This window comes from Clupea harengus, chromosome 3, assembly GCF_900700415.2.
Source record: "Clupea harengus chromosome 3, Ch_v2.0.2, whole genome shotgun sequence".
Classification (NCBI taxonomy): domain Eukaryota; kingdom Metazoa; phylum Chordata; class Actinopteri; order Clupeiformes; family Clupeidae; genus Clupea; species Clupea harengus.
In genome coordinates, this window is record NC_045154.1 from 581,846 (window position 1) to 726,024 (window position 144,179).

The 144,179-nt window shown below is 40.9% G+C and overlaps 4 protein-coding genes across 5 annotated transcripts; 3 read left to right on the forward strand and 1 right to left on the reverse strand.

Annotated features, from left to right (window-relative positions):
- Positions 1-6,862: 6,862 nt before the first annotated feature.
- On the forward strand, positions 6,863-34,207 carry ireb2 (iron-responsive element binding protein 2). The gene is made up of 22 exons (XM_031563898.2): positions 6,863-7,022; positions 12,589-12,681; positions 12,970-13,135; positions 13,443-13,580; positions 15,392-15,688; positions 16,717-16,786; positions 19,336-19,519; positions 21,662-21,801; positions 22,101-22,272; positions 22,402-22,505; positions 22,614-22,730; positions 23,771-23,930; positions 24,955-25,090; positions 25,620-25,704; positions 26,689-26,845; positions 27,664-27,788; positions 28,712-28,816; positions 29,523-29,665; positions 29,905-30,052; positions 31,152-31,274; positions 31,730-31,915; positions 33,215-34,207. The coding sequence occupies exons 1-22, from the start codon at positions 6,998-7,000 to the stop codon at positions 33,335-33,337; spliced, it is 2,997 nt and encodes a 998-aa protein (XP_031419758.1). The 5' UTR covers positions 6,863-6,997; the 3' UTR covers positions 33,338-34,207.
- Positions 34,208-40,604: 6,397 nt separating this feature from the next.
- Positions 40,605-89,756, forward strand: LOC105900912 (adaptor related protein complex 3 subunit beta 2). 2 transcript variants are annotated; one of them, XM_031563940.2, is made up of 28 exons: positions 40,605-41,035; positions 52,403-52,478; positions 59,114-59,188; positions 59,278-59,373; positions 60,142-60,302; positions 60,421-60,487; positions 60,889-61,071; positions 62,278-62,460; positions 62,975-63,072; positions 64,425-64,479; positions 65,910-65,981; positions 66,082-66,144; positions 66,253-66,385; positions 66,662-66,771; positions 66,979-67,155; positions 67,464-67,650; positions 68,039-68,157; positions 68,987-69,046; positions 70,533-70,647; positions 79,940-80,126; positions 80,817-80,976; positions 81,933-82,017; positions 82,118-82,224; positions 84,425-84,653; positions 84,988-85,072; positions 85,495-85,592; positions 87,761-87,899; positions 89,232-89,756. In XM_031563940.2, the coding sequence occupies exons 1-28, from the start codon at positions 40,923-40,925 to the stop codon at positions 89,383-89,385; spliced, it is 3,387 nt and encodes a 1,128-aa protein (XP_031419800.1). In that variant the 5' UTR covers positions 40,605-40,922; the 3' UTR covers positions 89,386-89,756. The 2 variants fall into 2 exon arrangements, with proteins under 2 accessions (XP_031419800.1, XP_031419774.1); XM_031563914.2 differs by lacking the exons at positions 40,605-41,035; positions 52,403-52,478; positions 59,114-59,188 and adding an exon at positions 70,027-70,065 and having other exon boundaries at positions 59,289-59,373.
- A 4,102-nt stretch (positions 89,757-93,858) lies between these two features.
- On the reverse strand, positions 93,859-110,877 carry wdr61 (WD repeat domain 61). Its single transcript, XM_031563951.2, has 11 exons — positions 110,720-110,877; positions 108,861-108,925; positions 108,732-108,759; positions 107,641-107,746; positions 105,919-106,091; positions 104,535-104,683; positions 102,170-102,263; positions 99,923-100,016; positions 96,691-96,783; positions 95,531-95,609; positions 93,859-94,304 (listed from the first exon to the last, which is right to left on the reverse strand). The coding sequence occupies exons 2-11, from the start codon at positions 108,870-108,872 to the stop codon at positions 94,215-94,217; spliced, it is 918 nt and encodes a 305-aa protein (XP_031419811.1). The 5' UTR covers positions 108,873-108,925; positions 110,720-110,877; the 3' UTR covers positions 93,859-94,214.
- A 4,741-nt stretch (positions 110,878-115,618) lies between these two features.
- LOC116219328 (sperm axonemal maintenance protein CFAP97D1-like) lies at positions 115,619-120,372 on the forward strand. The gene is made up of 3 exons (XM_031562559.2): positions 115,619-115,788; positions 117,467-117,585; positions 120,180-120,372. The coding sequence occupies exons 1-3, from the start codon at positions 115,621-115,623 to the stop codon at positions 120,349-120,351; spliced, it is 459 nt and encodes a 152-aa protein (XP_031418419.1). The 5' UTR covers positions 115,619-115,620; the 3' UTR covers positions 120,352-120,372.
- Positions 120,373-144,179: the final 23,807 nt, after the last annotated feature.

Sequence of the window (144,179 nt, forward strand, 5' to 3'; positions counted from 1 at the left end):
ACGAACACAGTCTGCTGTGACACCAGCCTTCTTTTCAACTCCTCTACCCGCTGGAGCTTCTGTTTCAGATGTTTGTACTTGTCTTGGTGTTTCATTTCATAGCCACATCGGCTCTGCACACAAGACAAACAGGTTTGCCCTTTACATCGTTAAACATACAGTAAATTCTGCCTCCCACCTCTCTTGAAAACCCCTGTTTTCAAAGTCCACCTTTGGTTTGGCCATTTTTGGAGGGAGAGCGACAGGCCGGCAAGCTAAACTTCAGGTGATGAGGCTGCAGACAGTGGGGCAAGGGCTCGCGCTTGCGGGCCTAAATTGACATACAAAGCTGGTGAGGAAGGCTGGTTCCGTGGTGGGAGCTGAACTGGAAAATCTTGAGGCGGTTGCGGAGGAGAGGACAAGGAGAAAGATGGACGCTATCCTGGAGAACCCCTCCCATCCTCTCTATGACGAGCTAGGGATGGCAGATGGGGAGCACGTTCAGCCACAGACTGATCCCTCCTCGGCACACCACAAAGCGCCTTGTTCCAGTCCTTTGTGCCAGTAGCCATCAGGCTCCACAATCGAATATAATAACTTTTATCTAATATACGCCAGGTGAGTTGTACCTATTTTATTTTTTTATTTTTTTAATAAAAAATTTGTATGTATATATTTGATTCCTATTACCTTGCTGTTATTACACCTGAATTTCCCTAACAGGATTAATACAAGTTTATCTTATCTTATTTCAAAGCCAAAAGTCTGTTTTTGGCCAAGGGTAGGCCTACACATTTGACAGCAATGTTCCATACTGTTGCACCTCCTTACTAATGAGTACGAGTAGCATTTCCTGTTCACCAGTGGTGTCTGTTGTATGATGAAGTTGATCCAGCCTTGCAAAGTGAAGTGATGTGGTTCTTTGACAAAAAAAAACTATGTTTTCTATTATTATTTTTTGTTGTTTTTTCTAAGAATCCCCCCCAGCCCAACCGCCCTACCTAAAGTTGCCCTAACACACTGTCATGCACTTTTGATGTGGAGCTTTCATTAATGTTTTGAGCTGTATTAGTGGTTGTATGTTCGCTCTACAGCCTCAGCTTGGAATTATTTGTATACATCATCTCATTTTCGAATTTGAGATGGAGAATTTCAGAATTTAACAGATGTTCGTGCAAAAACTTTCCGAAGCTAATTTGTAAAATATTTCTAACCATAACTTTGATAACAAACTGTTATTCAAAGGGTTATTCAACCATACTATATATATATATATATATATATATAACCATTACATTTGCTTGAGAGGAAGCAACGTTATGAGGCGTTATAACATGACGTAGGTTCGCATGCTAGCAACATTTGATCAGTGCTTACCGTAGTAGTTGGTGTAGTTGACGTTAACTCAGTTAGTTAGCTTGTTAGTTATAGACAAACTATGAGAGGTTAATCGGGAATAGAGAAAATGTTTTCTTCATTAAAGAACGTTCCTTGAAGTATCTGAACTCTACCCACTCACTTTGTCCCTTTTTTCCCCTCCTAGTCTGACTATCTTCGCGGTGGGATGCTGCTGTAGTCTCTCCACCTGATCTACTTGTAGAAACCCTCGACCTACACCTACCTGTTAGAATCTGCAGCTGACAATTTTTTGGACAATGGACCAGAGGGTTCTCTGAGGTTTATTCTAGTGTGCTCCTGCAGGGAGTCAATTCCAGCATCCAACATAGAAGCAAGAAAGTGACTAAACATTACAGTGTTCTAGTTAAAATACCAGTCAGCCATGGGAGGATGCAATAGGGTGATGGGGAGCTTTGGGGGTGTGTTGGGGTGTGTTGTAGGTGTGTTCCAGGTACAGGCGGGAAGAGGGGGACAATCGAGGCCCCCCAAGGGGAGAGCAAGATCAGAGGGTTGCCCCAAATATTAGGAATGGTGGTGGATTGTACAAACCCAAATCAGAAAAAGTTGGGACAGTATGGAAAATGCAAATAAAAAAAGAAAGCAGTGATTTATAAATGTACCTTGACTTGTATTTCATTGCAGACACTATGAACACAAGATATTTCATGTTTTGACTGGTCAACTTCATTTGATTTATAAATATACATCCATTCCTGACATTCAGGCCTGCAACACATTCCAAAAAAAGTTTGGACGGGGGCAATTTAGGGGTAGTAATGAGATACAATAATTAAATAATGAAGTGATTTGAAACTAGTGATGTCAACAGGTCATTGTAATCATGATTTGGTACAAAAGCAGCATCCAGGAAAGGCCTAGTCTTTTAGGAGCAAAGATGGGCAGAGGATCGCCAGTTTTCCAACAAATGCGTGAGCAAATAATTGAAATGTTTAAAAACAATGTTTCCACAAGAAAGATGGGAAGGGATTTTGATATTTCACCCTCTACGGTGCATAACATTATTAAAAGATTCAAGGAATCTGGAGGAATTTCAGTGCGTAAAGGTCAAGGGCGCAAGCCTAAGCTGAATAATCGTGATCTCTGGTCCTTCAGAAGACACTGCATCAAGAACCGTCATTCATCTATAATTCAATTCAATTCAATTCAATTTTATTTATATAGCGCCATAACAATACAATTATCTCTAGGCGCTTTACAGAACCCAGAGCCTGAAACCCCCTTAGTGCAAGCACAATGGCAACACGGGCAAGAAAAAACTCCCTGTAAGTCAGGAAGGAACCTTAAGCAGAACCACGGCACATAAGGGGGAACCCATCTGCTTGAGGTCGGCCGGGTGGAGCCAATATAATTATATTATATTATATTATATTAATATATATTATAAGCAATATAACCACATGGGCTCAGGATTACTTTGGCAAACCTTTGTCAAGCACTACAATACGTAGATACATCCACAAATGCCAGTTCAAACTTTACTGTGCCAAAGGGAAGCCTTATGTTTACCGTGTCCAGATACGCCGTCGACTTCTCTGGGCTCGGATGCATCAGGGATGGACCATCACACAGTGGAAACGTATATTGTGGTCAGACGAATCAGTATTTCAGGTCTTTTTTGGAAGAAATGGACGCTGTGTGCTTCGGACCAAGGAAGAAAAGGACCATCCAGACTGTTACCAGCAACAAGTCCAAAAGCCAGGGTCTGTCATGGTATGGGGTTGTGCAATTGGCAAAGGTAACTCACATTTCTGTGATGGCACCATTAATGCCAAAAAGTACATAGAGATTTTGGAGCAACATATGCTGCCTACATGACGACATCCTTTCCAGGGACGCCCATGCATATTTCAACAAGACAATGCAAAAGCACATTCTGCACATGTTTCAAAGGCATGGCTGAGGAAGAAGAGTGTGTGGGTGCTGGACTGGCCTGCCTGCAGTCCTGACTCCCCAATAGAGAATGTGTGGCGCATTTTGAAATGCAAAATGCGACAACGAAGACCCCGTACCGTTGCACACCTTAAGACTTGTTTGCAGGAAGAATGGGACAAAGTTACACCTGAAACGCTCACTGAAATCACTTGGTGTCTTCAGTCCCTTTTTTTAAAAAATATGTTGTAATAATCGAAATTGAATTAAGTGTTTATTTAGAAAAAAAAATTCATGAGGTAAAACATCAAATAATGTTCTGTGGCATTGTTTTCAATGTAATACAGGTTAAAGAGAATTTACAAATCACTGTTTTCAGTTTTAATTTTAATTTAACATACCGTCCCAACTTTTTCTGATTTGGGTTTGTACTAGAGGTGTAACCAGACGGTCAATACACATGGCACACACACATACACACACACACACACACACACACACACACACACACACACACACACACACACACACACACACACACACATATACTCTCTCTCTCTCTCACACACACACACACACTTATACTCTCTCTCTCTCTCTCTCTCTCTCACACACACACACACACACACACACACATATACTCTCTCTCTCTCTCACACACATATACTCTCTCTCTCTCACACACACACACACACACACACACATATACTCTCTCTCTCTCTCTCTCTCTCTCACACACACACACACATATACTCCCTCTCGCTCTCTCTCTCTCTCTCTCTCACACACACACATACTCTCTCTCTCTCTCTCTCTCTCTCTCACACACACACACACACACACATATACTCTCTCTCTCTCTCTCTCGCTCTCTCTCTCTCTCACACACACACACACATATACTCTCTCTCTCGCTCTCTCTCTCTCTCTCACTCTCTCGCTCACACACACACACACACACACACACAGGATCTATTTATTATATGACTCATGCTAAATACAGAAGCATGAGTCATATAATGATACAATAAAACAGTAATGTATTTAGTTTCTATCATACCCTCCCTTATTCTACCCCATATTCTGTGCTAGCATTTACCTGCAATGTAAACAATCTGCCATGTTTCTGATCGTTCCCGCTCCCCTTCTGCCACACCATTAATTGATTATCATGATATTATGAATATTATTATATATTCGTCTGCATTTTTTTTTGTTTTTATTATACATGGTATTGCTATATTAAGAAAGGAAGCATATGATTTCCAGTGTGTGGCCTTAATGAGTTGCCTAAGAGAAGGCCCAGTTTCCCCCGCAGCATCCGTAGGCTAAGGCATGATGTGGGCCGTCTCCTATAGCCTACAGCAGAAGGAACAGATAGTTGGCTAGACGATCGAATGGCGACATTTGTAAGAAGGCTAATGTAAATAAAATAGCCTAACATTATTAAAAGAAGATCGTAAGATTGGCCTACAGAAATCGCTGATGTGTTCCAGGCAAACCAAATCACCCAAGATGTTTGATGCACTCGTAATATAGGCCAACCTTTATGGGCTTTTAAAAAAAAAAAAAGGGTCTCTTTGTGTTTACTTGTTATAAAGTGTTTAAACTAACTGGTTAACAACATACTTCTCGGGTGGATGGCTTCAATGGAGATGGTCAGAGTGGCCTAGGCACTGTAGCGTAACGTACCCTCACTACAAGCCTTAGGAAGGTCGTAAATGCCATCAAAATGGGTAATATCACTTGTGTAGGCTTCCTTATTATTTCTGATGAGTGCCCAACCTCTGAACAAAAAGAGGTCTGTTTAGTGATAATGTGCCCCCTACTGGATATTAAAATGCCAACAAAAATAGTTGTTTTCCAAAGCAAGTCTGCATCCTGCAGCAATAAATGAATGAGTGACCTACCACTGCTGTAGCTTTCCCCCCATAAACAGGTCATTGTTTTTAGTGATAGTGAACACACAACTGCAATCTAAAGATTGTATTTAAATAGGCGCTACACAAAAAGAAAAGAAAAGGACAAAGAAATAAGAGGACGCTTAGCATGTTAAACAATGGTAGGCAACTCCTTAGGCCTACAAGAGGGTAGTGCCCTAGTGCTGAGCACGTTGTGAACGTGTTGCCAACAAGTGAGGGACAAACCTTAGATACAGGGCTTTGTGCACTAAATGAATGCATGAATTAAATATGAATAAGGGATGTGTTACTAATGCTATTTATTGTCTACATTTGCATTCTATACATAGGCCTGTACAAAACTGTTTTACATGGTAATTACCCTGCTGAGTAATCTCTGTATTTAATGTGGTATCGAATGTAAATAAACCTTGTGCTAAAATCTTTAAAAATTATTCAGGTATCATTTTAGTATACTTTTCTTAAAATGCCTTTACAACTACAGCTACTGTATGTTGGGAGGGACATCCACATTGACATTGACGAGGTCATAAACATCTGATGGACAAAAGAATTCTGCTTTAGCTTCTGGCTCACAATATACTGGTATGTTCAATTAGCTTTACGTGCAAACACTGTGAGGCCTACATTTAAAGGTACTGCTGCAGTTCTCATCCAATACACCTTTTGTCAAATTCAGCTAATTGTTTCTCATGGGCCTTTAGCGGTCTCCTGGCTCTGTAAATGGGAATCAAAAGTGGCTTGGTCCGAGAGCCATACACTAGTTGGTTGATTCCAGGCAATCATTACATTGTTTCAGAAGCACGGAAGGGAGGGGTGTCATTTGATTGGTTGTTGAGCTCAAATATCAGCAACCTTTTGCAAGAATCACGGACTGTACTTCTGAACTTATACAGACAACTGGAAACTACAATAAATATTGTCACGCTGCGTTTAGGTTGCAGGTTGGTCAACATCCTGTTCGCCACCTCTGCTGGTGCCTCTTTGGTTAACTGCAGGGTCATTGGCTGGGGACCGCCATTCATAGATGTTTCGCCCCTTTCCCCGAACATCTTCAAGTGACAGGGCAGTGAAGAGGGACGGCTCCCTGCCACCCCCTGCAGCTAACCTGTTTCAGGAGTTTCTTGTTCCCCAGGATTGTTCCTCTGTCCCTGCCATAGCCAGAGGCTTGCTTTCTCTGCCTCCTCTGATAATACCTTGGCAGCCTTGTCAAGAGTCCCCATATCCCAAGCGCTACGTATCTTTAGGCTGCCCACACATCCTCTGGCTGGCTCCCACCTCTACAGGGCAGAACCTCACACTCCATTCAGCCTCCAAGCAGGCTAATGTAAAGGCTAATGACCAGGTCTGGATACTATGCCCTCTTCCTTTCATGGGCTGCCTCCAACCCTTCCTCCCATGGCACCATCAGTTTGAGGAGCATGCATCACAGATCTTTCTGCTATACTGCCCACAGCACTGCCTGGCACAGTGCAGAAGTAACAACACCCAAATATTAACCACAAAATTGTAAACGTGTTTCAATGCGCTCTACAAAAACTAATAATGATATAATTGTTAATAATAAATGTAAATAATTTGAGCAAAAAAAAAAAGACAAAAGAAATAATAATGATAATAAACAATTTCCTGTTTTATTTTTTAATGATACAGAATGATTCTTTCACAAAAACTTAGCCGGGAACCATTACTCTGGACGAGTCAAGGACAGCCTGTGTGAGACGCAGTGTAACGATTGGAGAAGGCTACATACAGGGAGGTGGTTTCATGTACACACGAGTGAAGTCGTGATCTTTTCAGAAGTCATCATGGCGCTCGCTTCACCAGTTAAAGGTAAGAAGCTCATGGTAACCAAAACACATTTCAGACCACAACAAATGATTAAGACTACTTTGCCTCTGTTTTGAGTACAGGGTGACACTAAACTTAACGTTAATCGTACATCGGGTTGTCAGGTAGTGCAGACAAGGACACTAGCACTGCATAGCTAACGTTAATGTTTGTTTTAGTGCATTGATGGATTAACGTTGATTAACGTGAAAAAAACTGGTAGATAGCGAGGTTAACTAGGATAACGACGTTAGGTTAGCTAACGCAAACCCTCTGGGAAACTAACGGGGTGGTTACATTGTTTATCAGCTATCTCGTTGCAGTTTTTTTATTCGTGAAGTATTGTTACTCCCAATGCCACTTGTAAACCTTTAAAAAAATGGGGATATAATTTACAAAGCACGTCATCATGCCATGATGTTAGCAGACTAATGGAACCATGGAATAGCATTAACGTTAGTTAACGTTAGTGTTTGGTATAGTTTTTGAAGGGAACATTAGCGAACGTAGATGGCTAGCTAGCTAGCTAGCTAACGAACTGAGACCTAACTTGTCAGTTAGCAAGCTAGTTGACGACAGCTAGGTTATTGTGTGTGTTGTGCAAGGCTTTTTTTCTTTTCTTAAACGAACACCCAATATGTAAAGACCATAGTCAAAATATCGAGGTCGCCAAGTTAGCGAGATATGCCAGATGTCATATACACTGGTTGTCTAAGATGGATAGCTAGTAAAGATGGATAGCGAATATGGCAATGTCAGCTTTAGCAACGGGTAGCTGTCACAATCAGGGATAAGTTACCTTTACTTAAACAGAATAGCCAACTTTACTTAGCGCCTTACATTGCCAGATTGATCTTTACCCGTGAAACAACCACCTAGTAGATATCTCACGTCATAATATTGCGTGTACAGTTTAGTTAACGTTATAACGCTAGCGATAGCTATCTTGCTAGCTACGTTAAAACTGACGCTAATACAACTAGTGTAGGCTAGGCTAGTTAAGGTTACACTTGGGGATGCACAATAATATCGGCATGACTTCGGTATCAGACGATACAAACTTAACAAGTTCATTTTGTTATGTCTAATTAAAAATTAAAAATGTAAATGGGACATAGGCTTCTGGCTTTAACACACTTTTAAAAATATGTCTAAGTATTAGATCTAATGTTATGTTGTAATACGGTAGGGAGTGGGGTTGCAAGACTAGTAGCTATAACCTCAAAGACTACAGTTTCTGGCTGCACCGAGTCAATAGGAGAAGTCACTTGTGTTATGATGATTTACATGTACATTCTAAGTCTTATGGTTATTCTAAGATTCTGATGCTGCCCCAATGGCCAGTTTTAGTCTCTTGTGATAGTATACAGTGAATTAATGTATTTCACTGTGGCAAACTCTGTATTAATCATAAAACCACTGAACGCAAGAGGTTGATATAATGAGATTTACTTGGATCCTATCCACGCTTTCTGCATTGTGGCTATGAAAAGGCTATGCACTATGTAGTTCTATGGTTTGGGTCAAATGTAAGAAAATACTTGGCCAAAAATATCGCCGAAGCATACCAGTTAGTATGTAAGCAAGTGTTTTTTTTTGTTTTTTTATCTGTGCCAGCTGGGCTGTTGGTGGTGTTGTTTAGATGGGAACTCTGTAATGCTTCTTTAAGGTAGGGTAGGCAATGTTGGAGAAACCAGCAAGAGTAAGCTAGATTTTTAAAAAGTATACGAACAATCCCAGCCCCTTCTTTCAGGCCTCCCCCCAAAACACATGAATGCACACTGCCTGAGTAGTGCTGGGGGAAGACCATGGATTCAGACGGCATGGGTTGCGTTGCGAGCGTGCGCATGGGGTTGAAGTAGATACTGTTCATTGAAGTAGTACTGAAACAGTACTGAAACATTGAAGAAGATACAGTAGTTTTATCTAATATAGTTTCTATTTATATAAAAACACTTTTGTATATTTCATCATCATCTTCATCATTGTTTATTCAGGGAGAATTGACTGGGCACCGGGCTCTTTTGCAGCAATGCCCTGATTGAGGCTACATAATAAAGAAGAACAATAAATAAACAAACCATAACAAAACAAAACAGACAAAATAAATAAACAAAACACATTAAACAACTCTGAAATTAAGTATATCTATATAAAAATATATTTGATTTGATGCGGACACAAACATGGGCACCTCTCGTCTTTGGCCCATATTCAGATCCACGTAACATCTCTGGAGCCTGTCAGAATCAGCGTTCTGTATGCAAATAGGAGCTGGAGTAGAGAGGGGAACTAAAAACAAAAGGATCTCAGTCACTGAACACTTGACACCGAACACTAGCTAGACAGAGAGAAGCACATTTGCATAGGTACTGCTGTCTTTCAAATCCACTGTGTGGGGACATTTTGGATTCAGTGTTCAATGTGATGACTAAGGTAAGAAGTCTAAAACAAAGAAAGTACAGCCTGCAAGCATTTTCTTGCCACTGTTGGCTACTCAAGTGAAACACTTTTAACATGATGTCTCCTTGACGTCGCCATCACACGGGCCCATCCCAGGTGGAGCTAAAGGAGAGTCCACTTGTTAGCCAAAACAACAATCTCTCGCTGTTGCCTTCCAACAACAACTTGTGACAAATAAAAAAAATACAAAGAAACAAAGAAACTAGAAGGGTTCTCGGAGAGCACAGACTAATGCCAAGGCCAAATGCTGTGTCTTGCAATGTCAGCGAAATGGCCCTCAATTGGTGGAGCCGCCCTGTAAGTCAGATCCAAAATGTAATAGCTAATCCCTAGGCCCATCCTACACCTTACCATGAAGTTCCATGGAAATCAAGCCAGTAGTTTTTGCAGTAGTTACATGCCTGCACTTTTTTTTTCTATTTCTTATGTGAATTGTTAGATTGTTATTGTTAGACTAGGTCTCTATTGCTCGCAGCTTGATTGTTCTCTCCCTTGTACTTCGCTTTGGATAAAAGCGTCTGCTAAATGCCTAAATGTAAATGTAAATAATTCTGCTTATAGACAGACAAACTAACTAAAAAAAAAAAACTAAAATCTAACCTCCTTGGTGGAGGTAATAACGAAAGCAGTGTTAGTATGTGTAGCCACAGATTTGCAGCCCTATTCGGTGGTTACTGACTGAGGACTTTGTCACCTGATATGAACCACGTGACAATGTACACATTTCAGTAGCAAAGCTCCATGCAACACCAAAGAGACACCCTATCTAGCTCTCTCCACTGATAGTTGGACCCACAAAGCAAGGGAAAGCCATGCGACCCTCAACTTTGACAAGATTCCCAGTACCTGCAGCAGCCACACAGCCCCACAGCATGATGGACCCCCCACCAAATTTGACTGTTACAGCAGCAAGTGTTTTCTTGGAATGCTGTGTTCTTTTGCCGCCATGCATAACGCCTCTTGTTGTGACCAAATAGCTCAATCTTTGTCTCATCAGTCCACAGCACTTTGTTCCAAAATGAATCTGGCATGTTCAAATGTGCTTTTGCATACCTCAAGCGAGCGTGTTTGTGGCGTGTGTGCAGAAAAGGCTTCTTCCGCATCTCTCTCCCATTCAACTGTTCTTTGTGCAAGGTGCGCTGAATTGTTGAGCGATGCACAGTGACACCATCTGCAGCAAAATGATCTTGCAGGTCTTTGGAGGTGGCCTGAGGGTTGTCTTTGACCATTCTGACCATCCTTCGCCTTTGCCTCTCCGATATTTTTCTTGGCCTGCCACTTCTGGCCTTAACAAGAACTGTGCCTGTTGCCTTCCATCTCTTGATTACATTCCTCACAGTGGAAACTGACAACTGAAACCTCTGGGATAACTTTTTGTAACCTTCCCCTAAACCACAATGCTGAACAATGTTTGTTTTCAGATCAGTTGACGGTTGTTTTGAAGCCCCCATGTTGCCACTCTTCAGAGGATAAACAATGAGAAGCACAACTTGCAATTGGCTACCTTAAACACCCTTTCAAATGATTAGATGCACCTTTCTATGGAATTGAAGGCTTAACAAGCTAATCAGACTAATTATGTGTTGCAATTAATCAGTATTAAGTAGTTACAGGTATTCAAATCAACAAAATGATTAGGGTGCCCAAATATTTGCACAGCCTATTTTTCACATTTGATTTGATTTCACTAAATACTGCTACACTAAATATCTTTGTCTGGAAAACACCCCCTATACTCGGGTGTCTAAACTTCATACTTTCATACGACTGTAAATCTGTATTAGTAACATCTACAAATCATAAAATACACAGCTTTACCTTCACCCTAAAGTTCCAATTCATAGCCAGGTCCGTTTTGGACACTACTAAACCACATAGATAACAAAGCTTACACTAAATTGAAAATTAACTGATTTTCATTGCTAGGAAACAAACAAATGATTGTGTGTTTGAGAGAGAGAAAAAGAGAGATGGAGAGAGTGAGGACAAGAGATAGATAGAGTGTGAGAGAAAAACTAATAAGAAGAATAACAAGTAGTGAGAATTTGAGTTTTTTTTTTTTAAAGGTGGCAGTGCACCATTAAGCAGTGTAGGCCTATGCCATCGTACAGTATCCTACATATCTTTTCAACTGAGTATGAAAAAAAGCTCAGTACACAAATGAACTAAAGATGATTTTAAATAACACTTGTCTGTAGGTATTACTCTATTTAAACATTTGACAAACAATATGACAAAATGTCTCGTGCACGGTCCCCCAAAATGACATTTCTGGGCGTGGAGTGGCAATGAGACAGAGGCTAATCAAGTCAGTATACCATCAAAATGATTTTGAAACCGTTATTTTGAGGCAAAATCATTACATAATGTTGCTTTAACAGCCTAGCCCTCCTGTTGATACCTTTTCATACTAGAGTGACAGGGACATGGATGTTAGATGGCCATTTGCAATGGAATTTCCCTGTATTTGAAAGCTCCTTCGATTTATTGAGAACAATTTTGTGCTTTAGTAATTGAATCATCAACACTGGTTGTATAGGTATGAATGGTGATGACACGCCAAAAAGGTCATACCCACCAAGCATGGGAAATGAGTTTAACAGTTGATCAAAACTATTTGTTTTAATATTTCAACCGAGCCAAACTGTAGGATGTTGGGGTGGGCAATGTGACGATCTTACAGATGTTTACAATCTCTCATTTCGATGACCAGTACAAATCCATAAAAGACCATATTTGTCTTTAATGCAGAATTGTTATAGGTAGAGGACATGGTATCAACTCTCTCCCTACATCCCCATTGGCAAACTTTGCGTTGAATTTGCCAATTTTGGGCATTTAATTATCCTGATTCCTGGGCTTTGAGAAAAACTGTTCCAAAGCCCTTTTGTAATTGGTTTGAAACTGAATAAACCATGGCAGCTGTACAGCGACCACCCAATTTGTAACGTCAGTCATGGCGGATTCACCCTACTGTTTTGTCTCTTTTTTTTATGAGATTGGCTATTGCTAGCATACAAGGAAATTAATCTACTATGTACACACATACATAAATACTTACACATGTTGATTCTTTTTTTCACACTCTTCCCTCCCACACTCTCAGGAAATCCTTTTAGCCACTTGATTGACACCCTTCGGTGTGAAAACAATGACAGCCAGTATTTCAATCCGCTGAAACTAAATGATCCAAGATATGGTAAGTGAAAAACATATCTGTTTGGAGAAGAAATTACATTTTTTTTTTTATCTAATTCGTTTTTTTTGGTTGTATTATTATCATTAGTTGTAGTAGTAGTAAATTATCTATGTTTTGACTAGAATGTGATGGTTGATATTGTTGTACACAAAACACCGTGTACGTCACTGTGAACAGAAGCATCTGTGCCAAATTCTTAAACTTGAAACAGATGTCAGAAAACCTAAATGATTTGCACACTGTTGTGTGTCCTACCATTTGAACTCTTCAATGTTCTTTCTTTTCCAGAGGAATTGCCCTGGTCAATCCGCGTCCTTCTGGAGGCCGCTATACGGAAGTGTGACGGGTTTTATATCAAGGAGGAGGATGTGCGGAACATACTGGACTGGAAACATCAGCAGAATGTTGCCGAAGTGCCCTTTGCCCCGGCCCGTGTCCTTTTCCAGGACTTCACGTGAGTATGCCGTCTGCATTAGGACTACCTGTTGAGATTAGTATGCTGCCTGCATAAGGACTACCTGTTGATATCAGTAAGGACTACCTGTTGATATTAGTATGCCGTCTGGATAAGGACTACCTGTTGAGATTAGTATGCTCCCTGGATAAGGACTACCTGTTGATCTTAGTATGCCGTCTGGATAAGGGCTACCTGTTGATATTAGTATGCTGCCTGCATAAGGACTACCTGTTGAGATTATTACCACTCTACTTCTCACCATGTTATGATTTTTAAAGTGTTCTTATTTGTGATTGATGCACAGGGGTATTCCTGCCTTGGTGGACCTTGCCGCCATGAGGGACGCTGTTGCTAAGCATGGCGTCAACCCTAACCTGGTCAACCCCAATTGTCCAATAGACCTGCTGATCGACCATGCACTACCAGTTGACTTCAGCAAATGGTAAAACTCCCATCTCCCATTGATAGGAATTATTTCTATATCCCAAATGTATCGGAGACTCAGTCAGATTGTGATGAAAAACCAAGTCCAGGTTTTATTCTTTCAATGGTGCGCACCAGAGGAGGAACAGAAATTGTGTGTTCACCTAAATCTCCTTCACTGCCTGTCTCTTGAAAATCACAGTCTTTTAAACTCTGGGAAAGCAAGGGATGGGTGGATACCTAAATGCTAATTAGTATCTGTCTCTAGTCAGGGGGGGGAGAAGCTGTGACGGCTTTCTCACAGCTCATGTAGGCCGGCAACAGGATACACATGAGAAACTTAGAATAATAACACTAAAATGACCAGTAGGTCAGATATATTGAATTATTGCCTATGGAATATATCTATTAAACTAATTATCAAATGTCGGTCCCTTCACCATCTTAAGGTGCAGTTTGGACAGTCAAAGGCACTCCTCCAAAACACTTGAATGCGCCTGACACTGCCTGACACTACTCGCAACTACAAGGCAGACACCCACGAACATGCACACACACACAGGCTAAATTACAAACAAGCTACGTGTAAACATAGCTACTTAGTGTACTATTTTACACAGTGTAGCTAACATTGGTGTGGAGCTAATACGTAACGTAGCTAACATTGGTGTTGAGCTAATACGTAAGGTAGCTAACATTGGTGTTGAGCTAATGCGTAAGCTAGCTAACATTGGTGTTGAGCTAATACGTAAGGTAGCTAACATTAGTGTTGAGCTAATGCGTAAGGTAGCGAACATTGGTGTTGAGCTAATACGTAAGGTAGCGAACATTGGTGTTGAGCTAATACGTAAGGTAGCTAACATGGGTGTTGAGCTAATACGTAAGGTAGCTAACATTGGTGTTGAGCTAATGCGTAAGGTAGCGAACATTGGTGTTGAGCTAATGCGTAAGGTAGCTAACATTGGTGTTGAGCTAATGCGTAAGGTAGCTACAGGTACATGGTTATGTTGGCTGCATAGTTCAGGAAAATAACAAATTCCCCCGAAAACAAATGAGAGAATTCCCTGTCCAACAGAAATACAGCAACCATGGCCTCCCTTTTTCAGGCCTCCAACTCCCTCAGTTCCTTAGGCCCTTCAACTCCCTGACCTGTTGGGGTTAAAGCCTGTTATGCTAACTGCCACATCACCAACTGCAAACCAGTAACTTCCTGGCTTCCTGTCCCTGTTGTGGATGCTTTAACGGAACTATCAAGCTTAGCTTCTGGACCCCTTTGTCTCCTTTGCTGTCTCCTGTGGTCACTGGTGGGTGGACTGTCAGCCAGACTGAGAAGAGCATGTTGGCTGGTTGCTGTGCACAACTCCTGGAACCCACACCAGACTGTGCTTCTAAGTTCTAAGTGTCACAGAATTGATATTTGTTTACCATGGAGACCTTTCGGTACACAGCCCTTAAACATGTTGGGTTCTCCTCCACCCCCTGCCACTCTCAGCGACGGTTCTCTACCTCGGCCAGGTTGCAGAGATACTCAGCGGGAGACATTTAACTGTATTTATTGAAGCACCCTCGTCATCCAGTGGGCTACAGAACACTTTTTTACTTCTGTCTTTATTTAGTAGTTCAAGCTGTTGTAGGTATTGGTTGGAAATGAACATTCGTGTGCGCCTGGCTAGCGAATTTATTCATTGCTATCAGAATGTAAAGAATTTCAAGAAATATATCTCAATCCTTCTGAAATAAACCTGCTGCCTACCGCTAAGTTGCAAGTTCTGTTGGCTTAGATAAGGAGGACTTCCGTTTCTAATTGTAAATATTCCGTGTCCTCTTTAGTGCTATTCAGAATTCCCCAAACCCCGGTGGTGGTGGTGGTGAAGGTCGTGGCGTTCCTGTCGTTTCCTCTCCTGCTAGACCCGCGCAGCAAGGGGATCCGTGTGGCAGGCAGCGTGGCGTTCCTGTCGACTCCTCTCCTGCTAGACCCGCGCAGCAAGGGGATCCGTGTGGCAGGCAGCGTGGCTGCAGCAGAGGGAGCTGTAGTGACTCACCTCTCAGTTCTGGCAAACCTCCTCCAGTACAACAGATAGAGAACACGCCTCTGCTCTGTCCATTCCATCTCCAGCCTGTCTCTGAGTAAGTACCAGTACCACAGGAGTGTACATCCTGTTTGAATGATTTAATGTCTTCTGAATCTGTAAATAGTTGAACATTTTTTGCCTATACTTTAGATTATTTTATTTTTCAGTGTTGTCCAATCAGGCTCTAATGATCCCTTATTGAAGTGGTGGCAGAAACATGTAACATCCAAACATTTCATACACACACACACACACCCTCACACACACACCCTCACACGTACAAACACACATATCCTCACACGTACACACACACACACACACACACACCCTCACACACCCTCACACACACACACCCTCACACACACACACACACAAACACACACACCCTTACACGTAAACTACCAGTCATTTCATACACACACACACCCTCACACACACATACACACACACACACAAACACACACACCCCCTCACACGTAAACTACAAGTCATTTCATACACACACACACACACACACACCCTCACACGTAAACTACAAGTCATTTCATACACACACACACCCTCACACGTACACCCACACACACACACACACACACACACCCTCACACGTACACTCACACACACACACATACCCTCACACGTACACACACACACACACACACACGCACACACCCTCACACGTACACACACACACACACACACACCCTCACACGTAAACTACCAGTCAAAAGTTTTTGCGCACCCCAGGTTTTCACTACTTTTTCATTTTTATTCTTGAAAGAACAACTAAAAATGAAAATATAAGCCAGATAAGTATCCATTACAACAGTATAATAAAAGATTATGGCATCCTGGTACAGGTACAGTCCATGATTCTCGATATATTTTGTATTTATTTTGTATTTTTGACTTTGAAGTTTCAGATAATCATGAAAAAGTGGTATGGACTTGAAAATGAAATGCTATGGTCTGGAATTGGGATAACTCCTCAGTCCCATCTGTTTTTTCCCCCAAATGATTTTAAATATTGATAATTTCACCAAGAGAACTTAAAATAACCTACACTCAAAACTTTCTATATAGGCCAGAAACAACGCTCAAGAACCAAGAGATGGAGCTCGTCCGAAATAAGGAGAGGCTGCAATTTTTAAAGGTAATGTTACACGTCCATCATACTGTAAACCGACACCTTCATCTACAGATGTTCAATCATGCTCAAGGTTGGATACTGCAGGATATTCCTAAAGCTACTGTTTGCATTTATTTAAATGATTCATAGTGTGTTATGAGGTATACTTTGAATCACTGTCATAACATTTGCATTGTGAATTTGCTGATACAGTGCCCTCCACAATGATTGGCACCCTTAGTGAATGTGACCAAAACAGGCTATGAAAAAATATGTCTTTGCTGTTTATCCTCTTGGTCTTTCACTCAAAATATTCACAAAAATCTTACCTTTTCATTGAAGTAAAATTATATATAAAAAAAAAAAATGTTGACATTAAATAAATATTATTCTCCAAAACAGGGGTGCCACAATTATTGGCACCCCTTGATTTAATGTTTTGAGCAGCCTCCCTTTGCCAAGATAACAGCTCTGAGTCTTCTCCTATAATGCGTGATGAGGTTGATGAACACATGGCATGGGATCTGAGACCATTCCTACATACAGTATCTCTCCAGATCCTTCAGATTCTTAGGTCAACGCTTGTAGACTCGGCTTCAGCTCTTTCCACAGATTTTCTATGGGGTTTAGGTCGGGGGACTGTGATGGCCATGGCAAAACCTTTATTCTGCGGTCGGTGAACAATTTTTGTGTTGATTTTGAGGTGTGCTTCGGATCATTGTCCTGCTGGAAGGTCCAACCACGGCCCATTTTAAGCTTCCTAGAGGGGGCTTAGGTTTTCAATTAATATCTGCTGGTATTTGATGGAGTCCATGATACCATGTATCCTAACAAGATGTTGAGGGCCTTTGGAAGAAAAACAGCCGGAGGTGCTTTTCTGTATGGCTATCTTTCTGTCTACGCCAAACCCACCTTTGATGTTTGTTGCCAAAAAGCTTTATTTTGGTCTCATCTGACCATATAACTCGGCCCCATTGAAAGTCTGACTTACATTTGGCAAACTGTAGGCGCTTTAGTTTGTTGTTGATCGGCAGCAGAGGCTTTTTTTCTGGCAACCCTCCAAAACAACTTGTGGTGATGTAGGTGGCGTCTGATGGTAGTTCTGGAGACTTTCTGACCCCAGGACTCAATTTACCTCTGCAATTCTCCAGCTGTGATCCTTGGAGATTCTTTTGCCAGTCGAACCATCCTCCTCACGGTGCGTGGGGTCAATTTACAGACAGGTCCTCTTCCAGGCTGATTCCTTACATCTGCTGTCGCTTGGAACTTATTAACTATTGCTCTGATTGTGGAAATGGGTATTTTCAACTGTGTAGATATTTTCTTATATCCTTTTCCGGATTTCTGCAGCTCAACAACTTTTTGTCGCACTTCGACACTGTGTCTTTTGTCTTTCCCATCTTGATGAATGACAAAGGGTATTTGGCCTGTGTCACCTCATATTTATACCCGAGTGAAACAGGAAGTCATGGTTGACCACTAAAGAGTTCCTAATCAAACGGGTGAACTTAAAAATGTAAAACATGACTGGTAATATACTTCAGTTAGATTTTAATTATAAGATTTTCTAGGGGTGTCAATAATTGTGGCACCCATGTTTTGGAGAAAAATATTGTATTTAATGTAAAAAAAAATTCTTTCAATAATTTTACTTCAATGAAAAGGTAAGACTTTTGTGAATATTTTGAGTGAAAGACCAAGAGGATAAACAGCAAAGACACATTTGTTCATAGCCTGTTTTGCCTGTATTCACTAAGGGTGCCAATAATTGTGTTTAATTTTCTTATTAAATTTTGTATGTAGTCTTTTCACTGCATTGATATCAGAGTAAACTCCATTGGTGTCCCATTACACTTCTAAGGATCGGATGCATGTGAGGCCATTTAACATCATCCACAAGTGGTTGGGATCACTTTGAACCCAAGACTGCCTTTTATTGATTAACTGATTTTGAGAAATTAAACTTTGCTTCAGGCTTTACTTGGCAGACTGTGACTGTGCATTCCCGTTTACAGGCCGCATCCTTGCGTTCACCACAGGATTGCAAACATGTTTGCCAAATCAATGTATTAACCGTGGTTAGTAGTCAAGAACATACGGTATCTATTTGTTAATCAAGAGGTATAGGACAGATATTTCCCAGACACATTCAAGCCACATGTACGTGTTCTGCTTTCGGCCGTGGCCCAGAACGGCATGATGAGAACCAGTCTGAGGCGAGCGGCTCCAGGCCACGAGCTGGCTCTCTGCAGGCTACGATATGCTTACTACTACTAAGGATAAGCAGAGCTATGAAGCAGAAAACATGTCAGTTATGGCATTCATTTACACAATATGTTGGTGGTTTATGGAAAACGGTTCTCTTTTTACCAGTTATTTTAACAGTTACAGTTTCTCATTTATCATCTGCTGATGCTGTATGATCAAGTGATTTCCTGACACATGTGTCCAGTTGATTTGCTACAAACACCCCATACGTCCCATATTATTTCCTTGCATCTGGCATTGGACAGGTATTTGTCCCCACTAATGAACTCCTTTTCCCGTTCTGTGTGACTTCTTCTCCTCTCTAGTGGTGCTCAAACACGTTCACAAATGTGAATGTCATCCCCCCTGACGTCGGTACAGCTCACCAGGTCAATTTGGAGTATACATCCCAGGTGGTTCAAGAGAGACATGGACTCTTATTTCCTGACAGTGTAGTTGGCACCGACTCTCACACTACCATGATAAATGGCCTCGGCATCCTGGGCTGGGGTAAGGAACAAAATTATAATTTATTTTTTTGCATCTGTTTTTCTGTTCTGTTGGAAGTTCAACTCTGAAAATGTGGGCAGAGTTCAGTAAAACCAATCAAACTTTCTATGATAAGGTCTAATCACTGCTTTCTTGCAGCCAAACAGGTTCACACACTTTTACACAGTGGCAACAAGTTGGGCTTAGCAAATGGATCTCTGCCTGGTTGCTTTGGCCTTTCCTTCCCCTTGAGCTCATCAAAGAATAGTGTTGAATGGAAGCCTCCTGAACCCCCTCAAACATCACCCTCCCCCCCAGATTAAGCCTAGTGATTGGTAGATAATGCAATGACTTGTTTCACCCCTAAGCAAACTCACCGTAGCTCATAGGGGTGGGAATCTCTTGGCACCTCACGATTCGATTCCGATTCAGAGGTCAACGATTCGATTCTAAACCGATTATCGATTCTAAACCGATTATCGATTATCTATTCTAAACCAATAAAACGATTATCGATGCATCTCGATTTTTAAAACATTTGAGTTTGCTACTCAGAGTCTCAAATGACTTCCTACTTTGTGTTTGATAATTAAAGAAAATCAACAGATGAATTACCTTCTCTATTTTTTTATTAGAGAAAAAGTTTTTCCTTGTAACAATTATGACTTTCTATGAACAATGCAATAATCGATGCAGCTTGCATTTCAACACAAAATTAATGTGTTAAAAAAAAAAAAAAAAAATAAAAAATTTAATTTTTTGTATTATTAAAAAATCGATTATGAACTTTTCTGAATCGAGACAGAATCGTTCGAGAGAAATCGAAGAATCGATTTTTCCCCCACCCCTAGTAGCTCATGTATCTATTTGAATTGACTATTGTTATTATTACTATAATTATTACTGTACTTTATCCTCACTCTTTTATTATTCCCTTTTCTTTCCTGTTTTCAATAAGGCAGTGTGGGGAGGGCTATCAGAAATACAGCGTTTGAGATCTAGTTAGAGGTTATGCTGAGGCAACACAACCCATGGGCTAGTCTGCAGGAAGAAGTCTTTAACACTACGTTTATATTTCTGTCCAAATGAAGAAGTCTTTAACACTCCGTTTATATTTCTGTCCAAATGAAGAAGTGTTCTAGTCAGAGGGCTGTAAATGTGATAAACGCCGGCTATTGTTATGGCTGTTCTCCAATAAAGGCCAGGTACATTCAGTCAAGTCAATGCACCGGCAGTTATTGGAGGTTAGACGGTACTAAACTAAACATGTTTACCGAGTCACTAAACACATTCATTGGCCGTGTGTGTCCTGGTATTGGAGGTTTGACGGTACTAAACTAAACATGTTTACCGAGTCACTAAACACATTCATTGGTCATGTGTGTTCCTCTAGGAGTTGGAGGTTTGACGGTACTAAACTAAACATGTTTACCGAGTCACTAAACACATTCATTGGCCGTGTGTGTCCTGTTATTGGAGGTTTGACGGTACTAAACATGTTTACCGAGTCACTAAACACATTCATTGGCCGTGTGTGTTCCTCTAGGAGTTGGAGGTTTGACGGTACCAAACTAAACATGTTTACCGAGTCACTAAACACATTCATTGGCCGTGTGTGTCCTGGTATTGGAGGTTTGACGGTACTAAACTAAACATGTTTACCGAGTCCCTAAACACATTCATTGGCCATGTGTGTTCCTCTAGGAGTTGGAGGTTTGACGGTACTAAACTAAACATGTTTACCGAGTCACTAAACACATTCATTGGCCGTGTGTGTTCTGTTATTGGAGGTTTGACGGTACTAAACAAAGTCACCGAGTCACTAAACACATTCATTGGCCGTGTGTTCCTCTAGGAGTTGGAGGTTTGACGGTACTAAACTAAGTCACCGAGTCACTAAACACATTCATTGGCCGTGTGTGTCCTGTTATTGGAGGTTTGACGGTACTAAACTAAACTAAGTCACCGAGTCACTAAACACATTCATTGGCCGTGTGTGTCCTGTTATTGGAGGTTTGACGGTACTAAACTAAACTAAGTCACTGAGTCACTAAACACATTCATTGGCCGTGTGTGTTCTGTTATTGGAGGTTTGACGGTACTAAACTAAACTAAGTCACGAGTCACTAAACACATTCATTGGCCATGTGTGTGTTCCTATAGGAGTTGGAGGCATAGAGTCGGAGGCAGTGATGCTGGGTCAGCCGATCACCTTCACTCTTCCAAAGGTGGTCGGATGTAAGCTGGTTGGCACCATCAACACGCTAGCCACCTCAATTGACATCGTCTTGGGGATCACAAAGGTATTGACTTTTGAGTTAAGTAGTTGTAGTCAGCTGATTGTGTTTAATGTGTGTGTATATGGAAGTCTTCTTACAAGCTAGAAGTAACAGAATGCTACGTAACTACCTACATGCAAGTGAATGAGAACGTGGTTTTCATATATTTGCATTTAATCATGAAGTTTACACATCAATATAATATTGATCATTTATAACCAGCCACGTCCCTGTTCATCCCTTGTATTTGTTTCCCCTTAAGTTTGCTTTTAAGTCAGTTTACTCCGTACAACTATATAATAAATGTACATATACCTTTTCAGCACCTCCGCCAAGCGGGCATCTCCGGAAAATTTGTGGAGTTCTTTGGTCCCGGGGTTTGTCAGCTGTCTGCCTCTGACCGGACCACCATCGCCAACATGTGCCCCGAGTACAACGCCACTGTTAGTTTCTTCCCTGTTGATGAGGTCACACTCGAGCACTTTAAACACACAAGTAAGGAATATACATTTGGCCATCTGATAATCCTTAAAAACATCTGTTTTAAAAAAGAATGTGCCTTCTTTGAATGAGTGGTTTTAAGTTTTCATTTTTTAAGATGATGTTTGTTTTCTTTTTTCTCAGACTTTTCTGAAGAGAAACTGGGACTAATGAAACGCTATCTTCAGGCAGTGAAACTGTTCAAAAGTGCCCAGGACCAGGCTGAGGAGGACCCACAGTACTCGGAGGTCAAGAGATGTTTCTACTGTAGAGTTTTTACTTTTCAGATTCAGCGACAATAGGACTAATCTCACAGATCCCTTCCCCCCCCCCCCCCCCCCTCTGGTTGTTTAAAGGTTATTGAAATCAACCTGGGCTCGATCCTTCCCCATGTGAGTGGGCCGAAGCGACCACAAGATAGAGTTGCAGTCAGCGGCGTGAAGGGGGACTTCCACACCTGTCTTAAAGAGAAGGTGAGGGCGGCTAACCCCGAACACATATTTATTAATCTGGCTCCCGGTTTACCGCAAAAAACATTAACACTAGAATGGATAGCACAAGTGGGGTGTGTTGGCTAAACTCTCTGAAAACACTGTCCTAATTGATTGCTGTGTTTTGACTTCTTCTATGAGGGATCCCATGGTCTTGGACACTTAGGATATTGACTTGAAAGATTGTATCAGTGTGACGATGTGCCGTCACTACACATGAGTATTTGTTCTGGCTCTTTGGCGTTGCGGTCAGAGAGCATGTTTGGCACCCTGTAGACCTGGGTTCAAGTCCAGGTTGGGTGACACTGCTCTCCTTTCGCTACAATCAGTCATATAATATTATTTGGAAGTTGTATAATTCTTATAATTCTGGATTATAATCAAGAACCACATTTTACGTCGGAGATGTATAGTGTGTGCGCATATGTCATTAACAAAATTAGTGAAATCCTGTTGATATGATTGGCTCAAAAGACACAATACACGGCACACCCATAAATGAATATGGCATTTCACCTGTCCCACAAAGGTTTCCCACTACTACTACCACTAGTAGTGGTTCTTCTTTCTACTCTTCCCTTTGATGTTACGCCATTTGCAGGCTGCATAATGCACTGCTTGTTTCCCAATTAAATTACGGCCCGGCGTCTTTCAATTCTTTTATCTGTTTTCGTTCTCAAACTAGAGGAAGAAGTCGATAGAAGTCCGTAAAAGAAAATCAAAAATTGAACTAAACCATAACTTTTCATCTCCATGGGATCCATTTTGAATGTTATTACACTATTACACTCTAATCTGTGTTTGACTACCGCCTCACTGGCTCTGATAACCATCTGATTTTGCTTCAGATATCCCAGCATTGTGATCAAAAATTATGAATGGTAGTTTAAAGACCTTTCATTTAAACAGCATGACTTTTTTTCCCCTGTGATTTCTAATGATTTTGACACATGGCTTCTGTCCAAATTCAATTGCATTGCACTGTGGACTCATTCTGAGTGTCTGTCTGTTTGAACTTTCAGGTGGGATTCCGAGGTTTCCACATACCACAAGACAAACATGAGAAACTGGTACCATTTCTCCATGCTGGCAGAGAGTACGAACTTGCCCATGGGTCTGTTGTAATCGCTGCTGTTATCAGCTGTACAAACAACTGCAACCCATCTGTAATGCTAGCTGCAGGTAAGGCAAGACACGACACACACACACTACCTGTGAAAGTCAGTGAGTGCACTAGTCATTAGCACTTCTATTACTTTGTATTATTGTTGTTGTGACTGTCTATACTATGTTAAGCACCTTGAGATTTCTTTGTATTTTAAAGTGTGCTATACAAATAAAATCCATTATTATTATTATTATTACTATTACTAGTCATGGATGAAAGATCATACAAAACACCCACGGAAATGGGTAAAAAGCACACAAGCGCACAAATTGTGGTTCTTCACCAGGAAGGATATTCTGAAAGAGCGACTAGTGCGAAGTTAAAGCTTTGTCTTGACAACGTTACTGTTGTCATTTAGTAACTCCAGAGAAGCAAAGAAGTGCTGTTGCTGGGGGTTGAGTGACAGCAGAGGGAAAACTAATCTCGATTTAGCGATTTAGGCATTTTTTTTACATCGTACAAAAACTTGAATTAATCAAATTAATTTGATGCATTGTCCAGCCCAACATGCACTTGGAAATCATTTCAAAATGTGCAAATGAAAACAAGCCACCCAAAGCAGCATTAGACTCGCTAGCATCCCCATTGCTAGGCAACCACTTTAGGCTGTGTTTCTGTAAAGGGCTGAGCGTTGTGTGACCCATGTTGCTCTCTGTGTGTCTGTGTCTGTGTCTGTGTCTGTGTGTCTGTGTCTGTGTCTGTGTCTGTGTGTGTGTCTGTGTCTGTGTCTGTTGCTCTGTCTGTGTCTGTTGCTCTGTCTGTGTCTGTGTCTGTGTCTGTTGCTCTGTCTGTGTCTGTGTGTGTGTGTGTGTCTGTCTGTGTGTGTGTCTGTGTGTGTCTGTGTCTGTGTGTGTCTGTGTGTCTCTGTCTCTGTCTGTGTCTGTGTCTGTGTCTGTGTCTGTGTCTGTGTGTGTGTCTGTGTCTGTGTCTGTGTCTGTGTCTGTGTCTGTGTCTGTGTCTGTGTCTCTGTCTGTGTCTGTGTCTATGTCTGTGTGTGTGTGTGTGTGTCTGTGTGTGTGTGCCCTCTTTCCTTGGCAGGTTTGCTGGCCAAAAAAGCAGTAGAGGCGGGTCTCACAGTAAAGCCATATATCCGAACTAGCCTTGCCCCTGGGACCGGTACAGTGACCCACTACCTGAACATCAGCGGTGTGCTGCCGTACCTCAGTCAGCTCGGGTGAGAATCACACTCTTGGGGATATTGTATTGCTCGTAAGACAGTGTTTTGGTAATAATGTAGGATCTTTTCTTAAAACTAAGAGATACATGGATTGATTCAGCAGTATGAAAGGCTATGTTTAACCATTACATAGGCTGAACAGCTGAGAAAGATATACAAACTAGATAATTGACTTTGCAGAGGCCCCACCAGGCGCCCTTGGAGACAGAACCCTCGTGAGGGGATAACGCTCACAAAAGAGCTCATATAAGGAAACATATAGGCTAATATTAGATAGGTAGTTCAGGTAAACAGCCATACCACAGAATAACCACAAGACACACCTAAAATAAGGGTATAAAAGAGCCTGCAGAGCGTTCACACTTTGAGACAATCCATGGATCTCTCCTTATTGTGGCTTATTGATTACAATAATAAACTTCCAGATTCCAGCAAGCAGTCTCCGGTCTTCTGATTGAATCTCCCTACACCTTTCTTTTCAATCTCGCCACAACAATAACTCTTCCTTTTGACTCCTTTCCCCTAGGTTTGAGGTGATTGGATATGGATGTGCCACTTGTGTAGGAAACACAGCCCCATTACCAGACCCTGTTGCAGACGCCATTAACAAGGTAATATAGCATTCACATCTCAGTACATAGTCTCTTAGCCAGGTTGAAATATATATTATGAAAGGTACATTGCATTCACATCTCAGTACATAGTCTCTTAGCCAGGTTTAGATATATTATAACAAGGTAATATTGCATTCACATCTCAGTACATAGTCTCTTAGCCAGGTTGAAATATATTAACAAGGTAACATTGCATTCATATCTCAGTACATAGTCTCTTAGCCAGGTTGAAATATATTAGGAAAGGTAACATTGCATTCATATCTCAGTACATAGTCTCTTAGCCAGGTTGAAATATATTAACAAGGTAACATTGCATTCATATCTCAGTACATAGTCTCTTAGCCAGGTTGAAATATATTAACAAGGTAACATTGCATTCATATCTCAGTACATAGTCTCTTAGCCAGGTTGAAATATATTAACAAGGTAACATTGCATTCATATCTCAGTACATAGTCTCTTAGCCAGGTTGAAATATATTAACAAGGTAACATTGCATTCATATCTCAGTACATAGTCTCTTAGCCAGGTTGAAATATATTAGGAAAGGTAACATTGCATTCATATCTCAGTACATAGTCTCTTAGCCAGGTTGAAATATATTAACAAGGTAACATTGCATTCATATCTCAGTACATAGTCTCTTAGCCAGGTTGAAATATATTAGGAAAGGTAACATTGCATTCATATCTCAGTACATAGTCTCTTAGCCAGGTTGAAATATATTAGGAAAGGTACATTGCATTCACATCTCAGTACATAGTCTCTTAGCCAGGTTGAAATATATATTATAACAAGGTAACATTGCATTCACATCTCAGTACATAGTCTCTTAGACAGGTTGAAATATATTATGAATATATTATAATAATAATAATAATATTAATAATAATAATGTATTTTATTTGTAATGCACTCTTCAAATTCAATTCATTATGAATATTACGAGTAAAAGTCATTTCATTCATTTTCTTGAAGGGTGATTTGGTTGCCTGTGGAGTGCTATCAGGAAACAGGAATTTTGAAGGGCGCCTGTGTGACTGCGTGCGAGCGAACTACCTGGCCTCTCCCCCACTGGTGGTGGCTTATGCGATCGCTGGCACGATCAGTATTGACTTTGAGAAGGAGCCCCTAGGTAAGACGATTACACAGCGTGTCTCTTCACAACATTACAGACGGTATGTGTGCTGCCTACTTTTTTTAAGTTTTTTACTGATCAATATTTTTAACCATGGAAGAATACGTAATTGTATGATTATGGAAATATAGTGTAATTGTGGTATTTGGTAATGGGTCTTTTTCATTCTGAGTGTGCTTTTAAAATGCCATATTGAAAGCATGAGAAATCCAAGGGTGCCAAACGCAGGCTCAAAATCACATGAACAATATAACAAGTCGGTTCGAAGAGATGTGTGTTTGTTTGGAACATCAGAAGAAGAACTACACTTTATTCCTTGTACAACTGTCCAGCATCGACAAGATATCTTCTTCTTCCACTGTAGTCTTGTCTGACTCATTCAGTTTAAAGGGATTACTCCATTTTTAGTCCACAATGCTGTTGCAATAGACCATCTTTTACCGGGTTGCTTTTTACCTGGCACCGTCATGGCTTCCACATGTGAAGAGGACTAAAGGCACCCATCATAGATCTCACAACCAGCATGTCCAATTGCATTGGAGTGGTTTTCTGAACAGAGGTGGTGTTGTTTGTTGGATGTTGATGTTTTGGTTACGTTACAGGACATTTACATTTAGTCATTTAGCAGACGCTTTTATCCAAAGCGACTTACATATGTGCGACTTACAATGTATACACATTTTACATTTTTACACTGATGGCACACTGCACATCAGGAGCAATTAGGGGTTCAGTGTCTTGCTCAAGGACACCTCGACAGGGAATCGAACTAGCAACCTTCTGATTACTAACCGCCTTCTCTACCACTGTACCAGGAGTGAACTCCGAGGGGAAAGAAGTCTTCCTGGCTGATGTGTGGCCTTCACGAGTAGAGGTCCAGCACATGGAGGAGGAGACCGTCATCTCTAACATGTTTACGGATGTCAGGACTAGGATGGAGGTGAGTTCCAGATGGATTGGCAGTTAGGACTGAGAGAGGGTTTTCTTTTTTTTTTTTTTAAGATTTATTTTTGGGCTTTTTATGCCTTTATTTGGATAGGACAGTTGAAGATATGACAGGAAGCGAGGTGGAGAAGAGGTGGGGAGAGGATTGGGAAATGACATCAGGCCAGACTTGAACCTGTGTCCCCTCGGGCAATGTAGCCCGTAAGTGGGGGGCTTTATCGGCTTGCGCCACCGTGCCCCCCCCTGAGAGAGGGTTTTCACTCTGTGATTGGGGGGGGATTTGAGTTAGTAAGAAGAGAGGGTTTTCACTCTGTGATCGGGGGGATTTGAGTTAGGACTGAGAGGGGGTTTGAGGGTGTGATCGGGGGGGATTTGAGTTAGGACAGAGAGGGTTTGAGCGTGTGATTGGGGGGATTTGAGTTAGGACTGAGAGAGGGTTTGAGGGTGTGATTGGGGGGATTTGAGTTAGGACTGAGAGAGGGTTTTCACTCTGTGATTGGGGGGATTTGAGTTAGGACTGAGAGAGGGTTTGAGGGTGTGATTGGGGGGGATTTGCACTGATCCTGTCACTTGCTGTGTAGCCATGGTCCAAAACTGATTCTGAACTCTTTATAGATTCATTTTAGATTACTGTCTGACGTTGCAGTAAAGTATGATAAGGTTATTATGGTTTGGGCTTGTAATGTATGTAAGTGTATAAACAAGAATTGCATCTGATCCCATAGCCTGGAATCACGCCATTGTTGAATCTATACCAAGTGCACAATATGTGCAAATGTTAACCTAGTCTATAGAGTTGTAGCGGTTACGTCACAAAAAAATAGGATTTTTTTTTTTTTAGGAGCAAACACTTCTTCTATAACAGAATCTAAGGGTTTCAAGGTCAAATGTTTCATGGTTTCTTTTTGTGTCTTCCAGAAAGGGAACAAGTTATGGGACGGCATAGAATGTTCCGACTCTGATCAATTCCCTTGGGACTTGAAATCAACGTACATCCACTGTCCGCCATTCTTCAACAAATTAGTAAGTTTCATTTGTGTGTTCAAGTGTGTGTGTGTTTGAAGTTCTATTTGAAGTTCTCTAAACTGTGTGTATTGCAGTGGGGCCCGGCTGATGACATGGTGTGTTCAACAAAACATTTAACATTTCAGGGATAAAAAATGAATTCCTAAGAAGACATTTCCCCCTAATCCACATCATGTAGTAGTTCAGTTCAAATGGAGCTGCTTCTCTGCTACCTCATCTGGTTAATTGCACTGTTTTGGCATGAGAAAGGGGGTCAAGTGTAAATCAGTCTATCAAATATACATTTAACATGTCATGTATCAACGGTTGACTGCTTTTGATGTAGGTTGTAAAATACTATAAATATGATTTTTATTTCCTATCCTTATATTCACAAATAACCATGTTTTTTTTATGATAAGCTGTTTTGTGTGTGCGTTAGCCTTGTCGTTTGGCCAAGTCTCATATCATACTGAATGTGTTTCTATTTCTCGTGCCCAGACAAGAGAGCTCTCATCTCATCTCATCTCATCTCATATCATACTGAATGTGTTTCTATTTCTCGTGCCCAGACAAGAGAGTCCTCATCTCATACTCATACTGAATGTGTTTCTATTTCTCGTGCCCAGACAAGAGAGTCCTCATCTCATCTCATCTCATACTGAATGTGTTTCTATTTCTCATCTCATCTCATACTGAATGTGTTTCTATTTCTCGTGCCCAGACCAGAGAGCCCTCATCTCCCCAGTCACTGGACAATGCCCATGCACTGCTGTTCTTGCGAGACAAGGTGACGACGGATCACATCTCCCCAGCGGGAAGCATCGGCCGGGTCAGCGCTGCCGCCAAGTATCTGCAAAGCAAACGGTGAGTGTCTCCTTCTCTTTTGAACACCAGTATGAACAAATTCATTTAGGTGGTAAATTGTTTTGTTGAACATGACATTTTAAATAATAATAGTAGCATTTGAGTGTAGGGTGCAGATGTATCTCAGAGTGATGTAGATAAGCGCCCTTGTGATGCTGAAGATCATATGGCCATAGGACCAACTGCTAAGGACTTCCTAATCATTTTGAGCAATAACTACCATGTTGTATATATTACAGCCTCACACCACGGGAGTTCAACTCATACGGGGCTCGTAGAGGGAACGATGCAGTCATGACTCGAGGGACATTCGCTAGCATGAAGCTACAAAACCGTTTCATTGGCAAACCAGGCCCCAAGACTCTGCACATTCCAACCGGACAGACGGTGAGTTCAGAATCAGAATCAGAATGGGATTTATTGCCAAGTAGGTTTACACCTACTTGGAATTTTTTCTGGTGTGAAGGTGCATACAGTAAACATAAAACATAAAAACACAATAAGTACTACACATAACATAAATCACAAATAAGTACTACACATAAGAAAAGTACTACACATAAGAACCAAAAAACACAATATATACGATACAAATATATAAACAATGAATATTAAAAAAAAGTGCAAAGTAGAGTTGGTAATGCGTGTCCAACGGGACAGACAGTGAGTTGGTAATGCGTGTCCAACGGGACAGACGGTGAGTTGGTAATGCGTGTCCAAGCGGACAGACAGTGAGTTGGTAATGCGTGTCCAACGCGTGTGCTTGCACGTGTCTGTGCAATTAGCAGTTCTGTAAGGGCAAAAGGGGGAAATGTGTACAAATGTTGTGTTGTAAATCAAGAAAGAAACCCATGAAATGTGTACAAATGTTGTGTTGTAAATCAAGAAAGAAACCCATGAAATGTGTACAAATGTTGTGTTGTAAATCAAGAAAGAACCCCATGATTGCCCCACAGGTGGCAGTGAGAAATATTTAGATATTTTAGAGGTGGGAGACAAAATTGCAATATTTTTCGGCACGCCAAGGAACACATTATTTATTTCATATTCTGATTCTAAATGTATTTTGGTCCACACGTGGAGAAAGATGAACATTGCCATTGCTGTTTTCTATTGCTTTAAGATGAATTGCATGATATAATTATTGACAAATGTAGAACATATCATTTGATCACCAACACATCAGTACAGTGGCTTTGGGAATAACCAACTGTCTGTCTGATTGTGCATTGCAGCTGGGTGTGTTTGAAGCATCAGTATAGTGGCTTTGGGAATAACCAACTGTCTGATTGAAGCATCAGTATAGTGGCTTTGGCAATAACCAACTGTCTGTTTGAAGCATCAGTATAGTGGCTTTGGGAATAACCAACTGTCTGTTTGAAGCATCAGTATAGTGGCTTTGGGAATAACCAACTGTCTGTCTGTTTGAAGCATCAGTATAGTGGCTTTGGGAATAACCAACTGTCTGTCTGATTGTGCGTTGCAGCTGGACGTGTTTGAAGCCTCCGAGCGCTATCAGAGGGACGGGGTTCCTCTCATCATTCTGGCAGGGAAGGACTACGGCTCAGGAAGCTCCCGTGACTGGGCAGCCAAGGGACCCTATCTAATGGTAACACTTCAGCATGAGTCTTAAGTAGGGGTGGGGGGAAAAATCGATTTTTCGATTTCTCTCGATTCTCTCTAGAACGATTCTGTCTCGATTCAGAAAAGTTCATAATCAATGTTTTAATAATAATATAAAAAAAAAGAAATTATAATTTTTTTTTTTTTTACACATTCATTTTGTGTTGAAATGCAAGCGGCATCGATTATTGCAGACTCTGAGTAGCAAACTCAAATGTTTTAAAAAATGAGATGCATCGATAATCGTTTTATCGGTTTAGAATTGATAATCGATAATCGGTTTAGAATCGAGAATCGGTTTAGAATCGAATCGTTGACCTCTGAATCGGAATCGAATCGAATCGTGAGGTGCCAAGAGATTCCCACCCCTAGTCTTAAGTATGTTTCAAAGAGAAAACGGTGCAGTGGGAATGAATCTCTCTTTTTTTGGGCTTATTGTAGGGTGTCCGTGCGGTGATAGCTGAGAGTTTTGAGAAGATGCACAAGAATCACCTGGTTGGAATGGGAATCGCCCCTCTCCAGTTTGTGAAAGGAGAAAGCGCAGACACACTGGAGCTCTCAGGCAAAGAGAGGTTCACCATATCAATACCAGAGGATCTGACACCGCTACAAGAACTTGCAGTCAAGGTATGTTGTTAAGTGTTAATGAACTGTTGTCCATTTTAGACTGTTGTCCATTTTAAACTGTTGTCCATTTTAGACTGTTGTCCATTTTAAACTGTTGTCCATTTTAAACAGTTGACACATTGCATCCCATCGCTTTCGTAGAGAAGTATAATCAGTTAAACAAATGATAACCCCATTCCATTCATTTGAGTAGACAGGATTTTGAAAACAAGCTTTTTCATGGGACTGGTGAAACCAACTTAGTAGCCACTAGTTATTCTATTTTTAGCTAGAGACTAAAATGACAGAGTAAAATTAGATTCACATCATATTAGTCTGTACTCCATATGCACCATATTTGAGCCACAGATCATTTTTTGTAGAATTAAAAGAAATAATCAATTCTACTGAATATCTGTATACAAAGTCTCAGAATAAGTTATTGGTGAACAATGATCTTCTTTTTTCTACTCAATTTCAATAGGAACAGTTTATGTGCTTTAAGTCCCTTTGAATTTTATTAAAATGCGAACAGTTTTTTATTATTTAATGAGAAAAAATAAATAATTACAAAGAAGCAAATGAACTTCTATCTTTTGTTTGATACCTAATTCACTACATGTCTTTTCACTGTACCAACTTTAAGGGGAGAATCATAAGGGGTGGGGACTATTAATGATCTATTGACACAGACCCACAATAGTGACTTAGATATCTTTCTTTTTTACTACAAACATGTTTTAAAATGGGATATAACAGTGACATACAGTGAGATTTCAACATTTTTCATTTGCCTGAAGGTTAGATGATCGTGCTCGGACTGATTTACTTGGCATGTATTCAAGCCAACAGTTCAATTGAAATAAATGAACCACACAGATCTACCATTTGGTGTATTTGCATACTCTATTTTCAATGTTTTATATTTTCATGTTACATCACCTCTCATAAGATCAATCATGTAACTTTGAACCAAGTTAAAGGGAAATAGTAAATTCTCTGAATGTTTTTTCTGTAGACTTCTGTAGAAACTGAAAATAAGTTGCAATTTAAGCACAGTTGGAATTAAAATGTCCCTTTTTAGAACAATCTCATTTAGCTAAATATATTTCTAATACCATATTTTAACTCCATACAAGCAAGAAGTGCTGAAATATTGTTTTAGAAATACTAAGAAAATGAGAAAAACAATGAAAACTATTTGTGAAATGAAAAGGCTGGTATTGGTATATTGAAAAAATATGTCTCTCGTTTTTGAAGAAGGAACTCAAATCACTTATAAATAATAAAAATTAACTTTGTTTATTTGCTCTATTGCAGACTAGCACCGGGAAGAGTTTTCGAGTGACGGCTCTATTTGAGAACGAGATGGACTTGGTGTTTTACAGACATGGAGGGATGCTTAAATATGTGGCACATAACATGCTCCTCCCCAGCTGCTGAGCAGAACGTGTCGGAAAGAAAAGAAGGCCCCCTCTAGTGGCCGAGTCGAGGCACTGCTTCAGTTCTGGGACCTATACTGGTGACCATCTGAGATCTGGCCATGGTGCTTCTTCCCTTCAGGCCTTTTTCGGCTCAGAATCTGCGGACTGACTCAGCTTGGTCCTCAGTCACGTTGATGCTTTTCAGTTCTTAAGCAGGCTCTGTGTGTCTGGGGTATTATTCTAGTGAATGCCATTCGCTCATCCAACAGGAGCGTGCTATACTGATCCATCCCTGTTGTTGCTTCAAGGTCACATCTTCATTGAATTTCTTTTGTATGATTTTTGTTTTATATGTGTATAGTTCTTTAGATAGAATGCATCAGTGACAATGAACTGCTTTCATCACTACAATCCAATCATGGAACTATTCAAATATCTGTTTTTTAATCATAAAAACTTAGACACTTTCACAGGTGTGTATATACAGTTGCGAGGTTAGAGATTTTCTTAAAGTTTGGTTTGAGGTTGAAGATGGTAAAACATAAATGTTACGTGTTGATTTTCACCATTCATGAACATCCAAAGGCATTTGTCCAAGTTGTCCGTTGACGTAGCATATTTTTAGTGTTCAATTGATCTAGCGTAAAAATGCGATCACAAACATAAACGTATGTTTGATTTAGGATAGAAGACCACCACTTCTCACAAATGAACGCTTTAAGGAACTCTGAATTTTGAGTTGAGTTGTTACAGTTTTAGGTTGGATTCATGATTAAGCGTCTCATATCTGTTTTTATTGAGGGTGTTCTTTACTCGTATTCTGTGTAATTCAGGTTGGTTTATATTTATAATGATAATAAATATTCTAATAAATAATATGCAATGAGAATACACCTTGCACTTGCCCGTCAGGCATTTGCCAAAAGTTACATTTAAATGTTAATTGAGTAAATTATACAGACAGTATACTCTCCACTCTTCTAAAAGCCTTGGAAAAACTCAAGGAAAAGTTTGTTATACATAGGAAAAGATGTTCAATTCCTATTGGGGACTTCCCACAGAAGGCAAACCTCTCACTGTCACAGGCAAGCACTCGTACCCAAGGGTGAGGGGGTGAGGGGGGGGGGGGGGGGTAGTTTGGGTAGCAGGTTGTTTGGTTTATCTATCATTATCTATGGTGGTTACAGCCTTACAGGTAATAACACTTGCCAGAGAGGCCTTTGACCGTTTTAGAACTTTTAGAAGTTTCTGCCTTTCTTGGGGAATTGACAACATTTTCAACAGAAACACATAAGTCTGCAATTTGCTTTAAAGGATGAAGGCTGTTTGATATGACCTTGCCAATAAATGTAGAATTTCACTTTAAAAGTGTGTGTGCTATTACCTGGACTAGATGGCACAGCGTGGGTCCATGCAAGACTGAAAGAGGAGTGAAGGGCCAAGAAGCGTCTCTTCTAGAAGGATCTCTTCTAGAAGGAGTGTTCTGGGACAGTTTGGAAGCAGGGAAAGTTGGAGCTCTGTATTGCAGGCCATATTGTACCACTATGTATACGATAGCATTTTACAGTGTCATGCTCTTCCCTCTGGGCAGTGGGCAGCGTCACTTTCCAACAAGACAGTGACCCAGTGGGTACCTCCTCATTTAGCAAATCATTTCTGGAGAGGAACTATCTATTGTGTGTGTGTGTGTGTGTGTGTATAACAGAATGGATTGCCCAGTCACCCTATCGAGCTGTTATGGGAAGAATTGGACCACATGGTTCGTATACTGGACCAAAACGGTGTCCAACCAGTGTGAATAGTCTCTAGGCATTGAGTATTATGTCAATGAAACACTGTTAGTTGTCAGCTGCCAATGGTAAGATTTTTGTTGAATCCAAAGTTTCAATATTTTTCTATGCTGAAGGTTGTCTAAATTGTTTTATTTAACAATATGCCACCTTAGTTTGTGTTGTAGCTTATCAATGCAATGTAATCCCAAAAGAGGGTGTATCCTAAATAATGCAATACATGAAAATTCAATTTGAAATGAAAAATGAAGAGTTTCCAAATTTTGGACTGTAGTGTATGTTATAAGTCATTGTCGAATATATTGTGAATAATCTTTATAATAAAGAATCACTGGAATCATGGTGCTTTTTATCAGCTCATAGTTTTTGAGTCATTTAACCTTGATGAAGTCTTTACTAGCAATAGCATTGAAGGTGAAGACCCCGATTGTGTAGCCAGAAATATTAATGTGGGTTTGCCTGCCAGAAATATTAATGTGGGTTTGCAAAAAGCAAAGCAAAGCGTGATCTGTAGATCAACCAAAGCAGTTTTTATAGACTATTAAATAACGTGTCCAGACTTAAGAGAGCTTTCTTTGGACATCATTGCATTTTTTTATCAAATTTCACCTCAACTCATACAGCTGGTCAACCACACAGTGACTTCCATCCAGAGAAATTCTAAATAGCCAACAACACCAGTTCCCACAACTAAGGCTGTAGTAGTATCAGCAGTATCAGCAGCTGGGAGGTGGAACTCTTACAGTTTAATCTCGTGGTGGCTGCTGCTGCTGCAAAAAAAAAATCATGCTATGTGTTTATGTAGCGCTTAATACTCCAGGACCTGCATTATGCACAGCAAATGTGTTCACGGCAATAGAGGAGCTAGTTAGCTGGCGGACTTCGCTGGGAGAGGCTGTGGCTACCCTGTGTCTCGGGAGAAAATGGCAAATTTGAGAGTCGAAATAAAGGACCTGTTTCTTCAAAGGGTGCATACACAGGTATAAGAGACATTCCTCTAGTTGGGGAGACGTGATCACAGATGGATGATGGCACACCCAGGTGGAGATAGGTACGTCCAACTTGTGCATTATGCAGGGGCAATACTGGCTCCTAGCCCTAATGGGATACTTTATTGTGTCTATAATGTTGTTTATCTATGTTTATAGAATCTATGGAAGTATGTATGTGGAAGTCTGAAAAAATTAAAACTATAGGCCAGTTTCAAAATATCAGTCTTCTTAAAGGAGAGGTCTTTTAGTGTGGTGGTGAGGAGGATGCTCATCTATTTTAGAGGTCAGTGTCAGTTAAAGAGGTCCATATCGGTATCGGCCTACTCCTTGGCTTTGCTAATATTTTTCTAAACATGCCGTCTTGTATTTAATCCAATGAATTCACTCTAACTAAAAACATATATTATTCTCTCTTTTTATATACTTTTAAATAACTTTCCTAGATTTGCAAAGTAACCAGAACATATGCAGCAAAGATTCTTGCTACACCAGAGTAACATGGAATATGGAAAATTTTGCCTACTGCTATAAAATACACACGCGTTACACTCACATTAAACAGAACAGAATCCTGGATTCCCAGCTGCTGTGGGCTGGACTTCCTGTCTACCACTACATCAAGGATTTTTAGTAATAGAATTATATATGGTGAGTATCCTATATATCAACTAAGTAATAACAAACTAATAATTGAATCAAAATAATGCAAATTGAATTGCCAGTTGCAATTTGCAATTCAGTGTACTAATTGGTCATGCAATATGACAATGCATTTTGCAACTGGCAATTCAATTTGCATTATTTTGATTCAAACGTAAAGGTGCTTGTTTTTATTGTTTTTCTCAGACGCTTTGGTCCATTTCTCAGATCAGAAGCAAAATTCTCAGAACTGTTGGTTCAACCTCCACATCAATTTGTCATTGTGTTCAAGTCATGACATGCAAATGGTTTAAACCAGTTATCATTATGTGTCAACCATATGCTTCATCAGTTTCAGTGACATTGTTTCTTTTTGGTATGGTACAGATTGGCATTTTTTAAATGTTTGCTAAATTAATTATTGCGTGTTGCTTTTCTCCCTCAGGTTTACCTAGAGAGAGGCACACCTGGGAACCATAGCAACGTCCAGGGACTGTCTGTAGCCCATGCAAACAAAGCAGCACAACAACCAAAGAACCTGAGCAGCCAACACACTTTTTGTCATTCGCAGTCATCTGACATATTAGTTTTAGGCTGCCCCCTAGTGGACACTATCAATTAGCAGGCTCCTCTCTATTTCATGGGATTGCAAAATGTCATACAAAGTTTGATTTCTTTTCTTTGTGCTGTTTTTTTTCTACACCCGTGATTATTGCTATTAGTAACAGTATTTAACAGTTTAATTACTAACGCTACCATGTGATTTCTTCGGTAAAAATGAGTGCAAAAATGTGTAGATGGTCGTGGTAGGACAACAGAGCTCAATGACTTCAGGCCAGTGGCCCTCACTTCAGTGGCCATGAAGGTGTTTGAACGCTTAGTACTCTCTCACCTACAATCCAGTGTATCACCGCTGATGGATCCCCATCAGTTTGCTTACCGGGCTAACAGATCTGTAGAAGATGCCATCAACCTGGCTGTTCACTCTACTCTGCAACATCTGGAGTCAAGTAACACCTATGCGCGCATGCTGTTTATTGACTTTAGCTCAGCCTTCAACTCAATTGATCCACTCATTCTCTTCTCTTCTCTGGCTGCAAGCCATGAACATCGACATAGCTCTGTGTCACTGGATACTGGACTTCCTGAGAAGCAGAACTCAAACAGTCAAAGTCAACAACGCAACATCATGCCCTCTGACCCTCAACACTGGTGCGCCGCAAGGCTGTGTGCTATCTCCTCCTCTGTTCTCCATCTACACAAATTACCTGAGATCTCACCACCACTCCGTCAAGATGCTCAAATATGCAGATGACACCACCATCATCGGAGGATGAGTCTCAGTACATCAAGGAGGTGAACTGGGCTGTAGACTGGTGTAGGAAGAACAAGCTCCATCTTAACACTTCAAAAACTAAGGAAATAGTTGTGGACTTGAGAAGGAGGCCTAACACCAAAGCCTTAGTTAATATATTTGACCAGCCCTTCATCCTTACAGAGTCCTTAAAATGTCTGGGCTCTTACATCAGCCAAAATTTGAAATGGGATATCAACACCTCCCACCTTATCAAAAAAGCCCAACAAAGACTGTATTTCCTCAGACAACTGAAAAAGTTTCATGTGAACAAACACCTTTTGGTGCGCTTCTATAAAGCCATCATAGAAAGTGTCATCACCGCATCAATATCTGTCTGGTATGGAAATTCTGACAGTCGCACAAAGATGAAACTGGAGAGAGTGGTCACCAAAGCCTCCAACATTATTGGTTGTGACCTTCCATCAGTCCTCCTCTTGTATGCTCAGCGTAGCTTAAATCGTGCAAAGAACATAATCACAGACTCCTCCCATCCAAGCTATGACTTTTTTGAACTTCTGCCTTCTGGAAGACGCTACAGATCTATGCGAGCTGGAACGACGCGCCTCAATAACAGCTTCTTCCCCTCTGCTATCAGACTCCTGAACTCCCAAAGCTGACCTGGACTTTCTCTTTTTTTCCATCTCCCCCCTCCTTACTGGACTGAGCTACCTATGACAAAAGAATACCACCAACATTGTTGTGTGGCAATAACGTTTTTTATCTATCTATCTATCTATCTATTTCTTTATCTATCTTCACATGACCACATTCCATCAAAAATACATTTGAAGATGATACCAAAAGTCGTTGCTCATAAAAAAAAACTTTGCTTGAAGTATAAATGTTGCACAGTTGATTATTTCTATAATATCCCTACCCTGGAAGGGACTTTAATCAAGAGAATATTCAATTACAGGCTTTCGGGGGAGCAAGGGGTGCTTGAGAATGACTTTGCATCAAAGTCAAAGTAGCTTTATTGTCAATTACTTTGCATGTTAAGACATACAAAGGAATCGAAAAAAAACGTTTCCCACTCTCCCACGGTGAAACATATAAGTGCACACGCACAACAACAGATAAGACAAGACATATAGATATACATATACATATAGTTATAAACATTCAGATACATGTACAGCAGCATAAGTTTACTTTAAAGTGAGGTTATGGTAGTGCAAAAAAAGGCAGCAAAAAGACATCCTGTGAGATGTATTTGTTACATTGGCAGTGCAAGTATAACAGTAAGTGGTAAAGTGATAAAAGTGCAAGGGACAGTTTTGTTGCAGAGTCCTGAGTTATTGTAGGGGGGGGGGGATTTCAGCCTCGTATCAGACTGACGGATATGGCTGGGGGGAGTGAGGGGAGAGAATTTAGCTTCCTGACAGCTTGGTGTATAAAGTGGGAGTGGGAGATGTACCAAAGGAGAGGTCAAGCTCCAGCCCCAAAATGTGGACAAGGGTATCAAAGTGACCTGTGTCCTTACACACTAATAGAATCAAAACCTCTTCCCCAACAACACCCAACAGCACAGCAGCTGCCATCAGATAGTGAGCGCAGCACCTGCACTGCTAATGGAGCAGTAGGAGACCTGCTATACTGTTCCATGGCCACTAGGGGGTCGGAGCCATGGCAGCGTGACTACTTTGATGTGCAATGAATTTTACACGATTCATTTCAGCAACTACTGGGATAATCCATTGACTGTTGTTGAACTTTGCTCTGCTAAACTGTTTCTCATAGTCCTGTCTCGTCATTTACCTTGACTGTTGTTGAACTTTACTCTGTTAAACTGTTTATACACACAAGAAAAAAACATTTATTAACTCAGTTGCACACAAGTATGTATATTTTTTATTTTCACATACAAGCATCTCCAGCGCTGATGGAGACGCAGTGGAGGACACGTTCTGGCACTTGAGGAGTGTGGCTGGGAACCGGCCTGTGTCCCTGCTCCTCATCCTTATCTGGCGTGTGACTTTACATTGATAATGACTGCACGGTATTTAACGATATATCACGGTATTACGGACATTTGTCACTGTCTCCAAACTTTATAAACAGTAACGGAGCCTACGTATGCATGTGTTTGTGTTTGCATATAAATGTCTGCGTGCGTGTGTGTGTGTGTGTGTGTGTGAGTGTGAGAGAGAGAGAGAGAGAGAGAGATTGACATGTCAGCCAAACCCGAGTGTGTGTGCTAGCCTTCAACCACCTTCAGCGCCCTGCCGACGAAACGGCATCGGTGTCAAATGAAAATTTGGAAGCACGATCTTGATTGCTGAGAAATACTTTTAGAAGGTCCATAAAAAACAGCACATCCACTAATGCATAATGTTCTGTACTAGGTTTTGAAGCAACCATATCTTTTCCTATAAGATCATCATGTTTTAGACTATATTGTAGCCATCGTCTTCATATATCATACCAAATCAAATTATTGTTCGATTTTTAATGCGGGATATAATCATGAGATAGCTTACAATTAATCGCATATCCATCCTTAAATATTCCATGCAAGCTTTCCGATGTGGGGCCTTCGCGCATGGGGAGTGGTTAATTCCTACCACAAAGCTATTCTAAAAATTAACCTACACTAAGCCTACGCTAACATTCTCTCGGGCTAGTGATGGACATGAGCACTTAACAGCTAAGTGACAGTTTTGTGCGGAAACGCAGTACACACCTAAATGAACACGGTACAACGTCATCGCGAACAACGGAAATCGTCAGGGCATAGGCCACAGAAACTGCACTCCCAGCGGAACACTGCTTTAAGCTCCAGTCTCGACTCTAAATCTCTGACGCTATCAGAGATAGGTTGCTGTGATGTCTGCCAGTTCTGCATTCAGCGATGACAAAGGTGGCTCCTCTAACGTTGGAGAGCCGGAGTATGGCCATGATCCCGCAAGCGGTGGGATTTTCTCCTCTGATTACAAGAGGTAAACGTAAACATTATCGTCAATATGCTATTATTGTATGAAGAGTGGGAGCCGCAAGGATGCTGTTCCTTACGACAGAAAAAATGGGCGACAAGCTATAGGTTCATAATACCCTTATGTGCCTTCGTGGGAAAACTATAAACTAAGTACTTGTACGAAATGTGAATGGTTCCACCTTGATTATGTGATTTTGTTGACGGAGTCGATGTAGCTACATGGCCAAGCTTCCGTGCATAGAAGCCATTGGCCTACTGATATAGCTGCTATACTGATATTCCCTATTAGCATTGAGACTGGCTAAGCACAGGATGTGTCAACACTTTGATAAGATTGCTAATATGATACAAGAATGGCCCTTCAAAAATGACAATTTAAATTTGCTGTTAACTAAAGCTAGTTTACTCAGACAAGAATTATTTCAGTACTGCTGTGTGGACAGCGCCTTTAAGGGGAGCCGAAATATTATGAAAATGCCGAAGGCAGATTCAACACAAAACTGACCGTTCAGTGATATATTGGTTGATTTAATAAACGAGGATGTTAGCCTATTAGGAACAGTGAAAGAACATACTTGTATTCGTTATATCTTATTTACTAACGGTGTATTGTATGGTCTGGCACGGGTTGACAAAGATAGAGAACATACTGGTAAGATTTACTGGGTGGATGCTGGGTGCATCACCTTCACATTATATTCGCAGTTCGCAGTGCTTTGTACCACCAACAGGGGGAGCTTTTTGCACTTTGTTCTCAAAAAACAGTCGGCCTAAGTTTTAAATGACGTATCTTGTATCACTTCAAGTTGACATCATGTACTTAAGATGCCTGGTATAGAAATATCCGCACGTCTTTATGGTGTCCACAGAAAAAAAAATTACCAAAAAGATGACAGCGGTTATTTTCAGACCGATGCACACAACTTTGATCTTACTTGAGGGCAGGTATTATCAGCAAGTCCCAAAAAATAGATGTTCTATAGTTACAACAACCAGTAGGTTTGATCTGATTACAATATGAGATTATATGATTTTAACAGGCTGTTTAATTGCTCTGTTTAACTGCTGTTGTGTTGTGTGGCATGTTCCATTGAGAATATTGAGTTGCAGGATATGATATTAAGATTTCCATACAATAATAATTCTCAGCCAGAAAAGCAAGGGAACAGGCCTCTTTGCCCAAACGGTGTGAGTGAGAAATAGGACTGCCAACCTACAGTATGAATCTCTGTATCACACTAGTGTGTGATTTCACCACTTTAGACACGATAGTGAGAAGAGTCGGGGGAGGAACACCCTCCAGTGCCCAGCACGGCAGAAAGACTCCAAGCAAAACAACTGGGGGCGCGTTTACCTGATCTGAATACATTATTTTAACAGAAAAGATGCTATATTGATTTGTATATTAAGAAACACTAAGACACTGTTTTAAGTGACACCATTCACAGTGTATAACATGCTATCAGAGAATCACTTGGGCTTTAACTTGGAAAGAGATCAGGAGAGTAGTTTATGCTTCTTGGTTGTCCGTTCGGGGTTGGAGTTAACAGGCAACAGTTATAGCTAAGAAGTGGGAGAATATAAAGTAAATTAGGGATTCTTCAAAACCATTCGATTATTATTTACTTTCTTTACCTGCCTCACATACAACACACAACAGTTGTATTTTATTATATATTGGTGGTGAATATCATGCGTGTGAGCACAAGAGGGAGACACAACTGGAAAGACACTGAAAGTACTAGAGGCAATACGCAGGGAACCTAACTCCGGTAGGTGGCACATAGAGAGGATGAGCAATAGAGAGGAAGGGAAGGGAGGGGAGGGGAGGGGAGGGGAGGGGTATTGCTAACGTGGCGAAGGGAGTGAGCTAAGACATCTCGCGTCATTTTAGAACTGCACGCAGACAAAGCAGCAGTCACACACAGCAAAAAACCAGAGAAGCATCATTCTCAGCAGGGTCCACCACCAGCACAGAATCTCACTTCAACAGTCAACAGCTCTGGATATACGCTATATATCACAGCCTCTGGACATGCTATATTAGAGCTTTTGGATACCACTTTGGTGTTATTCACTGTTGATAACTCAAATACCTGCCGTGTGTACACGAGGTTCATTTACGTACGAGTTTTAGGATGAATCCCATGCAGAAGCTGTTACAGCTGCCAGTCAATGCAGTTAACATGGTGAGGAACGCGCATAGCAGCCACGCGCTGCAGGGTCAAGCCCCTGAAGACGCGAAGAGCCCAGTGCTCACGCCAGACGGGGGGCAGCAGACGTGGTACAACGCCGTCCAACCAGACGAACTCAGGCACCTGCGAGGTGGCGGAGGGGACACGGGGGAGAAGGCCCTGTTGGAGGACGGGGGTGTCAGTGTCCAAGCTCAACCCCTGCGGTAGGACATGTTTTACCTCAGGACTCCGGAGCTGCAAATAAGTATATTTATTAGTCAAACAACAATTGAAGTAGGAGTTGCTGGCAGGTATTAGACAAGCAAAGGGGGTGGATGCATTTCTTAGAGTCACTGCTGGTGAAGGAAACAGGTGATTCTCTTTTCTGATGTGTATTTGATAGGTGAACATTCACCCTAGTTACCTCAGGACTCCGGAGCTGCATATAAGTATATTTATTAGACAAACAACAATTGCAATCGGGCTCACCCCCAGCACAAGGCTGAAAGTGAAGCCCTCATAAACACATCGCACAAGGTTTATATAGACAGAAGTTTAGCGTTCAGGACAGACAAGTTATCTTGCTATGGGACTCAGAGAATCAGTAAATGTCAAATGGAATGTAAACACTTTTCATCCATACATGTGTGTGTGTGTGTGTGTGTGTGTGTGTGTAACGCAAGAGTAGGTGTTTGTGTTTGAAGTCATGTTTGTGTATGAACAACATGAATATAGTGTGTGTAACGCAAGAGTAGGTGTTTGTGTTTGAAGTCATGTTTGTGTATGAACAACATGAATATGGTGTGTGTAACGCAGGTGTTTGTGTTTGAAGTCATGTTTGTGTATGAACAACATGAATATGGTGTGTGTAACGCAAGAGTAGGTGTTTGTCTTTGAAGTCATGTTTGTGTATGAACAACATGAATATGTGTGTGTGTGACGCAAGAGTTGGTGTTTGTGTTTGAAGTCATGTTTGTGAATGAACAACATGCATGTGTGTGTGTGACGCAAGAGTAGGTGTTTGTCTTTGAAGTCATGATTGTGTATGAACAACATGAATATGGTGTGTGTAACGCAGGTGTTTGTGTTTGAAGTCATGATTGTGTATGAACAACATGAATATGGTGTGTGTAACACAAGAGAAGGTGTTTGTGTTTGAAGTCATTGTTTGTGTATGAACAACATGAATATGGTGTGTGTAACGCAAGAGTAGGTGTTTGTCTTTGAAGTCATGTTTGTGTATGAACAACATGAATATGGTGTGTGTAACGCATAAGTAGGTGTTTGTCATGTTTGTGTATGAACAACATGAATATGGTGTGTGTAACGCAAGAGAAGGTGTTTGTCTTTGAAGTCATGTTTGTGTATGAACAACATGCATGTGTGGGCATGCTTCCCACCAGTTGAGGAACTTCAAATAACTTCTAAAGAGAAAAGACTTTAGTAGTATGTATTTCATGTCTAAATTGTACTAGATGTATCTACATAAGGAGTTGGTTTTAGATGAAGTTGATAAGGTAATGAAACCTAACGTAGTTAAGGGCATAGATGTTTGTCCATTTTATTCAGATCTGTATTTTAGACTACAAAAACGGAGTTGCTTCAGTTACTTGTTTTAAAAATGTATGCCGGTAACCTGACTACTCACACACACAGACGTGCAACCAGTTCTCTGTGATGTTGAATTATTCATTTCTTTAATTATCTATTACACAAGATCCCAAGTCATTAAAAGACTTTGGAAAAGGAGGATACCTATACACAACCTAATACCTTGTGTTGGTGTCGGTTTACCACTGCGGGTTTTAGAATCCCTATCTGGATTAACTGGAGCTGCCAGACAGTGTCACATACAGTACATATGTTTATTAGGGTCTAGCACTACTGCAAATATTTTGGTCTCATGTGTTTTTATTGAAAATATGAAATATTTGATTGGTTGGTTTGAATTAGCCCACGTTGTCCAGACGAGCTTGATGATAATCTGATCAACAAAATATGTTTAATGAAAATGAAAACAAAGCTTTCTAAAAAAACTCAGATGAGAAATTGCTTATGTTTGCAAACTTGCTGACAGCAGAATGATAAAATTTGAGATTTTGGAGTCAAGAGGTAGGAGTTGCTGGCAGGTATTAAACAAGCAAAGGTGATGGATGCATTACTTAGAGTCACTGCTGGTGAAGGGAACAGGTGATTCTCTTTTCTGATGTGTATTTGATAGGTGAAAATTCACCCTAGTTACCTCAGGACTCCGGAGCTGCATATAAGTATATTTATTAGACAAACAACAATTGCAATCGGGCTCACTCCCAGCACGAGGCTGAAAGTGAAGCAATGATAAACACATCGCACAAGGTTTATATAGACAGAAGTTTAGCGTTCAGCAGAGATAACCACGTGGTGGATTTCTGACGTCCCAGGCAAGGATGGAAGTTTTGCAAGGTCGGAAGAAGCACAGTTCGACCCTTCTTATCACTTCTGGTCTAAACATGCTCTTGTACATATGCAGACTAAGTGGTACCTAATATTCTAAGTTACACACACGCAGAAACACAGAAAAGCCATGTTCCTGCTTACATAAGTACATGATTCATATAAGGTAATTAATAATACAAGGCACTTGATTATTATATTCTTAAGTAATTAACAGTGTTTGGAATTATCTCCATCAGTCCTTCCTTTTATCCGTTTCAATGGATAATTAAAAATCACAATCAAAATCACAATCATCTTTCTTAATTCGTCAATTATCAATTTCAATGGATAACCTCAAAATCATCACTCTGAGCTTCATCACATGGATTTTCGGAACAGAGATCATTACTGAGCATCACTCCATATCATCATAAGTTAATCATTTAAAATGTCATCATATTTCTCATCACACATTTGTATACTTTGCATTTGTAGGCCAACATAGTGGGTGTCGACTGTGTGTGTGTATCATTTGCTCGCCTAGGCTTCAGATAACATTCAAACAAGGTTTCTTTGCTGTGTCCTTGAAGGCCCTGTTCCCCATCAGACATCCTGCAGAACACATTGGACTGTTGAATAATAAACAGTCTCTTTGTGGAAAGTGTGTTTGGGCAGTTTGGTTCCCCCACCACGGATGATCTTTAGGTAGGCCCCATCGCGGACATTTGACCAAGATCCGTGCCTGTTGTGATCAATATGTTTAACAGTACCAAAATGTAGAGCAGTACAGTTATTATCAAAAGTTCCACACATTGTTTCATTTTTCCCTTGTAACTCCCCATGACTTCACAGAGATAGGACCGCCCCGCCCTCCCAGTATCCACTAGGCTCTTTTACCCCACTGGACAGTGTTGTTTTCTTCACCAGGTTTGAGACGAAAAATTGCATAACGCAAGTCCCCTTTGTAGCTGGACTTCTGTCACAGTGGCCTTGGAAAACTGTAGAGGAGGACAGCTCCTATCCTCTGTCTCTTTCTAAGGAAGGCTTACTCGTTTACAATGTTAGATGTATCCAGGTGGCTCTCTCCGCTATTTTGACTGTGGTAGATGTTGACAGTAGCACTTTGTATGGTCTGTCCCACTTGGGCGAATGGCAGTGTTTTCTTTTGAGGCTGTTGATTAGGACCCAATCTCCTGGCCCAACCTTGGTTTCAGCCTCACAGGTTCCTGCGGAGCACAGAGAGTTCTGAGAGCATTTTGCTAATTCACATTTTTTGCCATATATTCTGCAAATGTATATTCAATCTCTTAGTCTGTTTCAGCAAATGGTTTGAGAGTTTAGGCAGTGTAGATTCTTCCATACATCATTTCAAACAGTGATAACAACATGCATGCTTAATTTCACTAATTTCACTCTTGGATTCTCAATTTGCTTTTAACTCAATAAAATCAATAATGAATGATTAAACATCTTTCTCATCAAATTTAAATAAGAAGTACAAATATATGCTTACTATCCCCACTTATTGGGCCATGTTTTCAACATGGCTCAATATTGCAGCATATCTTTTAGTATTTTGAGATCTAATTCTTCAATTGTGTACGTGTCAGATGGTTGTTGCAGTCCGGCCTGGTTAGTGGCCTTGTCTGCTTTGTGGTTTTCAAATGAAACCGGGTCTTTTGCATGTGTGTGTGTCAGATGGTTGTTGCAGTCCGGCCTGGTTAGTGGCCTTGTCTGCTTTGTGGTTTTCCAATGAAACCGGGTCTTTTGCATGTGTGTGTGTCAGATGGTTGTTGCAGTCCGGCCTGGTTAGTGGCCTTGTCTGCTTTGTGGCTTTCCAATGAAACCGGGTCTTTTGCATGTGTGTGTGTGTCAGATGGTTGTTGCAGTTCAAAGTGCTTTACATAAAATCAATAAAAGCAAGCAGCAAGAGCAATACATGGAGTAAAATAATGGTCAACACCGTATCAGAACTTGATGTTCCGATAGGCTTCTTGGATTACTAAAATCATGATAATAAAAGTAATAAAACCCTTCTGCCTGGTCTTAAGCTCAGTCGGAACCATAGTGCTGCTTCATAGACTCCGTCTTACCTTGTTAAATATTTTCCCTAGCTATGTTTCCCCGCCCAGAGGCCACCCTTCCTTCTATACCCTTCCTTCAGAGGCCTTCTCGTCTTCTTCCACCGAACGCGCTTCAGGGCTTCGGGAGAGACACTAGCTCTCCTTTACAGGCTTAAGGAAGGTGACTGCGCCCAGGGGACTAGAACATTCGTTAGGGAAATATCTCTGAGAATAACATGTGATATATTGAAGCCACAATATGGTTTCTGACAGTGCCATGGTACCCTTAAAACAGTTTTACAGAGAAATAGTCCAGATAAAATTAATAAAATGCTTCGGTAAAAACCATAAAGTTAGTCTCAACCCCAAGAAAAACTATACTAGCGTGCATGTACAACACACAAACAATATACTCACAAACAGCTCGGAGTCCAACCCCTATAGTCTAATTCAATTCCTTCACTCTCGGCTCTCCTCGCTGGCAGGCCCTGGCCTCCTTCCAATTCAAGTTGGAGGTCTTTAGAAAAACGGAGTCTCATAGAAATATTTTCCCTAGCTATGTTTCCACGCCCAGAGGCCACCCTTCCTTCTATACCCTTCCTTCAGAGGCCTTCTCGTCTTCTTCCACCGAACGCGCTTCGGGGCTTCGGGAGAGACACTAGCTCTCCTTTACAGGCTTAAGGAAGGTGACTGCCCTAAATTTGTTAGGGAAATATCTGTGACTCCTCCGTACGGTTTAGGTCCTGATGATTAGCCCAGCGTGGAGAGTCGATGAGGTTGTTGGAATCCCGGTCACGAGCCCCCAAATATGATAGGTGAAAATTCACCCTAGTTACCTCAGGACTCCGGAGCTGCATATAAGTATATTTATTAGTCAAACAACAATTGCAATCGGGCTCACTCCCAGCACAAGGCTGAAAGTGAAGCCCTCATAAACACATCGCACAAGGTTTATATAGACAGAAGTTTAGCATTCAGCAGGGATAACCACGTGGTGGATTTCTGACGTCCGAGGCAAGGATGGAAGTTTTGCACAAGGTCGGAAGAAGCACAGTTCGACCCTTCTTATCACTTCTGGTCTAAACATGCTCTTGTACATATATGCAGACTAAGTGGCACCTAATATTCTAAGTTACACACACGCAGAAACACAGAAAAGCCATGTTCCTGCTTACATAAGTACATGATTCATATAAGGTAATTAATAATACAAGGCACTTGATTATTATATTCTTAAGTCATTAACAGTGTTCGGAAATGATCTCCATCGGCATTGTTTGGTTATTTGGGAAGGAAACAGGTGATTCTCTTTTCTGATGTGTATGTTTGGTTATTTGGGAAGGAAACGGGTGATTCTCTTTTCTGATGTGTATGTTTGGTTATTTGGGAAGCTGTAGGTTCTCACTGTGGTTCAAGGGTCATGTACCAGAGGGAGGGAGATGTTGATGTTGGAAAAAGGACAGGTGCTCATAATCGCTCCCCTGCAGAACTACAGACGCCAAGTCAAGGACTGGGTGGCTCCAAACTTTTTACAGTTAAATCCGGACAAAACTGAAGGAGTTGTCTTTGGTCCCAAAGATTGAGCCAAGCTTGTTTGCACTCTGCCACACACACGCACATGCACACGCAGCGCACGCACGCACGCACGCACGCACGCACGCACGCACACACACACGCACACACGCACGCACACACGCACGCACACACACATTTGATTAATTTATTTGGAATGACCAATAATGATTACAACACCACAGCATCCAAATATTAATAAAGAGCCTATTATGTCTCACACAACAACACAAACACTGTGCAAGTATTTACAGCCAAGTGAATCGGTAGATGAATACATAGTCATATCAGGGGTGGAGATGGCAGCGCCTTCTCCATATATGCAGACTGCCTATGATTGCTGACACAGAGCAGTATTTGGCTATTTGCTTAGAGTTCTTCTTATTAAGTCCAGCAATTTGCAATCCTCTAACACAGAGTCTATGAACATGTCCAAGGCTACCATAAATTAGTACAACTAGTTTTGTACTATAACCACCTACTGTCAGAGCATGAATTAATGGCTGATATTTTAACATTTTTTCAGAGAAACACAGGTCCATATACATGTTCAAGCAACAACCCACTTCCAGAATCACAATGGTTTTTAAAAGATCATCAACAACAACAATGTCAGGAGTATTTAGAGAGTCTTTAAGAACACTTTCTAAGGAGTTGTCATTCAGGACACACACACACACACACACACACACACACACACACACTCACTCACACTCTGCCAGGGCCCTTAGATTGAAATTGTAGGAGTGATCTTTGATTCAGATTTGTCCAGAGTCCTCTAAGTAAACTGATCCAGTATTGTTTTTATCATCTGAGGAACATCTAAAAAACAATGTTATCTTTCAGTGGCACAGAAAAGTGTATCAATGCTTTTATTTCTTCATGTCTGGACTACTGTAGTCCTCTCTTCACTTGTTTAAATCACCGTAGCATTACACAGGACTCTGAGGCCTCAGCAGATCTCTCCAACTTTGGCCTTCAGTACATTTTTGTGTTAATTTTAAGGTTTTGATGATGACGTTCAAAGCACTCTATGGGTTGGTGCGAGATAGCAGATCTTTTACACCCATACACACCTATGAAACCGCTCAGATTGCTTCATCAAGGTCTGCATATACACCTATGAAACCGCTCAGATATTGTACACCCATACACACCTATGAAACGGCTGAGATCGCTTCATCAAGGCCTGCATACACACCTATGAAACCGCTCAGATCTTTTACACCCATACACACCTATGAAACCGCTCAGATCTCTTCATCAAGGCCTGCTAGTTGTCCCAGAGTCCAGATTCAAATCTAAGGGTGACCACTCTTTTGCAGTTTTGCCTCTGGAACTCTGGAACAGTCAGAGCTGCCTTCTCCTTTGGTCGTGTACAGTCTCGTCTTAGAACTCATTTTTAGAAGCTTGCCTTTGCTGATTTCTGATGGGTATATACATGGTCAGCTGGATTACTTTAAATACATTTTGTTAATTAGTTCCAATTTATATTAGCTTTTGTGCTTGTGTATCTCTTATATTTTCATCTATATTTTATTATGATCATATAGTATATCGTTTTTTTCTAGCTCATTACGACGCATTTGTGGACTAGTAAAAAATCTTCAATGCAAAAGCCATATTTTGTGAACTTTGTCTATGGGGGTGTGCTGCAACTTTCAATATCTCAAGAATGGCTTAGGCTAGTTTTAAAACTTGATATGCTTATATTCAATATCTCAAGAATGGTTTAGGCTAAAGTTTTAAAACTTGATATGCTTATACTTCTACATTTGCTCACATCCCCTCATGTTGTATTTTGCTTGCTCAACAAAATGGTTACCTATTGCCAATTCAAAATCAGCAGTCAATACATGCTCATGTGAATGGCCAATCTTAATGGCCAATCTTAATGTAGGCTCATCAATAGATAGATTAGATTAGATTCAACTTTATTGTCATTGCACAGAGTACAGGTACTGAGGCAACGAAATGCAGTTAGCATCTAACCAGAAGTGCAAAGTAGAAGAGTGCAGAGTATGTGCAAATGGTAATATAAATATAGATAAATAGAATATATACATATGACATAAGAATATTGACATAGAGAAGCTATTTACTCAATTTAAAACAAATCATCCAACATTTTGAACATTCATCACATTTCATTTAGACTTGGTGGAACATTTACAGAATCATTCAATCTTTTGCCACTTGGGGCAGTATGCACATTGTGCTTTGAACACGGTGATTGCTGTTTGCGGCTATTTAATTAATTTTAATTGATGATAATATATACCCCTGTCCTGTGTGTGCACAGGTGGTCATATAGTAACTGCACGTTACTTTAAAACTACTATTCACTGTGTCTTTACAGAACGATGAAATACGGCTGGAAATATGACCATTACATCTAAGGGTCGGAGTGTTTTCAATTCTTGCTGTATCGGTTTGCCAATACGTCTGCCACTTTGGGCCTATTTTGACAATTTGGCCTCCTTATATCGGTTTTACCAATATTAGTATGGCATGTTTGTTTTACTTAAGCCTATAATCCCTGTTGTATCATATTTGCATCGCGAGGTTTTGAGACATCTTTGAGACGTTTTTTGACAAGGCGAGATAAAAAGGTTCCTTACGGGGAAAAAAAAGAACCAACCCACATCCTGGCACACTAAATTAGTTCTCGACTCTGACTTCCTTTCCAATTTCCGCTGTGAAGAACATGGTCTTGCAGCATCTTTAGAAGTACCAAAATAAAATTTAAATCATAATATTAAATACATGAAAGTCTTGATAATTGGTGCAGCTGTATCAAAATAATGTTGTGCCAAAAAATCTCACGATACTACACTGTATTTATTTTCCCTTCCACCTGTAGTAGGTAAAGATGGACTGAACTATAATCTTTTTAAAAGGTTGTTGATGTTGTTAATAGTTGTATAATAGTGACAACTGTATGGAAGGCAGGGGAAACATGGAAACCTTCACCAGAATAGAAACCTCCTTTCATGGTTCTGTTTTTTTAACCTTTTAACAGTGTGACTATAAAGTAACAGAATATTTAAACATTACAAGGTGAGTTCCAGACACATTTGTAACCGATTAGTAGTAAAGTGCACATCCTCAAGTTTTATATATTGTGTTTTTCTGCTTTCCCCCCAGACATGATGACCTAAAAGAAATGTTGGACAGCAACAAAGACTCCTTAAAGCTGGAAGCTATGAAGAGGATTGTTGCTGTGAGTAATTATTTGCCCTTTATTTTACTGACTCAAATGGTTATTCTGTGACATTATGATGCTATTTAAGGCCAGTCCGTAATTCTGGCAAAATGTTATTGATACTTGTGCTCAACAGATAATCAAACTACACCCCTCTCTTCCGTGCTCCTAAAGCAACGTGTTGATAGGCTGGAGGTGTTTATGGCTTGGTCCTAAAGCAACGTGTTGATAGGCTGGAGGTGTTTATGGCTTGGTCCTAAAGCAACGTGTTGATAGGCTGGAGGTGTTTATGGCTTGGTCCGGGCCACTAGATTTGTGTCCCATTTACTAGTCCCTCCAAGATGTCGCACATTTTTTAGTGCTTTTTTTTTGTCATTAAAATGACAGATTGTTTTGGTGGTGATTTTTAAAATTTCCCAGAAATTTTGCGATTTTTGTTTCTCTTTAAACCAGTATATAGTATATATTTTTTTAAATATTTCAATATTTTTGTTTTTGTGTGTCCTTATGTCTTCATTTCATGCACTCGAGATATAAGAACACTAATTTAAGATGCATCATCTGATTTCACACATTTCTGAGCCCTTTCACAACTGCCTTACTTCACCGATATTCTACACACTCAAATTATAATTCAGTAGACCTATGCATGACATTTATTTTCAAAAACTATCTCCGTGCAACAGGCGTTTGGCCTGAATGAACAGGGTAATGCAACAGTATGCCTTAAGTTTAATATTATATTCAACAGTATGCCTTAAGTTTAATATTATATTCAAACTATTTACAATTTCACAAGTGTAATACATAATATAATTTTAATAATAATGCAATTTCACAATGTATAATACATAATATAATGTGTAGGTAGTTCATTTTTATTTTTCATGAGGTATAGATCCAGCTATGTGGTGAATGTTTAATAGCCTACCAAGCCAACTTCACCATGGTCATCAATCCATCACACACATGACACTGACACTGCAGTGAGAGAGAGAGCGACTGCACATAACATTATACCACCATCAGGAGATCAGAAGAAGCGCAAATAAGTTGCAATTGAACATCAAGGCATCAAAATATACAATTGTATTCGCAATCTATAAGAAAAGTTATACCATTGTGAAAAAAATGTGGTATTTGTGCTGGTTTTGTGTTGAATTCACAGCACCAGAGTTGTGTAAGAACACAGGTGGAGGTTTTCTTTAACACAAACTGTACACTGAACGGACAGCTAGAGGACTGTGATGAGCAATTAGCTGAAGTGGACAGAAAGTGTATTAGATGTGAATCCCGGACTCTACCTTTAATGTTCCTTTTCTAATTGATTTGAATCCCGGACTCTACCTTTAATGTTCCTTTTCTAATTGGATATCCTGTAGTACATTAGATGTGAATCACGGACTCTACCTTTAATGTTCCTTTTATAATTGACATGACTGTGCACTTCAATGGTGCTATGATCAATCAGATTGGAAGATAAGAGGCCTCAGAAGTCATTTATTAGTGTGATTTATATCATTCTTCTCATCTTAGATGCCTAAATACTGAGAGGTAAATAATATTAGTTTGATTTATATAATTCTCCTCATCTTAGATGCCTAAATACTGAGAGGTAATATTAGTTTGATTTATATCAGTCTCTTCTTCTTAGATGCCTAAATACTGAGAGGTAATATTAGTTTCTGAACTTCCTGCCATTAAGATGTTCTTAGTTCTTTCAAACCATGAATTAAAGGTTGTCTCCTAAACAGGTCATTTCTGTTTACATATGTATACTGCCAATCACTTTTGAGTTTGCTATAAAGGGAGAAATAGTTGTCTGATCATAAACAGAACCCATTGTCCCATTGTTTCCTGTCAAGTACAGTAGCAAAGGCTTAACCTAGCCCCTTCGCTCGAATTTAACTTTCATTCAGATTGGCATAAATCCCACTAGTTCATTTCCACTGAAGTGGTTACACGATGCACTTTCATTCAGATTGGGCCATTTTGGGGGCAGTTGTATTATTAATGGAAACAAAGAAACCAATTAGAGGAATATGAAGGAATAAGAATCAAATATGTTTATCTTCTTCTTTTACCACCTTGACATAAAAGTTTTTTTTTTATTATTTTACATTCATTATTGCTTTGTGGAAATGTATCCATGGTAAAGTAGGTAAGTAAGTAAGTAAGTAAGTAAGTAAGACTTTATTTATATAGCACATTTCGTACAAGAATTGCAGTTCAAAGTGCTTTACATAAAATCAATAAAAGCAAGCAGCAAGAGCAATACATGGAGTTAAATATCGATTAATATCGTATCAGAACCTGATGTTCCGATAGGCTTCTTGAATTACTAAAATCATGATAAAAGGTATAAAAAGTAATAAAACCCTTCTGAAATAATAAAAATAGTGAAAGTTACAGTTAGTATCAACCCCACAGAAAATTAATAATATTAATAAAATGCTTTGGTAAAAATGGTACATAGGTATGCTCAAAAAGACCCTTTGTGAACTTCTTACTTCTTGTGAACTTCTTACACACTGTTCACAACCCAAACATGCACATGGTCACTAACCACGGGGTCAGGCAGAAGAGGGCTAGCCTAGCCTCTCAACCAATTAGCCTCAGCTGTTTAGGTGCCAAACGTTTTTTTTTATATTGGCAGGTTTCAGTCATGCAGTGGAGGTCCATCAGTGTCATGTTTTGGTGATGGTGGTTATGGTTTTCATAGTTTCACGCCAAAACTGAGAAAGCAAGATATTTGAAGGCACTTCTTTGTATACTTCCTGGGTTGAAACAGTTAGCATGGCATTGGCCATTGAGATGGATGGGAGTAGTAATCTTTCACTCTCTCCAGGTGGGTCACAAAATGGCTCCTCAAGATGTTGGTTGAGAAGGGGTGTATTTGGGCTTGCATTTACTTAGTGTTTCTGCCACAAATATCCAATAGCACCTAAATATTTCCAGGAGTGCCACAAATACCAGGAGTACAATAGGCCTACAGTTAAACACTCAAGAGAGAAGCCCTGGGCCCCGGAGAGATTATTGAGTTGACTTTATGGCGCCATTACCTTTAGGCAAAACAAAGAATACTATTCTCATAGTGGCAGTAGACTACAACTTAAAGTGGGTGGAGTTATTTGCACTGAAAGATGCAAAAACTCCACATGTATGTATCACCCCAAACAAAAGACCTGAAAATACCTGAATACATAGTTTCTGATTGGGGTCTGCACTTAACTAGTCATCTAATGGTTAAGTTTAAATGGTTAATTTGAATGGTTAAGTTACATTTTTTGCTCTTATTTAAACCCACTGACTTCATGCCTCATCTTGACAACATTTCAGACTGGCTTTGCCATGTTTTGACAAAAAATGTTGTCTAATTCTTTAGCCAATCATTTTCTAGTGTGAGATAATTCTTTTTCTGACAAGTACAAGCACATAGATTTGGTATCGGCCAAGTGCCTGGTAACTGTGCTTGTCCTCGCTGCACTCCTAAACACAACAGGTGAATCCCACGCAGAGGATGATTGATTGCTCAATGACGTGGTCTTCACAGTCTTCTGGATGTGCTCCTAAAGGATGGCCTGGTTCATGGGAAAGGTTCTCGGCGCCCTCTTCCAGGCACTTCTGCTCTGGGATCATGTGTTGTTCATTGTTCAAGTGAGGAATGTATGTGTCTTACCCCAGGCATCCAATCCTTCCCCCCCGGCTCTCTGCCCCTCTGGCCTCAGGGGCTGTACAGACAACATTGAGTTGAATGGAATATGCATATTTCAACTTCACGTCTGGAGTGTCTCTAGCTAAACTAGTGGCAGTGGTTAAAGATGGCAGACATTTGATGGCAGAGTGCCTGCTTTCGCTGTTATGGAAACATAGTAGTATTTTGGAAGTCATTAACCATGCTTGCTAGTTGTAGTTTAATTATTATTCAACAAACTTGTGATGGTGAAGAAACTTTATTTGCCTTTATCTTTTTCTGAGCCCTTCTGCATGTACTGTGAAGATTACAAGCCACCGTGTGCACATGTAAGAATGGATTACAAAGTCCATGCTCAAATAAATACAAAAACATTTGAAAATACAAATGGCGCTTTGAGACCCCCTAATGGACAGTGTACACGTGTATCTGTTAACAAGCTGAAGGAAATAGACCCGGCAAAGACCATTGCAGAAGTCAAAGAAGCATGTAGACAGACAAGGTAGAGTAATACCAACCAGATTTTACACAAATATGACTCTGCATAGTTTTATTTATTGTGACATAAACACTAACATAACCAAAGAATAACAAAAAAAGAGTAGCTGAAATATTGCCCACGTTTTCATTACATTGTTTACAAGTATGTGGAGTATGTGTAATCTAATACAATGTGGCTGGCTACATGCCTAATACATTGGACAGTGCAATTTATTACAAGCCAGCGGAGGTTTTCAAGGTTGCAAACTTCCCAGGCTTATTGGCGTGAGATTGACGAAGACTGATCATGAGATGACTTTGGGCATCTGGAGAAACGAAACATTTCCGTGAGACAGGGATGACACCAATAAGGTTACAACCTAAGTCGCATTCTTTCAGAAATAGCAGCCAAACATCAAGCAACGCAACACAAGACACAGCAAGACAGTATAAGTTATTACTGACTAGTCCAACAGAAAGAAGGCCAGCTCGGCATCTGACTTGCTCCAGTCACACAACAACATCTTCCTCAGTTTCTTCGTGGCCTCTGCCATGATGCCCATACAGAGAATCCTGCGCTAGCTTCCTCTTGTAGCTAGCCCATGGGTCTAGTTGTTGTTACGTGAGGTGGTGCCATAAAGCATTACGTATTTCTTGACAGAAGTCTTGCGCCCTGTACCCCAAAGTTATATACCAGGCGCATCAAGCGTGCTGTGGTAGTGGCACATATGCCATTCTCAAGACATTCTCAAGACTATGTTATCGTTGTTATCTCAAGACTATGTTATCGTTGTTATGTCAAGACTGTATGTTATCTTGAATAGCTCATGACTGTATGTTATCGTTGTTATCTCAAGACTATGTTATCGTTGTTATGTCAAGACTGTATGTTATCTTGAATAGCTCATGACTGTATGTTATCATTGTTATGTCAAGACTGTATGTTATCTGTGTTATGTCAAGACTGTATGTTATCGTTGTTATCTCAAGACTGTATGTTATCGTTGTTATGTCAAGACTGTATGTTATCTTGAATAGCTCATGACTGTATGTTATCGTTGTTATGTCAAGACTGTATGTTATCTTTGTTTTCTCAAGACTGTATGTTATCTTGAATAGCTCATGACTGTATGTTATCGTTGTTATGTCAAGACTGTATGTTATCGTTGTTATGTCAAGACTGTATGTTATCTGTGTTATGTCAAGACTGTATGTTATCGTTGTTACCTCAAGACTGTATGTTATCGTTGTTACCTCAAGACTGTATGTTATCGTTGTTACCTCAAGACTATGTTATCTGTGTTATGTCAAGACTGTATGTTATCGTTGTTACCTCAAGACTGTATGTTATCTTGAATAGCTCATGACTGTATGTTATCTTTAATAGCTCATGACTGTATGTTATCGTTGTTTTGTCAAGACTGTATGTTATCTTTGTTTTCTCAAGACTGTATGTTATCTTTAATAGCTCATGACTGTATTTTATCTTTGTTATCTCAAGACTGTATGTTATCGTTGTTATGTCAAGACTGTATGTTATCTTTAATAGCTCATGACTGTATGTTATCTTGAATAGCTCATGATTGTATGTTATCTTGAATAGCTCATGACTTTATGTTATCTGTGTTATCTCAAGACTGTATGTTATCTTGAATAGCTCATGACTGTATGTTATCTTTGTTAGCTCAAGACTGTATGTTATCTTGAATAGCTCATGACTGTATGTTATCTTTGTTAGCTCAAGACTGTATGTTATCGTTGTTATGTCAAGACTGTATGTTATCTTTAATAGCTCATGACTGTATGTTATCTTGAATAGCTCATGACTGTATGTTATCGTTGTTATGTCAAGACTGTATGTTATCTTTAATAGCTCATGACTGTATGTTATCTTGAATAGCTCATGACTGTATGTTATCTTGAATAGCTCAAGACTGTATGTTATCGTTGAATAGCTCATGACTGTATGTTATCGTTGAATAGTTCATGACTGTATGTTATCTTGAATAGCTAAAGACTGTATTTTATCTTTGTTATCTCATGACTGTATGTTATCTTGAATAGCTCATGACTGTATTTTATCTTTGTTATCTCAAGACTGTATGTTATCTGTTGTTATCTCATGACTGTATGTTATCGTTGAATAGCTCATGACTGTATTTTATCTTTGTTATCTCATGACTGTATGTTATCTTGAATAGCTCATGACTTTATGTTATCGTTGTTATGTCAAGACTGTATGTTATCTTGAATAGCTCAAGACTGTATGTTATCTCAAGACTGTATGTTATCTTGAATAGCTCATGACTGTATGTTATCTCAAGACTGTATGTTATCTTGAATAGCTCATGACTGTATGTTATCTCAAGACTGTATGTTATCTTTAATAGCTCATGACTGTATGTTATCTTTGTTATCTCATGACTGTATGTTATCTTGAATAGCTCATGACTGTATGTTATCTGTGTCCCCAAAACAGATGATTGCCAGAGGAAAGAACGCCTCAGAATTGTTTCCAGCTGTGGTGAAGAATGTGGCCTGTAAGAACATCGAAGTGAGTTCTGAGAAGAGTGTTTAATACTGACATTATCCGTAACTGTGGTCTTCATGTTCAAAATGCAATGCTTTCTTCTGTTCTGACAGGTGAAGAAACTTGTTTATGTCTACCTTGTGCGTTATGCTGAAGAACAGCAGGACCTTGCTCTGCTCTCCATCTCCACATTCCAGCGGGGGTTAAAGGTTACCTATAGACATACATTCAAATAAGAGCATGGAGCTGGAGCTGAATTCATTGTTTGTGTTTGTGTTCATTGGCAGTCTCATGACTGAATGATCACACTACATATGATTTGACCAATGACCGATGCAATCACGGATTCCTTTCTTTAAAAACAGCCAGTCCTCGTATACAGGTTCCCTGTTGTGCTTCTTTCTTTTTTTTTAGCATTAGTCTGGCTAACAAGTCATTGATGAGTTTTGATTTTGGGAATCATTTTGTGCAATATGTTCAAATCTTTTTAAAAACCTGATGACTCACAGTTAGTTCTCCATTCATATTATGCACTTACTTCCATTCCCTTGTGGTTTCAGGTTTACAACATATTGTATATTTCTTCATTTACATTTACATATATAAAAGACAGTAGTGTTGTTAAACCGATCAATTCATTTGTCATCTCCTGTGTAAGATATATGATATCTCAGATATATCAAGATATATGATATCTCAGAGGTGCTTGCTCCAACTGATGACAGATCAGTAAAGTGTGTTAGAAAGGCCTCTCATGTTGGTATATATTATATACTTTGTCAACCTCGAGACCAGGGGGATGTTTGAGCTTGAATCTTTGCTTTTCGGATCAGGACCCTAACCAGCTGATTCGAGCAAGCGCACTACGATCAGTAACGTGTGTTAGAAAGGCCTCTCATGTTGGTATATATATTATATACTTTGTCAACTCGAGACCAGGGGGATGTTTGAGCTTGAATCTTTGCTTTTCGGATCAGGACCCTAACCAGCTGATTCGAGCAAGCGCACTACGAGTCCTCTCCAGTATTAGAGTGACTATCATTGTGCCAATCATGATGCTGGCCATCAAAGAGGCTGCCTCGGACATGTCCCCATACGTCCGCAAGACCGCGGCTCACGCCATCCCAAAGCTCTACAGGTACTCATGCATTCTGACAGGGTGTCATAAGGGGGGAACATTCATTATCTTGCTTTTTTAATTTATCCTTCTCACCTTTTTATCTGATCTGCTTAATGCATTCTGGGTGTCTTATTAGTTTGGACCCCGAACAGAAGGACCAGTTGATAGAGGTTATAGAAAAACTTCTCGCTGACAAAACCACGGTAAGACACACATTTCAGAACGTTCTGGTGCAATAGAATTGGTGGTAGATGGATGTACGGACAGAAAGAAAGCAATTCTTCAGTAATTCTGATTTTTTTTTCTTTTTTTTTTCTCTTAACATTTCATACAACATGAAATCAACACCACATAATGATTATGAGAAAGCAAGTTTTTTTTTTTTTTGTAAATATGTTTATTGGTTTTCATTTTTTTAGCACACAACCATACTTCAAACAAGCACACACATCAAAAATACAACACACAGATACAACAACATCAGATCAGCTACACACATACAATACAATAAAAATGATGAATAAAGAAATGAGAAAGCAAGTTTAATGATGCTTTTTTTGACTTGAGACAGAGTAAAGTGTGTTTTTTACGTTTGTCTCGGCAGCTGGTTGCTGGAAGTGTGGTCATGGCCTTCGAGGAGGTGTGTCCAGAGCGCATCGACCTAATCCATAAAAACTATCGTAAACTGTGTAACCTGCTGATCGACGTGGAGGAGTGGGGGCAGGTGGTCATCATCAACATGCTCACTCGATACGCCAGGACTCAATTCCTCAACCCAAACATCAATGTAAGTATATTTGGATTAGTGCATGCAATTTTGGGTTCGTTAAAAGCATATTAAGTGAGTACAAGAATGTTGTTTTCATATAATTATGACTGAGGCTGTCACCTGAGAAAGTCAAATATCCATATTAGATATGGCACAAGCTGTAATACAAGTGCTTAACTCCTGTGTTATTAGTAGTCAAACGCTAAACTCCTGTTTACTAGTACTGAAGTGGTAAACTCCTGTGTTACTTGTACCAAAGTGGTACAGATAGATATATAGATAGATAGATAGATAGACAGATAGATAGATAGATAGATAGACAGATAGATAGACAGATAGATAGACAGATAGATAGATAGACAGATAGATAGACAGACAGACAGACAGATAGAGTACTTTATTTACCCCCAAAGGGGATTTCATTGTTGCAGCTGCAATTCACATAAATGACAAAAACACACATGCATAACTTCCATAAACACAATGAGGTAGGTAAAAAACACAGAACACAGAATTATTAGTAATTAATGTATTACTTTTGCGATTTATTTCAAATATTTAACGTGTTCAAAAACATTAACACATTAAATTAACACAGCTGCCTGGGATTTTTATTTTATTTCTGTTAGTTCACATGTAATTGTTAAAATATCTGGGGGCATCCCAGGTACACCTGACATTTAGCTTAGCTAGGTTCACAGGCTTGTGCAAGTTTATTGAGCGCTTCAACTTCCAACTAACCCAGCGGGCTGCACACCACGTTCTAACTCCTGACTGGCTAACCTAGACGCTAGCTCCCCATCCCCTATTGCAGCGGAGCTGAGGGAGCCGCCTACCCAAGAGCAGTGTTGTTGTTAGTGTTAGTGTCCATTATTGAGCAGCTCTTACTTCTCTCCAGAGCCAACTCTGAATCAAAGTGACTTTAAACCTCTATGGTTTTAACCCTCTATGGCTTTAACCTCTATGGTTTTAACCCTCTATGGTTTTAACCCCTATGGTTTTGGAACTGATTGTCAAAAGCTCCAGGGGTTTGCTCCTTTTCAAATATTGCAAGTCAAGGAAGCTTTTGGATAAAGTCTTAAGGAAGCACCTTTTTTGTTGTGTTAAGGAACGTGTGTGTGTATGTGTGTGTGTGTGTGTGTGTGTGTGTGTGTGTGTGTGTGTGTGTGTGTGTGTGTGTGTGTCTGTGTGTGTGTGTGTTTTGTTGTCTCTCTCTTGCCACAGGAGTGTCTTCTGGAGGAAGGAGGGGAGAAGGCTTTTTATGGTTCTGATGAGGATGACGAGGCGAAGGAAGAAGAAAATGCTGAAGTTTCTCCAATGGCCAAAAGAAAGCCCTATGTCATGGACCCGGACCACAGGCTTCTACTGAGGAACACGAAACCACTCCTGCAGAGTCGCAACGCAGCTGTAGGTTGACTTATATCTTATATATATATATACTTATAAAGCATTGGGTTACAAGAAAACATGGAACTAGAAGACATTTACATTTACATTTAGTTTGTTAAAGCAGTGGTTTTCAAGATTGTGTTCTAAAACTGTATTCAGCACCTTTGGTGTAAAATGGCAATTGTGTGAAGATTTAGATTTAGTCATTTAGCAGACGCTTTTATCCAAAGCGACTTACAAGGATGTATACACATTGTACATTTACACTGATGGCACACTGCACACATCAGGAGCAATTAGGGGTTCAGTGTCTTGCTCAAGGACGCTTCGACAGGGAATCGAACTAGCAACCTTCTGGGTAACTAAACGACTTCTCTACCACTGTACCACTTATATCAACTGCTAGCATTGGATTACAAGAAAACATGGAACTAGAAGAAATGGAAACATGTGACAAACATTTCATGCACAGGACAACATAATGTTTTCCTTGTTCCTGTCGTCTGATTCCTTCTCCTTCCTTTTTGTTCAGGTTGTAATGGCAGTGGCCCAGCTCTACTTCCACCTGGCCCCAAAAGCAGAGGTTGGTGTTATCGCCAAAGCTCTCGTTCGGCTCATGAGAAGCCACAGGTTAGTTGTCGTCCATGAAACCCTAAAGTCAAATCTTTATACAGTGGTGCAACTGGCATCTGAACAATCAATATTCATTAAATGAGTAAGAACAGAAGTAAGTCTGAGACATGACAGAAATTGAAACGGGTTTCCTCACCGCGTTCATGGCTGGGTGCAGCGACCACGTTTGAATTTACAGTTCATTTCACAATTATTGAACTCTCATATCTCACATAGAGAGGTCAGTTTCATGAAAATATATGAATTATAATGTTCACGATGGAAAATCTAATTTTCTCCAAAAGCATAATTACATGTAACGTAACAAAATACAAAATAGTTCATCCCCTATTCAAAACTGTTATCAATTGTTTTGAAGCCATTTTAGTTATAAAGTCATTGCAGTCATTACATTTATAAAGTTGTTAAAACATACTGATTGACTGTGATTGGCTGGATAACACTAACGACAACACTTGTCTTCCCCCAAAAATCAGTAACTATTTTTTTAGTCATAATTGCATCAAGGTCAAAATGATTCCTGGAGAACATAGGCCTTGTGACGCTGGGTTTCCATCCATCTCTGTCAAATTTGAACAGCATTCATGAAAAGTGGGCAGATTCTGTTAAAGGAAATGTGAGTGTGTGTGTGCGTGTGTCCATCGGCTGTGTGGCGGGAGAGAGACAGTCTGGTCTGGTTTGCTTTGCGGGGAGGTTCTGTCTTACCATTTATAGACATATTTTTGGTCATACTTTTTTTTACTGAATAATTTTTTGTTGGCAGTGTTTGAGCCTCATGTCATTTTATATTTACTGAAATATTGATCAGTGACTGTGAAGAGTATGCCCCTTATGCCCCTTATGAGCCCATTTCACCAGTGAGGTAACCAGAAGGAGGCACCTCGTGGGCACGGCATGGGCGCAGCAGGTTTAACCACATATGGGTATATGGGTTCTGGGCATACTGTACATGTACCATACTCTGTGTGTTATGACTGCTCCGGCTCCAGACTGCACTTACTGTGCAAATCTGGCTTCAATGTGACCATATGGCAGCTCTCAGTTTGATAGATTGCTTCATAATGTGCCGTCCATACTGTTTACAGTCATTGGTCTATACATTCATAATGTCCCATCCATACTGTTTACAGTCATTGGTCCATACTGTTTACAGTCATTGGTCTATACATTCATAATGTCCCGTCCATACGGTTTACAGTCATTGGTCCATACCGTTTACAGTCATTGGACTATACATTGATAATGTGCCATCCATACTGTTTACAGTCATTGGACTATACATTGGTAATGTTAAGATGGTCCTTAATCTGCATGTGTAATTATATCTGTTGCTCTCTATTTTATCACAGTGAAGTCCAGTATGTTGTCTTGCAAAATGTGGCCACCATGTCTATCAAACGAAGGGTAAGAACTCACACTCTCCACTCACTTAGTCTGGATCATGAATAGTAGGGGTGGGGGGAAAAATAGATTTTTCGATTTCTCTCGATTCTCTCTAGGTTTAGAATCGAGAATCAGTTTAGAATCGAGAATCGGTTTAGAATCGAATCGTTGACCTCTGAATCGGAATCGAATCGAATCGTGAGGTGCCAAGAGATTCCCACCCCTAATGAATAGTATGAAATATTTTAACGCAACGAAGATGAGAAACATAAATGTGTTCAGGACACAGTGCTCAGTCTGTTCCAGTTTCTTTCATGACAATGTTAAGAGCTCACCATAGCAAACCTAACCTTACAGTAAGAACAGGTTGAAACTATTTTAACTGAGGGTCCACAGAGTGCCCTCTGTATTAGTGTGGCCAAATTTCACCATCTTCTTTAATGTCCCAATGTGTCCACACATTTGCAAGGCTTGATTGGGCTACAAGTAGGTAGAAGCCCCTGAACAAGGCCCCAAAAGCCAACTGTAGGTAGAGGCCCCTGAACAAGGCCCCCAAAAGCCAACTGTAGGTAGAGGTCCCTGAACAAGGCCCCCAAAGCCAACAGTAGGTAGAAGCCCCTGAACAAGGCCCCAAAAGCCAACAGTAGGTAGAGGCCCCTGAACAAGGCCCCCAAAGCCAACAGTAGGTAGAGGTCCCTGAACAAGGCCCCCAAAGCCAACAGTAGGTAGAGGTCCCTGAACAAGGCCCCCAAAGCCAACAGTAGGTAGAGGTCCCTGAACAAGGCCCCCAAAGGACTGATTTGAAGTGGCCTCTGATGTAGTCAAGTTAGCCTCAGTGATTTTGAAATGTTTCAGACCTCTCCGATCCCATAATGTTGTATTAGGGTGCACTGAGATATTAGACCTCTCCGATCCCATAATGTTGTATTAGGGTGCACTGAGATATTAGACCTCTCCGACCCATAATGTTGTATTAGGGTGCACTGTGATATTAGACCTCTCCGACCCATAATGTTGTATTAGGGTGCACTGTGATATTAGACCTCTCCGACCCATAATGTTGTATTAGGGTGCACTGAGATATTAGACCTCTGCGATCCCATAATCCTGTATTAGGGTGCACTGAGATATTAGACCTCTCCGACCCATAATCCTGTATTAGGGTGCACTGAGATATTTGACCTCTCCGACCCATAATCCTGTATTAGGGTGCACTGAGATATTTGACCTCTCCGACCCATAATCCTGTATTAGGGTGCACTGAGATATTTGAAGGGGAAGTCTTGACTTCCCATTCTCTTCAAATTTAGCCTTATATATTTAGAAAATATGAATTGATATGATCGATATGAAGTTAATGAATTGGACACATGTTTCATGTTTGACCTAGTAAAATGCACGAGGATAGGGGTGACCTGTGATGGTGTCTGTTGGTTCCATTGCTCTTCCAGGGGATGTTTGAACCATACCTAAAGAGTTTCTACATACGATCTACAGACCCCACCCAAATCAAGGTCCTTAAGGTACGGGTTATGAATCTTTTCCATCATAGTGAAGCTCTTCTGCTTTTCCCCACACTAAAGTGTAACAAATCCGTCATTATATATGTCAATGTCTTCACAGCTTGAGGTTTTAACTAATTTGGCAAGTGAGACCAATATTTCAACAATCCTCCGAGAATTTCAGGTACAATACATGACCTCATATCAATTTCAGAGGTAAAATTCATACACACACAAAATTTACTTCTTACCTAAACGTATGCATGTTTTTTTTTTTCTGTTTGGAATGTAGACTTATATTAAAAGTATGGACAAAGATTTTGTTGCTGCCACAATCCAAGCGATTGGCCGCTGTGCTACAAATATCGGCGAGGTCCGGGATACATGTCTGAACGGATTGGTCCAGTTACTCTCCAACCGTGATGGTTAGTGTACCTTTTATGGTAAATGGGTCTTATGACACCATTTAACACTAGGCTATGATGTTTTTGATGATGTATTGGCCTTGTGTTAAATCGTATGTTAAAATGTTAAAAAGTTTTCTATTATGCTTATGTTAATTCATTTTTATTTTATTGTATTATTATAGTTAGTTTTTAATATGTTGGCACTCTGAGATTCTTTTGAATGAAGAGTGCATTACAAATAAAATACATTATTATTATTATTATTATTATTAACTCTGATGTGTGATATTTCAGAGCTGGTGGTGGCGGAATCAGTCGTGGTGATCAAGAAGCTCCTACAGATGCAGCCGGAGCAGCATAGTGAGATCATTAAGCATATGGCTAAACTCACAGACAACATTCAGGTAAGGTTGTCCAACCTGCTCTGATATACAGTACACCTGTGCCTCCCAGCTAGCATCTTGTGGCTAATAGAGTGTGTTCCCCTGTGTGTAGGTCCCCATGGCACGAGCTAGCATCTTGTGGCTAATAGAGTGTGTTCCTCTGTGTGTAGGTCCCCATGGCACGAGCTAGCATCTTGTGGCTAATAGAGTCTGTTCCTCTGTGTGTAGGTCCCCATGGCACGAGCTAGCATCTTGTGGCTAATTGGAGAGTACTGTGAGCATGTGCCTAAGATCGCTCCTGATGTCCTGAGGAAGATGGCTAAGACCTTCACTAACGAAGAGGACATCGTCAAGCTACAGATAATCAATCTGGCGGCCAAACTATACCTGACTAACTCAAAACAGGTCAGACGTCACCATCCCCATGCTTATTCCATGACATATATGATCAATAATAATAATAATGTGTAATTAAGTAACGGTCATACAGTCTGTCTAATCTGACAATCTGTTCTAATTTAGTAAATAATGAGTAAATAATGTCCTAATTATTATCACGTACGTACTGCATCCAAAGGGGAGAGTAACTGTATCCACCTTTCCCAATACACCGTGAGAGCCCCTTTTGTGTTGTCTGGTCTGGTCTTGCATTAAGTTGGAAATAAAATTACCCATTTCATCATCATTTCTTTTGTTTCCTGTGCTACCTGTAGACTAAACTGCTTACTCAGTACGTCCTCAACCTGGCGAAGTATGACCAAAACTATGACATTCGCGACCGAGCTCGATTCATCCGCCAACTCATTGTACCCATGGAGAAGGGCGGGGCCCTTAGCAAGTACGCTAAGAAGCTGTTCCTTGCCTTGAAACCCGCTCCTGTCTTGGAGTCTCCGTTTAAAGGTAAAGAGGTTGAGAAGACGCTGTTTTACAAGAACACACCAATGACGATCAAGAAACGTATCATGAAAATGAATGCCAGTATTTCAAAGGCTGAGTCTTTGATATTGCATCGGTGTACCCCAATACTGTAAAGGGGGCGGCAGTGGTACAGGAGGTAAAGAAGTCGTTTAGTAATCAGAAGGTTGCTAGTTCGATTCCCTGTCGAAGCGTCCTTGAGCAAGGCACTGAACCCCTAATTGCTCCTGATGTGCAGTGTGCCATCAGTGTAAAAATGTAAAATGTGTATACATGTGTAAGTCGCACATATGTAAGTCGCTTTGGATAAAAGCGTCTGCTAAATGTAAATGTATTTTCTTCATTGTTTTAAACCTTTCGTTTTCTTCTGCAGACAGGGACCACTTCCAGCTGGGCTCCCTGTCCCATCTGCTGAACGCCAAGACCGGGGGGTACCAGGAGCTTCCGGACTGGCCTGACGTGGCCCCTGACCCGTCTGTGCGCAACGTGGAGGTGAAGGATTCTGTGCGTGAAGTGGGAACAGTAACAGACCCGATGGGCCTCCATGTGAAGGCCTGGGGGTGCTGCTGTTGCAGAGGGACCGGACCTCAGAGGGGGCCTGCTGCTAAAACTCCCACACAGACCATCTTAGGCCATCACCTTTTCTCTCTCTTCATTGGCTTCAGATCTGCTTTATGGCCGAAATGGCCCTTATCTTTATATATAGTTTGACGTTGTCACAGCTTTATAGACGACCTGCAAAACATTCATGTACTCATTCTATCCAATCAGACATTATATGCCCACTATATATTCATTGACTCAAATCAGCAGCCCAGGAGAATGAGAGTTGGGTTTGGTTCTGATGAAAGAAACATGGCTGACGTTGAGTTCATCTCATTTTCATCCCTCTGCTGTCTGTTCCCCTGCAGAGCAGCACTCACGAATCCACACACGCCGATCATGTGACTTGTGATAGAACTACCAAACCCCTCCTTGAAGAATGTTACTTAGCACATACATGTAATTTTTTTTTATAAAAAGCTAGGTTAAAGGAACATGTTTAGGCCCCATCACTCATCATGTGTCATGTCTTTGTTTGATCATGTCTTAGCGTCTGAATCAAATCAAGTCCGTTTGACTTGATTTGATTTGATTTGATCACCGGCTCATTTCATTTTGTTAGTGCTTCATGTTCCTCTGTGGTGGTTAATGTTGTTGTGTTTGTTATTCTATAGCAGTGGAAGAGACCCGTCTGAGGTGACGGGGTGTATTTGTCCTCCTCCTCCAGTTTGTCCTCCTCCTATGTTCAGCCTGTCTCTCTCTGTGCCTCGGTCCACAGCTAGAGGAAGTCTTTCCCACCAGTGAGGGGCGAATCGGCCTGCTAGGAGACTGGAGAGAGGTGCAACTGGGAGTGCCGTGTGTTTTATCTTTGCTCTGCTCTATCCAGCTATCTTTTTAGACTGAGCTCAGGTTTTAGTGGCACTCTCTTGAAATAGGAACAATATCCAAATATGTTTCCCACACAGTGTTCCCTAATTTGAGATATATTGCTGTCGATCATAAGAAACCATTTTGATTTCAGGTCCCACTTTAATCCGATAAATACTAATCTGAAGCAATACTCTAAATGTGGCAACGTGTTGATACGATCCGTTGGAATGGCAGCAGATGGAGGAGTATGTTAAAGCAGCTGAATTGCCGTCAATTATTGTCAGGCAACTTATTTTCTGCCCTGACAATTGTTTGAAGGAGTTAGCAGATATCAAGCAGTGCATAGTTTTGGCAGTCTGGTGTTGAGGTACACTTAATGTATTCTATAAAAATGGCATGTCAATAGACATATGTCATGAGACACTGCCAGCTGTAAGTTATCCCCTGTGTGCTGTGCTCTCCCTTTTAGCTGATTCTGGAGACGGATCAAGCCCTTATTACGTTTGTTTAAGGCTGAGATGTTTCCAGAGTCAGCTGTTATATAGGGACGTGACCTTGTTTACGTGTTGAAACCTTGCTCCTTCAGGATTTGTCATTTCCAACTTTCTCCCATGTGACTGCAGGACCATTTACATGATCATGACAATGTTATAGACGCTGACACTACCCTTTGGGCTTAACGTTACATCCGTACAATGAATGCATGTGTTTTAATAATAGCCATATATAATTCAATTCAAATGCTGTAGTGACACAAAGTACACACTGGTAACGGTTAAAACAAGTTGTAGACAAGTTGCTTTGTTATCTTGAGAGACATATTTATTTTAGAGGAGTGTTGATAGGCCGACTAGAATTCTTGTCTATTTCTGTCTTTTTTTTTTTTTACTTGATTCCACCATTCATCTCACCTTTCTTCACTCCGTTCTTTTCTGTCTTGTCTGCCAGGTTATTAAGCTGCTTGAAAGAGTCACAACCTTAACTCGTGTGAGTCAGTTAGTGACCAACAGCCCATGTCTTTAAGCCTCAGCTGTGTTTGTATCCCACCCTAAGCTTCCTCTTATCCTATGTCAGTACTTGACCGTGACTATCTTATCAAAGCTTTCACTCCTGGTCCTCCTAGTTTCCTCACTCGATTTCCCCTCTTTTCCCTTAAAACAATACAAATCCCTTTAGTCAGTCTCCTTGATTTTTTTAGAACACTGCATTATCAGTCTGTAATGTTATCTGTGTCTGTTCAAAAGTGCTTGACCTACATATTGAAGTTATGATGAGGGGAGCTCCTGGTGATGTTACCGCAGTGGAATTACTTTTTCAGACTCATGGGTCAAAGTTGATTTAAAATGGCTAATTGTGGTCAGATTGCAGAGTTCAATCAATACATTTTGTATTGCCTTGCTTTTGGCAAAGCAGACTTTGGCTGTTTTTCACCCTGTGATTTGATTTTCCTTTAGGTTCCCGAATGGACCAAGTGTAGCAGTCGCGACAAGAGGAAAGACAAGAAAGTAGAGAAGCCCTTCTACTCGGACTCTGACGGAGAGTCTGGCCCAACAGAATCAGCCGACAGTGGTAACCCGCGCTCATAGTTTGGGAGTGGAAAGGGCATTGCAAATGAAAAATCCAGCAAAACCATCTTGCATGAGAGTTTAGAGAATGGGCTTGTCAGTCTGCCCCAGGGCAGCTGTGGCTACTGAGGTAGCTTACCACCACCGGTATGACTGTGTATGAATGACTGGACTGGACTCTGGACTCTGTAAAGCGACTTCGGGTATATAGAGAAGCGCTATATAAGATTGAATTGATTGATTGACTGATTGATTGACTCTTGACTGATTTGGTTTGGCTGCACAAAATGGAAGTTGAAATTGAAGTTCATGCTGTGTTTTTCAATTCTGTACTATTTCAAAGAGGATCTGCCAATGTGAGTTCTGCCATTTTGACCCTGTTTTCACTACCACCCTAGAGCAGAGAGTGTCCATGGAGAATGAGCTCCAGTCATGGACCGAGGTTTGAGCCTTGAGAAAATTAACTTTTTTTATTATGAACACAGCGATTGCATCAGAAATGAAATTGATTGCATTTGATTTTTCTATCCTTGCGTCGGCCTATTGTAGTCACTTTTCAATCGACCAACATACAGTAAACACGTCATTTTGGCGCATTTCGCTGGTTTGCCTTTTCTAAAAACCTGATAATGGGTAAATCAATGTAATGAAAATCTATTTCATTTCTGAAATTCGTTAGCAGTAGTCTTAAACTTTTGTCTACAACTGTGGGCGACAGTGGTACAGGAGGTAGCGAAGTCGTTTAGTAATCAGAAGGTTGCTAGTTCGATTCCCTGTCGAAGCGTCCTTGAGCAAGACACTGAACCCCTAATTGCTCCTGATGTGCAGTGTGCCATCAGTGTAGCGTCTGCTAAATGACTAAATGTAAATGTATATATCATATGCAAGCATCAGTATGATCTCAGTTAGTCCTGAGCTACTTCTGACCTAACCAAGAGAGACGGTTTGGCAGATTTGCATCATTGCATCACGTACTGTACATCATCAGATACAGTTGGCATGTCATAGAAAAGAAGGTGTGTAGCTGATCGTGGGGGAAAACAATCCCGAGAAAGCCATGCTACTCCTTATCCTCGGAGAATATAATACATCAGTAATTTAACACCTGATACCCCCTTCCTATCTCCACCCGGCCGACCTCAAGCAGATGGGTTCCCCCTTATGTGCCGTGGTTCTGCTTAAGGTTCCTTCCTGACTAACAGGGAGTTTTTTCTTGCCCGTGTTGCCATTGTGCTTGCACTAAGGGGGTTTCAGGCTCTGGGCTCTGTAAAGCGCCTAGAGACAATTGTATTGTTATGGCGCTATATAAATAATATTGAATTGAATTTAATTGAATTGAATACCCAGCTGAAATGGATGTTTTCAGAACGGGTTACTGCCCCTATATTATGGGTACTTGGTGTTAACCTTTCCTGCTCTGTCTGTCTCTGACCGTAGTTGGAGATTGCAGGGGAGACTGTATTCAATGCTCCAGGGCCGAAGTATTAACAGTTTATAACTTCGGGGTTAATTCCCTTTTCTTTCTCTCTGCTGCTGGTTAGCAAATCACTGCCCACTGTATTCTTTCTTGATGATTTATTCTTTGCACACTGAAATACTGTTACAGCACATACATTTTGCTCCGGTCGCTATATCTAGAACCATTTCTAAGCATCACCTCTCTTCCTCGCTCTGACACGCTCACCCTGTACGTGCGGCTCTTAAAGGAGCCGCACCATTTTACAACACTACCCCCACTCTGGATGGCAATTACCTAACTTGATGCCACTCCAGCACAACATACAACAACATGTAGTTCAACCTTACTTTATATAGCCCTCATTTGCAGAGTTCATTCAGGGTGGTCTGGGCAACCTGTCTTCCACAGTCTATTAGAAGGTGCAACAGTCGTTGGCATAGTTTTACAGTGAAAAGTGGCAGTCCTTCGTGCAGGGCACACATAGGGCGTGGGGCGTTACAACCCTTGACAAGACAATCATGTACTACACAAGTAATTTACTAGTCATAACACTACCTATGCGACCAGAGCATGTAAGAGCAACTCAAAATAAAATATCCCAGTTTACAGGAAAACATTTCCCCTTCCCAATCCAAAAATCATCATTATACAATCCTCAATTTTTTTTTTTTTTTTTTTTTAGAACATATAAACATAACACTAGCTTTGACAGCTATAACAGTATAGGCTACTATAAAACATCACCTGACAGCCTTTGTGTCTTATATAACATGGTACATCAAAATACCTTAACTCTGGAACTGTCCATGAACCTAATGGACTCAGTGAGCCACCCATTCACCAAACCTGTCTGGAGGTCTAGGTCTGCGACCCGGCCTGTGATGACCCTGGTGAGGTAGTTCTGTCGTGCCACCCCCACTGTCCTGAGCGTCCTCGGTGGAAGAAGAACCCATTTCAGGAGAGATGAGGGGAGGCAAGGTTTCAGCAGCAGTAGCGCCCCCTGCTGGATCTGGAACATTGCTGGCCGGTCCTTCCCCGCCTGTGCTGGAGAACAGGTCAGACAGCCCCAATTCTGCAGAGTCCATGTCCATGACTGGGTTTGGCACCTCCAGCGGTGCCCAGGCCCTGGCCAGCTCCATGGCCCAGGTTTTATCCAGTGGTTCACGGCTGCGATAGGGCTTCAGCTGATCATGATGGACCACTTTCGTTTTGGTCTTTGGGCCTTTTTGGATCCGATACACCAGGTCATCCAGTTTTCCCAGGATAAAGAATGGCCCATCATATGATGGAAGAAATTTCCTGACTTTGTTCTTGACTTTCTGCGTGCCCTTTATGAGGTACCACACGGCATCTCCAACTTCAAACTGTGTACGGCAGCAATTCTTGTCGTACTGTCTCTTTGCACGTTTCACCGACTCCCCGAGCACGTTTCTGGCAATCTGATGTGCCAGCTCCAGCCGTTGACGGAGGTTTTGGACATACTCAGGGGCAGTAGGGGCTGCATCAGAGTCAGGGGGTAGGCCAGCCACCAGGTCCACCGGCTCACTTACTTCCCGGCCGAACATCATATAATTAGGGGTGAGATGAGTAGCACTGTGCCTGGTTGCTCTGTAGGCCATGACTGCATAAGGAATCATAAGATCCCAGTCCCAGTGGCAACGTTCAGCCGTTGTGGCTAGGATCTGTTTCAGGGTGGAATTGAATCGTTCCACCTGGCCGTCAGACTGTGGTCGGAAAGGTGTGGTGCGTGTCTTTTCAATGCCGAATAATGAGCACATTTTCTGGAACACTTCAGACTCAAAATTGCGGCCTTGGTCGCTGTGCAGGACCTGCGGGGCCCCGTAACGACACACCCACTCTGAGGCAAGCACTTCAGCCACGGTTTCAGCTTTTTCATTGGCCAAGGGAAAGGCTTCCACCCATTTGGTGAAGTAGTCCTGTATCACAAGTATGTAAGACTTATGTCGCTCTGTCTCATTCAGTGGCCCCATAATATCCAATGCGACACGCTCCATAGGGGCTCCCACCCTGACGGTTCCCATGGGTGCCTGTGGAGTCTTGCGGGGCCTGGCTTTGGATGCACAGCTAATGCAGGTTTGACACCAGAGGGCGACACTCTCTCTCATTCTGTACCAGTAGTATCTAGTCTGGAGCCGCGCCACTGTGCGCTCAACTCCAAAATGTCCACCGATTGGTCCGTCATGCATCTGCTTCATGACTGCAGGCTGATGGGCACGGGGTAGCACAATTTGTGGATAAAACTGAATGTCGTCCAGACAATAGAACCGTCTGACCAGGACGCCATCTCGGATGTAGAGTCGTCTCCACTGGCTCCAATATGTCTTTGTGGCTGGACTGTATGGGGCAACAATAGTCCACGTGGGCCGTTCTTCATTTGCCTCCATCCATGCCCTGATCGGCGCGATGTCCAGATCAGCCTTCTGAGCCTCCTGTAATTCCTCTGGAGACCAGCCACAGAAAAGTGCGGGCTCATTGGTCTTAGTCACAAGAATTTGTTCCTGAGCTACCCCCACTGGACATACCATTGTTGGGTCCAGTTGCACCTCTACCCCCACTGGACTCTGTGACTCCTTACTGATAACAGAGTCCAACTCACACTGCACAGCTTGGTGACATACACTCTTGGGCGGCGGGGCGGGGCCAGGAAGCTTACAAGGGCAGGACTGACGACAAGGCTGTCTAGAGAGGCTGTCGGCATTGTTGTGAAGCCGGCCTGGGCGATGGATGATCTCAAAGTCGTACTCACCAAGCTTCTCCAGCCACCTGGCAAGCTGACCCTCTGGTTCCCTCATTTTTGTTAGCCAACGGAGACTGCTGTGATCAGTGCGAACAGTAAAATGACGTCCCAGGAGGTACTGTCGGAAATGTGACGTGAACTCCACTACAGCTAGCAGTTCTCGCCGTGTGGTGCAATAATTCTGTTCAGTTTTGGACAATTTACGGCTCCCATATGCCAATACGCGCTCCCTACCATGCTGAACTTGGGACAGCACGGCACCAATGCCAGTGTCGCTTGCATCAGTGTCCAGTAACATGTTTCCCTCATCCAATGGGTATCCCAGGACTGGTGTGGTGGTTAGCCTTTGTTTTAGCCCATCAAACGCTTCTTGGCATTTTGAGGTCCACTGGAACCGGGCATACTTCTTGGTGAGGTTGTGGAGGGGTTCAGCTATTGTGGCGAAATCTTCCACAAATCGTCGATAGTACGAGGCCAGACCAATGAACTGACGGACCTCCTGGATGGATGTAGGTGTAGGCCAATCCTGCACTTTCTGTATTTTAGCAGGGTCTGTAGTCACTCCTTGCTCTGAGACAATGTGGCCTAGATAGGCCACCTGATGGCGGAAAAGGCAGCATTTCGCCGGCTTCAATTTTAAGTTGGCATCTTGCAGCCTATTGAAAACATCACTTAGACGATGCAGCATCTCTGGCACATCACGGCCCAGCACAATTATGTCGTCCAAGTACACAAGGCACGTCTCCCACTGCAGGCCGGCTAACACCCGGTCCATCAGCCTTTGAAACGTCGCTGGCGCGTTGCACAATCCGAAAGGCATGACGTTCCATTCAAAGAGGCCATTCCTAGTGCAAAAGGCTGCTGCCCGACGGGCTCGCGGGGTCAGTTCAACCTGCCAATATCCTGAGGCAAGATCCAGCGTGCTGAACCATTTAGCATTGGAGAGGGTGTCAAGTGTGTCTTGGATTCGGGGCAATGGGTAGGCGTCCTTGATGGTGCAGTCATTCAGGGCACGGTAATCCACACAGAGACGGTAAGTTCCATCCTTTTTACGCACCATCACTATGGGCGAGGCCCAGCTGCTATGGCCCCGACGGGCCAAACCGACTTCCAGGCTCTGCTGTACTTGTTGGTCAGCATCCTGTTGCTTCTCTCGTGCCATCCGACGTGGAGGTTGCTTAACTGGAGCTCCTGGCTGGGTCATGATATCGTGTTGCACCAGGCTAGTGCGGCCCAGATCACCTGGTCCAGTCGAGAATGCATTGCCATAGGTGCACAGCAGTTGGGCTAGCTGAAGCTGTTCGTCTTGGCTAAGCTCAGCTGCACTCTGGTCGTACAGCTCTCGCAGGTGCTGGGGAACAATAGGATGTTCCGACGGTTTGGCACTGGCTGTGATATTGGCAGGCGCCAAGACTTCAGCAGGTTGGAGAAAACCCGCGATAGCTCCCCTTCTAATGGTTACTGCTGAGTTTCCAGGATTGAAGATGCGGAGGGGCACACCTTTGGAGGGCTGGCCTTCCACCAGAACACGGGCAACTAGCACCTTATATTTCTCTACGAAGCCCTTGGTGGGGCTCAACATCACTTCGCCTGTGAGATGGTCTTTAAGACGAGTGTTGCCTCTGACTACATATTCCAATCCAGCCTCAACCACCACTGTCCTGGCCACTCTCACCACCCGCGTCCTTGACGGGCCCATGCTGTGAAAGTATGGCACTTCCTCGCCAAAGAGTATGATGCGGCTATTTCCAAAGTCAAGGCGTGCTTGGGCCTGGGTGAGGAACGGATGACCCAAGAGGGCCTCTTCGCTTGTGATGTCAGCCACCAAGAAGTGCACAGTCACCTGCCGGTTGTTGATCTGGACCGGAACGTGAACCTCGCCGATCACGGAAACATCACTAGGCCCAACACCCAGCAACGTCTTCACAGCTGATGGTTGAAGTGGGGTTCGGACGTCAGGGTGGATGGCATTGTAGTGATGCAAGGGCAGCACACTCTTCCGTGCCCCACTGTCTAGCACAGCACAGACATCTAACTCATTGATTTTCAGATGAATGCTCATTTCTTGACTGTGGGTTCTAAAGTGAAGCACAGTGGGCTCGAGGCTGTGCCGGAGAACAGCTGGCGGTTGACTCCTGGTAGTCTTCCTTGGAGAAGGGCAATTTCTTTTCATGTGGCCAATTCCAGAGCAGTTATGACAGCGAATTTCTTCCCACTTAAAATCCTTATATCCTTTCTGCGAGGCTGACAAGCGCTGGCGCTCAGGTGTTGTTGATTTGAAACTCGCTTCCGGGGCAGCCTCTACAACATCCGCATCTCCTCCTTCCCTCACCACAGCTGTACGGGGCTTTTGCTCAGACAAACCACGTACCCCTGTATGTGTGAAGCTGGTGACATGTGACGCTGCCCGCTTGGTGGTTTCATAACGACGGGCAATGTCGTAGGCTTGGGCTAGTGTGTGGGGCCGCTTCTCCAACAACTTCTGCACTATCTGTGTATCCCCTATAGCATGAGTGAAAACTTCTACACCTATGCCATCTTGCTCTTTTTCAGTCCTGTCACTGTAGGCCACGGACACCCTTTCATATATGTCATCCCTTAACAGATGGAGAGATTCACCTGGTTTGCGGACACGCTGTCTCAACTCGATAGCCACTGCAGCGGCATGCTCTGAGGATGGGCCATAGGCAATTTCAACCTCCTCCACCAGGCGGCTGTAATCCCACTGAGCTGACCGTGGGTTCCTGTGGACAATGGCCCCTGCTGCACCCACCAGGCAGAACTTTAACTGAATGCCCTTGGTCTCTTCAGTCCAGCGGTTCGCCTTCGCACAGCTCTCAAACCGGTGCAGGAATTCCCTCCACGGGGTAGTACCCTCATACTGGCCAGGACGCAGGGTGGGGATTCTTTCCCTGGAGTCATACTCATCCTCACTCTCAGAGGAAGCGTGGTGGCGTATAGAACAAGGCCGGCGTACACGTGACTTATGTGGCTCATATATGGGGAGAGGGGGCTGTAATGGCATTGCTGCATTATTAACATTCTTGAGTGAATTGCCATAAGGGCTATGCGACTGTGGGCCCGTGGGATGACAGGAGACTGGAGTGCTATGAATGTAACTCCCTGAGTGAGCAGTGGCAAAGGGGTTCATGCTGGGAGTTGCAACAGTGGGAATTAATGGCACTGCCGGGGTGTAACCACCATGATTATGCATGTGTGAGCATGGTTCTTTACATCTCACATCAGTCACATCAGTCCCATAGTCTCTATAGTCAGCTTTAAACGGGTTAGTGTCTGATAACTTGAGTGGCCTGATGGGTATATCACATGTTTCACTTGCATTTCTTGTTAACACATCAGTCTGCCCATCGCATGAGAAAAGGTTATCGAGCCAGTCATATTCATTTTTCAAGTGCAAACAGTCAGTTTTTATTTCAACTTCCTCCATTGCAGTGAATGACATTGGACGGGTGGAGTGGGTGGTCACTTTCCCATGTAAACTTTGTTTACGTTCAGTCACGAGGCGCTGACTGGAGGCTGCCATCTTGGCTAACGTTCTAACGTTGTATGGGAAAACAGTACTGTTATGCTAACTGCTCCGGTTTATCTCACCGGTTATTTTCACAGTGTGCTTACCACAGCAGATATCGTTGTATTTCTCTGTCCCATCTGGGTCGCCAGTGTTAACCTTTCCTGCTCTGTCTGTCTCTGACCGTAGTTGGAGATTGCAGGGGAGACTGTATTCAATGCTCCAGGGCCGAAGTATTAACAGTTTATAACTTCGGGGTTAATTCCCTTTTCTTTCTCTCTGCTGCTGGTTAGCAAATCACTGCCCACTGTATTCTTTCTTGATGATTTATTCTTTGCACACTGAAATACTGTTACAGCACATACATTTTGCTCCGGTCGCTATATCTAGAACCATTTCTAAGCATCACCTCTCTTCCTCGCTCTGACACGCTCACCCTGTACGTGCGGCTCTTAAAGGAGCCGCACCATTTTACAACATTGGTGAAAGATTACCTTAATTTTCTCCTTTTGCCCATTTTTGAAATATGTTTTTGTAAGTCGCTTTAAACAAAAGCATCTTTTAAGTACAATAACCCTAACCATAACCATTATACAACTAGCAATCGTTGGCCGACTAATGTTAGGTTGTTACGAACTAGCTAACGCTGCAAGCTAAAGTTAAAGCTAAAGCCACTTGTTAACTAGGGGATCTCTCTGACAGACAGCTGGTGAAGTGATACACGCCCCGCCCACTGAAATTGGTGTATACATATAAAATACATTGTATTATGTTTCTTACACAGTACATTACATACATTACATAAATGACATACGTATGTGTGGAGTGGGGTTTCCATTAAAGACTGTCCGCTTTCCAAAATGCTTGATTCCCCTTCAACCCCTTTAGTTTTTCAAGTTGTTTGTGGTCCAGTGAACCACACAATTACTTTTTTGTAATTACATAATTAACAATTGACATACATTTACAATGAAATACTTTTGACTAATCATCAAAATAAGAAATAAAATAAAAATGATCGTACAGTCAATGCAGTAGGTGCAGGGGTTACTATGGTAACTGGAATTGGTTTTTCCCCACGGGGTGGCTGTTCCATCTCTTGCTAACTTCATCTACTGAGAACTTTTCCACTCTCATTGCTCACACTGTGTTGCAAGCGGATCATTTCTGACCCTAGTCATCCCTGCCACAGTCTTTTCTCCCTCCTGCCTTCTGGAAGGCGATACAAGAGTATAAGGTCCCGTACCAGCAGATACAGGGATAGTTTTTACCCACATGCCATCAGGATGCTGAACTGTCCTTGAAATATCTTTTTGCACTACAATTTTTTTCTCTTTTTCCTACCCTTTTTCTCCATTCTCCAGTATTTATTTATTTATTTATTTATTTATGCTGGATACTCCATTCTCCATTTATTTATTCTCTAAGTTGAATGGACATTGAGCACAAAGAATTTCATTACTGATAAATGCTGTTTATGAGTAAATTATAATAAACTTGAACTGAACTGAACTGAACTGAACTGTGTTGAATAACCCGTCTGGCTGTAGGATCCGACTCTGCCAGCGGATCAGAGAGCGGCGGCAGCAGCAGCAGCAGTGAGGAGGAGAGTGGGTCAGGGTCCGAGTCCGAGGAGAGTGAGGAAGAGTCTGACTCTGAGGAAGAGGAGCAAAAAAAGAAGAGAAAGAAGATTGTGCAAAGAAAAATGAAACCCCCTGCTTCAGAGAGCGCAGCCAGGTCCTTTATGAATAGCATTCAATATCAGTGTTGTAATGGATATAATACATTAATATCAGCCAGGTCCTTTATGAGTAGCATTCAATATCAGTGTTGTAATGGATATAATACATTAATATCAGTGTTGTAATGGATATAATACATTAATATCAGCCAGGTCCTTTATGAGTAGCATTCAATATCAGTGTTGTAATGGATATAATACATGGGTAATATCAGTGTTGTAATGGATATAATACATTGGTAATATCAGCGTTGTAATTGATATAATACATTGGTAATATCAGTGTTGTAATTGATATAATACATTGGTAATATCAGCGTTGTAATTGATATAATACATTGGTAATATCAGTGTTGTAATGGATATAATACATTGGTAATATCAGTGTTGTAATGGATATAATACATTGGTAATATCAGCGTTGTAATTGATATAATACATTGGTAATATCAGTGTTGTAATGGATATAATAGCATCTGAATATCAGTGTTGTAATGGATATAATACATTGGTAATATCAGCGTTGTAATGGATATAATACATTGGTAATATCATCGTTGTAATTGATATAATACATTGGTAATATCATCGTTGTAATTGATATAATACATTGGTAATATCATTGTTATAATTGATATAATACATTGGGTAAGTATTGTTGATAAGGTATGATTGTTTTGCTGCAGTGAGGAGAGCTGCGGAGAGGATCAGAAGATACTGCAGAAGCCTAAAGAGATCCGATCCGAGTCTGATGAGGAGGACGAGAGCCAATCAGAGAGCAGCGAGTCAGAATCCGAGTCAGAGCCGGAGTCCGAGTCTGAGGCAGAGGTCAAGAAGAAGAAGAAGGTGAGAGCTCAACATATAAATAATAATAATAATAATAATAATAATAATAAAACTTTATTTATATAGCACCTTTCATGCAAAAGAATGCAGCTCAAAGTGCTTTACAGCAAATACATAATATGCACAAAGAAATTACATGCACATAAAAATAGACATCAAAGAAACATAACTCAGATATAGTGCAAAAAAAATAAAATTATAATTATAATTATAGAGATATATTTAATCTAACCCCTTAATATCACCAGTAGAGATTTAATTTAATTTAAATTAAATTAAATTAAATTAAATTAAATTAAAAGTATTTATATATATATATATATATAGTGCGAAGTGGTAGCTAGTTAAAGGCTAATGTGAAGAGGTACGTTTTTAGTTTTCTTTTAAAGATGTTAAGCTATTAATGTTAAGATGTTATATACTATACCTAACAGGAGAAACCAACTGGGCAGTATTAAATAAAACTAGCTATTAGCTATAACTAGTCATTCACTACAGTCTGGATATCCTTCAAAGGGGTGTTGTATGGATGTTAGGACAGGGGTGGACAAATCTTCATTTTTACAATCGACCCAGTTGTGAATGGTCCTTTTTGCCTGCCCAGACCCAAAGAGTGGTTACCCAGAGTCAGTATCAGATATATACAAAGATATTGCACTGACCTTTCTGTATACATTGTGGGAGCCTGGCCGTACAAGGGTAAACAGTGGGTACACAAACTGGGAAAGAGCAGTCAGGGGTTGCGGTGAATATAACTCCACACCACTGGAACATGCCATGGGCCCAGAAGAGGCAATGCTGTTTTGTTTATCTTTACAGCTAAAGAGAAAACTATATTTTTGGGTGTATTTCTTTTGGACGAGAGGGCCCACTTCTGCTCTAGCAGGATTTCAACATTTTGATTGAATAAAGTGTATTAAAATAATATTTAATATTTAATCAACACTCTTACACAGGTCTCTGTGCCCAACCTTCCCTCCAAACAAACCAGAAAAACAACTGTTGAAAAGAAGGAAATGTCTCTTCTTGATCTGGATGACTGTGAGTAAAAAAGAAAACGTTTTAGCTGTGAGAATTGCACTTAGTACAATCTGTATGAAATGATTAATATGTCCAACCCATGTCTTATTATCATCTCCAGTTGAACCTACCACGTCTCAAGTTACTCCAGTCAACAATGTTCTATCAAACAGCTTGGTGACAGACTTAGAAGGGTTGTCCTTGACTGACACCATGATGTCCTCAGCGGTAAGTGGAATCGAATTTAGAAACTCAACTTCCAATCGTAGATTGCAGACTTTCGTGAGGTATATGTTTTGGAAGTTGGAAGATTGTTCTGTTTTTTTTTTTACTAGGTGTTTAATTAACAGATGTTTTTCAGGTGTTAACCTAATCAACAAATACTACATTTATTAAGTGGTGGGCAGGGAGTCAAAGTCGGGGCTAGGATGCTGCACAAGGTGTAACATGGCCTCCTGAGTAAGGTACAGGCTTTAGAACATTGAAATTCCAATGAATAGCTAGATATGCATTTGCAGTGCTTGAAAAAAAAAAAGTGAAATAAAAAATAATACAAAGTAAAAGATAAGAAAGTTATTTAAAACTGGATTTAAAGATTAAGATTAAGGTTTTACCAGTTTTTTCCTTGAAAATAAAATGAAATTAGTTAGATAGATGAATTGATTGATTACATTTTTCAGTTAAAGTTCATTTAAATAGACATTGTCTCAAGGCACTTTATAGAGCCCTAGACCTGAACCGCCCGTGGGAGGGAAAAACTCCAATTGAGAAGGAAGACACCTTGAGCAGAACCCAGCTCAAAGATCTGCTTGAGGGAGGGATGAGAAGGATGAACTCATATCAACATCAATATGGAGTAAACATAGTAGCATACATGCAGCGTATATACTCTCAATTATACATAGAAAAGCATAAGTAGAGAAGACAAATATGGATCATAGTTTTGCAGAAGTGCTGCAGTGAGTGCAGATCAGGTGGACAGACAGACAGACAGGTGGACAGAGACAGACAGGACAGATCAGACAGGTCAGGTGGACAGACAGACAGGACAGGTGGACAGACAGACAGACAGGACAGGTGGACAGACAGCAGCTGCATCCCACTGTGGAGTCTAGAGCTTGAGGGGAAGAGAGAGAGACAGACAGACAGAGAGACAGACAGACCTATCCTAGTAGGTTATCCAAGTAGGGATCCTTGTAGGTCGCCTTCATGCATATATGTATGTATAAGTATCATTTATGATGATGAGGAACAATGTTAGTTGAATGACTAATGAACAATGAACAGCGGGTAGTGTTGGCGGGCAATGAGCAGACAGGTTAGTGAACATAGACAAGAACATTGCCCTTATTATCTTTTTGAAAAAAGAGGAAAGCTCTCACCCTTCCCTTCTGCCCCTCCCCCCTCTCTTTTTCTTTCTTTCTACCCGGCTGGCCCCGAGTAGATGGGTCCCCCCTTTGAGCTGCGATACTCCTCAAGGTTTTCTTCCTGTTAAAAGGGAGTTTGTCCTCGCCCCCGTCGCCCCCGTCACCTCAGTGCTGGCTCTAGGAGGGTCAGGGTCTAGGCTCTGCAAAGCGCCTTGGGACTATTTCAATTGGCATTGCCGCTGTGAATACAATTGTATGCTATATAATATGCTATTATTTAGCACAAACTCTGCAAACACTAATCTGAGAGCAATTAGAATGTCATTATACCAGAAATAATCTTACGGCACAACCACCCTAGGCTTATGGTACCACCACAAGCATAACAATATTGTGTACTCGACAGGCTAAGGTACATCTCAACACATACCATTAGGCAACATAGGACAGGGAGCAGAGGAGGTGTGAGAGTCAGACACAGGGGAAGAGGGGCCAAATCCTACCGTCACTCAACAATAAGGTGGCAACACCACTAGAATGGACAAGAGATGTTTTTCTACTGCAGCCTGCTCTGCTTCACTGAATCCTGGCTGCACAAGGAAGTAGGCCTACCTGATTCTCTCATTTCCGAGGAAGGGATTTTCCTTTTGTCCGAATGGACAGAGATGCAAACTTGTCTGGGAAGAAGGTCAGGAGGTGGCGTGTCCACAGATCTCAAGCGTCTTCAGTAAAGCTGTAAAAAGGCTCAGAAAAGGCTGCTTCGCTTTGGTCAGAGGAAACATAATTATCGCCAGAAAGTGTTTGCATTTGTGCGGAGTCCATTGTAATCCCTCTGACATGCACACTATACAACCTCCACATAATTCTGGTCTTTTTCATTCAAGGCTCCGTTTTTAAGTGTGGTCTTTTTCATTTAAGACTCTGTTTTTTTAAGTGTGGTCTTTTTCATTTAAGACTCCGTTTTTTTAAGTGTGGTCTTTTTCATTCAAGGCTCAGGTTTTTTAAGTGTGGTCTTTTTCATTCAAGGCTCGGGTTTTTTTAAGTGTGGTCTTTCTCCTCAGACTGTTACTACAGCCAGCTCCCTGAAGATGTACGAGCTCCTGCACCGGATCAAAGGGGAGGGGCTGGCTGTGGAGTACTGCTTCAGCAGGCAGCCTTTCGGTTCCGACTCCCACATGATCGCCGTCCAGCTCCACTTCACCAACAACACCACGTCAGAGGTCAAGGCCCTGCGTGTGGAGGAGCCCAAGCTCCAGTCTGGCATGAGGATGAAAGAGTTTCCAGAAATCGGTTTGTTGGACCTTATTTTTTGCAATTCATCATATTGTGCAAGGGACGTGGTACGTGCAAGGGGCGACAGTGGTACAGGAGGTAGAGAAGTCGTTTAGTAATCAGAAGGTTGCTGAACCCCTAATTGCTCCTGATGTGCAGTGTGCCATCAGTGTAAATGTAAAAATGTGTATACATTGTAAGTCGCACATATGTAAGTCGCTTTGGATAAAAGCGTCTACTAAATGTAAATGCAAGGTCAAATGGCATAACATTACATTCAAACTCTATTTATTTATTTACGGAAGCCTTGTTATATAGTTCCTTTGTCCCATCTTTAATGTTTGTATTTCAGATGTGTTGCCCCCATCTGGGTCTGTGACTGTAGTCATGGGCATAGATTTCAGTGATTCCACACAAACCGCCAACTTCCAGCTCTGGTAAGAAGACGCTAAAAAGACCTGACTGCACGCTAACATTAATTTGTTCTTGACATGTTGCTATTCACCGTCATGTATTTACTGTAAAGTGTCCTGTACAATAACAACCTGCAGTAACGGAAATCTAAAACTGTTGATGAGACTAACTCTAATCACATGCCAGCTACCTGAATGTCTTGCATTCCACTCTGGATGTATAGCTTGCTACACGGTGTTGCCAAGGAAATGGAAGGTAGAACAGTGTCACAGGGTGATAATTGACAGCTATTTTTTATCTGCAATAATATTTTCTATGCCAAATCCCATACAATATACAGTATATCGCGTAAACACTGTGGCTGTACAATCTAGCAAACTGTTGCTGATGTTGATACGTCCTCCTTGGATGTCCTAGTTGACTGTGTGTTTCTCTACTTCAACAGCACACACACCAGGAAGTTCTTTGTGTCTATTCAGCCTCCAGTGGGAGAGCTGATGATGCCAGTCTTCATGACAGAAAATGAGTTTAAAAAAGAGCAAGGTGAGAACTGTGAGGACCAGGACAGTGCTAATGCTATTGCCAATGCTAATGCTATTGCCATTAGCACCGCTCAGAGACCAGGACAGTGCTAATGCTATAGCCAATGCTAATGCTGATGCTATTGCCATTAGCACCGCTCAGAGACCAGGACAGTGCTAATGCTATAGCCAATGCTAATGCTAAGGCTATTGCCATTAGCAACGCTCAGAGGACCAGGACAGTGCTAATGCTAATGCTATTGCCATTAGCAACGCTCAGAGACCAGGACAGTGTCATGCTAATGCTATTGCCATTAGCAACGCTCAGAGACCAGGACAGTGCTAATGCTATTGCCAATGCTAATGCTAATGCTATTGCCAGTAGCAACGCTCAGAGACCAGGACAGTGTCATGCTAATGCTATTGCCATTAGCAACGCTCAGAGACCAGGACAGTGCTAATGCTATTGCCAATGCTAATGCTAATGCTATTGCCATTAGCGATGCTCAGAGACCAGGACAGTCATCAGAATCAGAATCAGAATCATCTTTTATTGGCCAAGTACATTTCCACATACAAGGAATTTTTCCTGGGTTTAATTGCTCTCAATGTACTTAAACTGAAAAATATGCATGCAACAGTTTAGGATAATAAATAAATATAATATATAATATAATAATAAAATATAATAATCTGTGTCAACTGTTCACTAGAGTGACGGCAAGGGGGAAAAAACTGTTCCTGTGGCTGGTGGTTTTTGTGTAGATAGTTCTGTAGCGCCTGCCAGAGGGGAGGAGCTGGAACAGATTATGTCCAGGGTCACAGTATGTCATGTCATGCTCACAGTATAGCCATTAGCAGCTCTCAGAGGGGTCTATGCCACACAGTTGCTACACATCGAACATTTTGAGACGTATAAATGAAGATGAGATCTTGGTAACAAGATACAACTTGTGGACCTCTGCCATTACATGTTTATGACGTACATATAATATTGGTTTAGTATTCTTCCAGTTATTTCTATTTAGATAGTAACAGCAGGAACATGACCATATTTGGTGTACATTCTGGAGTTAAACACACTAACCGAGGAAACTACCATTGAGATCAATGTGCTAATCACTCTAATGTCTGTATTATATTATACGTTTTTGTGATTTCTAATTTATATCACATTTCATATAGTTCAATATGCTTTACATAAATAAAAGGAAAGGAACATCCAAAGGAAAAAATAAAGACAAAGTGCTTAAGAGTGCAAAACGATAAAAGATTAAATTATAGTGTTTTTAAATAAATAAAATAATAATGAAAAGAAATTACCCTTTACATTACTAAAAGATCAGTAATATAATTAGATTCATAGGAAAATGCAGTAAAAATAGAGTGCAAGTTTTCGAGCTCAATCATAGACACTTGGGGCATGTCAAAGATATTCTGGCAGTTGTGACGGAGCATAGCAGTCAAAGATATTCTGGCAGTTGTGACGGAGCATAGCAGGTAAAGATATTCTGGCAGTTGTGACGGAGCATAGCAGTTAAAGATATTCTGGCAGTTGTGACGGAGCATAGCAGGTAAATGCTGCTTCACCATGTTTAGTTTTGACTCTACCAGCTGACCTGAGTCCATGGATCTAAAAGCCCTACTCGATTTATATTCTTTAAACATATCCAATATGTTTTCTGGGCCTAAACTACTCAGTGATGTATAGACTTCAAGCAGCACTTTATAGTTATATAGCGCCAAAACAATAAAAATGGTAGGAAGAAACATTAAGCAGATCTGCGGCTAATCTGCTTGAGGTCGGCCGGGTAGAGATAGGAAGGGGGGGGGGGGGGTCTTGTGGCAGAAGGGCAGGGGATAACATATAGTAAGTAGTCTGCCAATCATTTTTTTAAATAAAGCCAAACAGAATTATCTCACCAGCACCCCAACTTATTGTTCTTAAAATAAATATCAAACATCCATATATATATCATATTGAATATTATGTTTAATAAATGCATTGGCCTTTCTGGCTTCCATTGAGGAGAATAAGTCGCAGGTAGAAATTGAAAGCAAAGGTATTGCCTCACAAATGACTTGGGACAAAAGCGTCTGTCAAATACTATAACCATAACCATAAATTGAAACAACTCAACTTTCCAATCTTAATGTTGGAGAATTGTTTTTGATTGTGATTCTTTGCAGGGAAGCTGATGGGAATGAACGAGCTGAGCGAGAAGCTGGTCCTGGGAGCGATGTGTCAGAATGACCACACCATTGTGCAAAGGGTCACATCCGCAGCCAACGTCAGCAGGGTTCCATGCGGCTCAGACAAGGAGTGCAGGTGAGAGACAACAATAATAATAATAATAATAATAATAATAATAATAATAATAAAACTTTTATTTATATAGCACCTTTCATGCAAAAGAATGCAGCTCAAAGTGCTTTACAGCAAATACATAATATGCACAAAGAAATGACATGCACATAAAAATAGACATCAAAGAAACATAACTCAGATATAGTGCAAAAAAAGATATATTTAATCTAACCCCTTAATATCACCAGTAGAGATTTAAATTAAATTAAATTAAATTAAATTAAATTAAATTAAATTAAAAGTATTTATATATATATATAGTGCGAAGTGGTAGCTAGTTAAAGGCTAATGTGAAGAGGTACGTTTTTAGTTTTCTTTTAAAGATGTTAAGCGAGCTGGCTTCCCTGATGTCTATAGGCAGTATGTTCCATAGCACTGGGGCAATGACAGAACGGGAGCTACAAATCGGTGGCAGACCATTGAATTCAATTGAATTTCATAGGAATGAACTGGTGTGCATCGCAAGCACTAGCCAGCTGTTTGTTTATGTGGTAACTACAAGATTCTTTCTGCACTAGAGGTGACTGAACTGACTAAGTGCTTTCTTATCGACCTCGAGCTCACCGGACAGCAACTTGAATAAATCAAGCTAACTGATTTGGTCACAGCAGATGTCAAACATTCTCTCCATTACTTTTAAACACTTAGTGAATCTGATCCATTCTTCACACTAATGTGTTAAAACATAATACTCTGTGACACGGCTTCTGGACACTGGACACATTCAGTGTAAGTGTTCAGAAGGACATGTGAAGAAAGAATGCAATGATATTAATGACATTGTGTATGGCATATGTACATAGTGGAGGGGGTGAAATACAATGACTGTGAGGTGTAGATTGTATTTGGAAATAACGCCAAAAAACACACAAGGTTTAGCTTAGAAAAGGAATATCCCCATAATTATATTTCAATGTGTGCCAAAACATGCATTGTCCATTTGTAATTGATTTTGTATAATGTATAGGTGTATCGATGTATAATGAAGGTAGGTAATCAAGAAGTGAAGAAGTGACTGAGATATCCTTGCTACGACAGGTCCGTAATGTTGGGTCCTAAGTAGTTCTGGTCATACGTCCTCTCGCTGAAGGACAATGCAGATGTGCTTTAAAAATGGCCAGGTTCTTTTGTAAATGCAAAGTGACATTTTCCTCTCCCACCATGTGACCAGGATGCACCACCAACTGTATCTAAATATTTGTATTCCCCCCTTCTTTTCTATATTTCCAAACTTTTGTACACCTATCAAAAATCTAGTTTCTGTTTCCCTTCTGCCTCAACTCAATCCTACAGGTTTGCAGGGAAGACGATGACCAGTGGCAGTCTAGTCCTTGTTACCGTGGTGACCAAGGCGGACGAGGGTACAGTTCAGCTGACAGTCAATTGTGAAAAGATGGTGATTGGCACCATGCTGGTGAAGGATATCTTACAGGCCCTGAATCAGTAGAACTTCTTCCAATAGACACAGAATCAAACCCCCCATCAACCTGTAGTCCGCTGAAATATAAGGTGTGTAGTGTGCTAGAGATGTATTGACTGACTGGGTTAGCACATGGTTGCCGTCAATTATACATTATACGTTTTTATTTAATTATTATTAGTTAACATCCCTGAACTGGACCCATTCGCCAGATGTTGAAAGTTGTGTTTGTGTTTGTGTCGTTGAATTTGTATATTGACAGTATATGGCAAGACTGACAAAGAGGAAATAAGAAAATATTATCCAGCTTTCTAAGTCTAGCCATGTATTGACTTCCTTCAATGAAAAGCAAGCTGAATAAACCCTATTTAAAAAGCTGTGGATACAGCGGCCTATTACTAGTGTCTCCAATGTGTGTTCATTGTTCACTGAATTTTCATTACTTTTTCCACTTTTGTCTTTTGTACTGGTTGGGAGACAGGGTGACCGTTAGGAGGCTCTGTCTTTGTGTTAGCCGTTAGCCTAATTATTTATTATTCTAATAAACCTGGATTGTACAGCCTATTGTATATAAGCTTTTTCTATGACCAAGCTAGACTTGCATCACTATAGAATGCAAAAAGACAGCCTGTTAATTCACACATCTATGCAAAATTTCCCATAGGCTTCACATGAGAAAAACATTAGATTAGTCAAATTTATTTCACTGGATAATTTAAAAAAAGAAATGTCCAAGCCCTCCCATTTTGTGTATGGAATATACAACTCTGTACATATCTTATGGCCCACCTTACCTTTAAAGAATAATAATCACATGACTACAGATGATCTCACCTTACCTTTAAAGAATAACGATCACATGACAACAGATGATCTCACCTTACCTTTAAAGAATAACGATCACATGACAACAGATGATCTCAAAGGCAGCCAGTGACTCACTAACTTACCTTTAAAGAATAATGATCACATGACAACAGATGATCTCAGAGGCAGGCATTGACTCACTAACTTACCTTTAATGAATCTCAGAGGCAGGCAGACTCACTAACTTACCTTTAAAGAATAACGATCACATGACTACAGATGATCTCACCTTACCTTTAAAGAATAAGGATCAGATGACAACAGATGATCTCAGAGGCAGGCAGTGACTCACTAACTTACCTTTAATGAATAATGATCACATGAATACAGGTGATCTCACTAACTTACCTTTAATGAATAATGATCACATGAATACAGGTGATCTCACTAACTTACCTTTAAAGAATAATGATCAGATGATCTCAGAGGCAGGCAGTGACTCACTAACTTACCTTTAAAGAATAATGATCACATGACTACAGATGATCTCACTAACTTACCTTTAAAGAATAAGGATCACATGACTACACATGATCTCAGAGGCATCAGTAACAGTGACTCAGTAACAGGCAAGCAGCTGCCCGTGCCAATCAACAATCTCCTTCACAAACATTGGATGATTGGTATTAAAAGTAGATGCATTTCTACAGCTCCATACTTGTACAACAGTGGCATCCTCCTCTCTGTCATTGAGGCGAAGCGATCTATGACACGATCATGGGACTGCCCTCTGGCCTTGAGTGTCCGAATGACTGAAGACTCCATCGATATTTTGCATGAACTAGAACACCTCTCCTGACCACAACTGGTTCGGCGATATGGCGAAACCCTCTTGAAGCAGAAGAAGGACCTTTCAGCAGAAGTGCTGGTGACTGTCCACATATCATACTTGGGTGACAGTGGTACAGGAGGTAGAGAAGTCGTTTAGTAATCAGAAGGTTGCTGAGTTCGATTCCCTGTCGAAGCGTCCTTGAGCAAGACACTGAACCCCTAATTGCTCCTGATGTGCAGTGTGCCATCAGTGTAAATGTAAAAATGTGTATACATCCTTGTAAGTCGCTTTGGATAAAAGCGTCTGCTAAATGACTAAATGTAAACGTTATAATACACGGCAACAATACACCTGGTGGCTTGTGGAACAAGGCATCATCATAAATGACCTGCTACCTCAGCTGATCACAGAACGGATACATCTGAAACAGTTGACCAAGTTCACTGTCAGGAAACCCCATCATGATTTGCAAAGTTGCAGAATGACCCACATGGTCAAGGAGACGGTAAAAACTCAAGACTTTTCATGATGGCAAATCTGTGTTGGGTGGACTGAGACACTGTCAAGGATGAGGTGGCGATCGAATCGATGCGCGATGCGTGTCACTCCCAACGCTGCTTTGGCCTTAGCCTTGTTTAAATGGTGCTTCCGCTCGATTGAGGGCCTGGTCAATCCTTTGTCAAGTAGCTTCACCCACGGAATGCTAGCACATGGAGCAACAACAGTATAGCCTCTTGTGTGTGTGTCGTTCTACCAAGTAATAGCTCACACAGCATCAAGCCTACCATTACTATCAGAATAAAAAAAATGATCATTAAAGTCATCCATAAAACCATTACTATCAGAAGGAAAATGATCATTAAAGTCATCCATAAAACCATTACTATCAGAATGAAAAGGATCATTAAAGTCATCCATAAAACCATTACTATCAGAATGAAAAGGATCATTAAAGTCATCCATAAAACCTTGAAAGCATCGGGGCGACATATGCCTTGAGACCTGCCTAGGACTTGATATCCCCTTCTGATCAAAATCCTGTCATGAAACTCACCTTTTGCAAAAGAGATTGCTTAAAGTTGCTTAAAGGAACATTTATCACAATGTTTTCTGACCATGGTAATAAATATACATTTGCTGTAGAATTTACAGTATATGAGCTGACAAGAAAAAAACATTTCACATACATGTGTGCATAGATATTTACCACAAAAATATTGGTCAAATTCATATCTATTTCTAGATTTAGCTGGGCCCTTGCTTGCCCTGATGGCACGCCACTGGATTATATAGATACACATGAACATCTTTTCAGTCTGTTATTTCACTCTATTTGATGGAGGTTATAAAAAATTACAGAATTGCTCTGACAAGCCTATTTTAAAATGTAGTCTTGAGACAAAAACTCTATTACCTCCGCCAAGGAGGTTATGTTTTTCATTACTGCTTTTTACTTTCTTTAATATTTTTGACAAGAGCAGATTATAGACCATGAAAGTTGAGTAGTTTGTAGTTTTTATTTTCAGCATTTTAACACTTCCAAAGAATAACCCCTATGGACCCATTCAAGTTTCTTTTGAAAAATCTGTGAAAATAAAGCATGAGAAACCCTAGGCAAACAGTTTGGTGAGTTAAATGTAGTTATCGTCTGTATTTTTGTAAGTAGGAGACAAAGTGATTGGGCAGAGTTCAGCTGTATACGCATTTATATATGTACTTAATGGATGTGGTGATGAGGAAGAATGTTTCCACAGACATCAGCATTTGCACACAGAGGCCAAGCTATCAGAGAGAGAACATTTGGTTAGTGAACATCAATTTCAATCAATCAATTTGATAGATACACATTTAGGTAAACAATAAACAGTAAACTATTAACAAATAGAGCCAAATTGGGTTCATTGAGAGAACTATACATAGGCTTTCAGAAAACATTTTGTTTGTTGGATAAAACATCACTTTTTTCTTATAAGCAACAGGCCTGTTTACAGCCAAATGGCCAGAAAATACTGAAAGAGGGTGATTTTGTCTTTCCTTGGTTAAACTTCCACTGCCCTTCAATTAAAAAAAAAGCTTCTATGTCATCATTTGTAAAGTGCCTTCTAATAGATAAGACTTTAAACAAAACATTTATGTCAGAATCAAAAGATTAACAAGGCAGTGCCTTTTCATGAGCGCTCAGGCTTCAATCACCCGTATCTCAAAACTATCAGAAGCAACTTCTACAAACTCAATGGGACCCATAGCAAAACCAGAGGAGTTATAATGGAGCTAATCCGGTTAGCATCTTAATAAGAAATGACATGCATTGTTAGCATGATTCAAAGCATATTACCTTAATGAAATGCCCTTTTCCACTGTGAATCATATGTGCTGTTTTAGGTGTGCTGTATGAAGATACTCATCCAGCTTTGTCACAATGCACTCTTTTGTATGTTTACATTTTAAAGTACTTCTCCAAAAAGATGCTGAAGGCAGAGGTTGAACTTCAGTGTACTTGAAAGGAGTTTTTAGGATTTGTATCTTGTAATCAGAACCTAATTTTGTTCTTAGCAACATTAAACCTGTGTGTCATGCCAAGGTTTATACCAAAATGATCCAAACCCTTGTCCACCCCAGGTCAAAAGGCGGGTATGAAAGGGGTATTAGTAGCTTAGCCAAAATTTTGACACAGAATGACAGACATTACTTTACTTAGCAAGCTTCATGGCATACGCATCTTGGTTTTAATCAGCAGCTAATGTGCAGTATAACTTTGTTAAGTATCTTGCAAAGACATAGTTCTCTCTATGGCTTCTGGCTATAATTTTCATATTGATGGTCAAGAAAAAAAAAAAAAACTTAAGGAGACCAAGACAAGAAATGGTCAAATTGAATATTTAATTTGTAAAAAAAAAAACGAAGCACAAAAAAAACATTGAACTCTGGCATAAAAGGTCAGGCTATTCAGAATTTTTTTTAATTTTTTGCCAGGAGAACTTAGAGGAAAAAGTTCATTTGAGAAGTGGAAATAACTGGCTTGGAATTATCAAAGAAAAACTGCTAAAACGCTCAATGCTGTCAGTCGCCAAGGCTTAAGGATCTGCCGACTCATTGGTTGCCAAGGCTTAAGGATCTGCTGACTCATTGGTAGGGTGACAAAGCACGGGGAAGCCATTTCCAAGGCAAACAAGGCGTCCACAGCGGCAGGACAGGGACAGAAGGTAAAAGGAGAGCATCAGACTGGACAGTCGTAAATATGAATGGCGCGGTCGTCCCCTGCGGAGATGATCTTGGATCCTGTGCCGTTGTATTTAACACTCCACACCTAAAAAAAAAAAAACAAGCAAAGAAGGGCTGCGTTGAAAGACCACAACAATCTACTTATTTTTCAATGAACAACTTGAGACTCATCTAATGCATAAGTGCCTTGGAAAAGTATTCAACTCCACTGAAAGTCATCACAATTTTCTAAATGACAAAAGATACTTAAACATATTTTGCAAATCAGTATTTCATTGTGGACATTTATGCTCTGGGGTATTTCCAATGGCATAATTAAATAGGCAAAAGTTTTTTTGTCTACCAAAATACAAAAATGAATAGCTGAGCCTGCCCAAGTATTCAACCCTTAAACATGAATGAATAACTCAGCCTGCCCAAGTATTCAACCCTTAAACATGAATAATTAACCGAGCCTGCCCAAGTATTCAACCCTTAAACATGAATGAATAACTCAGCCTGCCCAAGTATTCAACCCTTAAACATGAATGAATAACTCAGCCTGCCCAAGTATTCAACCCTTGAACATGAATGAATAGCTGAGCCTGCCCAAGTATTCAACCCTTAAACATGAATGCTCAATATGGAACCATTTGCTGCAATAATGGACTTCATCTCCTGAGGTCAGTAAGTATGGGTTCACACGCGGCTCTTCAGTACGGGTTCACACACGCGGCTCTTCAGTACGGGTTCACACACGCGGCTCTTCAGTACGGGTTCACACACGCGGCTCTTCAGTACGGGTTCACACACGCGGCTCTTCAGTACGGGTTCACACACGCGGCTCTTCAGTACGGGTTCACACACGCGGCTCTTCAGTACCGGTTCACACACGCGGCTCTTCAGTACCGGTTCACACACGCGGCTCTTCAGTACCGGTTCACACACGCGGCTCTTCAGTACGGGTTCACACACGCGGCTCTTCAGTACGGGTTCACACACGCGGCTCTTCAGTACGGGTTCACACGGCTCTTCAGTATGGCTCTTCAGTATGGGTTCACACGGCTCTTCAGTATGGGTTCACATGGCTCTTCAGTATGGCTCTTCAGTATGGGTTCACATGGCTCCAGTGATCTTTCCCACTGTTCTTCACATAATTTATATAGGTCATATATATTTTGAACAAATACAAAAAAACGTATTTTCCTGGGAGAACAGTTTTAGTAACTTAGAGCTACATACAAAACCCTACCACTTTTAAAAGTATTTAAAGACTAAAACTACAAGGAAACCAGTCATTTTTTTAAATAATGAAGTCCAAAAGACTCTTACTTGGTCCTGATGATCAAAGAATGTGTTCACACACATCCTGGAACTGGCATCCCAGACTTTTACACTTTTGTCAGAAGAACTGGGGGGAGGAAATAAATCATGTGACTTAAATAAAGAATGCAGTGTATTAAATAAAGAATGCAGTGTATTAAATAAAGAATGCAGTGTATCCGCTCAGCGTGTCTGCATGAGGGGAGAGTGGGGCACGTCACGTCACACATTTCAGTGTCTCACAATGAGTGCAAACAATACATCAGAATGGTGAACATCTTGGGCTACATATTTCACATTCATTAGATTCAAATATTTCAGTGCAAACTTCGTGCGAGTAAGGAAGTGTGCACTCGTGACAACTTACTTTTTATATCATATGCAAAACTAAAAACACGAGTGAATATAAAAGTAACCAACCATTTCTTTAAAAAAAAAAAAAAGGACAAATGATGCCTATCAGTAACACAAAGACTTATGGTCTGCCAGCATTATTCAAAGCGGAGGCAGCCTGCATGCAGCACGAGCGATAAGCTGTATCGCACACACTGGACTCAAGAAGTGAAAAGTGTTTGTGCCCTATCTGTGTGCGACTGTTTGGAGACAGCTGGCCAAAGGAGACTTATGATAAATCCTCTGTAATCTTTTCAGTTATACACAGAAGCAGATGTTAAAAATGCCTTGTGCTACTAGTCGGGGGCTTTCCACAGCAGCCAAACCTCTCAATGTCACATGCAAGTAATCAAACCCTCATCAACCCAGACTATGCATTAGCACCCACCAGGGGGCGCCACAAGCACCATACTGACACTGAACATTGCTTAGCAACAGCAAGGAGAAATCGTCCTGAGCGTTTCACTAGGGTTGTCAAGTGGGCGCCTTCCTTTGTCTTTCTTCTGTTGACCAGGCCCACAGCACCTCCAGAAGGTTCCACAGCACCTCGTGAGGGTTCCACAGCACCTCCAGAAGGTTCCACAGCACCTCCAGAGGGTTCCACAGCACCTCGTGAGGGTTCCACAGCACCTCCAGAAGGTTCCACAGCACCTCCAGAGGGTTCCACAGTGGAGTCTGCTGTCCCAGACTCACCCCCCTCTATACTCACGATGCGTTACAATACCTCAATACGCCAAAAAAAAATCAGCCTAATGTGTGTAATAATTTGGATTTACCTGGATACAAAGTGCGTGTCATCAGGGGAGAATGCAACATTCAAGACCCAAGAAGCATGGCCACTGAGTGTTCCTGCCAGATTGGCGTGCTGCCTGTAGAGCAGAAAAAGGGTGTGAATTATTTGTACATCAACCCACAAATAATGCACAGACAATATAAACATGGATCTTTAGGTACATACAAAGTCATACATGTCATCCCATCGGGAAAAGATTAAAGACTTGAGTTGGGTATGAGAACCATGAAACACATCAACAAGGCACGTGCCAGTCAGGTACCACTGGTATGAACGGACTGCTTAGCAAGTAAACACACACACGCTTGAAACACAGGAGCAGGGATGAAACACTCAGTTCACTCAGTTATTTTAGGGAAACAAAAACACTGTTGGTTCAAATGCACATTGTCTGCATTGATGGCTAGTGAGCCACATATTTAGAATATAAGTTTAAATTATGAATTACCAATTTCACATTTAAGTTGGTGAATTTATTTATTGCTTTACTGACATACAAATAGCAATCCACACAAACTGCTCTCTGCATTGTGTACATGGGGATAAAGGAGTGTGAGACAATAGAATTACATCAAGTGTGCTGGAGAAAAAGCACTTGCATTGAACGTGTCCATTCTCTCTGAACATTTAATATTATTTTGACAAATAAAGTTTAACTGTTGTGTTGTTATTTACGATCAGGGTGTAAAGAGTGTATTAGACTGACTCCATCTCTAAGTGTATGTGTTAGCATTTTCACATTAGCAAAAGGCAGGCAAACTGTTTTTTAGTGTGCAATTCAATTCAATAAAATTGTATTTATATAGCGACAAAACAATACAATTGTCTCAAGGCGCTTTACAGAGCCCAGTGCCTGGACTCACTTAGAGCAAGCAAAAGTTAGTAAAGTTTGTCAGAATAAAATCAGATGTATTGATGTATCAGATGTATATAATTCATGCTAATCCAGAAACATGATGGACTGCCCTGCCATGGCTCGTCTCAAGTGGAATCAACCTGCAGAGTGATGCCCCTTGGAACCAGACACAAATCTCCCACCCCACGTTTACTTCTTATTTTGTAGATTTATTATATTTGTTTATTATATGTGTAATCTATGCTCAGAGTACTTATATGTTATGTTATTTATGTTATGCTATGGTAGTTTGTTGTGCGGGGTCTTAAGAATTAAGAATTTCAGTGCCCAGTCTGACTGTTTTTCTGTGCATCTGACAAATAAATACTTGAACTTGAAATCATTTGATGTATCCAACAGGTTGCAGTCGTCAAAATCCAAGGCGGTTAATCTGTCTTTTTAAGCAATGCCAGCCCAATTCAGGTCTTTGGTCATGATCAAGTTAGTTGTGGTGGAAATGAGTGATTTCTCTTATGAAGTGGTGTTTAAACATAAACCCATCTGTTGGGATGAGATCTGCTTCCTCATAGTAGAGAGAGCAGCACAGGGTCTGGGGCTCCCGAGGTCATGTCAGGTCAAGCCCTTTGGATGATGCTGTGGCAGGATCAGGAGTCTGGGAGACAGGCTTTTCTGTTCTGTTGAGGGTTGATGCTAATGGATGTCAAGGTCATCTAGGAGGTATGGGGGGTAAACATGTTCACTCTACAGTGGGGCTTTCAGCATGTTCTTTCTGGTGTCTTATGTTCTCCTAAACTGTTCTCCTGTGTCTGTTCACTATCAAGAAGTGTCATAACTCTAAGATGTATTATGGTGTTATTGCCAGAGGGCTCCGGTTAAAGAGTGTATTTTAGGAGGAGACTGGTAACCAATCTGGTTAACGAAACGGCGTTCTGCAAACTCCTAGTCAATTACAAATGAGATAAATAAGTATTATGATGAGCTATGTTTTTCGTTTCGTTTTACGAGTTGGGTTTAAAAGATGATTCAAGGATGACCACAGTTCATTCATTACCTGACATAAGGTTAAACATGTGATCCAGCATATGTAGAGCTGTTAATAAACCATTATCTTTATTCTATTTGCTGAGATGTACTTCAACTTTTTGAAAAACCCTGAGAGAAGTGGATTGTCCACAACATGTAATGACAAAAACAACATACATGGCAAGTCAAAACTCAGCTAAATATATGACATAACACATTTTTACTTCCCATGAATATTTTTTATCATGACCAGACTCCACACCTTCTTTGGATTGCACTGAAAAAAGGCCTCTAGATATCCTGTCTATAAGTTTGTATAAGTCTGTCCATCCCACAGGCATTCTAATAATCACCATCTTGCATGAACACATGCGCAGACATACAGTGCATTCAGAATGTACGAAGACTTCACATTCTACGGTTTTGTTATGGAGACCTTATATAGACAGGTGTGTGCCTTTCCCAATCAGAAGCAATCAACTGAATTGATCACAAGTCACCCAAGATACCCATCCTCACAAGCACAAGAACATTATATATATATATTTTTTTTTTGCACTATCCACACCAGCTGCACAAGATCACTTTCCTCCTGGACACCGACACTGTCAAAATCATTGCACTCTGTACAATAGGGCCTGTATCTGGAAACACTCTGTGTGAAAATGTTCTCCCTATGTGTATGTATATATGTTCTCCCTATGTGTATGTATATGTGATTTATGTATGTATGTCGGTGAGGTGTATAAGTGTATATGTGTATAAGCTACTGGATGACCTAAATTTCCCTCGGGATTAATTAAGTATCCATCTATCTATCTATCTATCTATCTATCTACAAGTGGACTCCAGTCACGGTGTGAAAGCAAAGATGATCAAGAGACACGGGAGGCACCTGAGCTCCATCTCGAGTGTCAAGGGTCTGAATACGTATGGCAATGCGAGACATTTTCAGATTTATTCAGAAGGCAAAACTGAAATAAAATCCTGTTTTCACTTAATCATTATAGGGTTGAGTGTAGATTGATGAGGGAAAAAACACAAAATGTTACAAAGTGAAGTCTGAATACCCTCAATGCATTGATTATTCATTTGACCTTACGACTACATGCATATAGCCTTTGCTAACAAAGTTCGCTATTTAACACCCGAAATACCACAACTGATACTATACAGCTGTTTTGTCTCGCATAGTGGGGTTGAAACCTGCTGTGTGCATGCACATCACCTGTAGCAAGGTGTGGCAGAATCTTTGTAAACTCAACCCAAAATGTCAAGTTTGCTTCAGAGAAAAACTCAAAGAACTCAAGTGGCCTATGAAATGAGTTCTACTTACACGTCGTAAATCTTAATGTATCCATCGTCTGAGGCCGTCACTAGGAGCTGGGAGTCTGGTGAGAATGTCAGGGATCTTATAGGCATGGCATGTCCTGAAGGGGTGACACACACATTGACAAAAAACACACACATTAACAGAGACATTGATGAAACATTTAGCATTTGTTTTCTTATCATTGTGTGTTACCGAAGACCATGTTGCTCAAACAAGTCAGAAGGTCTGTCCAAAAACTGAAGGCAGGTGCCTGCTGCCTCGAGCGGTCTATCGGGGTCAGTTGCCATAGCAGCACCAAGGTACCGTCTACAAACTTTGATTCAGCAGCCTACCAAGCTAGCTCCGCAGAACACCGTTGGCAAGATAGTGATAGGCGAGATCAAAGAGGTATGTCTTAATTGCCATGTTTAAAGGTTTCCACCGTTTTAGCCATTCTTAGGTATTCTGGCAGAGTATTCCAAAGGCTGGGGGCATAGAAACTAAAAGTGGTTTGTTTCTCCAGGTCTCTGTCCTGGCTTTTTAGGCATGGGAAGCACTATCTTCCTGTTTCCACATGGTGGCACTATACTACTAGACATACTTTTCACATGACCCTTCAACTCTTTCATATTGATATATGTCTTTTTGTCCCTATCCATGAATTAAATCAACAAATTAATACAACTATACAATTCATTGAGTGAAAAAAAAAAAAACATTGGCTTCTTCTAATATGCCATTCGGAATTTGTTTGTCACTAAGTATAAAAAATGCATCCTGACTAGTGCTGTCAGTTTAACGCAGTTTTATTTTTAAGATTCACATTCTTTTTGGCCTCGCAAACTGTGTAGTAGGCTGACGTTACGGTTTGAGTGAATGGTGAGCGCGATACGGCGAAATGGATGATAAAAAGCTTCTGAATGGAAAGTTTACTTTTAAACGTGTTTTGCAAAAGAAGCGAGCTTCACTGTTGTCTGAAAATGTCAACAGGCAGCTGGCTGAAAGCAAAGAAGTAGTAGGCTTACCTTTTATTGGTAACCTAACTGTTACGGTTCATTGTTTCTGAAATAAGAGGCCTGACTGCTATGTTCCCAGCAAACTTGAAAAAAAGAAAATATTAATCCTTGTTTACCTGAAATGTGCACTTTATAATTTTATTTTGTACCGCCCTGTTTGGCAATGTTGGTTTTCAATAAAATAAAACATTTGCATAAAGCAAGCCAATCCACTTTTCCATGTTGATAAGGGCATTAAAATTAAAATAAAAAGATGGAAAAAATAAATAAACGAAGGGACATTTAGAATAGATAAAAAATTGCGATTAATCGCGATTCATTTTGAGTTAACTATGACATAAATGCGATTAATCGCGATTAAATATTTTAATCGTTTGACAGCACTAGTCCTGACATTGCGGAGTTAGCAACACTGCTAACATGCCCTGCAAGCATGAACAACCATGGCGTGGACCCCTCTCCAAATGACTGTAAAGGACCAGGGTACATCAGAAGGTAAAACAAGGGAATTAGAATATAGAAATATATTGCAACAGCGACTTCTGGCCATTTTCAATAGTGCCAAACTTCATAATAAACACCAACAAGTGTGAAGGTATGCAACTTTTGGTCCGGGTGAAAAATACCCAGACGCGGTTTTACACAATCATTTACAACCCTATGATTTGGCCCTAGAATGAAACAAGCGGTTTTCCCTTTTTTGGTGGGTTCATTAATATGTTGATGAGCTCTGCTCTGATTGGCTGAAGTAACATGTTGAAATAGATCACTACACCGGGTGAGGTGAACCATGGAGCGTTTAGACAACCCTATGTTTGATTCTGGGGTTAGGGTTAGGGTTTAGACAACCCTATGTTTGATTGTGTATCAGAGGATCACATATGTTGAGCAGCCAGTTGCTCCATTTATGTCATAGTAACTGTACTTGTTGATTTTAGATTTGTAACAATAACATTGCATGACGAAGCACCAAAAAAATAAAATCAATCAATCAATCAGCTCATTATTGTGTTTGTAATGAATCAAATCAATCAGCTCATTATTGTGTTGTTTATAATTAATCAAATCAATCAGCTCATTAATGTGTTTGATTTTCATTCATTACAAACACAATAATGAGCTGATTGATTTTCATTCATTACAAACACAATAATGAGCTGATTGATTTGATTCATTACAATCAGCTCATTAATGTGTTGTTTATAACTAATCAATCAATCAGCTCATTAATGTATTGTTTGTAAAATAAACGTACCTTCAAGCGTGTGGAGTAGCTTTCCAGTTGCAATATCAAAGATGTTAATGATTCCATCTATGGCTCCGCTCGCTAGGTACTTTCCATCAGGGCTCTGAAAAGAATACCACAACGCAACTTACTTAAACAAAGTTCAAAGTACTTTATTTGTCATTGTCACAAAAACAACGAGACAGTAGAGGCAGCAACAGACAGCTAAAAATTTAAATTGCTGTGGACATTAACTGCCACAGCTAAATAATAATAAATAACAATCAATGAATAGATAAATAAATATCCCTGAGTAAATTAAAAAAATAAATATATACATTGAGGTGCATCAATAGTTGCAGGGTGGAGTGTTAAGAGTGCAGTCTATGAGGGCGGGGTGGGGCGGGGCGGAGGTGGGGTGGTTTTGGGTGAGCTGTTGAGAAGCCTTATTGCACGAGGGTAAAAGCTCTTTGCCATTCTGGAGGTGCGGGCTTTTGTTGATCTGAACCTTTGAACTTACTTAACAAACAATGATGAATTACTATCAACACCTCGGCCAGCATCTGTAACGCTCTGTGATAGTGTGACCATGTACAGATCATATGAGAACTTATCATCATTTAGAACTTACATACAAGAAGATCCACACACTGTACATTGTGGCAATGGTTCACACATACAGTGCCTTGCAAAGCATCCAATCCCCCTGAAGGTTATCACTGATTTTCCCAATCAGTATATTTTATTGTGAAAATGTATACCGTAGTATTTCCAAAGGCAAAATAAGTTATTTATCTGCCCACATTAATACTTTTGAAGTTGGCTGCATTGTTGGAGATGCCGAGAACATTTTGATCAATTTTGTCTGGGATCTTAAACCCAATCTGGAGAATCTGGTCCGGACATTGTCCAAGGTGGCCCTTTCAGACTTGTAGCACCCAACAGGAAGCTGTCCGTGTCGGTGACATACTGGAAATAGTCCATTTGGTTTACCATAAGGTCACAGACGACATAGGAATAACTAAACAGGTAGGTTAGACATTAGTTAGCTTGGGGAAAGCTGGTTTGAAGCTAGCTACAAAGACTGACAAAATAATAGCTGACTACCAATAGCAAATTTGCAATTGTGAAAGTTTTTTCTTGCTAGCCTAATATGAATATCTAGCTAACTAACTAAAGCCAATGAACATGAACAACTACATGTCACTTGAACTGCGTTGAATTACATTCGAATGTGTGTTGCCTTTCAGTTTAGCTAGGCAGCTAGTTTATCTCTAGGTAGCCAGGTGGGTGTGCGACGTTTTCAAGTGTAAGCTAAAAAACATGTTTCAGCAATGTGTCTCAAGGGTTGTCAACACACACACACACACACACACACACACACACACACACACACACACACACACACACACTTGTGAATTTACATTTACATTTAGCAGACGCTTTTATCCAAAGCGACTTACATATGTGTGACTTACAATGTATACACATTTTTACATTTACACTGATGGCACACTGCACATCAGGAGCAATTAGGGGTTCAGTGTCTTGCTCAAGGACACTTCGACAGGGAATCGAACTAGCAACCTTCTGATTACTAACCGACTTCTCTACCTCCTGTACCACGGACAATGACCTGCTCTCTTCACACATGGGCTCAAGACATTACACAGACTTTGTATGAGGAAGCTGGCAGGGTCAAGTCTGTTTAATGTCCGCTCCAACTGATATCATTGGGCAGGGTCAAGTCTGTTTAATGTCCGCTCCAACTGAGATCATTTGGCAGGGTATCTGCTCGAATCGGATTCTTCTCTTCCTCCCTTCCCCTTCCCTCAGTGGAATGAGAAAGGGGAAGCTGCATCCCATAGACTTAGGAAAGGCCATCCCTCAAAACTAACCATCTGAAGAAGTCAGAATTTGTTATATACGCCAACATTATTTTTAATGTTATAACTTAGTCTTATAGAGCATACATATACTTGAGCACAAATAAGTCAATACATTAAGCACTAAATGATTCCCCATAAGACTGACTACAGTTACAGACTCGGGCACAGAAATAAGAAATAAGCTTTTGTGACCACGGAGAAATTATGGCACCTAATTTCAGGTTGTGGAACATGGGACCAAAGGTTGACATGGTGCATTTACAAAAGACCAATATGGATATGCAGACTGACAGACAGATGCATAGAGGGATACATAAATATAATTTTTGTTCAGTGTAAAGTGTGCTCTTGGACTTTAGTTTAATGATGTCATCAGAAAGACACTGACATTCAGGTTGTTATGTAGGGGTGGCTAAAGTATTTGGCAGAGTTTTTATTTGTCAATAGTCTCATGACAACACTATTTAGCATAACAAATGAGAAGGTAGTAGTCTTTTAGGACTTACGTATGCTATGCTTAAAATAAATTTCCCTCTGGTGTCTAAAGAGTGTTCTTTCTTTCCACTTTCAACACCAAAGATGTTGACCTTCCCCAGATGGCTCCCTGTGGCGATGTACTTTGAGTCAGGAGAGAAGGCCACGCTCCACGCATCCACTGCAAACACACAAGGGTGGCACACATCACATGGCAGACCAAATAAAGCTTGCTCAATTTACATTTAGTCATTTAGCAGACGCTTTTATCCAAAGCGACTTACATATGTGCGACTTACAATGTATACACATTTTACATTTTACATTTACACTGATGGCACACTGCACATCAGGAGCAATTAGGGGTTCAGTGTCTTGCTCAAGGACGCTTCGACAGGGAATCGAACTAGCAACCTTCTGATTACTAAACGATTGTCAATCATTAACATATTAGCATTGAGGTCTCCATCCGGCTGGAAAATGGAATCGTGCATTGCCCACCCCATTGTGAGTGTTTAACTTGAATGTGTGTGTGTGTGTGTGTGTGTTTTTGACAATTATGTGAATGGCTGCTACAAATTCTCAATTTTCGGGATGAAGTACTCGTAAACACAGCTCATTTCAAATTCACAGGTTGAGCTGTTCTTACGACACTGCAATGTGAGATTTATACTGTTATAACTTAAAAGTACTTAGTTGAGATAAAGGTTTCTCTGTACTGTGTGCATGATTTAATTCCTTGTTCTAACGAGTAACATATCAGGACTATGGGCACTTCCCTTAGGCAGACACGAGCCACAGTATAACATACATGGTCTAAACAGTAGCAGGACAGGCTGCTGACATTCATACAACTGACACCATGGGATGGAGCGTGCCATGACAATAATACGAAGACAGAATGAAGCAGATAGTGTATATCGAATCCCTCCACAGAGCTTTGGATTGGATGCTTGACCCTTGTGGTGCTTGTAACTTTCCCCGGTGCCAGAAATAAAAGCTGCAGTCTCACACCCGTTAGACACCCGTGTTACCTGGAGGTTTACCACCCGTGGACCCAGAGGGTTTCTACCCATTGGAAGTTTTTAAACTATCCTAGCTATCTCTAGCTTAGGGAACCATCTTAACAGTTTGCAGCTGCTAGTGTGTGTTAATATGTTAATTTGTGTGAATATAAACTTAACTAAATTATTAATGTCTACTGTATTTCTGCATATATCAGTTTTAGTTTCAGTTTTATATTTTATGATTTGCTTTCAAAACCAATGAAATTTCTGTTATTTGAAAGTTTTCAACGGTGGTGTGCATACATACACATCTGCATACATGCATGTCTGTATACACACACACATTCACATCTTAAATATGTCAGCTTTATGCAAACACAATCTCCAACATATAAAATAACAGAATCACCTGGCCCGGCATCCATAGACTTAATCTGCTTTCCGGTCTCCAAATCCCAGAGTCGAATGTGAGCATCCAATGAGCTGGACGCAGCGATGGCTCCATTGTGACTGATGTCTACCGAGACCACGCCCAGCTGATGCCCCTCCATAGTCCATTGGAGCTCAAGTTTCTCATCTGACCTGCCAGTGTTAATACACAGTGGTAGAGAAGTTGTTTAGTAATCAGAAGGTTGCTAGTTCGATTCCCTGTCGAAGCGTCCTTGAGCAAGACACTGAACCCCTAATTGCTCCTGATGTGCAGTGGGCCATCAGTGTAAATGTAAAATGTGTATACATTGTAAGTCGCACATATGTAAGTCGCTTTGGATAAAAGCGTCTGCTAAATGACTAAATGTAAATGTAAATGTACAAATCAATAGATTTTCATATTCCATATTTCTCCAGTCCCACCCATCCGTCTCCATTCCTACTTAAGACAGATATAGACCAGAAAATCTCCAAGGCCACACTCCTACTTTGACCTATTAAAACAGCTAACACCGCAAGAGGCTGATCTCTTAGTTGGCCAATAAATACATTCATTCATTCACACTGCTTTCAAGACTTTTACCAAACCAAACTTTGACCATATTTGCATGACAATATAAATAACAGCTAGCTAGAAGGTTGTGTGAAAAGGCAGATAGGATGAGGGGAAATGTATTTTCTTTTTTTTCCAAAAGGTTAATGGAAGGGTCTGGATTTTGTCTTTAGTAATAGATGTTTATGTTAGTGCTAGCAACATCGGATGGCCTTGCGCCAAGATTTCTGCACACAAAATGAAGGCGCAGTAGCATGAGTCTAGAGTTGAAAGAGTGTGATCGTTGCAAGTCTACTTAAACCACCTCGTCAATATGAAATGAAATGTATTGCAATGAACGATTAGCATGCTATTCAAGCCATGGTGTGCTTTAAACAAAGGCTAACGATAAATGTACTAATGTAAACAATTGAGGCTAGTTTGCCATCTCACATGAACTAGGCCTATTATAGCTAGCCTATGATATGGATTGCTAAACTATAGCAATAGCCAGCAGTAGCCTACATGACAATTTTAAGGAATAGAGGAGTCTGACAATTCTGTTTAACTTATGAGGGATATGCTTTAGTTGAGTGTTAACTTCCTTTTAACTTTTTCTTATTATGGGCGACAGTGGTACAGGAGGTAGAGAAGTCAGTTAGTAATCAGAAGGTTGCTAGTTCGATTCCCTGTCGAAGCGTCCTTGAGCAAGACACTGAACCCCTAATTGCTCCTGATGTGCAGTGTGCCATCAGTGTAAATGTAAAAATGTGTATACATTGTAAGTCACACATATGTAAGTCGCTTTGGATAAAAGCGTCTGCTAAATGACTAAATGTAAAATGTAAATTCTGTTGAAGGCCGTAGATGCATGATATCTGAACTTGAACTTCCCACTTGCTTGTGAAATGGGTGACGTTTAAACCACGCCGGCGTACTGTGGGCGGGTTTTAGGGCAATATCGTGGGGCTATTGGCCCGACAGTAGAAACACAAATGTTTTTTTTGTTCTTGAGGCCCCAGGCCTAAGATTGCCCTAGCTTCCCGATAGCGGAATCATGGCTATTAAGTCCCTTAGATCGGTACTCCTGCCTCCTGACTGCTATGTCAGAATTTAGAATTCCCACACTCAAACAATTCTACTGACAAAGTTCAAAACAAGAAATCTTACCATTTCCAGACTTTAACCATGTCATCCAAAGACCCCGTCACTATAGTCTCGGATCCATCACTTTGACTTCTCCCCCAAGCAGCCGTCCATATAGCATCATCATGAGCTTTTAAAAAAGAAAGAACATGGAGATGATAAAGGCAGTCAAAAGCATTTCAAACTATGAAATCAACACACATGATGATGGTGAAAGAACAAGTCTTAAACAAAACATGCTATTTTCTGGAATCCTTCACATTCTGTCACACTGTTCATTGAAACAAAACAAATGTATCTAAAAATTCAAACTCTGAATTTGCAATATGCTTTACTATGCATCTCCGACAACACATGAGCACACTCTATCTTGGGCATTATAAGACGTAGCCAGACATGCTATGTTTCTGATGAGAAGAGCCTGGGCTATCTTGATGTCATTCTATGACTATGCGATTTAAAAAAAATGATGTCTATGTAGATGTACAATAATATGCATCCAGTAAATATGCTTACATTCCTCCTATAGTACTGTGGAAAAGTCTGTCTTTGTAAATGTCACCCAGATTAGCACCACTGGAAAAGATGAGTGCTGCCGTTTATTGCGATACGCCCTATGCTTTGAGACTAAAAATATTTAGAATTATTTTGACAGACGCAGGGGGCGTGAAAACGGGTGAAGAAATGAACCAAGGTCATGCCTTTACTTAAGTCTGAAAAACATGATTACATGCTCTGAGGCACAAACCGGTGACTAGCATCACTGCAAAGCACAAGTTCTGCTCTTTCATCTGATTTGTGTTCCATGTTCCTTTCACTACCGTGTCTCCCAGCAACGGATTGTGTTTGTCTTGTATGATACCCCATTTTAAAAAGATTATGTTAAGATTGTAAAAGTTGCATTGTGTATACCAGCCTGTCATGACATAGTTATGTTAGTCTTGGCATGTTCACGTAGTAAAATAATATACAATATACATAAAAAGCAATGGAATACAACCTCTATCCCATTTGGAAAGGTTTGTTATAGTAGGAAGACCATCCTATTCATGGCATTTCAACACATTTTGTACATTATGGAAGTAGCTAGAAGTTGAGACAACACAAATACTCACCATGCTCCTGTTTGAAAAGTATGCTGTACTGTAATAAAAAAAAACACAACATTCAATGAGTAAAACAACTTACAGTGCATGGCTTGTGTGAGAAGAGTATACGACTTTTGGCACTGTAAAATGTATTACCTGAGTGGTCATTACCCTTTTGACTGTACTCTTGAAAGCTGTTAATGAAGTCAGGAAAGTCTCTTCTAAATAAAAAAAACAAAACAAAAGCAGATTAAAGAACATGAGAGTAGGACCACCACCACATCAGTTTCAGCAGCAGTATGAACCCTCTGGAATCTGGGGCCAATTTGGTGATTCTGACCTGGTCTAATATATGTTAAAAAGTAATACCATATTGTCAAATGTTTTCTTGGGTATGTTATAATCATAAAAGTTTTCAGTCATTCCATTTACATGAACAAATAAGTGGCCATCTAACATTGATGACCCTATATAAATAAAGTTTTATTATTATTATAAAAAGGTAACAGTAAGAGAGGTCATAGCTTTTGAACACTGAATGTGCAGTTCACACCCTTGTTCAGGAAAATGGTTCTGATTTACGACTGCTATTTAGCGCTCTTAAATTCTGTTACAAGTTAAGAACGAAAATACAGATGAGAAAACTTAAATGAATGGTAGAATTGTCCGGTGAACTTCTTAAGTGGAGTTAAGAAGAAATGTAACTGCGTTCAAGATTGAGGTCCATCGTCGGTAGCCTACCAGGTCACCAGGGGATCGATTAATGATTCGATTTTAAACATTTGGAGTTTATTCCCACACATGAACAATGCATTCGTTGGCTTCGTCTACAAATCCAGCCTCTTTATGAATAGTAGAAAATAGATTGTTGAAGCAGTTTTCGTGTCTGTGCTGGACTAAGGAGATGCAATGTATAGAAACGCTTCACTTTCCTCCTTTAAATGCCTGGACACGGTCGACCATTCTGCCCTCAGAATTATTACTGGTGATGGCTAAGGTACCCACCAATGTGTCCTTTATTATAAAGTTGGTTGGTCATCTTTAGCACAGAGGCATAATAAACATTGGTTTCTGTTCATCTACAAGGCCATTGTGTATACGGTGTAGACCTTGTGCAGAGCCTACATACAACTATTCGTATGTTAAGGCAATACAATGGGAATTGGGAAACTTTGTGAGAGCGTTGACACAATGACAACAAACAAGTAGGTAACGTCAAGTAGGCTAGCTAACCAGAAGGGTAAACATTAGCTTAATTACACAAAAGTAAACCGCTAAACGATCATTTAACATCACAATAACCTGCAGTAATGAGCACAACCGAATGAAAGAATGGTGTGACGGTATGTGCACAGAGCAAGTACATTTTTTTTTATCTTTCACCACAAATGTTGTTATGTTGAGTGTTGACAAATCTACTTCTGGGACCCCTCAAAAAAGCTCCCACTTTCCTAGTAGGCTAGTCTAGGATGATCGGAGTTAGACCATTTCAGGTGTATGAGCCTTCGTTATAGTCGTAGTGGAGAGTACACGGACCTCGGCTCAGAGCCTCAACTACAACCTCTGATGACGACATTTACGTCACTAAGACCCTAGCAAACCCAGAGATGAGGAAAGTATAACACTTGCTTACAAGCGGTACTCCATCAGACATTCAAAATGTTGGTTTAAACTACTCTAATATGTCCAATCAACCCTGCCGCCAGCATGGCTCAATTGGTACTACTAACGCTAAGAACTTTAAAGGCCCTGTATCGGTTGGTCACTTGAAAAACCTGCTTTTCGAAGCCCTTTTGAAGTAGTCTATTGATTTTCAATCCCTTTAGTTTGGATTCACAACCTACAGGCTGTACTTGTTCCCGCTGGTTTCGTGCTACCCTTAACTCATAAGCATAGCAGGCAGAAAACAGGCTGTCTCACAGTTTGATTCATTTCCAACGAGATTTACTCGCTTTTCAGAGAACTGATCAATTTTATTTCATATCAAATAAAAGTTGATATCAAGATCTACCTACCCGTTACAGTTGTCCACAGCGAAGCACGATACAGATCACACCAAAGTCTACGGCAATTATGTTGGAGGTATAGACAGAGAAATGTACGTTACTTTTCCAACATGGCTGTGACACAAATTTTCGCCACATTAAGTCTTCTTCTACTTCTTCTGATTATTGGCAGCTTGCACTCTTAGTGCATTACCGCCATCTACTGGACTGAGCTGTGAATACTTTTGGGAATATTAATATATATTTTTAGTTGTATTGCATGCACGGGTATTTCACGCAGGAAATGTAAATCTAGTTTTTGTTTAACAATTGAAAAAGTATAAAGTTTACAATAAAATAACATTCCCGTTGTGCAACGGACAAGACCAATGCAGCAACGTTTGAACAAAGTTTCTACGTTAAGCGAGCTGAATTAATCCTGAATCAATTACTTTTTCACATAGGGCCAGCTGGGGTTGGATAGTTTTTTTCCTTCAATACATGACATCATCAATCTGTATTTTGTGTTTACTTAGGTTATCTTTGTCTAATATTAAAATTATGTTGATGATCTGAAAGATTTAAGTGTGACAAATATGCAAAAATAGAAGAAATTGGGAAGGGGGAAAATACTTGTTCACAGCGCTGTATATACATGATGGTGGTTAAGGCTTTGATTCATGGCTCTTACTTGTAGCTTGTTCAGTCTCAGCAAAATCTTTGGTGTCAACAACTGATCTTGCCTTTTAACCTGTGTTTAGATATTTTAATTCTTTAATAAATTGAAATTGCCCCTCTTTCAATCTATCTTACTTTTTGCCTCCCTTCTACTTTGTCAGTCTCTCTCTGCATGCACTGAATTAGGTTAAATGTTCTAATATTTGACTTAATATTTATTTTTATTTTCTGCTTTGGATGCACTGGTATTTCCAAATCTAGATGCTTTGCATACAATGTAAAAATCTTGCTTAGGTAGTACAATACAGTGCATTGTAATACAATGCATATTTATGATGATTGTAAATATTTTTCTTTATTGAATACATCTACCTTTCTACATTAAATGTCTTATTCATTTCGGGCAACCAACATCTGAAGAATGCCTGCACTAGGGGCTACCAGGGATTCCAACATTTTGCGAATATGCAAATGACTTGAAACGCTAATTAACTATGAACACGGGCACTTAACACTGTGCTAATTATCTATGAACACAGGCACTAAACACTGTTCTGATTAACTATGAACACAGGCACTTAACACTGTTCTATACTCTTTTTCTGTAATGAACTATGAACACAGGCACTTAACACTGTTCTATACTCTTTCCTGAAACGCTAATTAACTATGAACACAGGCACTAAACACTGTTCTATACTCTTTCCTGAAATGCTAATTAACTATGAACTACTCTTTCCTGTGATCTTTGAATTTCAACATGTTACAGAGTGAATTTTTTTCGAATGTTCAAAAGGATGTTTCTAATAAAATGTGATCACTCTGGCCATTTGAAAGCACCAATATTTCCTTCAGGAAAATGTACTATTTGATTGTATGCCTTTTATGCCTTTAGCTTTACTCCCAAGACTGTCTTTGTCATGAAAACTGTTGAAGCACTTCCATGTGAATGGATTAATGCACACTTGTGGTTGTCATGCAAAATTCTTCAACATCAAGTTTAACATCATACATAGTGTTTTAGAGCCTTACAGATCTGTTTATCTATTTGTTATTTGTTCATAATAAGACAACTCCAGTCTATTCTGTCCTTCACACACATTTCAGGTAAGTGAGTAACGTCCATAAATAATTCACCTCTTCTCATTATCACTATAGTAACGAGGGCAGCAGGCCAGTCAAGAACTCATCTAGACATCCTGTTACGCATAAAAGCTTTGGACTTACAGGAGACAGGTGTGACACTATAGTGGAACAGACATGCACAAAGCCTACCAACCACTCAAACCTTCGACCAATAAATACCTTCAGAAGAAGTGGGACCAGACCTACTATAAGGAGCACCGTGATAAGGTACCCTTTGTGCTATAACTAACTCTGTGTTTGTGTGCATATGTGTGTGTACCAGTACTTATGACATGTGGTACATGTGAATAATGTCAAACATTTAAATACAGGTTAAAAATGCCAAATCAGTTGTTGACACCAAAGGTATCGAGACCCCCACGCACATCCAGCTGAAACTGAAGAAGCTACAGGTAGGACCCATGGATCACAGCCGTAACCACCATCATGTACAGTACCAGTCAAAAGTTTGGACACACCTTCTCATTCAAAGGTTTTTCTTTATTTTCAATTTTTTATACATTGTAGAATAATATTGAAGACATCCAAACTATGAAGGAACACATATAGAGTTATGTGGTAAACAAAAAAAGTGTTAAACAAACCATTAAAATAAAGAAAAACCATTGAATGAGAAGGTGTGTCCAAACTTTTGACTGGTACTGTATGTATATACTGTACATATATATAACCTTATCTCTAGAACAAATGTGACAAAATGGTAACTGGAAGTTAAATGAGTATTGAGTGAGTGTTTTGTAAATTATATTGAAAGCACTATATTATTTGATGTTTTACCTCGTGAACTAATTCAAATGATGTAATCATAACAGCTGATTTTTCTGAAAACTGTTTGAAATGTTCACCCCTTTTATATTGAAAGCACTATATTATTTGATGTTTTACCTCGTGAACTAATTCAAATGATGTAATCATAACAGCTGATTTTTCTGAAAACTGTTTGAAATGTTCACCCCTTGGACCAAGTCAAGTGGCTTCTATTTCTCTAGCCATTTCAAAAGAACAGGAGTTGACCCAAAGTGCTTTCCAGTCGAGGCAGATGGATTAACAATACAAAGGGTGGTATGAATGGGGTACAGGGGACATGCTGTAGGAAGTGTAGAGAGGTCTTCCTCATGGAGAGGGGAGAATGAATCCAACGATGCCCCAGTGAACAGAGAGGGTGAAACCCGTTCAGGAGGATTGGAGAATCGCACACTAATGGTGGCAACCCTTCTTCAAAACGCTGAATTTGGAACACTTTAGTTATTAAAATGAAATGTGTGTCTCAGATGTGACAGTTATCTGGGCTACCATCAACGGGTTTCCTACAGAATAATGCCATATGGTTCAGTTCTCACCTGCATAAACGCTGACTTCAAAAGATTTCCACCCTTGAAGAACAATGTTAGTTTATGTTTTGGAAAAATACCTCAAAAGGGAGATAATAAAAGCCATAACAAAAGAAGATGAACTCTAAACAAGTAGAATTAAATGATTTCTTAAGAAGCAGGGCAGAATATATGATCCACATAATACAAGTAGAATTAAATGACTTCTTAAGAAGCAGGGCAGAATATATGATCCATATAACCAAACATAAGTATTGTAGAAAGCAGCAGACAGAGCAATCTTCTGGCACTCACTCACTTCATCTATTTTGTTGGCTAATTAAATCTCCCCACACTGTCATTAGAGGACACCAAAAGGCTGAGCTCTCCTAGCACACAGGAGGGGCTGTTTAAAGCAGTCAAAGCCACAAACAAGAGCCATACACCAGGTATACAACGTTCAACAAGGTGCTGGAAACATACTTCAGAGATTTTGGTCCATATTGACATGATAGCATCACGCAGTTGCTGCAGATTTCTCGGCTGCACATCCATGATGTGAATCTCCCGTTCCACCACATCAATCAATCAATTCAATCTTATATAGCGCTTCTCTATATACCCGAAGTCGCTTTACAGAGTCCAGAGTCCAGTAGTCATTCATACCGGTGGTGGTAAGCTACCTAAGTAGCCACAGCTGCCCTGGGGCAGACTGACAGAAGCGTGGCTGCCAATCAGCGCCAACGGCCCCTCCGACCACCACCATGGAATGAGATCTGGTGATTGTGGAGACCACTGGAGTACAGTGAACTGATTGTCATGTTCAAGACACCAGTTTGAGATGATTTGAGCTTTGTGACATGGCGCGTTATCCTGCTGGAAGTAGCCAATCAGAAGATGAGTACACTGTGGTCATAAAGGGACGGACATGGTCAGCAACAATACTCTCTATAATAATAGGCTGTGGGGTTTAAACGATGCTCAGTTGGTACTAAGGGACCCAAAGTGTACCAAGAAAATATCCCCCACACCATTACACCACCACCAGCCTGAACCATTGATACAAGACAGGATGGATCCATGTGTTCATGTTGTTTTACGCCAAATTCTGACCCTACTATCTGAATGTCGCATCAGAAATTGAGATTCATCAGACCAGGCAAAAATGTTCCAATCTTCTATTATCCAATTTTGGTGAGCCCGTGCAAATTGTAGCCTCAGTTTCCTGTTCTTAGCCGACAGGAGGGGCACCCGGTTTGGTCTTCTGCTGCTGTAGCCAATCTGCTTCAAGGTTCGACGTGTTGTGCGTTCAGAGATGCTCTTCTGCATACCTTGGTTGTAATGAGTGGTTATTTGAGTTACTGTTGCCTTTCTATCATCTCGAACCAGTCTGGCCATTCTCCTCTGACCTCTGGCATCAACAAGGCATTTTCACCCAAAGAAATGGAGCGTTCTCTGTAAACCCTAGAGATGGTTGTGCGTGAAAATCCCAGTAGATCAGCAGTTTCTGAAATCCTCAGACCAGCCCGTCTGGCACCACCAACCGGGCCCCCGTTCTTCCCCATTATGACGCTCGGTTTGAACTTCAGCAGGTCAAACATGTCTACATGCCTAAATGCTTTGAGTTGCTGCCATGTGGTTGATTGGCTGATTAGATATTTGCATTAACGAGCAGTTGAACAGGTGTACCTAATAAAGTGGCCGGTGAGTGTATGTATATATATATACACGTTGTACACCGACTTGAAACATTTTGGCTTTTGAGGAAACCTACCTGTCTCTCAGCAGTATATGTATATGTGTATACATACACACGCCTGGCCGGCAGCAATCCACCATTTTGATGGCTATGTACAGAGATACAAACAGGTCCAGGGTACAAATAGTGAGAACATCGTGTTCTATCGTGTTCTATATTATACTGCCCACAAACGTCCTCCCCCCTTTATGGCCGTCGTTTTACAGGTAAAGACATCTCTCTTCATTGAGTAGGCCTATATAAATATTCTTTCAGTTTAGAGGCTTCACTACTTAAGTCTCCAAATGTTGTCTGGAAGTGTGTCTTGTGTCTGGCCATGAGATCATCAGAACAGTAACATGCCGGGCGGAGCTTGGGGGTGAAGGGTTGTGACATCTATGAAAAGGACTGTGAACTTTATCTAAAGACTACCTGTCTGCCTGTGCTACATCTCCAGCATGGCTTGTTGTTGTCAAGAACCAAGTTTTGTCAAGTTGTTGCCTTTCACAATAATGTCACAATAATAAAGTCTGCACGGTCTGCCTTATCTGGAAAAATAAATCTTAGCAATGTTTTGCCATTTGCTGGCAAAATAAACATTGTCTGTCTCGTGTTGATTACCCTTGTTTACACTCTCCCTACCCCATCTATTGCCAACATTTGGACCTGTATATAGTGTGGAGGTCTGGGGCACACTCCCCCAGGAGAACATTTACAAAAATAGTGCTCATTTCTAGTTACTTGTAAGCACATCTCAACCCTACGTCACATGAATGAAAGATATGGATGTCAGAGCAGTAAGAAAACAAGAAAACATCTCAATGGCTGAGCCGTGTCATTTTAAGCAACACTATGCAACTATTTGACATTTTTTGAGGTATGTTTTCTTGGCAATTGCTTTTGGTATCATCTTCAAATTAATGTTGATGGTAGATGGTCATGAGAAGGACAAGCACACCTGCCAGTCCCAACTATACAACCAAAAGACGCCAGTTAGTATGTTAGCTATTTGCAAGTTTTTTTTTGGATGATTTTGTAGGTAGGTAGCTCGCTAGTTTTAGACCAAAACTCCTTAATGTTGCTTTAGCACAAACTCGTGTTTTTAAAAAACAGTCTGCTAACTGAGAGCAAATGAACAGTAGTGACTGAATAGGCTACTCACGTCAAGCTAGCTGAAGCTGCCCACATACTCATGGAACAGATATTTTACATTAGAATAGGATAACTGTTGTTACTTGTTATATGTTATATGTTATTTCTGGTATATGTATATGTTATTTGTGTTACCTGTTGTATGCCGTCTACTGCGTAGATGTTGGCTGCCAAATCATAAGAATTTCGCTGCGCTGAAGAAATTTGGTGTATGCGATAATAAACACTTTGACTTTGACTTTGAATAGCTAGCTAAGTTGTCCACTCACACACTATCATGTACTAACGTGTCTGTCTTTAGATGCAGTTCAGTCTTTTTCATAGATGTCACACGCCTTCACCCCTCAAGCTGCCTCTCCTTGTTTCCATGGACACCAACGCCTGGGCTATTTGACTGCCTCCACTAGTGTTAGGAGGACCAATGTTGTCCCGTCCCCCCCCCCCCCCCCCCCACAGACATTAGTTTCTCCACAGGTTGAAATCAAAATACCTAAAGTTGAGGAGTTTGCAACCCTGTTATGTAGATGTTAGAAGTGTGGTATATGAAAACTCACTTCTAAGATGATTGACCTTTTTTTTTTACCAGGATTGATAGTCCTGGTACTATTTATTGTAACAGCTGCAAGATGTGGTTAATGTAAAGTTATGAACAATTCTACAATGTGTTGTTGTTAACCACTGTGTGTTTATATGTATCATTTTCCAACTTTAGTTTATTGAGCATCACAATAGGTTTATTTTTCTTGTGAGAAGTTACAGGAGGACAAACTGACCATTATTGAGAAGGACAACCATCTCCTCTCCTCCAGACTGGCTGATATTATGCAATCAAAGGGACTCGTTGACCACAGGAATCACTACTCTGAACACAGGTTAGTGTTTCAGGTGAACGTACTAAATTACTTTGTTAGTATTTCAGAACATTTCTTAACCATAGAAAAGAGCTATCTGTAGCCCAGACACCAAGTGTTTGCAATCACAATATCAATCGTCTCCATCTTTAAAATGCATCTCCAATATTTACCCGCATTTTACTACATCTTGTCTTGCCAATAAAATTGGTCAATAAAAAAATATTAAGAAGAATTCACAAAACTATCAGCAGAACTGTTGGGAGCTGGAACACTAACACGATGCTATGATCCCAATACCACACGTGAATGTATTCGGAAACGCTTAAATAATACACATTGATCATTCAAAATGCACTGCACTGCAAACTTCTGTCACTCTGGTGCACAATCACCCCAACTATCAATTAGCTCCCCAAACCCCCTTGGCTCCTCATACACCTAAGCTGAAGTTTTAAAAGAAATATAAAATTAAATTAAAAAAAATTGCCAGTGGCTCACAATTCACTCAATACTCACTTCCACATACGGCCAATCGGTTAGAGGGAAGCCAAGCACTAGAAAGCTCTATTTAATTAAGAGCAGCATCCCAAATGAGACATAAAAACAAACATTCATAATAGTGGTTGTTGTGGTAGAGAAACAGCAACTAACAACAAGGTACAAACTGTATCAGTCAAATTCACAGGCATACATTGATAACCTGGCTCAAGGAAAGGTGGTTAGCATAGCAGCTTTGAGCCTGGCGCAGCAGTAAAGCTACCAGCGCTAGTCAGAAGGTGCACTCAAGGATGTTTACGCCCTCCACACAGCAGCTGTGGTACTAAGCTGAATACTTATCATACTGAGTCGCAGTGGATGAATTGAATGATTGGATGAATATACAAACGCTGCCGTAGCACACTTGCACTAGCTCAGCTCAGAGACAGCAAAGGCTAATAGGACAGAAGGCGTCTCAATCTGTACCTGTCCACCTGTGCCCCAGCACTTCATACAGCCAATGCTCAATGAACGGCCCCATCACTTCATACAGCCAATGCTCAATGAACGGCCCCAGCACTTTATACAGCCAATGCTCAATGAACGGCCCCAGCACTTTATACAGCCAATGCTCAATGAACGGCCCCAGCACTTTATACAGCCAATGCTCAATGAACGGCCCCAGCACTTTATACAGCCAATGCTCAATGAACGGCCCCAGCACTTTATACAGCCAATGCTCAATGGACGCTGCTACAGACTGCTCCCAGGACTCAAGGTGTCTGCACATATGCCTCTATCCTAGGACCCCCAGGTGGCTCAATAGATACCCGCTCCCGTCCTAATTAGGGACATACTCAAAAACAAACCTTCACTGCCCAGTGCCACAGGTTACATAAGCTGTTCATATCAAGGGGAATTCTGATGTATGCTGTGATGACAACTGCACTTATTCAAGTCCAGCAGACACCAATTATGAAAATATTTAAACTGTTAAATTGTGAAATGATTAAATATATCTTGTTAATTAACAGGCCAGCACAGTTCAAACCACCAAACTGTAATAATTGCTCTGGCCTCACATTATGTATTATTTATGGGCCTAATCAAGGCAACCCAGGGAATCTATTTCTGTAGATTAGAGTGAAAAGGTTACTACTGATGAGTCATTTCCCAGGAAAAAAAGTCCCGTTAACGCTTATTTAGGTGGACAAACCAAAATGGGCGCAACATGTGCTTATCAAGCAATAAACCGAAAATAGTCAAGTCTTTTCATAGAAAAAAAATCAAATTACAGCCAATCAAATTACATCCCTCTGTGCTTCTGAAACAATGGTTAGATGGTTGGAATCGGTCGATTTAGTAACTGAGGGGCAGATGTGGCTCGCAAATGTATTCAAATCTCCCTGAAAGTCATCACAATTACACATATTTTCCCACTCGCAATATACATTTTTGTCTGCTAACAGTAAAAATAAATACATTTAAAACTGTAATATAATGCTTGCATAAGTATTCAAACCTTTGTGCGTTCCAAATTATTCACAAATGATACAGATGTGGCATTTAATTAACCATAACTGAACATAATTAGGTACTACCTCTGAGTGGTCAAAGTAGAGATTTGCTTCTGCCAATGAAAATCACCCTGTCTAAGAGGATCAGAGGAAATGATTCTTATTATTTTTGCCCTTTTGTCCTCCTCTTCAAGGCCATGGCAGTGGACACCCTACTGACAATGCTGGGGTTACCTTTTGACCAAAAGTGGCATTACCAGGATGTCATCTTGGGGTGGGCATTTCAGTATGTGTAGAGGACAACTAAATTCACCTTGAATAGATCATGTACAAAACCTACCAGTATGCCTTAGTATAGGCTACAACTGCACATTCGCAACATGATCACGTTTATAACTAATTATAGTAATGTGATGCTGTCAAGAACTGTCCAAATGAGCCCGTCACACCCTACACTTGTCTGCTACCATAGGCCGTAACAAGGACCTGCTTAGCAATCATTGATGTTTCTTTTTAAAGCAAATTATGATTAAAAAACTGTCACCAATACAACTTACTGTAGATATTTGATCGTTCCATGTTGTATTCTAGGTTAATACTCATTTTCATTTTCAACAGTCTGAACACTGAGAGGAGACGAGAAGAGCTTTTTCAAGTGGCCTGTGAGAACCAGGGTATCCTCCAGAGAATAAGTGAGTGCAAGTCTGACTATCGTCGCCAACGGTGGGAGGAAGACTGGAAGAAAACAGAGCATCAAAGGGATGACATTGCGAGGTACCCACGCAAATAAAGATGACATATAAATGATCAGACCTGTATATTACAATTATATCAATGTATGTATACCTCATATGGCATTTATGTTATACTCCAATTAAACCTACAATCATATTTCCCTAAAACTGCTTTGTGGTGTTTTTTTTAAGTGGTTGGAGTTAAAGGCCCTATGCAATGTTAAACACCTCCTACAGACTTCCGTAGCACAAAAACAAGTGGTATAAATGTGACATGCTCCTATCTCCCCTCCTGCTTTCCTCTCTTCTGACTCTTTACTACTTCAAAAGAGGCTGAAGCCCTTGCTTGTGTATGTTGTGATTTGTGATTGTATTGCTAAATATCCGGAAGATGTGCAGGTTACTTAACTGAAGGAACCAGAAATTAAGATTTAGAGTTCATAATGATATTCCATTGTCAATAATTCAATACATCTTGTATATAGTTGTAATTGTGCTGTTATTTGGATTTAAGCTAGAATGTAAACATTTGAATATACTTATGATGGTTTGACCTGAGAAAGGAGTGAAGTGTGAGACGTGGTCTCACTCCCTTCCCCCTGGTCAAATCAAAGTGCCTTGTCTCCAAGGCCTAATGAATAGAGGATGACACCCCTTATACTCATTGCATTTAACTGCAAATCTTTGACTGGATAATCAGATGAGTCTGAGGTGAAGCTATGAGTATAACTTCAGGCTTTGTCTCCTTTGGAATGGCCACCATTGTAGACGATTAAACCTGAATCCTGACTGAGCAAATCTAAGACTGGGTCTCCAAATACATGGTATAAAATGAATTCCTATCAGGCTCAAGTTATTTTTTAGCCAGTATTCGTGGTCACAAAAAGCTTTGATGGATCCCTCACCCAATGAAGTTGAGCTGTTCTGGTATAGAGAAGTCTATGGTCTAGACGCTGTGCCTCTCGCTCACTTCTCTCCCCCTCTGGACTGCTGGGCTTGGATAAAGGAGGGTCAATGCAGACTCCATCCTAGACATGCGGTCTGTAACTCATTTGTCTTTCATTTTTGTACAGAGTACAGATACATTTACATCAGTATGTGTTCCCCTGTGTATCAATCCCATGATCTTAGTGCTGTTAACACCTTGCTCTACCATTTTGAGGCACAGGAACTCAAGTTACAGAATGTATTACTATTTCAATTGGGCTGTTATTGATGCAGCCAGTACATTCATCATACTCTATGGTTTTATTTGTATAAAGTGGACAAAGTGATCCAAGGACATTAATTAAGTTACCAAATTAATTAAGTTCTGTTTGCCCATGTTCTCAGATACCAATGAGACGGAGATGGAGACTGACGGCACAAGTGATGAGGAAGGCAGCAGGGACACAAGAGAAACAAGGCAGCGAAAGTACAGTAACTGAGTGCCAGGTAAGGTGAAACAACAGAAAAAGAATAACAGGAAATATTGATTGTTTTTTTTACGTCATCTTTACTGACAAACACATTAATGGCACTTCATTGTATCATTTTCATGTTATGTTGGCCAATGTTTGTGTAAAGGTTTAATTAAGTAAAGCAATGAAATGTATTATGTTTTTTTCTCTTTTCTCCAGTTGAAATGAGCATATCATTTGATTGGCAGGCCTTGCAAGTTGTAGATTTAAACAACATTAAAAAAAACAGTTGCCTGACCACAACAGTGATTTCCCCTTGCAGTACTAGCAATGGTCATTCGGCCCTGATAACAGCATTGGTGACGCAAGGTCATCAGAACGCCTCAACATTCTAGTTTATTTTGAACATTCTACTTTTATTTTGTTTACATTTGCTTGGTTACAGTAACCATGCAGACAGATTCTGCATATTTATTACTGATGATGCTATAAAGGTAACTGTTACAGTGGAATGGAGGGATTCCCTCCCAGGTTCTAGTTTGTGCTCAGTCTCTCTTAACATGGGGAAGGAAGTGCCACGCTGGAAGAGTGCTCTGCATTCCTTATGCTGCCTTAATGCAGCAGAAGTTGAAGTAGAGGACAATGAATATTCTGACCTGCTAGAAAGAGCAAGGCTACGACGGGAGACATGGCGCCAGCGTGAACTGGCCCGACTAAAGATTGAGTTGGAGAGCCAAGGTGTCCAGACTGAGGAGGTGCCCAAGAGTAGGAGCCTTATGAAGAAGAACTTTAGGCAACGACTCTTGGAAGAAAGCAGGACTGAGATCCAGAAAGCTTTCCAGGCAACCCAGGACCTTGACCTTGATAAGGCAGCTGGAGCGGAAGGTCCGGAGATGGAGAATGAAGCTCTGCTTCAGGGGGAACAGGAGAGGGAGAGAGAGGAGCAGAGAGTGGCAGGCCTGATGCAGATCAGACGCCAAATGTTGAGGAGGGCATTTGAGGCAGAAAAGGTCAGACAGAAGAAACTCTGTTGAGAGGATATAGCCTAAAGGCTTGTTCCGGACTGGTTAACACATGTGTTCTGTCCTTTTGATCATCATAGGTCCGAAAGGAACTGGCTGCCGTACTGGTCCTCGAGTCTCAAGTCAGCATTGGCACAGTCTGTAAGTGTGAACACCATACATTGAAGGCCATTCAGACATAGAAATCTCTAGAAAAGGATGTGGGGTATCTCGTCATTAATTGAAGCCAATTCGTAATGCCAAAGCATATGAGCCATTGAAGCAGATACGATAAGTAGGATGTAGACAAGAGAATCAAGGGGATGACCAATTGTTTCTTTGTCTCTCTCAGTGATAAATCAGGGTGTCAATGGGACATCCACATATGTCATCTGGAAGGGGTCTCTTGATGATATCACCCACCGCAAGGTAAATCTGGTACCCATCACCAGGGAAATACTGGCGTCAACAGGCCTGAGAGAGGCTTGGAAGTCATAGCATTAGGGCCATTTGGCATTTGGGATTTGGAAGGTACAGGAAGTAACTGGACGTTGGAGGTACTGGAGTAAACCACTGTGTATGGTTTTTCTCTGCAGGGTAAGATTACAACCCTGCATGAGGGAGAGGACTTTGGGCAGCTAGACCTGAATAACAACATGTCCCAAGACACCTCTGTTGTCATTCGAAAGCATGACTGTCACTTCCTCCGAGTGGGAAACCTGGACTTTGTGAGCATCCTTAAGGTAAGATTCCCAAGAGGAAAGTTTTCTGAATTGTAGTAGTGAAAGCAGCATGGGACTGGAATTATACATTCATGTTTTTGGTGTCTTTACTTGTACATTTGTTTGGATTGAGTTGCGGATGTTTGTGCATGTCTTGGGACCCTGTGTGTATTGAAGGATGTGAATGCAAACATGGTGCAAGTAGAGGAGAAAGGCAAACCTGCACTGATCCTTCAGAGGAGCTCTGGACAGGTGGTTACCCAAGATGCACCACAAAATGCATCTTGCAGCAACAAGTAAGTATTCTGGTTGTGTTAACCTAGTGATGAAATGTTGTAAAAACAATAGCAAACTAAATCTGTGATGTGCGGGGACTATTAGAGCTATCTGAGTGGTAAAATCATATTTAACTATGCAACCTTCAATTCACTGATCAAAATTAGCAAGATAAAGATGAATTGAATCCAAGAGACGGAGTGTGTGTCTCTCATTAAACTTGATGCCTCGTTTAGCTTTTTGGTGAAGTTGGGAACACCAGCCAAGATTCTGCAGTTCTTGCTGGGCTCAATCAAACTGAACACAGCTGATGATCACATGGGTAAGCCACTTCCTGAAGCTAGTAATTTTTTTATGGATTTTTGCCAGTTTGAAACTTGAACAAATACCAGTTCCATTGTAAATGACTGAAATGGCTCTGATGTTTATCATGTGGTAAAGAGAAAGTGAAACAGGCTGGTGCTCCTAGAGTGATTATGAGAGTTCTATGTCATCTTTGCCCACAGATCCTTTCGTGTACAATTTCTTGCTCACGCATCATCTCTTCATGCCATCTGAGGAGCTGTGCTCCGCCCTGCTGAATCAATATCCTTCCATGACGAACTGTCACTGATATGGATCTTTTATAGTGACATTTAGGCGATGGGCTTTTTAGAGATGCTATGCTTTAGAGATGCTATAGTTGACTTTGTTGTAAGGTTTAGCCTGAGGTCACATTTCCTTAATGATCATTTCACTTTCCATGCTGAGCCGTCAGCCTCCGCCCTGAAGACCAAGGATAAAATAATAAACCTGGTTGTCCAGTGGGTGGCGCTATATGGCCGGCTCCTGATGGATAACCCTGCAGTGGTTCGCTTCCTGGAGGTAATGATGTTTGACCATCAAGAGATGACATATCTACTAAGTTGTATATACAGTTGCAACTCCTGTGCCAGCTATTTTGTCATTTGTATCATGTGTTTCTGTGCATTCTTAAAACAGAAGCTGGCAAAACAGGTGAAGGGCAATGCACATCTAAGTATGCTGAGACGATATATTGGAGCAAGGAGACACATATTGTGAGTAATACACGCACACACACACACTCACACACTCACACACACACACACACACACACACACACACACACACACACACTTGGAAACCTTAGTACCTGACCGAGATGTAATCTTGTTCTGTAACATTCTCATAATAGTATTCATGTTTTTAAATGGTTTTCCAGGCTGGACAATGGACATCAGCCCTCAATTAGGGTAAGTGAAATATTCACCATTTTGCGGTTTATTAAACTGCTTTTGAGAGCACATGAATGGAGTCTTCAATTACACTTACATGTTGCAGCAACTGTTTTCATTTTTGAAAATAATTTCTAAAAAACATTTAGTGACATCCACATACGTACATGTTTGATCATCTCTTCTAGGGATGCCGGCACCTTGATCAGTCCCTGGTGATGGCGACCATGAAGGTTCCAGCTGGAGACCACACCCTGGTGAAAGTGAAGTCCTCTGGAGGTATGAAGTATGACCTGACACTTATCTTTAGTGGGAAGAGTTGGGCTGCCACACCATCCCATCTGATGTAGTAATTAGACACCTTAGGTGTCATTATCGATGACCAACTAACATTGCCTCTGTCTCCCGGTCGTGCTGCTTCGCGCTATTCAACATCCGCATAATCAGGCCGTACCTAGGCCGACTATTCTCATTCATAGTTCCACGTTGGTGGAACGAGCTGCCTAGCACTACCAGAGCAGGGGTGTCCCTCTCTACCTTTAAGAAGTTCTTGAAGACCCAACTCTTCAGAGAGCACCTCCCTTCCTAACTTGCACTTCTACTAGTACTTAACTTGCACTTACAGTAGTTACATTCCTGCACTTTTCTCTGTTTCTTATGTAAAATAGTATTTACTGTTACACAGGTCTCTATTGCTCAGAGCTTGATTGTTCTCTCCCTTGTACGTCGCTTTGGATAAAAGCGTCTGCTAAATGACTAAATGTAAATGTAAAAGGGTCTTAGAGACCTTCATTGACCATATTTATGTGTAAAATTGACAATAGTCATGGTGGTGCTAAAACCTCAAATTCAGCACACTGAACAATCAGTGGGTGGGAAATATGAGGTCCTAGTATTTACACCAGTAGTGTTGAACAGACCTATCTCTTGTAATGCTTTGTTCGTCACTGAGTCTTTAAATGTCTGCGCTCTGCCTCATCCCAGTGAGGAAGCCGCTCAAGATGGATGCCAGGGCCGTCTCCTTCTCTCTGGGCCTAAATGAGAGAATCTTTCTGGAGAACATGAGCTCCAAGGTCATCGCAGCTCAGCTCACCAGCTATGACTGGGAACTCTTCAACGCCATACATGAGGTGTGTAAGATTCATGATCAAGCAGCTGCTGTGACCACCAAAAGTTGGCCAGCAGAATATCCAAAATGGTAATCTTATCATGGTAACAAAGGAAAGGTCCCCACACTGGATTAGCACAGACACCTGGAGTCAGGAAGCAAACTGAGGTGTGAGTGACTGCAATTCATTATAGTATGGGAATGGGGAAGGCCATGGAGAACCATCTCAGTCAGAGAAACCTGATTATCATACAGAACAACAAAAGGTTGCCAGACCTGTTTGCATTACAAGCCTAGCTCATTTACATAACTAGGAGGTGTCTTAAAACAGTATATATGGCTAGAATTGGAGATGCTTGTTGTATTGCTTGTTGAATCCGGAGTATGTTCTACGTGCTTCGTTACTGCACTTTACTGGAATAAAGATTGCTGCATCAGAAACAAAGAAACTTCCTTCATTTCTTACAGGTGGGAACAGTAGAGGAACTATAGAGGCTTGGGGAGGGGAGGGGAGGGGAGGGAAATAATTCAGTGTGAGAAGAACTAAATCAGGTCGATTTTGTTTCTTTGTGTTACTGTTACCGTCTACTTTGCTGGCAAAAAAATCTGTACTGTTCTTCAGAAAACATTTTTAACTGTATCCTTGTTTCTAGAGTAGTGCTCTTTAACGCTACATCTCCTCACTTTTACACAACTACTTGATAAGAATAACTGGCTGATTGATGGATTTTAGTTACTAAATCGGAATTTAATGAAGTACAATCTAGTCACGATCACACCTTATATGACAGATTTGTAGTTTTTTTTTCACCTCTATCCTTATCCGTACCCCCCTCTACCCCATTCATCCAACCAGACGGAGTTGCTCTATTATGTTTTGGGAAAAAAGAAATTCCCCAACAGCCCAACTGCCAACTTGGAGCGCTTCATTCAACGATTTAATGAAGTGGCCTACTGGGTGGCAACAGAGCTCTGCCTGTGTGCAGACAAGGCCAAGCGAGCCCGTCTGCTAAAGAAATTCATTACAATCACCACAATGTGAGTGTGACACATCACAACATATATAACATCATGCCCCTTCCAGATTAATGTCATTGGCTACACAGCTAGCAAACCCACGGTCGTCATGTGCAGCAGTGGAGAATGAACAGCATTATAAGCTTTACTAACTTCATGAAATGTTTTAAAATGTATTTTTGTAGTTGCCTTAGATTGGATTAGATGAGTAAACTTTGGTTTCTCCTCTTCCCAGCCTATATAGTCACCATAACATTAACTCATTCACTGCTGTGATGTATGGCCTGACAAACAGTGCTGTATCAAGACTCCATAAAACCTGGAAGGTATGAAGAGTATCAGAGTTTCATCCACTCAAATTGTAATCATTTAATTAAATTATTCATGTACAAACTGCATTGCTGTGACAAACACATCTCTCAATTGGGCCTCACAGAAAGTGCCAAACTCAATGATGAAGAGATTCAAAAGATATGAGCACATGCTGGTGAGTTCATCTAAATTTCTCTCCAAATATATAATACAGAGGGAAAGTTCTGTGATGAGATGCCATTTTGTCTAAACTATATATAATTTGTCCATAACTATTAGGCTATTTCTAAATTAGGCTAAACGATTAGTAGTAGATTTTAGATCAGATGTGTGCTTAACTACGATTTCTGAATCTTCGCTTTAGGGTGGTATTATGTAAATGCTTTATTTTTCATTTTTGACTGAATGTAAATGTCATGTCCTTGTACTCAGGATCCTTTCAGTAACCATGGGGATATGAGACAGGTGGTCGGCAAACTGAGCCCACCTTATATTCCCTATCTCCCTCTCATTTTAAAAGGTAATACTGACACGGCTGATGGTAAACTAATGCATTTTATTAGATGTACGGCCACGTTCCATTCATCACATTGACTACAGCCTTTACTCATACACATTTGTCTCCTGTTCACAGACCTGACTTTCATCCACGAAGGCAATAAGAGTTACCAAAATGGCCTTGTAAACTTTGAAAAAATGGTGAGGGGTAAATCACTTCTAAAAGCTCAATGTTTTAGCTTCATCGTCATCGGTTTGAGTCATGTTACATATCCATGTTTCGTGTCTGTTATGTTATAGTTCTAAGTTCATGCTTATTTTTTTGGATGATCATTTCCACTGTTTTTAACTTTCACAGAACATGATTGCCAAAAACTTGAGAACAGTGAAAGACTGTAGGAATCAGCCCTACTGTAAGCATAGGCATATTTACTTTTCTTACCATCACAATAATGGTAATACGTTAACACTCGATCTATCTTCTGATGTCTGCAGAGCTGTACAGTCAAATCATACAAACAAATAAAGAAACAAGCAAATACGCTGAACTTCTGCCATCTTTCCCTCTACAGTGCCAATTTCACCCCAAAATAACCTCATGGACCTCAAAATGTTCCTGAAGAGTCCGCTCAAACAGAACCTCAAATGTAAGCCTTTGTGAACAGCTTTAACTTACCACTATACATCTGATGTCCACCTTCACCCCTGACTTCATAATCAGAACCTCTAACAACCATCTCTTTCATCTCCTTCCTCTAGTTTCTGACCAGCCACTGTCAGTGGAGGGAGCTCAAATAATATGCCACTATGTCAGGAACCTCAAAATGGTTGATGATGAACGCAAGCTCAGTCAGTTGTCCCGGAGCATTGAGCCTTGATGTACCACAGGGGGTTCTCTCAGATGGACAAGAATCACCACAGTGATGTCTCATTAGAACATCCGGAGGCTAAGCACTGAACTCTCTTATTTTCTTAATAAAGTTATATTTTGCATCATCATGAATGCATTTTGACATTCATTCAAACACCTGGACATGCTGGCGTCATCTGTGTTAGCCAGTGAAGATGTCTGTATAGCCTACTACAGCATGTGCCAGTTTCTGCTTGAGTGCTAATAGTGTTTTCATAGAAGCTTCAGACTTATTTTATAGAAAGTATGCACATCAGAATTCATGATAGTTATTCAACACTAAAGAACAGACCAAACATCTCATGGCCACAATGCTGGCAAACTGATGATGGCTTGTGTAATGCTGCAGAATTGCCATGAATGTAGTCAATTGTAAGGTGCTTAACTTACTGACGGTCCTTAAGCTACAGTTGTGTTCCACTTTTGTGATGAGTCCAAGCGGCACATCATAGATGCAAGCTGGTTAAAGCTGTGAGGGTATGCCATGTTTTCCTGAATAAACATAATCAGCTTCAGAGTCTCTCTGTGTGTGTGTGTGTGTGTGTGTCACAGCTGTCACAGACTCAGGCATGGTCACACTGACACACTCCCCAAACCTTTTATAAAATCGCATTGCAAGCATTGAGAAGACACACTTAGAGTAATATTCAGCTGGGTAATAAGATTTTGTCCAAACGAGTGTGGTCATAGTCTGACCTAGTTTTGGAAAAAGGTAAATATATCTGTTACGTGCTCCTGCGCACCCCGCCTGCAGTCGCTGTACTGGCTATACATCAGGCAGCAGGTTGTGGGCCTGCAGCAGGGAAACAGATTAACGGTAATTACTCACACCTGGCGCCGGTGTGAGTATAAAAGCACCATCAAGTATCGCAATCATCCCTACTCACAAACATACTGGGTTCACGCATCCACGCACCTCACGTCAGAAGTAGATAGTTTTCCCCCCATCCCAATTGAATTCTGCGAGGATTGCGTGGTTCATTCATTCATTCATTCATTCATTCAGTTTTTTTTTACACCGGTATCTTCTACCTCCGAGCACTCCAGGTAATAAGCAGTGGCTCAGCTGGGTCATCAGATCCTTCCGTCGAGCACTGGTTTGTTGTTTTGCGGTTTTTTTTGTATTTCGTGTTTGTGTTCTATTTTTTTCGTCGTGGAAACAATCCTGGGCGGGAGTTGTAAAACTTTCGTCAGGGGTACGTGAGTACGACTGCACTCAACTTGAGAGCAGTGCACCCCTAGCCTGGCAAGTTTCAGAAGAGGCAGGAGTAGGATAGCTAATGGTGAGGTCTGGAGTGTACGGACGGACGGTTATACCGTGGTGAGTATGATGTTTTTATCCCCCTAAATTATGTCTTTTAGAGATAGTCAGTTCGTTGATTGAGTGGGCGTTTGTTACATTAGCTGTGGCTCGTTAATATTCAGGTGTCTGAAGCAATTGCTGCACACAGGTAATTGATCTAATGGAGATTTCAGCCATCTTGTTGGGTTATTCTGGGAAAGCTGCTGAATTAAAGTGTTTACAGCTAGTTTTGTTCCTTGTTTGAGGCAGATTAGTAAAATAGTATAAAATGGATAAACCTTGATAGATTATGGATGTTCGCACTAGCTGGTAGCTCTGTTTGGAAGACTGGGCCTTTGTGGTAAGCCGGTTCGGCTTTGAATATGCGGCTAGGCCATTGTGGCAAGCCGGTTTTCTTTAATTTGGTTGTGGCAAGACTGGAGACGCCTAGGTTGTCTGATTAGCCTTTTACATCCGCTACTGGTATGTAAAAAGTCTCCTGTTATCTGAAAGGTGTTCCCTTTTTCTTTTGTGTAAGCTTTCATTTGTGATTAGAGCCTGTGTTGTGTGAAATTAGCCGCCAACAGTGAGGTTTGCATCTTTGTGGAGTTTATTGATCCGTGTGGAATTTGTGTAAGGTCTGTTTTGTGGGATTGCCTGAGAGTACAGGTTTCTTTCTGTAGTGCCTGGTTTGCTTCTGTTGGTCAGTTATGTCTTTCAACATAAAAGAGTTTGTTGCTCAGCCCTCTGGGGAAATACTAGAAAGATGTACACAGGAACAGCTGGTGCCAGTTGCAGAGCACTATGAGATGGAGCTTAGTAGTCAACTTAAAAAGTCAAAGGCTACACTGTTTGAAGCCATTAAAACCTTTTTGACCGACAGAGACGTACTGGCGGCAAAACCAGAGGGCCCAATTACACCTTTGGCCCCTTTAACTAGTGGTGGCGTAATGAAGCTTCATGAAACCTTGAAGCTTTCCAGCCAGGCGTGTTGAAAAGTGGTTCATTACTCGAAGCTTCGAATGCACTCTAGGGACACCTGCTGGTCAATGAAAATACGGTGTAGGAAAGTTTCTCGGTATGGTGAAAAAATGTATTAATTCATTTTCCGAGATTTATGCTCAATGTACTTACATAATTTCAAATTTCGTTGTATGCGAATACATTGACAGGCTTTTCTATTTCTATTCTTTCTTCTAATGAGTTTAGTAAGCCAAGTGACAGTCAAATACTAAATGTATGACTGATGAACTCAAAAATTGTATGGTGGCGCAACGGTTGGCTATATCATTTTACATTCAGATGACCCAGGTTCGATTCCTGACCGCTAAGAGTTGTAATCAGTTGCTTTGGATAAAAGCGCCTGTAAGTTAAATCTTTACCGTCGGGTATTGAGAGTGCTTTTGGACAACAGGTCAGCAGGGCATTGAAAGTGCAGGCCAGTGATGGGGTTTTTCAAAGAAAAGGGGGGTGAAAGTGATTTGTGTAACTGGGCAGTGGATGTGCTTGTTTGACCCTATATGTTTTTATTTAAAAGCAATATTTGTTCCACCACCTTTGAACTCAGGCAATTCCTTTTCTTAGAAACGATCTCTCCTGCCTTTGAAAACACCCGCTCACATGGAACAGATGATGCTGGGGTGCATTCAAATGTCTGTGCGAGCAGATACAGATTAGGGTACATATTTCTATGTGTTGACCAGTACTCAAGTGGATTGTCTGCTCCAGGAATGTTTGGCTCAGTCAAGTAGCACTGGACCTCCACCATGGCACCTGCTATGGAATTCTGCGTGGTTCTGTTCTGTTGAACACTTGCATCTAAACGCCACAGTTTACCTGAGAAAAATGAACACAATTTGTTATTAAATGTCATAAATCAGTATCAACCCAGTATAAAGCATGAAGAACATACCTGAGTAGGTTGAAGGTCCCTCAGCTTGACTGACTGTTATTGCTGGCTGTGGTGGTGGTGGTGTGTGTGTTTAGTGATAAGGAAGGCACACTCACAGGTGAGCCTCTTCACTGCTTCATTTGCCTTTGACTGGCTGAGGAGGCCTAGTGTTTTGAAGCGTGGGTCCAGCAGCGTTGGCAGTGTCATTATGCTCATCGACTGCAGTTGATGCAGTTTGTCTCTTAAATGGCTAGACAGTCTGCCAGCTACTGGCCCATCAAAGTAGTGTTGTTCTGGATTTCCTCAGCCAATGCATGGTTTAACATTTTCAGCAGTGGAATAACCTTTGAAGCGGACACCCGCTTCTCCTCGCTCAGCTCCACTGTGGCATCATTGAAGGGTGATAATACACTCAGGCACTCTCTAACAACCATATACTCCCCTGCTGTCAGAGGGGGTATATCTGTGAGCAATGATGCCACAGCTGCACCTACTGGCTCCCTCAGGTCATAAATCCTTTGAAGCATCTGGTAGGTGATATTCCAGCGGGTGTCCACTTCTTGGAGGAGTTTTGAGTGGAGGCCTTGCCATGTGGGTCTGCATTTGTACGAGTCTTTCCTTTACACAGAAAATAACAATATAAGAATTTCTGAGGGAGACCATAATGACATGGTGACAACGACATATTAAAACATGTAGTACAATACAAACATGTCAATACATAATGATTGTTTGAATGATAACAGCAAATATAATGTAACATACCTTAGCAGTAGTGCTGGATCGGAACAGACCCACAAGCTTCCTTGCCGTCATCCTGAGCGCTGGGAGCCCAGGAGTCTGGTCAAGAGCTTTTTTTTACCATCAGGTTAATGGCGTGTGCTATGCAGATTGCATGCTTAACCTTCAGTTCCCTGGTACAGGCAATCATATTTGCTGTTGCATCAGTCACCACACATGTAACTTTTGAGGTGATTCCCCATTCCTCCATAATGGAGGCCTTGGCTGCTGCCAAGTTTGCCGCAGTATGGGCTTGGGGGAATTTATGCACAGCTAAAAGCGCTGTGCTCAGTGTGTGACTGTCATTGATGAAATTGTTGTGGCGAGACTGAGTCCCACACCTTTTCTTTCAATCAGAAGACCGGAGACTGGATCTAGAAATCTGGAGTATTTATTGTAATCAATAAGCCACAATAAGGGGATGCCCATGGATCATCTCATTGTGTGAACGCTCCGTATACCAATTTAAGGCCTGTGACCTGTGGGATGTGTCCTATCTGGCTGTTTGCCAAAACCAATCAGAATTAACTATTCCCTCTTCTGTAACTCCCCTGAGTACCCCTGTGTGTGTGTGTGTGTGTGTGTTTATGTGTCAATGTATGTGTCTGTGTGTGTCTGGATCTCCTGAGACTCCCTGACATCCTCTGAGACCCCCTCCTAACCGGGGGTTTCTTGGAATGTGTCTGTCGTGCTTTTAGTGCTGACTTTAAGATCAGTGAATCATGTCTATGGCTGAGTTACTGTTTCCCGCCTAGTCGGCCCTTCCTGAGTGAGACTTTCAAACTGATGAGTTAATCCATGTTCATCTAAACATAAAAAATATCCCACATAATCCCCCCTATGTGTCTAATTGACACACAAAACATTTTTATGTTAACTTAGAAAGTACACACTATCAATACACTAAACAGAAATAAAAGCACACCTTATTGTCTATGCAGCAGAAGTCAATAGTTAACATTATTTTAAACGGCACGTGCATATGAGCTATCAATATACACATAAGCATACTAAATTCCATTACATTCCAATATAACACATTATTGTCTCCAGGTTTAATAAACATTCAACAAGTATAAAAGACCATCGGGTCAGTCCCGAATGGTTAAGGCACATAACATAGTATTACAGTATAAAAGATACGACATGTGAAAGCATATAAAAAGAAAAAACATAGATTCAGTTTCAATGTATACGAACACCTCAATTAATACTCATGTAAAGGCATATTGCCGTCTGTATCCCATATCTCACAGACAACATTGGAATATAGCACCGTTATATATGGGAACCTTTCATTTCCCAAAACATAATCATAATCATAATAACATCACAATAACATACAATCATCCCCAGGCAATAGTTCCCGGAGAGGTCTTCACACATAGAACCGCAACTACTCTAACAATAACAAAACCCCCCTATGTATAAACATATGTGATCCCATTACATTAAACTACAGTGAACTAACCAACATCCCATCAGTATATGAATTGTCCAGTGTATGTAATCAGTGTATCTTTGTAACTACCGACGTGGCAATCATCAGCTTCTGTAAGCCGTCGAAGGGCAGAGGTTATGGCTGGGTTTGACCCCACGACCATCCTGCTGGCGCGGCAGGCTAGCACTTAACCCTGACGTGTTCTTTTCGCTTTTAATCCAGGACTTATGTGGTCTGGTCACCCAGTTCCCACGTCACCGTTGGAGTCAGGTTCGCCTCCTGACTCATTTTGTCCTTTGTCACACAATACCTGTATCATCTTAAGAGCTTCATCATTATCATATGACATTTCCAAACCAATTCCATCACTGTCTTTACCAATCATTACAATCATTTGAGTAAACCTAGAGGCTATTGCCCGTACTGCAAGGGAATTGACCCAGGGAAGAGCACAACACATCACTAAACAGAATATTAATAAGATCAATCCTATTACACCAAGAACAGAAGCAAGCCAACCTCCCCACGGTGAACCAGTTAAACCAGTCTGACAATGCAGAATTAAAACTGGCAGGCCCAGAATGATCTGCCAGCTCATGACGTAATCTAAACAGTTTCTTCATGGCCAATGTGAAATTCCCTGTTGGGGCTGTGTTATTTGGTATGAAAGTACAACAGTAACTTCCAATCTTAGCACACATCCCCCCTTCCTTTGCTAAAATCCAGTCAAGTACCAGTCTATTCTGCATTGCCATTCTGGAGGTGGCATCCAGTTGTTCTTCTAGTGCCTTTAAAGCATCTGAGGTATGGTTGATGAACCTCTGCTGGTTGTAATAGATGTAGTTTATCCATTCCACATTTTTATTAATACCTATCTGTGGTAAGATAGATTCAAATCCCGCTGTAACCTCATCCCGAGCTTTATAGTGCTGTGGAATTCCCCTAGGCTGTCCAATGGCAGCCAAATAACCCTCATACTGGAATGTCCCCCTTGATGACTCATCACTTTTTCCCACTTCTCTCCTATGCCTAGTCAAAACTTCATCAACATTCGACTGTGTCCTAATAGTCTGTGATCATGGTGCGTTGCATTAGTGCTACTCTAGCACACTTCCCTGTCCAATTTTCTGGTAGAGTGTTCCTCAATCCCCATTGCTTACCACAAGCCCACCATAGGTCAGCTAGTGGAGTATCCTGCACGCTCTCTGCGAATACTGCTGCAAAAGCATAATGCCGGCCCCCATCTATGTAACTATCCTTGGCACTACAGTTCTGCATATTATTCTCACACCGCAGTGGTGCCACCCCTCTTAACTCCCACCGTTGCCTAAAGAATAATGCTCCTGTTCGAGAATGAGGGAAAGGACCAATCACCACCAGCGCCCAAGTTCTATGACAGCTCCCCTCGAACATACCTACGTCCACAGCAGTTTCATCAGTTGAGGCAGACCTGTCAAAACATTCAAACAAAAATTCCGACCCCACACTGTAGTCCATAATTCTCCCTTCATCAGTACTAGGCCAATCGTGTGTGTGTTTATTTTACATAGGTCTATTAACTTGTGTTCTGTAGTTTTGCTCCAAACTTGGACTCTCAGGCGATGTTTAAGACTTCCCAAGTAAATCATGCATTGAAATGGACGGTGTGGCTTCACGTCATGATTCTTGTAATCCCAGTAGTGCTCAGGACAGTCTTCTGACCTCCAAGGCACTGCTATCACTACCTTTTCCTCCTGTGCCATGGAGCAGATGTAACAGTCCTTTCCTGGTCTTACTGTTTGGGCGGTATATTGTGCCCACTGGTACCACAAATTGTTTCCCCTAGAAATAATTATTTCTGCCTCACTAGTTCCTCTCCATGCTTTCAAATCTCTTTTAACCCGACTTCTTTCACCCCCCTCTGTTGGTCTCTTCCTTCGGGGTTTCTTTACCTTAATCTTTGCATTGGTCTGGACCTTAACCGGGGTGCTGGTTCGGGCCTCATTCCTGATCACCATTACTGTGAACGGGACTGTGAAAAAAGGGTAAGGGGTCATTGTAATATTGGACTGCTCGTTCCGGGCGGTCATAGAGGGATTCTGGATCGAGGGGGATGTAGGATTGCCAAGGGTGCTGGGGACCTGGGGACCTGTAACACCTTGTTGCTCGACCCGATCCTCCTGTCCTGTGGCTTCTCCTCCCTCCAGGACGTCTGGTGACGGGGAAGTGACATACTCACTATCAGCACACACAGCAATATCACTATACTTGCCCCCACCAGAGCTCCGTTCCTCCACCAGTTCGTCCCGTGATCCTTGTCCAGCAGGATCCGAACTCTCACTCTCTGTCAGGGAAAACACCCTCAACAGTTAGTTAGCAGATTAAAAACACTACCCAGCATATAAGTGAACTTGGACGGTTTTCGAACAGGGCCCCGACGGAGACAGACACCTTAAGTCTGTCTGACGTGCCATGCTGAAAACAAGTCCTTTTATTAAAACACAATGTTTACACAGTATGACAGTCAAGATGCTGGGATGCACTTTAGGATACCTTCAGCTCAGCTGAATTCTACTTCTGCTTAGCAACGAGTCATTTTACAACCCGCTCTCTCCTTCTGCCAGAAAAACATCACGTGAGTCATCATTAAGGCCTTCCATGCTGACTAAGGTGGCATTAACAAACAATTCTAACCTATAATTAAGGGTTGCCATTCTTAACATGACTTTTCCTACTCCTAGAGCCGGAAACAGAAACAAAATAACCTTGGAGCTGGTGGTCCAAATCTTTTGGTCATCAGGCACGTCAGTTCCCCACACGCTGTCATGCTTCTCAACAGCAAATCTCTTCTTCTGAGATTACTCTGCTGCGAGATAGTACTGACAACACAAAAATGGTCCATGACCTGGGCGGGGGCGCATACGCCACCCCAGTGTGGAGGGAGGTGACTGTACAATTTACTACCACACACCCACAATACCTCTCACCTTAGGGGTACCCTTGTCAGAGTGGCAATGCCCTGCATTCCAACCTCAACATAAGGAACTGTTCCTATGGACAGGGTACGACGTTGGCTGAGGAAGCAGTGTTTGATGACAGTATAGCAGTATCGATGACAATTTCATTACACTGTTTCCGTCTCAGAGAGCCTACTCTCGTTGTTCCACTAATAGAAAAATACATTAGGAATATGGAATGAACTGCCACTTAAGGTGACAGCTCGGTTGTGGCATGTTTTTTAGTTCTGCTAGTGGGTGGGTATTGTTACACGGATCCTGCACCTGGGTACTGTTTGCATCATAAGATGGCTTACTGTAGCCCCAGTTGTCTGGGGCACACTTCTCTCCAACACAGATCGTTGCTTGGAATGAGAGTGGCCTTGCTTTAAGTCTAGGGTGAAAGTAGGATGTTGGCATTAAGGTACATGCATAGCAATTGGTCTCATCAAGTCTGTTCGCTTGCAAAGATGCATATCTATACCATGAATTAGTAAAACACAGATGAGTAACGTTCCCCATGGTCTCATGTTCCCCATATGAAATCCACCTCTTATGGATTCTCTCAATTACACTTGTAGAGGACCATAGACCCAACATTACCCCTGTAGTAATCATTAATAGTAACAGTTTTGACATTGTTATAACGGAGTGATATGACGTATACAGAAAAACAATAAACACAAATAAACAAGAAAAACAAAAACAGATACACCTCTACTATGTTGAGCAGAATCTCTAACCCCCAGAGCCCTCCCGGGAGGTTAGGTGACGTTCAGACAACCAAGATTTATACACTTAGCCCCCTGCGGGAGCCACAAAACGCTACTCAACGCTAGTGGTGGATCCTGGTAATGCTTTGAGTTTGCAGTGTGACAGGTGAATCCAGGTGGAGCGTTCAGTGATCTTAACGGCTGTTGGGGTGGCAAGTACACTTGGTATGGTCCCTCCCACCTGTCGTCAGACCAGCTCTTTCTTTTGATGACTTTGATGAACACCCAGTTTCCCACCTTCACCTGGCCTTGTACCTGTGGAGACACAGAAAAAACTCGAACAGTATTGGGTTCTTTACATTCCCTAGTTTGTAGTGTAATTTGTGACACACCAAAAGTTGGTCTTATTCTTTTGCACAGTGCTTTTGCTACTGTGAGGAAATCTGGGGTTGATCTGGGAAATACCTCTATCCATTTGGAAGACACATCAATTATAACCAAACAATATTCCAGCCCTTTGGCTTTGCTAAATTGGATATAATCCATGTGTATTACCTGGAAAGGATAATCAGGCTTGGGGAACTCGACCCTCTTTGGCCTGAGGTTTCCCTGTGAGTTATGCCGAATGCATATTTCACATTGCTGACACATTTTTTTAATAAAATAAAATTTAATTAAATTTTTTTTTTATTATTATTATTATTATTATTATTATTATTATTATATATATATTTTTTTTAATAGGATATGTTGTACAGTGTTTATGTACTAGTCTTTATATCCCTCCTGTTGAGGCATGGATATTCCCATGACTCAAAAAATTGCTGCCCATTCGTATAGAGCTCGCAACAGGATGGGTTTTCTATCTGGACTTACATATACCTCATCTTTCAGAGTCGCCCAGTTTTATCCAAATTTCCTTTTCCCTTTTGGGTGCTTGTTGTTGTATGTTAACTAAAACGTCATCCTCTGTTTCTTGTGTCATACAGGCCAGCTGCCTGTTTGGCTGCTCTATCTGCTAGGTAATTTCCTTTTGAAATGTCATCTGTCCTTTGGTGTGTGCTTCGCATTTACATATAGCTAATTTGCTAGGCAATTGTATCGCTTCAAGCAGATCTTGTAGCAACTTTTTTTTTTTTTTTTTAACTTCCTTTCCTGTAGAGGTTTTGTAACCTCTCCTTTTCCAGTGCGTACAAAAAATATGTGAAGCCGCAAAAGCATATTGGCTATCAGAATATACAGTCATTTCCTGACCTTTGTATAGCTGACACGCCCTTGTTAATGCAATTATTTCTGCTGCTTGTGCAGATAGGTTAGAAGGTAATTTCTTTGCTTCAATTATTTCAGTGAGGCTAGTGACTGCATATGCTACTAAATTCCTTCCCCTCTCGTCCTTTCCTGCAGAGCCATCGACATAGATTACATGTCCTCCCACCAGGGGAGTGTCCTGTAGATCCATTCGTGGTTTCAGCACTTGTTGTGTTTCTTCCTCACATAGGTGTGGTGTGCCATCAATAGGCAGTGGCAGCAAAGTGGATGGATTCAGTGTATTACACCTTTCCAATGTTATGTGTGGTTGTGAGAGAAGAAGAGTCATGCATGATAAGTGTCGAGCAGGGGAGAGAAATGTCATGTTTGTTTGCAAGAGAAGAATTGAAACTGCATGGGGTACTTTAACGACGAGTTCATGGAACAGCACAATTTCTGCTGACGCGTGAACGGCCGATGCAGCCGCGAGCACTGCTTGTACACATGATGGTGTAGCACGAGCTACCGGGTTGAGTTGGGTCGAATAAAATGCGATGGGTCTCATTTTGCTTCCCCATACTTGAAGCAAAACAGACGTCATGAATCCATGTCTGGAGTCAACCATGAGCACGAAAGGTTTCGCATAATTTGGGAGAGCCAGTACTGTCGAGCTGGCTATTTTTTCTTTTGTCGCTTGAAAAGATTCTGAACCCTCTTTAGTCCACGTAACCTTATCGTGGGGTGCCATTGGTTGAGAGAAAATCATGTCATGCATAGGTCTTACTAATTCTGCATAATTGGGTACCCACTGACGACAGTAATTACACAGTCCTAAAAAAGGACATCATTTGTTTCTTAGTCTCAGGTTTAGGAGCTTCCAGTATAGCTTTCTTTCTTTCCGTATTCACTGTGCGCCCGCTACCCGACAATGTGTGTCCAAGATATCTAACTTCTGTTTTCCACAGCTGCAACTATTCAACTCTCAGCATTTAGCCAATACTACCAACAATTATACCCTCCATCTGCATTAATAACTTGGGGTCCCATGACCTGTGTTTAAGCCACAGGCTTGAATCAAATTGCTTGTCCGCTCAGTCAATTTTTAATTATGCAGTATCAAATAGTTTGCTTCTGACGACTACAATTCAACTATCTCCTTTAACGGCGTAGTTGGTTCCATATCTACCAAAAGCATTTCTGAATTTAAATAATATTACACTAATATGTGTAGTCTGATTATTCTTCTCACCTCCTCTCCTTCTAATTACGACCGTGCGTGTGTGCGTGTGTGTGTGAGAACGTGCGTGTGTGAGATTGCACAGAGGCCCCTGAGCTAACAGCCCCCACCCGTGTGCTTCTCTGTCCGTCCAAAGTCAACCACACAGGCTTGTTTAAAAAGTCAAAGTTGCTGTTAGCGATGTTACGTCTTATAACCAATCTACAATAATTTCGGGCTATGTTAGTCACTCAGTACTTTGGCACATACAAACTCATACACAACACAATCTCGTATTTCCACTTTTTTCTTGTTATGCCCTCTGACGGCGCATTATCTGATCTAAGGTAACGAGAGAAAGATTAATATGATCTTTTTCGTGTCATGCGCGTCGCGCTCTCAGCAATTTAAATGCTCTCTCTTCACAGATGTTACACAAAATACCTTCAAGTAAACTATGCCAACAACTGGTCACTTGCTTATTTTAGTTTTAAATATCAATTTAAAACGTTAGGTTCCGATCAATAATCTTACATACAATAGGTTTTTGCAAATATAATTCCTACAATTCCTGCAACACTGGAATTATTTCCATTCATTACTATAATATCTATATATTTATAGCACTCTGAGATTCTTCTGAATCATACTCCTTTATTCTTCATTATAGATGTTACACTGCATTTCGTTGTCTCAGTACTTGTACTCTGTGCAATGACAATACAGTTGAATCTAATCTAATCTTAACTCCGGGCCTCTACCCCTGCGGCTATTCATGCAATTCGATTATTTGGATAGAGATTTTTTGGCTGCAGACCAAAACTCCCCATCCTCAAATCGATCTGCACTTGTATTGTTTTATTTAAGCAGTATCGCCATCATTATCATATAATGATACAATGATAATTAAATGATACACAATGATGATCACAATTCCAATGTGTGTCCCTTCCCCACCTGTGCTGTTAAATCAAATTAGTACAATTTAAGGTCTTTTATATCCAATAAGACCTATTCCCTCTGTTTTGATTTTTTGCCTTGTTTCGCTTGTCACGTGCTTAATTTTATTTTATTTTTTTCCATAATTCAATCAATTCAAACCACCGGTTGTCTTGGGTTGTTGGAAAAACCACACCCCTGCCTTCTTGAGGGCCCGTAGGATTCAATTAATTGAAACAAGCACATTCTGACTCGCAAACAAGGTTAATGAAACACAATGAGTAAGTCTGAGAATGAGCCACCTGTCCGTTGCCGGAGGTATTCGCACTCAGCTCTTACAGTTGTGTTTATTTTCAGCCACAGTCACTGGTGGCTATTTCAATGAGACACATGGATTGCGCATGTGCGCAGTGTCCCAATTTCTCATTCACAAATGCTCAACTCTATTTATGTCTTTACATAATTTCTAGTAACTCCCCCTTCACGCACTTAAGACTAAAAAGTGTGTGCAAATGAACAAAGCAGATAAAATGTATAGAACTGCCACGTGGCCACAGTAACAGTTCTATAGTTTATCAAGCCTGCAGTTTACCCCTCTTTCTCCACAAGAATAACACCTATCCTCACTTTCTTTTAATCTTCTTATTAACTTTCCATTGACTTTCTTATCCTCACTTTCCACGTACCTTCTCATTCTGACTTTCTTAAAACCATCTTGCCTTCTGCCAAAGTCCATTTTCCTATTCCTTCAATCTTTTACAACTAGTTTCCCACTGAAACTATTTAGGTTTAGATAGCTACTACACATGGTGAGCTTTTTGGATTATAACAGAATACCTCAGACGGGTCAAATGGAGACACCGGAAAGCAAGCAAGGTGTTTACTCAGTCTCCACCTGTTTTTAGACTGTTAATCACTCGCTCTAGTCACACTCATATTCATTAATTATGGTGAGTTTTTTTTAATTAAGCAAAATACTTCTCTTGAGTCTATGAAAAATATCCGGAGGCCGAGCTTCTAGATTGATAAATCAATCCGGACCATCCCTTGGAGTTTCTTCTCTCAGATATTTTTCAAAGTTTTAATTTAGCTTAATTACTAACTCCAGTCACGCACTCATTCACACATGTACATCCATTCACAACTAGTGCTAATAAGAGATCCCGGATCTCTTTTTATAGTCTGTTCTAATTCAGTAGACTTATGCTAATGCTACTTACTCATATCATGCTGTGTGTCCAACCTTGCTTCAGATCCCGTCAGACCAGCCTCCCGGAGGCAGACCCCTTTCTGCCGGCCCACGTAGAATTCACTGAGTGGGACTATCTGCCGATGGCAGGACGTGCACTTGTCTTCGGCTTCCTGAAGTCTGCTCCCAGGCGGTCGGTCTTGTTGGGCTCCGGCTCGAAAGGACCAAGAAATGTCAGGGAAAACACCCTCAACAGTTAGTTAGCAGATTAAAAACACTACCCAGCATATAAGTGAACTTGGACGGTTTTCGAACAGGGCCCGACGGAGACGGACACCTTAAGTCTGTCTGACGTGCCATGCTGAAAACAAGTCCTTTTATTAAAACACAATGTTTACACAGTATGACAGTCAAGATGCTGGGATGCACTTTAGGATACCTTCAGCTCAGCTGAATTCTACTTCTGCTTAGCAACGAGTCATTTTACAACCCGCTCTCTCCTTCTGCCAGAAAAACATCACGTGAGGCATCTGGTTCCACATTCTTTGCTCACTCAGTGTTTTTCCAAAATCAACCTACACACTTTACCCACAACATTTTGAACAAGCCTTTTAGCTAAAACATTCATGATAAAATATACTAATACTTTCTTTAACACTCTCTCCTGCTCGTTCGGCCTGAGGCTGTCCTGCCTCGGCATTGTAGGTGAAACCGGGGTTATTACATTAAGTTAATTAAATCAGTCTCATAAAATTTAAATCATTACATTTAGTATTTAATATTTTATAATTAAATTACTAAACAATGGAAAGCTCTAGTTGTATCACTATGCTACAATCTATGTATGGTATCACAATACTAAAGTACTACAATATCACTACACAGTCTATAACACTTTATGAAACAACTAGAAAAGTAAAGGCATTTGAAGTACTTGATTGGCGGAAAATGGCTTTCAGTGTAATATTGGAACAATAACAGGCAAGACAATTGTTTAAGTATAATATAAACAATTTATTAAAAGTAATAAATGGTGATTATACCTGATTTTATATTACTGTTAATCACAATACACTGGAGTAACAAAATCGAGCAAGGCACAAAGTGGAGTTGTGAAACAAGGTACTCTGTTTCAGCAAGGCAGAGGAGGGTGCGTTAGCTTCCTCGTCTGTGTGTGTGTGTGTGTGCGTGTGCGTGTGCGTGCGTGTGTGAGCAGGTGCGTGTGTGGGTATGCGCAGTTGCGAGTAAATGCGGTCGCGCGCTCAATGGAGAGATGGGGGAAGTGAGAGGAAGGCTATGCGCAAGCGCACAGGTGAGGGATGCTCTGTGCGCGAAGTCAATAGTGTCTCCGGCTCCAACTAGAGTTAGGATAGTCACCGGATGCGGCTGCGGGTCCGAGACAGGAAACTTTAGTTTGCTTAGGCGCAACTTTAGTTGGGGGGAGGTGCATGAGTATGGAATGCCTAGAACAAAGGATTTTGCCTTAAGGACAAATCCTAGCTGGGCCTTAATTCAAATACTAAGATCTTCGACAACACTGAGATTGCAATGTGTGCGTGTATATGTTCGTGTGGTGATGCAAAAGGGAGTTAGAGAGAGAGAGAGAGAGAAGAGATAGGTTTGTGCATGCACTATCTCTCTATCTAATTAACTAGCAAAAGAACTAAGCAAGATTATCAACGGTCAAAGACCGGGTAGATTGTGAAATTACAGTTTGCATTTAGATCTTAA

Coding starts and splice junctions, on each gene's coding strand:
- ireb2 (XM_031563898.2), top strand. CDS start 6,998: ATGGCGCTCGCTTCACCAGTTAAAG. Junction 27,789..28,711: donor ATGTCAGGACTAGGATGGAG/GTGAGTTCCAGA, acceptor TGTGTCTTCCAG/AAAGGGAACAAGTTATGGGA. Junction 30,053..31,151: donor ACATTCCAACCGGACAGACG/GTGAGTTCAGAA, acceptor TGTGCGTTGCAG/CTGGACGTGTTTGAAGCCTC.
- LOC105900912 (XM_031563940.2), top strand. CDS start 40,923: ATGTCTGCCAGTTCTGCATTCAGCGATGACAAAGGTGGCTCCTCTAAC. Junction 41,036..52,402: donor TTCTCCTCTGATTACAAGAG/GTAAACGTAAAC, acceptor CTTTCCCCCCAG/ACATGATGACCTAAAAGAAA. Junction 66,386..66,661: donor GTTACTCTCCAACCGTGATG/GTTAGTGTACCT, acceptor GTGATATTTCAG/AGCTGGTGGTGGCGGAATCA.
- wdr61 (XM_031563951.2), bottom strand. Junction 100,017..102,169: donor GCTACTCCACACGCTTGAAG/GTACGTTTATTT, acceptor TCACCCCTTCAG/GACATGCCATGCCTATAAGA. Junction 96,784..99,922: donor TACATTAAGATTTACGACGT/GTAAGTAGAACT, acceptor TCTGCTCTACAG/GCAGCACGCCAATCTGGCAG.
- LOC116219328 (XM_031562559.2), top strand. CDS start 115,621: ATGTGTATACATACACACGCCTGGCCGGCAGCAATCCACCATTTTGAT. Junction 115,789..117,466: donor TTATGGCCGTCGTTTTACAG/GTAAAGACATCT, acceptor TCTTGTGAGAAG/TTACAGGAGGACAAACTGAC. Junction 117,586..120,179: donor AATCACTACTCTGAACACAG/GTTAGTGTTTCA, acceptor CATTTTCAACAG/TCTGAACACTGAGAGGAGAC.